The 119,533-nt window shown below is 54.5% G+C and overlaps 3 protein-coding genes across 5 annotated transcripts; 2 read left to right on the forward strand and 1 right to left on the reverse strand.

The window, feature by feature from the left end:
* Positions 1 to 25,049: 25,049 nt before the first annotated feature.
* CYTH4 (cytohesin 4) lies at positions 25,050 to 55,864 on the reverse strand. 2 transcript variants are annotated; one of them, XM_079937058.1, is made up of 13 exons: positions 55,685 to 55,864; positions 46,940 to 47,022; positions 44,941 to 45,005; positions 43,680 to 43,746; positions 42,050 to 42,168; positions 40,293 to 40,373; positions 38,382 to 38,494; positions 36,291 to 36,439; positions 30,418 to 30,529; positions 28,912 to 28,988; positions 28,464 to 28,535; positions 27,819 to 27,973; positions 25,050 to 27,021 (listed from the first exon to the last, which is right to left on the reverse strand). In XM_079937058.1, the coding sequence occupies exons 1-13, from the start codon at positions 55,779 to 55,781 to the stop codon at positions 26,949 to 26,951; spliced, it is 1,263 nt and encodes a 420-aa protein (XP_079793184.1). In that variant the 5' UTR covers positions 55,782 to 55,864; the 3' UTR covers positions 25,050 to 26,948. The 2 variants fall into 2 exon arrangements, with proteins under 2 accessions (XP_079793184.1, XP_079793185.1); XM_079937059.1 differs by having other exon boundaries at positions 40,293 to 40,418.
* A 27,594-nt stretch (positions 55,865 to 83,458) lies between these two features.
* RAC2 (Rac family small GTPase 2) lies at positions 83,459 to 100,351 on the forward strand. Of its 2 annotated transcripts, none has more exons than XM_079937024.1 (7): positions 83,459 to 83,837; positions 86,067 to 86,138; positions 92,915 to 93,032; positions 93,744 to 93,806; positions 94,142 to 94,301; positions 97,527 to 97,659; positions 98,277 to 100,351. In XM_079937024.1, the coding sequence occupies exons 1-6, from the start codon at positions 83,803 to 83,805 to the stop codon at positions 97,655 to 97,657; spliced, it is 579 nt and encodes a 192-aa protein (XP_079793150.1). In that variant the 5' UTR covers positions 83,459 to 83,802; the 3' UTR covers positions 97,658 to 97,659; positions 98,277 to 100,351. The 2 variants fall into 2 exon arrangements, with proteins under 2 accessions (XP_079793150.1, XP_079793151.1); XM_079937025.1 differs by having other exon boundaries at positions 83,749 to 83,816.
* A 15,749-nt stretch (positions 100,352 to 116,100) lies between these two features.
* Positions 116,101 to 117,378, forward strand: SSTR3 (somatostatin receptor 3; the record flags this gene model as incomplete). The annotated part of the gene is made up of 1 exon (XM_079937092.1): positions 116,101 to 117,378. The coding sequence occupies one exon, from the start codon at positions 116,101 to 116,103 to the stop codon at positions 117,376 to 117,378; it is 1,278 nt and encodes a 425-aa protein (XP_079793218.1).
* Between the last annotated feature and the right edge of the window lie 2,155 nt (positions 117,379 to 119,533).

Raw genomic sequence — 119,533 nt, forward strand, 5'->3', positions numbered from 1 at the left:
GTGTGAGTTTGAGGTGTCTGTGGGGTAGTGTGTGTGTGTGTGTGTGTGTGTGTGCGCGTGTGCGCGTGCGCCTGTGTGGACAGGGCTGCATGTGTGTGTCTGTGGACTTTTGTGCCTGTGTGCCTGTGTGTGTGTGTGAATGTGTGTGTGTGCTGCTGGTAGGTGTGGACGCGCGACACAACCAGCCCAGGGGGGGAGGGTATCTGTCACGCAGAGTCTGCAGAGGGTGCTGAGCCCTGGGCGCCAGGCGGTGGGCTGGCTGGCTCTCCGAGCTGCTGGTGCCCTTGGTCTGGTAGACAGGTGGGCAGGTGGGTGAGCAGTGCTCAATTCTTCCACCCTTTCTCCCCCCTCCCCACTTCTCTGCCACGCCCCTCTATTTGGGGGAGCCCAAGGGATCCAGAGGCCTGAGGCAGGGGGGCTAGAGGAGACTGGGAATGGCCAGGGGGCAAGAGGGTTGGGGACATCAGGAGGGGTCTGGACAGGGCTGAGGGGCTGGAAGGGTCTGGGGATGGGGGACTAGAAAGGGTGGGGGGCTGGAGAGCCTGGAGGGGGCGCTGGGGGTTTGGAAGGGGGCTAGGGGCTGGAGGAGACTGGAGACTGGACGGAGTTGGGGGCCTGCAGGGATCTGGGGGCTTGGAAGGGGGCTGGTGGGGGGCGGAAGGGGGTGGGGCGCTGGAGGTGGAGGTGGGAGTCTGAGTAGGTGGGGAGCACAGAGATTTCTGAGCCACAGTGAAAAGTGCCAGTGAGGCTGCTCCCTGCCGCGCTCCCTCCCTCCCTCCCGGGCTGGCAGCTGGGGTTTTGATCATCTTCACAGCGCTGAGCACCGAGGGAGCACTGAGAGGGGGCAAGGCGGGTTCGCAGCAGGAGGGAAGCCCGCCAAGGTGGAGGTGGAGAAGGCAGGAAACACACACAGCGGAGCCATGGGGGCTGACGGAGAGACAGACAGAAACTCAGACTGGAGGCGGCTGGTGGGGGGGGCGGGGAGGCGGGCACCTCTGTGCCAGGTCCTCACCCACAGGCCAAGAATTCGGCTGGGGTGGTGCCCAGTTTCCCTGGGGAAACCGAGGCTCAGGGAAGGCGGCTAGTCCGGCAACTCTCCAGTCAGAGCTGGGATCCCAGGGCCCACAGGGCTCCTTCCTCATGGGAGGAGGGAGAGTGAAGGGAGAGGATGGGGCTGTGTGTGGTCTAGACCTTTGGGCTGGAGACGCCAGGGCCTCCCCACCGGGGCTTCCTGGATGGAGGAAGGAGGCTGGCCTGAGGGCAGGAGCCCTTAGTTCTGCTCTCCGCCCTGCCGGGGCCTCACTGTGTGTCCTTGGCAGGTCCCTGGCCCTCAGTGGAGCTCCGTTTCCCTGTCTGTGAAATGGAGGAGGTTTTGGACCAGACGGCCTGCCATATTTCTTTCAGTTTTTGTGACTTGAACCCCACGAGACTCACCTTGCCAGCATTAATGGGGTGCTGAGTGGGCCCAGCTAAGCTCCTTAGTCAGGACTGTCCTTTAGCTGCTGTGGGACCTTGGGCAACTCTCTCAAGCTTTCTGTGCCTCAGTTTCCCCTTGCTTCAATGGGGGGCTTGAAAGGGATCTGTCTGTCCGGCTAGGCACAGAGTAATGGGATGACTGCGGCTCCCTTCGCCTCCTCTTCCCGCTCCTCCCCTCCCCATCTCCTAAAGCCTCTGCAGGGGCTGGTTCCGATGAAAGGTTCATTTTCCTTTCATTGAGCAGGTGACGAATTCTGCCGCCAATAATCACTTGTGAAAAATCAACAGTGAAGCTCAGCGGCTCCCAGGCCCCTGGAGAAATATGAATGGATTTCCAGAGGAACAGGGTGGAAAAAACCCAGGGGTGGCGCTGCGATTTGGGAGTAGGGGGGCCGGGGAGGGGCAGCCACACTCAACAGTGTGCCCAGGTCCCCCCTCCCACACCCCAACCCTTCTTATCACCACCGGGAGCCTTTGCACAGGCTGGTCCCTTCCATGGGGAATGGCCCGAATAAACCAGGGTGGTACGGTGGGCGCGCTCCGAGGATGGGGGTAGGCAGGCCTGGCCGGAGGGGAGGTTAGAGCCAGGGGAGTGATGGTGGCAGAGAAAGACAGAAGGGAGGTGGCGTCCTGTTCTGAAGGCCCTGAAAATCCACAGAAGACGGGCTCCTTTGGTGGGCAATGGGGAGTCACAGAAAGCTGTGGAGCAGGAGAGAAACAGGTGTGTAAAGGAAATCTCTGTTTCGCCTGTCTCCTCTGCACCCTTTCAGGAGGGGCCCTTCCCGGGAAGACTCGGCCTCCAAGGACCTAAGCCCGCATCCTGGGGAGGGGGCTGGGAGTGCGTGGAGCAATGGGGCAGGGGCAGGGAGGCTGGGGGCAGGCACCCGCCTAACACGGAGGGGACCGGGTTATCTCAGGGATCCCCACAGGGTGACGCAAGTGCTAAGTGGCTGAGTCTGACTTTGAGCCGAAGTCTATCTGAAAATAGGGCCCCAGCAGGAAGAGGATCCCGGTAGTGCTCTGTCTTGTGGGGAGATTCCCCTGAATGGTCTCGTTTATGTCTCTTCCTCGTTCTGAGGGTGAGGCTCTGCCCTCACTGGCCTATTTTGCAGATGAGGAAACCAGGGTTCAGAATTGTTAAGTGTTATAGAGGTCACCAAAGAAACCAGTATTTCAGTATTTCCAGTCTTTCTGGACCAGTGCTTGGCACACAGTAGGTGCTTAATGAAAGGACAAGAGTCAGGATCTGAGCCCCGTCTCTGCACTCCAGAATCACTGCTCTCCTGATAGCACCAAAGAGCTTTCCCTGAGCTGGCGCTGTGGTCAGCACGAAAGCCCCACAAATAGAACCATCTGAGAAATGTTCAACCATCTTGGAAACGTGGCCCAGAGAGGGAGAGTGACGGCCCGAAGGTGTACAGTAGCAGAGCAGGGACCAAGATCCAGGTCTTCAGACTTTCCCCCCGACTCTGGGCCCAGGTGGTGAGCACCCTGGACTCAGCCCTGAGCTGGGCAGGAAAGGCTGCCAGGCTGTGATGACTGCTCCCTGGCTCTGAAGCTGGGCAGGAGGGCCCTGGATGGGCAGGGAGGAAGGGCAGGTGCCATGGCAACGAGCCACAGTGATGGGCAGCAGGTTACAAACTGGACAGCAGCGTGGGAGGAGGCGCTGAGCCCCGTTCAGCTCCTGGGACCCCCAAGCCAGAGCCCTGGGAGGCAGGCCTGGCCAACTCAAGTCTTCCACCTCCACTGGGCACCTAATTTCCATTTATATGGCCGCCCCCATGGCTGTCAGTGAGGACAGTGGATTTTTCTCCTCAGCTTGGTGCTTTGTGACCGCCTGGAGGGGTGGGATAGGGAGGGTGGGAGGGAGGGAGACGCAAGAGGGAAGAGATATGGGGACATAGGTATATGTATAGCTGATTCACTTTGTTATAAAGCAGAAACTAACCATTGTAAGGCAATTATACCCCAATAAAGATGTTAAAAAAAAAAAAAGCTCCTTCTTGCTTGATCTTTCTGTCTCTCCATTTCTCTCTATCTCTCCCATCCTCCCTCCCTCTCTCCATTTCTCTTCATCTCTCTCCCTCTCCCCGTCTCTCCCTCTCCCCGTCTCTCCCTCTCCCTCTCCATCTGCTCTTGTCTCTCAGACTTCAGCTTCAGACAGATGTGGATTCCATGTCCCAGCCCGAGCATTTTTCAGCTGTGTGACCTTCGTGGAGCCATGCCCATCTGTCCACTGCCTTGCCCGGGCCTCACTTTTCTCATCTGTACAATGGGGTTAATACCCAGAGTGCCAACCTCTCCAGGCTCCTCATGTCTACAGAGGCCCCTGAGCATTCAGCAGGTGCTCACTCCATGGTAGCCGCCAGACGGTGATGGGGATTTGTGATAAAATTCACTGGACTCCGAGCGCCTCACCGCCTACCCACCACCTGACACCCGCCTTCCACCTCTCCACCACAGCGGGGGAGGGTGGGCAAGCTCCCCACTCCTGCTATTTCTCCTCTGGAGCCTCCCAGGAGGTTAAAAGCAGCTTCTCACTGGGATGTTTGGCTTTTTTTCGGAGTCTCCTCTGCCTCTTTGCTGTGAAGATATTCCCAGGGTGGCTGCAGTGGAAGGGAAGGAGGGGAGACTCGAGGCATTTACCAACTAAGAGGGGCACTTAGGGATGGGAGGGGGTCTGGCCTGGGCAGGACGTGGACCAGGCAGTGCCTGTTTCCAGAATAGCTCCCAGATGCTGGGCTGGGTTTAAATGTAGCAGAAGAGGCTCTGGAGTTGGGTCGAAGGTTCCATTGACCCTAGCCCAGGTTGTTGGACTGTGGAGGGGTTTCTGAGTCTGTTGGGACCTCAGTCTCCTCTCCTGGAAAATGGGCCTGATGACCCATGCCCTGCCCCCAGGGAAAGGACAGAGTTTTGTGAGCTGCAGATAGAGGTGCTGACGACGTGCTGCGGTGACAGGGTTGGCTGGCAGAGCACCGAGGGTCTCCCTGGCTTACCCCTGGGCCCTTGGGCTCCTGTTCTCCACTCGCCCTGAGCTCAGGGCCGGCCCCAGGCCCGAGAGGAAGGCAGAACTCTGGGCAGCCCTTCTGCTGCCCCCGGCTCAACACAGCCCCTCAGAGCTCGTGTTTTCACACCCTTCCCTGGCGGGGGCCCAGCCAGCCCTGTGTGGTAAGGGCTGACCACTTTCTTTGTTTTGCATTTTTTAAAAAATGTCATAAAATATGTGTAACAAAAAACTTACCATCTCAACCATGTTAAAGTGTACAGTTCTGTGGCCAGTTCTGTGGTGCTAAGCACATTCACGATACTGCACAGCAGTCACCGTCATCCACCCCCAGAACTTCTTCACTTTCCAAACAGAAACTCTACCCATTAGACCATACCTCCCCGTTGTCCCTCCCTCCCCCAGCCCGCAGTAACCACCCTCTCCTTTCTGTCTGTATGAATTCACCTATCTGAGGCACCTCGCATAACTAGAATTACACAATATTTATCCTTTGGGGTCTGGCTTATTTCACTTAGCAAAATCGGATGGTCTCTTTTTTTTTTTTTTTTTTTTGCAGTACGTGGGCCTCTCACTGCTGTGGTCTCTCCCGTTGCGGAGCACAGGCTCCGGACGCGCAGGCTCAGCGGCCATGGCTCACGGGCCCAGCCGCTCCGCGGCATGTGGGATCTTCCCGGACCGGGGCACGAACCCGTGTCCCTGCATCGGCAGGCGGACTCTCAACCACTGCGACACCAGGGAAGCCCTCGGATGGTCTCTTTTAACGGATGAGTAAACTGAGGCACAGGGAGACCATGGGGCTTCCCGAGCTGTGCCCTATCCCATATCTTTTCCGCCGTTTCTTTTCTGTCCTCCCATAGTCCTGTCACTGTCCCACTTCGCCTGGCATGCCCCCATTTCACAGAGAAAGAGAAACCATGAGCTCCAAGGCCCCAAGGGGCTAAGAACTCCTGGGTTCCAAGCACAGTGCTCAGACAGTCAGGGGAGCCACCGGCTCTGCCCAGGAGGGGCCAGGGGCTGGTTCAGTCCCAGTGTTTTTTTTTGTTTTTTTATAATTTTATTTTATTTATTTATTTTTCACTGTGCTGGTTCTTCGTTGATGCGCTCAGGCTTTCTCTAGTTGCGGTGAACGAGGGCTACTCTTTGTTGCGGTGCGCGGGTTTCTCATTGCGGTGGCTTCTCTTGTTGTGGAGCACAGGCTCTAGGCTCGCGGGCTTCAGTAGTTGTGGCTCACGAGCTCAGCAGTTGTGGCTCGCGGGCTCTAGAGCCCAGGCTCAGTACTTGCGACTCACAGGCTTAGTTGCTCCGCAGCATGTGGAATCTTCCCGGACCAGGAATTGAACCTGTGTCCCCTGCATTAGCAGGTGGATTCATAACCACTGCGCCACCAGGGAAGTCCAGTCCCAGTGTTTGAAGGGGAACATGCCAGGGACTGCCATGTCTCTTTGCAGGTCCCACGGTCTTTTCTCCCGAGATTGACCCCGTAACCAGACCCTGCGGGGTGCCTTGGGCTGTGCCGACATCACCCCTCCCTGGGGCTCTCAGGGTAAGGGAGGGGACAGGCTAGCAGAGCAACATGGCCTGAGGGGCCGCCCTAGGCAGAGAAGAGCCTGATCGGGGCTTTGGCCTCCCGGCGACCCACACTGCCTGACACAGTTCCCTGTGCCTCCTTCTCCAGCCGCCCGCGCTCAGTGCGTGCGCGCTTGCAAAGGGCCGCGGTGGCTGGGAAGCTTTTAAGAATTGGGAAACACATTTGCTGTGCTGTCAGTGTGAGCTTGGGGACATAAGCAAGTCAGGCATCTGATGAGGAAAGAGAAGATGGAAAGACGTTCCCCGTGTCCCACTCACCTTCTTAGTCTAACACTTAAGGCCTTTTGTGATCTGGCCCAGCCCATGTGTCCATCTGCAAATCCTGCTATGCACTGACCCTTTCATAGATTCATTCATTCATTCATTCAGCAAGTATTGACTGAGGATGGCTATGTCCAGGTGTGGTATCAGACACTGGGGCCACGGCCACAGCTGTGCAGAAGACAAACATGCCCTGCTCGCCTGGAGTTCCCGAGCACGTGGTCCAGTGGCAAAACCCGACATTTAGCAAACAATCAGATGATGCGTAACCACAGGCAGCGTGCAGGGCTTTGAGGCAGAAGGCAGGGCCTCGTGAGGGATTAAGAAGCAAGCTGGATTAAGATTGGGAGATGGAGGGGGCCTTCTTTAAGCTGCTGAGCAGAGGGATGGACACACCAGCCAGGCAAAGAGCTTCAGGAAGAGTGTCCTAGGCAGAGGGAACAGCATATGGAAGGGCCCAGAGGCACCTGGTGAGAGATTGGAGAACCTACACGAGGTGAGGGAGAAGCAGCCATAGAGAGTGAGAGTGGGGGGCAACGGGGCTGAGGTCTGGACACACGTGACTCACCATAGGGGGCTGCTTACACAGGGTGACTAGAAGAGTTAGAAGGGGACAAGGAGAAGAGATTCCCCTAGGCTAGGGGGACAAAGGAGGGGTAGAATTACTGGAGTTTAAGGGCCTTGGAACCAGGCTGAGCGTTTCCAGCAGGAGCTGGAGACTTGGAGGAGACACAGTCATGCCCAAGGCAGACAGAGAGGGAGAAACACCCAGACTTCTCCCTTCTTCCCATCCTCCAGGCTCCCAGCCATTGACCAAATGTAACTGGAAGCCAACTGATATGGGAGCCCAGGAAACACGGCCTGTGTCGCCTTGAACGAGTCATTTAATCTCTTTTTTGGCCTTGCCGCATGGCTTGTGGGGTCTCAGTTCCCCAACCAGGGATTGAACCCTGGCCACGGCAGTGAAAACCCGGAATCCTAACCAGCCTAACTCCCTCTCTTAATCTGTCGAGCCTTAGTTTCTTCATCTGTGAAAGGGGCCCCTTAACACCTGCATTCTGGGTGTCGGCTGGAGGGAGTGAGGCTGGAGACAGAGAGACTAGTGAGGGGGTTCTTTCTAGGGGGTCCCCAGCCCTGCCTTCCTGGGGCTGCTAGGTGACCCCTTTGGAGCCCTGACAGATGCTGCTGCCTGGATTCTGGAAAAGTTCCCAGTTCCTGGACCAGCCCCACCCTGCTGTGGGTTGAGGCCACACTGCCACACCTCAGACTGGGCCCAGGTACTGATTACTAGGTGCCATTTCTGGGTACAATCTCGCCCATATGGGAAGAGGAGAGGTGGAGGAGGCCAGGGAGGGCAGGGGAGGGGAGGGGCCTGTCCATGAGAAGAGGGACAGTGAGTGGGCCAGGGTCTCTGCAGTGTGCAGCATGGTGTGGTCCCCATGATGCCGTGAGAGGCTGGTGGGAGGCGCATCTGTTCCCATCCCTTCCCCCCGGCTCCACTGTCACACATCCCTGCTGCCCTCCACCCATAGGCTACAGCAAGAGTGGGTGGGGTGGGCGACAAGGTGCTTCTTCGGGGAGGAGAAGAGGAGGAGGGGAGGGAGACGAGGAGAGGCAGGGAGGAGGTGGGGGAGGAAAGGAAAACAGAAATTGAGAGCAGGCAAGAGCTCTAGCGAGCCAGCAGTGACAATCAAAACAGGGACGGTTCACTGAAACTTCCCGGTGTCTGTCTGCTTCACACACACACATCTCACAACACATCCAGGTACCAGTATTATTTCTAAAGTTCAATTTTGTAAATGTTTGCGTTTTATTTAATCTATTCATTGGAATTGCTAATGCATTTATATCTCAGTAGTTAAAAGGTAAGTGTGTGTTACACCGGGTCTCTGTCTTCCCGTCCCTTCCCTCGGAGGACCAGGCTTTTCTTCCTGGAAGCAGCCGGCTATGCCTGCAACTTTGCTTCCCTTCCAGGGTGCCTGCGCCGAGACAAGCAAACACGCAGAGGAAAGCAAATATATACACATACATTTCCCCTTTTCTTAACCCATTAAATGGTGGCATTCCATCACCGGGGTCTTCTAATTTTTTTTCCACTTAAATCTATACCGGAGGCCACTACTAAAGCTCAGAGAGGTTAAGTCACTCATCTAAGGTCACACAGCAGGGACACAGAAGTGGGCGGAGACTGCGATAAACCAGCCGAGTGGGGTTGGGGGCGGGGGAGAGGACCAGTTTCCGGAAAGAGGCTGGGGAGGAGGAGGGGAGCCCTCCGGGAGCCGGGAGGCTGGCGGAGGCGACCGAAGGGGGAGGGTGGACCGCCGAGCGCGGAGGCGCTAGCTGGGGAGGGAGCGGCGGCGCTGGGGCAGGCGAGGCTCAGTCTCCCGCCGCCTCCGCTCTGGTGGGTGCGGGGGGGCGCCTTCCTGGGTGTCCTCCTACACCCGCTTCCAAACCCTCTTCTAAGTGCCGGTCGGGTCCTTGCTTCCTCCCCTCATCCCTAGTCTCTCGCTGAGGTCTGGCAACCGAGTGGAGAGCAACTTGGTTCTAGTCTTGCTCCCGACCTAGGACGAACCACCTGTAAAATGGGTGTGTGGCGGGAGTGGGGGGACGCAGGAATGGGATGACGGAAATTGGACTTTCTGGGGCTAGTCTCTGTGTTGGCACCTCACCCCAATTTGGTGTCCCCCCCATCCTCCTCCCCCAGTGCACTCGCGCCCTTCCCCCCGCCACCGCCGCCTGGCTTGGAGGAGGGGCGGTCACCGAGTGGAGGGGACTCTGCCGCCCCGCCTCCCAGCCCGCGCCCCCTTCCCAGCTGTTCTCCCGCCGACGCTGCGGGTCCGTGCCGGCAGCGCCTGGGCGGGGCCGCCGTCGGCAGCTTCCGCTTCGCTGAGCTTTAATGAAGGCCCCCGGGGCGCGGCCCGGGGTACGCCCCGCCCCGCCCCGTCTCCCGTGCACCGCCGGGTCCTAGAACGCTGCCGTCACTGACTGACACTGAGTTCGAATTCGACCAGAGCCGATTCTCCGTGCTTGATCTGCTGTGAAAGCTCCCTCCCTGAGCCTCACTTTGCTGCTCTCTAAGGGTTGGCGGGGGCAGGGAGAGGGTGGAGAAAAAGGGAACACCTCTTAGATGGTTGAAAGGATCGACAAATCCATGCCGGTCCCTCAGTTCAGTGCTTGGACTTAGTAAATGCTCAATAAATGTCTGCCGGGGTGGGGGGGGTGGAGGAGGAGGAGGAGGAGGAGGATGAGTCCAGCTGGCCTGACTGCAGGACTCTGGAGCCAGAATGGACTTTAGAGAGACATCATGCGAATCCCCAGCCCCCTCTACATTCAGCGACGGAGGAGTGACTTGCTCAAGATCACAACCAACACTGGGGAAGGAAAGTGGTTCAGAGTGGAAATCTGAGTGTTCTCAGCTCTGGATCCCTTGGCAACACTTCCTCTGCCTGGTAGTGGGTGCCACACCTGAGCCCCCTTCACTCTGTCTTTGCCACCTTCTTTGAAGTATTTAAACTGGAAGGGCTGTTAGGTCATCTGGCCTAACCCTCTGGTTTGCTGTGTGACCCTGAACTAGACACTCACCCTCTCTGGGCCCACATTCACACCTGTCAACTGAGGGGGCTGGACTAGCCTGGCAGTTTCCAAATGCCCCAGCAGCATATTAGAGTCTTTTGGAGAACTTAAAAAAAAAAAAAAGTCAGCTCCTGGACCCCTTTTAAGACCTGGTGAGCCAGCACCTCCAGGATTTGAGCTAGCTGAGTCCTGGTCCCCGATCTGTTCCTGGGAGGCACAGACTGAAGAGCCTTCTAGCTTTTGACTCTGCCGCTCCCCAGTCTCTTCTTGGGACAGATGAGGACCCTGAGACCCAGAGGGGGGAGGTTGGCTGCCCTCCTCCCAGTCTCTTCTCTCACTGGGCCCCCTGTCCAACCTTCTGCCCATTCTCTTGGGCTGAGCTGAAGCATCTAAGGACCAGACTGACCTGGTGGGAGTGGAGGGAGCATCTGTGGCCCTGCCTGCAGCTGACCCTCCTTGTGGCCCTGTCATCTGGTTATTTCCTCAGCGCTGGGAGCCCTGCCTCACTTTTCTGAACCCCCAATTGTAGGAATCTCTTGGGTGGTGCCTGGAAAGGACAGACGTGGTGCTGGCGGGGGAGGGGAAGACAGGCATGTAGGAAGTAGGTTCATCTGTCTGTGGCCTTGAGGCGCTTGTGTTCTGGTCCTGGCTCCTGTTAGGAGGGATGGTTTGGGAGAGGAACTGATTGAAATGTACTTTTCGTTTCGGGAAATTAAAGTCCTCAATTTGAGAGCATGGTGGCAATTAGCGTTTAATCACGGGACGGTAGAGCGTAGGGGAACGTTCCCAGCGCACGGTTGGGTGGGCTGATTATTAGGCATGCTTCCTCCTGGGGGGACTGAGGCTCATCCCTCCCCTTCCCCAGGACAGATTAAAGGTGGAATTTGATGAATCAATTTGTTTTCTGGAGGAGGGAAGAGGGAAGCAGAAATATGATAATAACTCGAATCAAGTTGCTCCACCCTGTCCTACAGGAGCCATTAGGAAGGGGGGCAGGGAAAAGAGGCTGACCCAAAAGTCGGGGCCCTGGGGTCTTCCTAGGTATTTGCACTGATGTGTCGGCCTTTGAAGTCTCACAGACCTGATTTCGAATCTTGGCCTATATCAGCTGTGTGACCTTGAGAAATCCACTTCCCCTCTGTGTGCCTCCACTTCCTCAGCTCCAAGAGAGGGACAGCTCAGCAGGGTGGCTGGGCTAACATTTGTAAATGTGCCTCCTCGTGCAGTCTCTGGAACATAGTAGGTGCTCAGGAAAGGTGACAAGAGGGAGATCACGGGGTCTGGAGTCCAGCTGGCAGGAAGGAGAAGGAAGCTAGAATCAGGTTGGGTGGGGCTGAGATAACTGGCGCCTACGGCTGGGCCTGCAGTGCTGGGCCAGATGGCTCTCTCTGCGGCACATTCTGGGTCCCAGCAGACAGAGCACAGTAATGGGGGCCTTCTAGGCAGACGGCAAAAACTCCAAACAGTGGGTAGCAGGAGCAGCTTGTGTGATGCTACTCCCAGCCTGAGGAGTGAAAATAACCTCTTCCTTCCTCCCGGAAGTCTCCCCATCACCCTAAACCAGGTTTGGTCCCCCAGCGCATCTCAGCGTCCCCTTGACTTCTCTTCTGTAGCCCTGTGAGTTGTGGTGGGCGCCTAGTGAGCCAGGCACACAACAGGTCCTCAATCAGTGTTGAACACTGGGGAGAGCTGGGCAGCAGTGGCACAGGGTGATGGGCTGTGGCTGCAGCTGGACTGGCCAGGAGAGGCTGGGCTGCAGCAGAGAGGGCTCAGGTCTCAGTCGGACCGACCTGGGTTCGAACCTTGCCTCTTCCTCGTTGCGTTGGGTGTGGGGCAAGTTGCTTCCCTTTTCTAAATCTCATCTGTAACTTACATTTTTCTGGGCTGGTTATTAATAACGGTAGCATTTGCCCCCTATCTCCTCCTAGAGAAGGTACCCTAGAGGTGCCTTAGCGCAGCTCCAAGGGGCCCTCTCTCCACTTCCTGAGTACAAGCCACATTCCAGGCTCTCTCCTAAGGTCTATACACCCTTTGTTTGACTTCACCACTCCCCTGTAAGACAGGGATAATTATTCCCACTTTCCCGACAGAGAAACTGAGGCTCAGAGAGGTCACCTGGCTTGCTCAGGCTCACCAGCAAGGAGCCAGTTGTCAAACGTGGGGCTCACTCTGACTCAGAGTCTGGGCTCTGTCCCACCTGGCTGGCACTGTGTGGAAGATGGGAGATCGGGGCTGGAGGCTGTAGCCGGCTGTGGGTGGGCAGCTCGTAGATCTCGGCTAATGGTCCCTGATGGGCCTGGTGCTAATGGGCACCGGAAGTGTCGCACATAGATTTAGTGGGAAGGTAGGTGCTGGCTGTAGTGGGGTCAAGATTTTCTCTGCTCCCCCCTTTTCCTGCTCCCACTCTTCTGGCCAGGAGGGAGAGGGCTGAAGGTAGGGTCTCAGGGAGGGAATGTATGCCCAGTTCGGCCACCGACTCTCCAGCTGGGCCTCAGCTTCCCCTTCTGCCCAGGGGGTAATGATCCCCACCCCTCAGTCCTGTTCTGAACACTGAGGGCAGTAACATATGGGAATGAAGCTTGTGGAAATCAGGTCAGACGGAGTGGTCGCTCTGTCCCCCCACGTTCCCCCCCCCCCCAAGAAAATGCTCTCTCTTTGGGGATCCCTGGGTCTTGAGGATGCAGGCAGGTGCCCACAGATTATACCAGGGCCCCCTTGTCTCCCCCAGAGTAGTCCTAGGTGAGGGACCTGCACAGCCTGGCCTGAGTGGGTGGGTGGGTGGCTCTGGCTCAGCCGTGAAGTGCCTGCTTCTGATTGGAGGGCTGGTTGCTATGGTGACCGATTGATTGCCTGAGCTGCAGAGACTCAAGGGGAATGAGCAATGGGCCTTTCTCCCAAGCTGGATAGCTCAGGCTTGGGTGGAGAGGCCAAGGCAGGGGAGACACCCACGACTCCTCTCAGGACTGAGGGATCCACTGGGAACAGAAGGGCGCCTCAGCTCAGCCCAGGAGCCACTATTGGGCACATACTCTGTGTGTGTGTGTGTGTGTGTGTGTGTGTGTGTGTGTGTGTGTGTGTGTGTGCACGTGTGTCCCGAGCTACCAATGTGATGGAAGGAGGGGGAGGGACAGCGTTTATGAAACACCTACTATGTAAAAATGAAGTTGCTGGACAAATATCATATGATATCCCTTATATGTGGAATCTAAAAAAAATGATACAAATGAACTTATTTACAAAATAGAAACAGACTTCGAAAACAAACTTATGGGTACCAAAGGGGAAACGTGGTGGGGGAGGGATAAGTCAGGAGTTTGGAGTTAACATATACACACTACTGTATATAAAATAGATAACCAACAAGGACCTACTATATAGCACAGGGAACTCTACTCAATATTCTGTAATAACCTATATGGGAAAAGAATCTGAAAAAGAATGGATATATGTATATGCATAACTGAATCACTTTGCTGTACACCTGAAACTAACACAACATTGTAAATCAACTACGCTCCAATATAAAATAAAAAATTCAAATTAAAAAATGAAGTTGCTGGGACTTGAACCTGGCCCAGCAGACTCTCAAGCTGTTTGTGAGGACTAAACACATTTATGGGGGCCCAGCGCGCACCTTTGGTCCATCAGAATGTAATCCCAGTAGCATCAAGGGTGAGGGAGAGACAGTCATTGCTGAGGGAGGTCGGGGCTGGAATGCCTGAGGGCCGGAAGAGTCAGGGCACACGGACTGGGGATGAGTTGAAGTGTTTGGAGTGGGGGAAATAAAGGCGTCCCTTACGGGGGGTGGGGGCACTGACTTAAGCAAAGGCAGGGAGGTGGGATGAGCAGGGCATGTGGCAGGAATCGGTCCCGCCATCTGTGATGCTGACTTGGATACGCTGAGAGGGATGGCAGTGGTCTCTCTGGTTTGTTAGCCCCAGAAGTCTGTGCTGGTCCCACCCTGCCCCCTATCTTAGCCCCTCCCACTCCCCTCCTTCCAGCCTCCTCTCTGGGTCTGGAGATAAGCTGGTCTCCACTGTGCTTCCCCTTTGCCAGGGCCCCGGTGAGTCCTTGCCCTCTCTGGCTACACTGGCCCCACCTGCCAAGGGAGGAGATTGGCACAGGTGGGACTGTCCCCAGGACTCAAGTGTCAGTGGCTTCCTCCTCTCGTCTCCCTGCTCTCACTCCCCTCTTAGATTCCTTTCCTCTCCACCTCTTTCTCAAACTGTTTCTTTCTCTCCCCTGACCTGGGAGGACCCCTAGCTCTCTCACAGTCTCTGTTTCTGACCTCCCGGGGGTGGCATGATTTTGTCCTGATCCCTGTACCAGCCCCATCTCCCCAGTGAACCCAAACCCTGCTCCAGCCCTTATGGTTCCTGCCCCAGCTCTGCCTCATCCCAGCCCCATCCTGTGCTGCCAGTCCCTGGCCTGCCCTGCTCTGCCCTCTCCTATGCAGCCTCTGCCCCATCTTCATCCAGAACTCCTACCGCCCCCCCCGCCCCCCCCCCCCCCGCTGCCCCTCTCCTACCCCTGCCTCGGTCCTGTCTCTCTCTGCCTCGTCTTCATTCTGAGCCCCTTTTCCAGCCTTGGGTTCCCAGATAGGTTTGCTTAGGTCTTGGCCTCATTGTCATTCTGTCCACGGCAGTATAAGTTGCTGGCTGCGGGCGCTGTCGGGGGTGAGGGAGAGAGGGGAAGAGAGAGGTCGGGGCTGCAGGCTGCGGGGAGCTCTAGGTCTGCTCCCTGAGCCCTTTCTCTGGGCAAAAAGGCTCTGACCAGGACTGGAAGAGCTGCTGTTTATTGAACACCTACTGTGTGCCAGAATCTTTAGACCACAGCATCTCTAACCTCCCAGCAGCCCTATGAGGCAAGTGTTATTCTCCATTTTACTCCAAGAGGTGAAGTGATGTCCCCATAGTAGATGGCAGGGTTCACCCTGGACCCAGGTCCTCGTGGTCAGAGCCCCTGCTCACTGTCTTTTGCTGTGGGATCTGGGGAATGTGACAGTAGTTGGCTTCCCTACATCAGGTGCCCCTGGATCCCTAAAGCCCTGTGAGGTCTCCAAGGTTGGCCTGGGCTCCCATAGGCACAAATGGGGGTGAGTGAAGAAGATGTACAGGGAGGGGGAAATGCATGGGCAAATGCTTGGAGGTTAGGGCTGTTTAGGGGAGACAGGCCTGGAGGACCCAGTTCTGTTTCTGCCCACCCCCCACCAGGTGTGTATGTGATCAGAGCCACTTCATATAGGGCTTGAAGACCAGGCTGGGTGCCTGGCCTTTATACGGGAGAACTGGGGAGCCACTGAAAGTTGTTGAGCAAGGGAGGGACGAGATTCCATATGTGTTAATCCCTTCCTTCCTTCATTGATGCATTTATTAAAAATTTTACTAAGAGTCTTCTCTGGGCCATGCCTTTGCTGGGATTGATGATACAGAAATACCAGTCACAATCTTGGTCCTCAAGGGGCTCACGGGCTCACGAGGGGCTGCATATTCATGCAATCATGCATATTCATAATGGCACTGAAATCCCACTGGTGCCAGGATAGTTTTGTATACTGGGGGCAGCGGAGGTGGGTGAGAGATCTGGAAGGTTTTCAGGAGGAGTTGGGGCCTGAACTGAGTCTTGGGGAGGGGTCGAGTAGAAGATGCCGGGCACATTGGATTGGAGGTAAGGAGGACGATTCCAGGCCAGAGGGAAGAACAGGGGAAACCGCCTGGAGGCTGGCTCCAACCTTCTGTGTTCTAGGATGTGCTAGCGGTTTGGATATTTGGTAGGACTGAATAAGGGCGGTAGGTGAGCTCTTTGTGTGCTGCACTGGGGAGCATGGCCTGAACAGAGACAGCAGTGAGGAGCCGGGGGGAGGTGTGACACAGGCCGGTCACCCTGTCTGCAGGGTCAGAGATGGAATGGAGAGAGCTCGACGGGGTCAGGGAGACTTTGCAGGAAATGGCGGAAGTCAGAGCAGAGAGAATGGAGAAAAGAGAAAGACTGCCAAGTATCCCCTCATCCATTCATCTAGACCGTGTTTGCTGAGCACCTACTGTGTGCCAGGGACTGGCTGGGCGCTGATGGGGAGCCAGCCAGCCTTGGTCGCTGATGGGTAGGGGGCTGGGGGCTCAGTTGATAAGGATGGAATGAGGACAAGCAGGATTAGGCAGTGGGCGGTGGACACTTTGAGTTCAAGGTGCATTCATCCCGGTGGCTGTGTTTCCGGGATGGGAGAGGGAGCAAGTGGCCGGGGCTAGGAGAAAACGACAAGTATTTCCAAGGGGGGCGGGGAGAATGGAGCTAACTTCCTGGTGCTTTGCTGCTCTTTTCATTTAATCCTCATTTAATGTTAGTCCCGTTTGTTCAGATGAGGAAACAGGCTCAGAGACTGCATCACTTGTCCCCTTAGTGCAAGGGTGGGCGAACTTTTTCTGGAAAGGATTTAGGTTGTAAATGTCTTTGGCTTTGAGGGCCAAGTCTCTCCGTCAAGATGTTTCAACTGGGCCGTTGTAGTGGAAAGCAGCGATTTCAGTAACCAATATTAAAAGGGTATAGCTGGGTTCTAATAAAACTATACGTATGAACATTGAAATTTGGATTTTGTATAATTTTCACATGTCAGGAAATCTTATTCTTCTTTTGATTTTTTTTTAAATATTAAAAAATGTAAAAACCATGCTTAGTTTCTGGCAGCTTGGTGGACAGGATTTGGCCGGTGGGCTGCAGTTTGCTTACCCCTGCTTGGCAGGTGGTAGAGCAGGGGTTCGAACTCGGTTCTGCAAGCCCGGTGGACTTCCAGACCAGATCAGCTCCGGGTGTGTGCGAAGCCTCGGCGTCGTCCCTCCTGCGGGCTCTGCTCAGTCTGTCTCCAAGGTCAGTTCATCTTGGGATGCACATGCGCAGCCGTGCTCTTGGGAGGAGGCCGCGAGCTCTGGATCTGCCAGGAAGGGGGTCCCTGCTCAGCCCTCATCAGCTGGGAAGACCCGAAACCTCTCCGGGCCTCAGTTTCCCCCTCTGTTAAGTGGGGCTTAGCAGAGAACCCACTCTCAGGGGCGCTGTGAGAACCTGCCTGGAGACGTGCCTCTGCCCTTATCTGCCTCAGTTTCCCTCCCCTGCTACTGTCTCTGAGGCTGGTCTGTAATCGAGCCTCGGCCTCTCCTGGCCTCCCCGCCCCCCCCCCCCCCCCCCCCCCCGCCAACCCCCTTAATGGTGAGAGCGACGTCCCGGGTGTCTCGCAGTTGCCTCCCGAGCCCATGGTATCTCGAAAGCTTTTAAGAATGAGGCTCCCTCCGGGGTGGCGGGGTTGGTCGGGAGAGGGGCGCCCGCCAGCCGGAGCATCCTTGGCGGGCGGCGGCGGCCGCTCACGGTCTTTTCGGAAGATCTGCGGCTGATTATTATGGAAATCAGGCCCCAGCGGCGCGCCTGGTGGCGGTGACGCGGGAGCGGGGAGGCGCGCGTGGCTCGTCTGCAGGCCGCTGGGCGCGGACTCAGCTACCCGGGGGAGGTGGGGAGGGGCGCAGCCCCCTCCGCCCTCCCCGCACTACTCTGGCCTCTCTGAGCCCCGGCGCCTGGGCGATGCAGTTCCCGGGCAGGGCTGATAGGTTGAGCTGTCCCTGGAGTGTCTGGGGTCGCGCTTCGAAGCCTGAACGCGCAAGGGCTCTTTGAGGCGTCGAGATTCATTTCTGCGGAGACCTGGGGACTTGGGACCCGCGGTGCTGGGTATTTTCAGTCCAAACAGAGGAAAAGGCTGTGGGGCTCATGCCCCGCCCTGGGAACAGAATTGGGCATAACGACAAGACCCATTGATTGAGTGCTTACTTTGCACCCAGCAGTGTGCTAAGCGCGCTGTGGCTGGTGATCTATTTAAAATTTTCCATTCATGCGGGCATTATCACTCCCATTTTGTAGATGAGAAAATAGAGCCTCAGGCGAATTCATAGGGCAAACACTTGAGAGATCTGAAACCGAGGCTGTCTAAGGTCTATGGCCAGTTCTTACACCCTTGGTCATCCTGTCCCCTTGCATTTCCAGTGGTCCCTTCCAACCCTGAACTGCCCAGGGCCTCTCTGGAGGGGGTCTCTGCAGATGGGGAGACAGATAACATGGCTGTGTCTGGGGCAGAGCTGAGGATGCGGCGTGGTGGGCAGTGCAGAGAGGCCCTGGGTTTCTGCATGTACCCAATACTCTGAGAGAGGGTTTGAGGTGAGCCAGGAGGGCACCCTCTCCCCACTCCCCAACCCCACCCGCAACTGTCAGGGCACAACAAATCCCATCATTTGAAATCCAGTTCCTATATATATATATATTTATGCGGTACGCGGGCCTCTCACTGTTGTGGCCTCTCCCATTGCGGAGCACAGGCTCTGGATGCGCAGGCTCAGCGGCCATGGCTCACGGCCCAGCCACTCCGCGGCATGTGGGATCCTCCCGGACCGGGGCACGAACCTGTGTCCCCTGCATCGGCAGGCGGACTCTCAACCACTGCGCCACCAGGGAAGCCCTCCTTTATATATGTTTTCACATTCTGGGGAAGGGGGACAATCTCAGCTTAAAAGTGATAGAGGGAATAAAAATGGAAAAGTCAGATGGATTTGGCCACTGTGTAAAATGACCAGAAAAATGACCTCAGTAGAAAGGCAGGCAGCAACACTGGAAAATTTTTGTAGCAAACAAGACCAGCCATGGGGTCTGTCTGTTATCTTTACTCTCTAACGAGCTTGGGCAGAACATGAGGAAAGACAGGGAAACCTGTGGGCAAAGGACAGGAGCCGACGATTCATATTAAAAAGGAAATACAGGGGCTTCCCTGTATTTCCTGCGCATCCGGAGCCTGTGCTCCGCAACGGGAGAGGCCACAACAGTGAGAGGCCCGCGTACCGCAAAAAAAAAAAAAAAAAAAAAAGGAAATACAAATGCTTCATCACCGCATGGAAAAAAAAATCATTCCCACCCAGAGACATAAAAGGCACGAAAACTTTAATAAATGCAATTCTATTCAGATTAACAAATATTTTAAAACATGAAGACATGAAGTTATTTAATCTACCACTGAATAACTGTAGCTATCTTTTTTTTTTTTTTTTTTTTTTTGCGGTACGCGGGCCTCTCACTGTTGTGGCCTCTCCCGTTGCGGAGCAACAGGCTCCGGACGCGCAGGCTCAGCGGCCATGGCTCACGGGCGCAGCCGCTCCGCGGCATGTGGGATCTTCCTGGACCGGGGTACGAACCCGTGTTCCCTGCATCGGCAGGTGGACTCTCAACCACTGCACCACCAGGGAAGCCCTGTAGCTATCTTTAACTGAGCTCTTGTGACATGCTTTTAAGAGCTCTCCAAATGTTTGCTGCGCTCATCCTCACAATGGCTCCAATTCACAGATGAGGCAACTGAGGCTGAGAGAGATCAGTTACACAGTTTGCCCAAGGTTACACAGCTGGTGAGTAGTTGAGCAGAATCACCTGTCAAATTACAAAGCAGGGACGTTAAACCACTAGGCCAGTGGTTCTCAAAGTGTGGTCCGAGAGCAGCATCATCCGTCACCTGGGAACTTGCTAGAAACACAAATTCTTGGGCCCACCTCAGGACTACCGAATCAGAAACTCTGGGGGTGGGGCCCAGCAGTCCGTTTCAACAAGCCCTCCAGGGGATTCTGCTGCTAAGGTTGGAGAATGATTGCTCAGGGCTCCGGGTGAGTGTTCAGGAGTGGACCTTGCTTCTGCTGTAGAAGGCAGGTTGTGTTGTTCCAAACTCTTGAAATATGAAGGGACGGCGGGTATTCTGAGACTGAAAAATGGCCAGTAATTGCACTTCTGAGAAGCTATATGGACAAGGTTTTATTCATGAAGCTATTAAGACAGTGGATTTATAAACGTGTAAAACTGGAAACAATCTAAGTCTCCAACAATAGGGGATTAGGGAGGAAAACCATGACTCATCTGCTAGATGGACTGCTGGGCAGTCATTGAGAAATGAGTTTGTGAAGAATATATAACATGGTACAGGGAGGGTGAACAACTCATCCTGGTTTGCCCTGGACTTTCTCAGTTATGGCTCTGAGAGTGCATTCCAGGAAAGCCCTTTGTCCTGACAAGTGAGGACAATTGGTCATCCTAATTACAATGGGCATGAGTGCTGCAGTCCAAGTATTTCTATTCTCCCTTCTTGATAAGCAGGTGGTAGAAGGGTAACTCTCTGGCTCCTTGAAGTTAGGTGGCCATGTGTCTTGCTTTGGCCAATGAAAAGTGAGCAGAAGTGATAACATGTCCAAGACAGTACTCCCAGTGGCCTGTGTCAGGATGGTACCTCCGCAGCCTGGGTCCCTGAGTGACTGTGATAAACAGAGGCCCCTGTCCGACACCCCACTGAACATACAGTGTGAGCAAGGCGTAAACTCTTATGTGTGAAGCTGCTGAGATCTGGGGGTTATTTGTTACCACAGCATAAACTAGCCTGTGCAGACTGGTACACATGGGGAAATATCGATTCCATGGTGTTAAGGACACGTTACAAACTTGTCTGTGCCGTAGAAGCGTTGCAGAGATGTAACATATACAGTGTATAGGTGTGCTGGTAATAATCTGAAATGTTTATGATATCAGGTAGAAGAACTCTTGATCTAAGTTTTTTTTTTTTCTTCTTGATCATTGCATTTTCCAATTTTCTCCAATGAACATGTTTTATTCTTTCTTTCTTTTTTTTTTTTTTTTTTGTGGTACACGGGCCTCTCACTGTTGTGGTCTTTCCCGTTGTGGAGCACAGGCTCCGGACGCGCAGGCTCAGCGGCCATGGCTCACGGGCCCAGCCGCTCCGCGGCATGTGGGATCTTCCCGTACCGGGGCATGAACCCATGTCCCCTGCATCGGCAGGCGGACTCTCAACCACTGCGCCACCAGGGAAGCCCTGTTTTATTCTTTTTTAATAGAGGATATTTTATTCAAAAAATAATTTCTTTGGGTCAAAGCTGGGTCCTTTCTGGGCGCTTTCATTTTATTAAATGAAAATCTTTTGGAGGAAACAGGAAGAGAAGAGAGTTAAGCTTTAGTTTCAAGAGATCAAGGAGATTGTAAAGGTCATGGATTAATCCTCCACTTCTGCTGGAAACTCCCTGCAGGTTGCTGGCTCCTCCTGGCCTCAACAGCTCAACAAAAACAAGTTGATCAGATGCTGCTTCCTGGCCATGTAACTCTGGGCAAGTCACAAACTCACTGAGCCTCCACATCCTCATCTGTTAAATGGGAATAATCCTGTCTCCCTCGTGGGCTACTGGGAGGATAGATGAGATGAAGGATGCTCAATAAATGTTGGTACCTTCTGCCTCTGTCTTCCTCGCAGAGCCTCCGTGGTGGGTGACCCCTTAGCACATGTCCTTTGACCTCTGTGAGGCTCAGTTTCTGCATGAAGAAGGGGAAGGATGATTTTATAGGGCAAGGAATTCCTGGATGGAGCTGGAGGTCTCTTTGTGGAAGCAGAGAGATGGGCCTTGGAGTCCAGCAGCAGAATCAAATCGCACACCCTCCCTTGAGCCTGGCAGCCCCAGGCTACGAAGCCAGAAGGACTACCTGCAAACAGCCTCCAGCCCCACCTGTCTCCTGCTGTGACCTCTTCCCCTTCCCCATCCAGACAGAGTCTAACTGCTCGCTGGCCAGCCTGGTCCCAGCTTCCATTCAACTCCAACTGCTGCTGTTCTAGGCACAGGCCCCCTCTGTGCCCAGTGAACAGTTCACCGCTCCCCAGCCGTGCCACGCTGCTGCACAGTCCTTGCCATGTCCCCCCAGCTGCCTGACAGATGTCCCTCCTCATCCCCGACAGCCCCTCTTCCACTGGTCCTCCCAGGTGCCGCAGGACCCTTCCCACACCCCTACTGCAACCCCCAGCCCTTTGCCCCACAAGGAGATCATTCCTCCCTCCTCTGTCTGTCCTGCCTCCGGCCTCTGACTCTGATTCATTCTTGTTTCTCCTGGAGCCCAGTACCAGCCTGGAAGCTGGTACCGGAAGAGCATGTTCTCCGGAAATGAGGCCCTGTGGAATCTGGCTTGTCTCCTGGAGGGAAGTTGGTAGATTTCAGGCAGAGGAGGCTGTGCTCACAGCTGTCTGGAAGAAGCCAAATTAGGTAGGAATGACACTGCCAGACAGGGAGAGGGAGGAAGGGCCCTGGCTTGGTGGGCATCTGTCCTCCCTGGTGAATGTGGGACCAGAGAGGGTCAGCCACTTGTCTAAGGTCACGCAGCCATTTGGGGCCAGGCCACGACTTCGACCCAGATCTGCCTCACTCTGAAGCTTCGCTCTTCAGCCATTCTGGGGGGGGTTGGTGGGGTGGGGGGTGGGCAGGGGATGCTGGCTGGAGTGGCTAGGTCTCTGCTGCCCCTTGAGGACCAGGCTCTCAGGACAGTTGGAGTGGTCCTTCCATTGCCGAAGGATGGCTCCAGGCTGGCAGAGCCCGGGTGGGAGGAGGCCTGTCTTTGATTCTTTGATGCTCACAATTTGTGGACCCCTGGGGAGCGCCTGAGTCATCACTGAGCTGGCAAACATATTTAGCTCCTTTCATCGTCTCTAATAAATCAATTTCTCCAGGTCTCTCATACCTGCTGCTCGACTCCTGGCTGCCTGCCCCCCATTTCCTGGCCCTGGGCATCCGGGCGCAGGGTCCCAGGGCCAACTCTGCGCTTCCAGGCCAGAAGTGCTCCGACTTCCCAGGCACTGGCAGGGGTCCCCCTTGCCCCCTCCTGCTCCACCCCAGGCCATCCGGTGCCAAGCTTATTCTCCCTCGTTCTGTGATGGCCTAGTTCAGCAGCCATGTTACTGGATCCCCAGCCAGAGCTTCATGACAAGGGGCTCGGTGGCCTTGGAGATGCAAGGGACTCCAGCATCGTGCACGCAGCTCAGCCCCTGGCAGGGCCCAGCTCCCCTCAACCTTTCTTCCTCTTGCTTTGGGGGCTTTTGGGGAGCTCAAGGGAGTTCCAGAAATACATTGCCTTATCAAGCATCCTTGTTTTGGCTCCTCCTGGCTGGAAGAGCCAGGCCTCCATTTATCTTACCTTTCATGGGCACCTCTGCCAAGAAGCCCACCCAGATCTACGACCCCCCAACCCCCCCCTGCATCTTTCCTCCTCCAGTGGTCCAGCCTGTTTTGTATCTCCATAAAAGCACGTACCTAGTTTGCCTTGTGATGGATAATAATAGCAGCATGTAACCCTGAGCAGGTACTCAACACTGTTCTAAATATTTTGCATATGTTCTATCATTACCATTTTATAGATGGGAAATCCGACGCTCAGAATGCTTGGGAAACTTGCTTAAGACACAGAGTCGAGTCGGGCCTGAACCCAGGGCCTCCGGATGGCCTCACTACTGCCCCCTGTGGCCTATTACAGTACGTGGCTTTCGTGGCACCTTCTCACTTGCCACCCACCCCGCCACACACAACAGTCTCAATTCACCCCAGGGCAGGGGCTGCCTGGTACCCATGTCTGAGACTCCCTTGCACAGGGAGGTCCCCGCTAAAGGTTTGTGTCCTAGAACTCACCTGTCAGAACCCTTCAAGGAGGAAGATCACATCTAGAGAGGGTAAGCTACTAGTTCAGGGTCCCGCAGCCAGAAAGCCAGAGCCCAGGGTATCCCGACTCCTAGGCTGAGCAGGGCTGACTCTGCCTGGCATGAGGGGAGAGGGGAGGCCCATGCTTATCTGTGCCCATGGGTGTCTGGGCCTGCTCAAGCCCGCAGGTCCTAGTCGACCAGGTGCATCCGTCTCCAGGAGGTCCAGGTCCAGGCTCTACTCTGGGCTGAGGCCTCATCCCTGAAAGGGGCAGCCGATCCCATCTCCGGTCTGGCTGTGTCGTGGAACCTCTCATCCACGGGTGGTGGGAGCCCCCTGCTGCCCAGAGTGAAGAGTGGCAGAAGGGTGGGAAGGTGGGCAGAGGCCACGGGAGCAGGGGAGTTCCTGGGCCAGCAAGTCAGAGCTGGATCAGACTGTGGCCCTGCCTGCCTCTCTAGCCACGCCCCCTCCCCAGCCCGCCCGCCCCGGCCCGGCACCACCGTTCCCACAGTTCCCTGCGCCTCCAGATATTTGCATCTCCTGATGTGGAGCCCCTGAGGGCCTTTTCAGTTGACTTCGGTCTAACCAAGAATTATTGTGCAACTTCCTCTGTGCCAGGCACCGAGCGGTGACAGTCTGGCGTGTGAGGAATTTGCAGTCAGTGTGTGTGTGGTGGGAAGAAGCAGACGTGAGTGAGCTCTCTCCCACCTGATTGCCAACACTCAAGCACAGCTCCTTTGTGAAGCCCCTTAGATTGCCTCTCCGGCCAGCTCAGCCCAGCCCTCCACCAGCCCCTGTGCTCCACTCTACATAACCGGCAAGTGTTGGCCTGGGCTGTCAGGCCTCCTTTGCACCTGTCTTCCCCGGCTGACTGAGCTCCCTTTGAGGGCAAGGGATTTGCCTTGATCATCTTTGGACCTCTGGTTCTGTGTGTGGAACCCGGTACAGAGTAGGTTCTCCATAAGCCTGGGCCAAATGAAAGCATGTTGATCAGTCCAACACCTTAAGGTCTTCAAGGAGGGACTCAACGGTGGCATTTCAGGCAGGGGGCTGGGTTAAGGTGTAGGGGCCACCTCAGTGCCTTACACATCCGAGAGTGCTGTCTAGAGTCCTAGAATTCAAGACCACCAAAATGTAAGCTCCATGTGGACAGGGATTCTGTCTTGTCCACGTAATGAACATTGTGGAAAGTACAAATAAATGAAAATGACCAAATTCAAGTCCCCCCGTAACACCCCAAGTGATCATTGGAGCCAATCTGTACTTGCATCCTTCTGCAGACAGGGAGCTTATTACCTATCTCCTGAGCAGCATTCTTTCTCTCTTTAGACAGCACAGCCTATTGGAAAGTTCTTTTGCTTTCCCCCGGCCTTGGCAGAACCAGTGCACTCCTGCCCATGCTCTGAGGGACCCCTGACACAAATCCAGCCCCTGGAGATCTGCCCAGTGTGGCAGCCCCAGTGCCCAGAGGATGAGGGTCCAGGGTCCTTGGAGTGTCTACTCTTCCCTGTCTGGCCCTCCTGCACTCTGGCTGGGAAAGGGATGGTGAAGGGGCAGGGTGGGCTCAAGGATGGGAGATGTAGTCACAGACAGGACAGAGCCCCTCACGAGTTGAATCATGACCTTTATTCTCTATTCTGAGTGATTCCCAGAACAGTCACTCATGCCCAGAAAATCCCCCATTCCACCCTCTCAATGATGCGGGGGTGGGGGGAAGCTGAGGACCAGAGAGGGGAAGGAAGTGGACTAAGGTCACGTAGCCAGTGTATAACCAGTGGCAGGAGAGAACCTCAGAGCCCATGACGCCTGGCTGCCCCTTCAGGGGCCAAATGAGGCAGCAGAGGTGGCGCTCAGCTCCCAGGCTGACATGGAGTCTGTGGAAGACCTCAAACGTCCTAAAGCTTCTTCTTGCAGATGCCCAACCAGATCCTCGTCAGTGCAATATCATTACCAGGTTCTTGCACACCTCCAGAGATAGGGGTCTCACCACTGCAAGGCAGCTACTCTATCCTGACACCCTGGAGAGTGTGCATGTGTGTGGGAGGTGGAGGGGAGGAGAGGTTGCCTCCCTTCCCCGGGGGGAATCCATCTTGCTCCGGCTTGCCCACGCAGGCTGGGAGCGGGGCAGAGGTAACCCCATATCCTGCTTTCCTGCCAGGCAACTTCCCTCCAGGGACACCCCCAGGGCCTGTGCGATGGGGTGAGAAGTGCTACTGAGAAGAAACCTGTTCGTGGAATCCTCCTCCAGGCTGGAATCTCCCTGGAGAGCTGCCTGCCTGTGGGCTGGGAAGTCAGTTCCACTCTTGATGCTGCTACCCTAGAGGACCTCAGGATGCTGGGACCCTGCTCACCACCACGGGAGCCCTGGGCAGTGGTCCAGCAGGGAAGCTGTAGCTGAGACTCTGCTACAAGCTTCTGTGTCACTCACTGGCATGGCCGCTGCCTCCAGGTAACCACAGGTAACCCTCTCGGTAACCACAGCTCACAAAGCTCTCTACTTGGCTTCTTGATTGTACCGCCAGTTCCGCCTGAGTACATCTGTCTGGGATGCTGTCTGCCATTTTCTTGAGGAGTCCCACCCGCCCCTTCTCTAAGATGGACATCCTTGGGGATGGAGCCCACTCTGCTCTCTGCCTCCCAGCAGCCTTCAGTCCAGAGCCCCCTCCAGCTCTGGTGCAGACATGTCCAGCCAGAAGCTCCTTGGGAGACCCAGTCCAATCCTGTCCTTCTACCGAGAGGAAGCAGTCTCAGAGGAGGGAGGTGGCCAGCTCACGCCCTGCTGGGACCTACCTAGGGCCATTGCTGGCAGGTTGGAGGTTGCAGTGGGGGCGGTGCACAGAGCCAGAAGGGCCAAGACATTTCTCTCCAAACACCGTACTTTTCCAGGAACCAGAGAAGGAGGGTGACTTGGACGAGGGCACACAGCAAGTTGGAGACAGAGCTGGGACTGAGACCGTGGCATCAGGGCTTCTAGTCCAGTGCTCTCGGGTCTCCCAGAGGTCTTGTCGGTGGGTCTGAGATGTGTACGTGTGTCCCTTGGGCAGGGAAGGCCAAGCCCCAGATGAGGATGGGGGAGGGGCTGGCCGAGAAACCCCCTGAGCAGAAGGAGGGGGCATCACCATGGCGGAGGGTAGGAAGCATGCAGGTCCCTCCTGCTCCGAGGGCTGACAGCATTTCAGAGGGCACGGAGACGTCTGACAGGAGAGGAAACTGAGCCCCAGAGAGAGGGGGGGGTGCCGGGTTCTGGGCTGCTTTCCTCACCCCTTACTGCGGTGGACTTGGGGCTGGGGCAGGGCCTTTCCTGGGTGTCCAGGGCCAGCGGCCTCATGGTCGGGCTTTGAGCCCTCGGTGGTTCCCACCCACCCTCTTTCTTGAGCCCTTCCTCCCCTCTGCTGTCAGCTTGAAATGAACGGGGTTGAGGGAGGATGTCTGCGGGCCAGGAAAGGGTACCCTGGGGTGGGAGGTAGGTCTCCAGGTACCACAGGTCACGGGGTTCCCAGGAAGCTGGGCACCACCTCCCAGGAAGCTCACTGCTTGTTGGCAATCTTCTTCTTCCGAGCAGAGACCAGGTCATAGAAGGGGACACGGGTGATGCTGGCTCTGGAGTGAGAGTAGGTGAAAAGATTTCAGGGCTGGGCAGGCTGACTTAAAGAGTCTCATATCCCAGGGAGGGGTCGGCCTGCCCTGCCTCAGGGGAAAAGCCAGATGACCCCAGCAAGGACCAAGCCAGGGTGTGTCCAGCTTCGCTGGCCTAACCCAGAGTCCCACGGGCGGGACCAGAGTGGGTGAGGCTGAGGCCTGAGAGCCTTGGGAATTCTGCCCCCAAATGTCTTTGGACCCCTCCCCAGGCTCCCAACAGACTCTCAGAAGGAGGTGACAAGAACCCAGGTGGAACCAGCAGAACTGCTTGCCGGTCACGGCTCTGCCCCTCACTGGCTGTGTGGCCCTGGGCGAGTCCCTCCCCTCTCTGGGCCTCAGTCCTCATGTGTAAAATGGAGGTGAGCGTGGCTTTGGCCTGACGTGCCCCCTTGTTTTTGCCTGCATTGCTTGTTCCACCTAGAAAGGCCTCCTCTCCCCCTCCATCAGGTCTTTCCAGGGCCACTATGGGTCCTGATGCCAACAGGCGCTGGGCAAAGAGCTTTACATGTAACATCTCCCGTGATCCTCCACCATCCCTACGAAGGCGGTGCCTCTCTCCCCTGTGTCCTGGACCTGGCACTGTGCCGGCCCAGAGGGGCTGCTCACAGAATATGTGTGGAAGGGATTTGCATGCCAGAAACAGGAGGGAGATTCTAGAGTTTGCCCTCTTTACAGACAAGGAAACAGGGCTCCAAGAGAAGTAGGCGCTTCTGGAAGGTGACAGGAGACACCTCCCCACCAGTCCACCCACCCATTACCGAATGGCCTTGATCCACTGGTCCCGCTCCTCGGCGCTGGAGGCTGAGATGCGGTAGGACTCGTGCTTGCCCTCTACCACCTTGCCGTCGCCGTCCGTCTTGCAGGCCTTTATCTTCTGGCCTCGGCAGCTGGGGTTGTAGAGCTCCAGGCAGAACTGCGGGGAAGTGGCCAGGTGAAGGCAGGGCAGGGGTGGGAGGAAAGGGCTGCTACACTGGGCTCTCCGGGAGGCTCAGAGAGGCCTAGACGCTTGGGCAAGACCAGCGCTTGGATAAGCGGCAGGACAGACCCGACCCCTGGGCCTTCCTGTGAGAGGCAAAGGGGCAGAAGCTGCAGCTCCTCACGCTGAGAACTTATTACGTGCCTGGCTCGGCCTAAATCCATGATTCTTCTTCAAATCCCCATTTGACAGATGGGGAAACTGAGGCTCAGAAATGAGTGGAGACTTACTAAACATCCCCGAGCCAGTGTCAGGCTCTGAGAGTCAGCGAGGCCGGGCCCTCTTGATGCCATTGACCTGCCCCCAGGAGGGAGACTGAGGCAACCCTGAGCCACCCGGAAGGTGTGATGGGCACCCCCTCTCCTCCCACCCTGTTCTGGAAATTCCCGCAGCCGCTCTGGCCTCGGGCCTCCATACCGATACCTACTGGCTTCTTGGGGTCATCCACCTTCTGCACTGAGAGGTTCTCAAGGGGTATGATTCCCCGGGGCTCCTTGTCCTGCAGGGGAACAGGAGACAAGGTCAGGATCTGCAAATGGAGCTTCAAAGCCAAGGGCAGGGAGTGACCTTGGGGGCTCCCTAGACCCGGAGAGGAGTGTGCCCATCTCCCCCGACTCTGTGCAGCCCTGGAGAGGGCAGGGGAGCAGCACAGAAAGAACCCTGGCTGGGAGTCAGGAGGCCTGACTTTAAGCCCCGGCTCTGCCTTGCACCTTGGCCCAGCCCCTTCCCTTCTTTGTAGCTCAGTTTTCCCCATCTGTAAAATGGGTATGGAGGAGGTCCGAAAGATCTCAAGGGGCCCCAAGCTCTGTCAATGGACCACTTAGTGGGAGTCTGGAAAGGGTTTGGGGGGAGGGGCAGGGCAGGGTGAGGCTCACAGTGGTGAACTCAAAGTAGTAGAGGCAGCTGTCCGTCAGGATGAACCAGCGTCGTTTCCACGTCTTCACGCGGCCGCCTGCGAAAGCCAGTGGTGGAGTCGGTCAGCCCTCCTCTGCCCTGGGCCACCAGCCCTTCCCTCCACGGAACAGCAGGGCCTCAGACGCTCTCCTCTGGGCCCCGACCTGAGCAGCAAGCCCCCAGTCCCTTGCCTGCCACACCTTCCCCCTTATCTATCCCTTCCTGACTCAAAACCTGAGTGGCTCTATCACCCCCGCACGGCCCCTGAGTTGCCTGACCCAGGCTCCTCCATGATCAGGCCCTGGGGCAGGCTGGTCATTTCCTGCACTTTCCTGCTGCCCTCACCCCTCCGTTCATGCCTTGGCCCACTCCCTGCTTGGCACTATGCTAAGCCTTTCATCTTTCATTTGCCAGGCAATGTTCTAGAGATTTCAAAAAACTTTCACTTACTAATCCGCATAACCACCTATGAGGAGAGGACCATTATTAACCCCATTTTACAGATGAGGAGACCGAGGTGCAGAGAGGCTGAGTCATCTGCTCGAGGTCTGGCTGCAGAGCTGGGATTCGAACCCCAGTGTCCCAGCCCCAGAGCCCAGGTGCTTGGCTTCCCACACATTTAACTGTCCCAGGGATGGGACATTTTGCAGCTGTGGAAACTCAGGCTGAGGATGGGTGGAGGAGCTGGGATCTGTGACTTAGAGCTTCCCTGGGACTGAGGACAGTCAGCTGGGCAAGGAAGGAGGCTGCAGTCTGCAGGGGGGTAAACTGGGAGGTGGGTCTGGAGAGATGGAGGGCTTGGATGGGCACCCCAGGCCAGGACCCCTGCTCCAACACGAGGTGTCTATCCTCCCTTGCCCTGGAGGACCACTGTGCCTGGCTGGGCTGCCCCTGCTGGGGCGGCGCCCAGGAGTGTTTGGGGGTGGCAGGAGCATACGGAGCCGCTGCAGCTGTGGCACCCGCCACAGCTCCCCTCTGCAGGCCCGAGGCCCTCCATGTCCCCTAGTCCCATTGAGGGGAGGCTCCCTGAGCCACATCCTGTCACACCCCCTCCCTCTGTCTTTCAAGGACACCCAACCCTCTGCCCACCAAAAGCCGCCACTGGCTGGCTGTGTGGCCCCGGGCAGATGCCCTAACCTCACTGGGTCTGGGCTAACTCAGAATCGCTTCAGGAAGGACCTGCGGTTGAACCGTTTATCTATGAACCAGTCAGCTTCTCGTCCCCACTTCCTGCTTATCGTTCCCCTCCTGCACTGTCCCCTTATCCCCAGGACAGACAGATGGACGGATGGCACGGGCAGACTGCTGCTCCAGGGTCAGGAGACCTGGGGCTGACCTGACTGCACCCCCGAGGCTGCATGTCAGGTGCATGTGTGTGGCAGCCGCGTGGCGTGAGAGTGCAGGCACGTCGGTGCACGTCCCCCGCGTGCACGAGCACGTTCTCGCCCGTGGCGTGAGTGTGCAGGCACGTCGGTGCACGTTCTCACCTAGCTTGAGCAGCCAGCCCTCGCGGTCGGGGTTGAAGAAGGTGTGAGTGAGGTCGTTGCCATCGTCCTCGGGGATGGAGAAGGGCTCACTCTTGATGCTGTCGAAGAGGTTCTGCCCCAAGAGAAGGGAGGGAAAGACCCGCTGTGACGTTCATCCCAGTCCAGGGCCTGGGTTCCGCCTGTGTGACCTCGGGCAGGTCACTGGCCCTCTGGGCAAACTCTTTCCCCTCCTGTTAGCTCCTCCTTGGCCCCTGGCTTTCTTGGGGAAACCCTCCCCGGTCCCCCCAGGCCCAGTGGTGCTCCCCTGTCCCCAACGCCATGTCATGCCTCCCCCTGTGCTATTGTAGAATGGAGCGGGTGGGGCGAGCCCCGCAGAGAGACCGTGCTGGCTGCCTCACCCACGGTCCCCGCAGCGGCCAGTTGTTTTGCTGTCAGTTTGCTTGCTGAGGTTGACTTCCCCAGGTAGATGGGGAGCTCCTCCAGGAAAGGCCTGGGTGTCATAACCCCAGAGCCTCCCCCAGGGCCTGGCCTAAAGCAGGGTAGCGACTGTTTGTTGACCTAGCAGCTGATGGTTCCCATCTCCCACCTTCCCGCTGGAATCCCAGCCAGTGGCAGGAGAATGCGCGTGGAAGAGCACCTGCTCAGTGTCAGGCCACCTGGGCTGAAATCGCAGCTCGGTCCCTTGATGACTGTGTGACCCCGGGCACACCCCTCAACCTCTCTGAGCTGCTCTGTCTACATCTGAAAAATGGACAATGCTGACCCCCAGTGTTCTAGGGAGAGTAAATGGACTACACTGGGGTCAGAGCCCCTCCCTGCCCCCAAGTCGAGGGGAAGACGATGATGAGGAGAAGCCCCCACCTGCACCCTGACCACCCAGCACCGCTCTCAAGGGTCAGATGAGTGAGTCAGGGTCCATCACCCCCATGTCTGAGAGTGCTGGAGACAGGATGCTTGGCTGGGATGTGTACACGCACACACATGTTCACCAGTGTGCGTGCGTGCACGTGCACACACACACGCACACACACACACACACACACACACACACACACACATATTCTCTGGGGCACAGCAGCCGGATTCAGTGCCTCTTTGGACAACATCTAAGGGGGAAGGGGTCTCCTCTTCTTTAAGGTGCAGTCGCTAGACTTCCAGGTGTATCGTGGGTTGGGGGACACAGAGGACCTGCTAGGGAGTTGGAGATTGGCTGCCCATGTTGTGACTCAAGGTGGGATGCTGACCTAGGCTCTTAAAGCCCCCTCTCCTAGGCAGAGGCCAGAGACCTGTTCTGGGGGGTAGGAATTTCTCAGAAAGCAGATTTTAGTTCTCTGTGGAGGACTTTCTAGAAGTTGGAGCTGCTGAAATATGGAAGGAGCAACCTTGTAGGGTAATGAGTTCCTTGTCACTGGAAGTATGCAAGCCAGGGCTAAGACCTCCCTGTGGGAGAGATATGGATGTTGGCAACAGATCACCCCTGTGTGTTTTGAACCCCCTGCCGTGGGGCACTGCGTTCCATAGACAACCTGCCCAGATTTCCCGAGCGTTTGGAAAACACATTCTAAATTGTCTAATTCTGCTGACTAAAACCAGACACAATGCTGGGTCTCTGTCCTTGAGATAATGACATCATTTCCTTCTGTTGCAGTTGTCTGTGCTGCTGTTCAGATGGTTTCCTCGAAATTTTAAATGAAAAATTTCCCAAGTACTGTTCGATTCCCCAAAGTTTTAGAAATGGTGTTTTCTGGTTTTTAAAGGGCTTTTCTGATCCAGGAGCTTAGGGGTGGCGGAGGGGTAAGAGATGGGGGGAGGAGAGTGCCGGCTGGAAGCAGGTCTTCCTGGGTTTGATGGAGTGGGCTCTGCTGGCTGTGGTGGGGTGAGTGGGGAAGAGCAGGGACCACTTTCTCTGTGTGGAACCCCTGCATCCCTAAAGCAGCCGGGAAGCCCCGCTTTACCCATCCTGCCCTGGCCCAGCCTGGCCCTGGGATTCCGCAAGTGGCGGTGGCCGGTTGAACAAGGTCTGTGGCAGCAAGGCCTTGTGAGCACAAATATTCTGAAGGCCCAAGGAGGTGAGCAGGGGGACAGGGAGGACCTCATCCTTCATGACACCCACAGGAAGCCCCATGGCAGCTCTGGCTGGCACCCTACAGCCTACACATTCTGCCCCCACAAGGGAAACAGCTCAGTTCACCCACATTTCCTGTACCTTGTAAACCCCAGGCTCCCCCCGCCCCCACCCCCGGTAATGAAACATCCTTGCACCTGGACTTTCTGTCCAGGTTGCTGGGTGGGTGGGGGGGTTGACACTCACTGCCCACCTGCCACGCCCCCAGGCTCCAGGAGACTGTGAATGAATCCCATCTGGCTAATGAGAGCATTTCATCCTACTGGTCACAGCCACGGGTTCAGAGAGGGACCTGTGACCCACGCCAGTCAACAAGCCTTAATTCACTAAGCCTTAATTCTGGGACTCTAGTATAAAGCAAGATGGAAGCCTGGAGCTGCCCAGGCCATCTTTGCTGCAACTTGGGGAAAGCCTGTTTAAGAGGGAAGCCAACTTGGAAGAGGAGGTTGCTCAGAGGTGGAGAGACCAGACTGCGCTCTTCTGACCTCACTGAGCAGCTGGATCTAGCCGAGCCTGAAGCCAACCATCAATCCCCCATCTTTTCCATGATATGAGCTGAGATTCCTCCAGCCAGGAAGACACTGGAAGCTGGGAAACATGGCCAAGGTCTCCATCCCCTAATCTTGCTTTCTGGTCTCTGCAGAGGGAAGGGCTTTGGAGTCAGACAGACGTGGGTTTGAATCTGGACTCCTCACAGACTGAGACCCTTGGCCAGCTACCTCTGTTGGAGCTCAGTTTCCTTCGCTGTAAACTGGGGATGGTACCTGCTGCCTAAGGTTGTCGAGATGGCTTAATGGGTCCAGTATATGGTCAGTTCTGATGGAGACGCTTGGACAGGAACCCAGGAGGTCCGGCCTTGCCTGCAGCAGAAGATGCCCTGAACTGGGAGACTGTTCCCTTGCCCGGACCTCGGTTTCTCCACCTGTGGCACTGGAGAGTGGACAAGCCCTCCTTCTATCCTCTCTGCTTCTTCCCCATCTCCACCCTGGCTCCCTCTCTGGGCAACCCTGTCAAGGTGAGTGGTGCCAGGTGCTTGAAGTGCTTTGTCTGCTTCTCAGGAGAACAATGTGAGGTCAGTGTCATCAGCCCACTTTGCAGATGGAGAAACTGAGGCTCACACGCAAGGGCACACAACCATAAGGGCAGAGCTGGGATTTGATCTCCCATCTTCTGAGTCTACACCCTGTACCTTTGGGCTGAGTTTCTTAGGCACTCGCCCCGTCCCCATCAGGGTGGCCAGGGCAAGACCCGCTCAACATGCCTGAGCCCCAGCTCCCATCATGCACCTCTTTGAAGCCTTTCCCAGCTGCTCACCCTCGTGGTCATGGGGTGACCTCTCTTTAGGTGATGTATCTGTGTCAATTTAATTTCATAAATCAGGTCACTTAAAAATGTTATGTGTCCTGGAGAATCCTTTTGCAAAGCTGCAAACTCAATACCTGAAGGTGCTTAGAGCCGAGTCCTTGCTTTACACATGGGGAAGATGAGACCCCAAGAGAAAGCAAGAGGACCCCCGGTCCTGAGCAGCTTCCTGTGAAAGCCTTGAAGAGCAAGGCTTTGAAGAGCAAGGACCAGGCCAGTGTGGTTCACTTTGTGTCCTGGGAAGCTTCTGGATTAACTAGCCAGTCCAACGACATAGGTGCTGTGCTAAGTACCTTACTAATCCTATAAGCTTACCTACACTAATCCTATAAACCGGGAGCTCAGAGAGGTCAAGCCACTTACCTAAAGTCACACAACTTGAAAATGGGGGAGCCAGGACTTGGATGTGGCTGTGACTCCAACGCTCTGTTCTTTTCCCTGCTCAGTGCCTGCCCCTCTCGGCTGCTAAGGAGGATAATAAACCCTTCCCAGACCTCCCAGGAAGAGCTTGAAGCTAAATTGAGATAATAGACCGGAAAGCCCTATGAGAAGAAAGTTACAAGCTCTATACAAATGCAGTGCATTGTTACTAACAAAAGGCTTGAATTGGGAAAAATACCTCTGGAGGGAAGGAGGCTCTTTGGGGGCTGAAGCAATAAAGTGGCACCTGGGAGATCCCACAGGACTGGTGCTGGCGTGTCCTTAACTCATTACCTGCTGGACAAGGTACGCCCAGCTTCCGGCCCCAAGTACCGCGATGAGATGCGTTCCCAGTTTTCAAATGCTTTTCACGTTTTAGGCATTTTACTAAGGGCTGGGGGTTTTAAATGATTATTAATCACTCTTAATGGCGACCTAAGCTACACTTCAGAGCTTGTGCTATGTACCTGGCATGGGCTATGCCCTTTACAGTCTTAAAAATTACTACTCACAGCAGCTGTGACGCAGGCATCGTTATCCCTGTGCTCCTGGTTGAGGAAATGGTGGCTCCAAGAGGGTGAGTCATTATTTAAGGTCACCCAGCGGGCAAACGGGGAGATGGTACTTGACCTGAGCTCTAACCTACTTTCAAGCCCTCATTTTACGTCGTGCCCCCTGCCCACCAGGATAAACTGTCTGGGGATCAAGGAGGAGGGTGGGCTAAGGGCGAGGCTGTTCTCAAACACCGAGGGGCACCAGAATCGCTCCAGACTCAGGCTCTCCCCTCACCGACCAGACTTCTGCTGTCGGAGGTACACAGGGTGCTAAGCTGCCGGGGTGGGGTTCACACCGTCTCCTCCCCTCCTGCCGTGCTCTGACCTGGAGGGAACTGAAGCTCTATTGAGCTCTGGGGCGTCTCTGGTCCTAGAAATGAATCGTCAATTCATTTTTGCAGAGCCAGGCTTTGAATCTCACTCCTGTGTTTCTAAAACAGCTCCTGGCTCCGCTTTGCCCATAGGAAGCAGGCAAACTCCTGAGGCTGTCGTTCGAAGCTATGGTCTCTCTGGCCCAACCTCGGTGCCCATCACGGTCTGTATGTACCCAGCTGGCCACTCTGGATGCCCCTCCCTTTCCCAACCAGGTCAGATGCTGGCCAGTTCCTCTTTCTGGAATGTCCTTTCCCTGCTTCTCCTCTGGGCAAACTCGCACTCAACGTTCGAGGCCCAGTTCAAAAGTCACCTCCTCTGTGGAGTCCTCCAGGATGGCACCCTTCCCCTGCTCCCAGGAGAGTGATAATAGTGTCCTCTGTGTCTCCATAGCTCTGTATCCTACGGTCAGTGCAGCATGAATCACGCAGGGTTATAATTCGCATGTGTATCATCCTCCCACCAGACCCTGAATGTGGGTTTACTCATCCCTGGGTGCCCCGTGCCAGGCACAGGGCTCGGTGCAGTGTAGCAGGGGTGGGACTGTTTGAGGAGGGGATGGGAGGCCTGGGTTCTGCTCGACTCCCGAGCTGATGTGTAGCCTGTGGAAGACCTGTTCCTTCCTCTCTGAAAGAGGGAGGGGTTTGAGCAGAGTCTGGGGATTTTCAGCCCTGACCCACTGAGAGTCTAAGAATCTGGGATTCCAAAAAATAGGTGTAGGCTGCGTGAGGCACCCTTTCTGGAAGGTGTGAATGACGGGTGCCCAGAGTTCCCCGAAGGCTGAGGTCTGGGAGGACCTCCTGGGTGTTTAGTCTTGGACCTCCTTCTTAAGATGGGCCCACGTGGGAAAGCCCTTCTCGGGATCAACCTCTTTTGTGATGGTCCCTCTCAAGACAGTGACCAACCTGGGAGGGCCACCTCAGCAGCGCCCTCTCCTGGAGCGGCCTGTCTTAGAGGAGCCCCTCTTGGGCCATGGACCTAAGGACAGGCTCCTCCTGGATGCCTGGGGACGGGGCTAGGTGGGGCCACACCCCTCTTACCCGCAGCTGCTCCTCAGGCAGGTCACTGCCATCATTGATGCCACGGTTCATGGACACAAAGCGCTCGAAGGGTGGTCTGTCCCGGACGTTGGGGTTGTGGAGACTGGTGTTGAGCATGATGATGGAGAAGGACAGGACGTAGCAGGTGTCTGTGGGGACGGGACAGCGGGCACAGTCTTGGCTCTGGCCACTCCCCCCTCCCCTGCCCCAATCCCTTCTAGGGGCCAAGAATGGGCCGTTTCAATGTCCTGAAGGTCCACTCTGTCCTCCCGGCTTGGCATTTGAGGCCTGGCCACGCCTCCCACTCTTATGGGACTCCCTGCTCCAAACAAGCTTCAGGAGCCCCTGTGTGCCTTCCTACCCTGGTACTTCTGCTCCTGCTGGGGCCCCTGCCAGGCACTCCCTCCTCTTCCCTTTCTACCCACTTAAACCCTCCCGCTCTTTCGCCCCAGTTCCAGCCCTCCCCCCCACCCCAGCCCTCCTCCCCCCGAGCCCTCCCCCACCAGCTCCAGCCCTCCTCCCCCCGAGCCCTCCCCCCCAGCTCCAGCCCTCCTCCCCCCCAGCCCCCCCCTCCAGCTCCCCCCACCCCCCGAGCCCTCCCAGCTCTCCCGCCCACTCTGTTCTCTGCCTTCTTGGAACTCAGAGGATGCTTATTGTTGGCAACACGGTTCAGGGCTTCGTCACGTGCCACTTGGTAATCTTATTAGCACTGTGGGGCTCCCGGAGCCGCGTTCCTTTTCCATTATTCAGACTTTCACGTGCTCGGGAGCGAGGCTGGGCTGAGCGTTTGGGAAGGAGGTGATCGCTACTCTATGATGTTTTAAAGCCCTGGGTCCAGAGCCAGGGAAGTCCAGCTGTGTCCCCAACTCTCCGGTTGACCTTGGAAAGTACCTGAGTTCCCAGAGCCTCAGCTTCCCCATCTGCAATATTAGGAGGTTTAACTTTGAAGTAGCTTCATGTTCTAAAACATCGATGATTCTCCCTCTGGTGGCAGTGGCACTAATGTTGGTGCTTGCCCTGTGCGAAGCTCTTTACAGCCCTTGACAACACTATGAGGTAGGCACTGTTACCACCATCATTTTACAGATTAGGAAACGGAGACACAGGGAGAGTGAGTTTACATGTCCAAGGTCACAAACTTAAGTAGTGAGACTGTGATTCAAATCTGGTGCTTTAAAATTCCTTCCTTCCTACAAATATCTATTGTGTACCTCCTAAGTGCTACAGAATGGGGATTCACTGGTGAAAAAATCTGTATGGTCCCCATCCTTGTGAGATATTTAGACTTGTGGGGCCGACAGGTAACAAACAAGCAAATCCCTAATTTATATATAACTACAAGGTAGGCAAATGCTCTGTAGGACTTGCCCATGGATATACTGCTGAAAAGCTCCCTTCGCTTCTCGGAGTCTGTGTTCTGCAGGGATGAGAACACTGATGACCTTGTAGAGTGGATGTAAGGATTACATGACTTTGCATGGGTAAAGCACTTAGCACATGGGGAGTGCTCAATATGTGGACTTGGTTATTGCTATGGTATCTTCAGACCCAGAGAAGAGGCCAGGACAAGCCTGCCATGATGACTTTTCGCCCACCATGTTGGGGGATGTGGGGGACTGAGCTTTGCTGATATCTTTCTATACCCCTTTGCGCCCTGCATCCTGCTCAGGCTGTTTCATGCTTCTGTGCCTTTGCTCAAACTAGAACTCCTGTCCAAAAGGCCATTTCTCCCCTTGAACTCCTGGAGAACTCCTATTCATCCTTCAAAACCCCATTCAGACCTCAGGACCTCTGGGAAGCCAGCCTGGACATGCTGAGTTCCCCCATCCCTGCCCTCAGATGAGGCACTGATGCCTTAGCACCCTGTGCCATTATTTCCTGCCTTCTCTCCCAAGGATCATGCCCTGAGGCAGCTCTGCCTGACAAGCACCCAGCAGAGGGCCTGGCACAGAGCTGGAACTCAGTGAGGGTTCATGAGGGGATCTGGGCTCCCAGGGTCTGGGTGCTTGGGAGAGACCTGAGGGGGTAGAGAGGCCGAGGTGCCTCAGAAGGCAGATTTGTGTCTGGCAGGGTCCCCTCCCACACTGGCACCTGTGGATTGGAAGACACCTGGGTTGCAGAGGCAGTAACGGGTGGCAAAGGTCTCCATCATGCGGTCGATCTTCTGGGCCTCGCCTGGCAGTCGAAAGCTCCACAGGAATTGTCTGGGGGAAGAACAGAAACATGGGCAGTGGAGGTGGGGGAGGCTCTAAGAGGGGGCTTAGGGGGTACCCCATCCCCCCACCCCATAAGCTGCTCTGTGTTTCCCAGGCGTAGTCTCTTTATCCTGTAAATGAGAGACTCTGCACCTGTCATCTAGGTTCATGGGGGGTGGGGGGGTGTCAGTGGAATTTGTTATTCTGAGCACCAAGACTGCAGGAGGGATCCAAGAAATGCTTTTTCTTCTAGAATACAGGAGCTGAGCGGGCACACCCCCCTGCCCATCTGAGACCCAGCACCATTTGCGGCCCAGTCCACCTTAGCCCTGTGGATTCCCGGGTCTGAGGCCCCTCCCCGCCTGGCCACTGGGCCCTGGGATTTGACTGTGGGACCCTGGGGGAGTGTCTTCCCTTGGCTGGGAAGTAAATGATTTCCACAGCTTCCAACTAAGTTCCCCAAGGGCAAGGGCAGTGCCTGCTCCTCTCACATCTCCTAGTGAGCTGGGGCAGCCAGTAACTGCTCAGTAAAGGCTAGCTGAATGAGTGAAAGCATGAGCAGGTGAATAAATGAACAAATGAATGTTGGAGACTCCCAACCTACCCCTCTCCTTTAAAAAGCGTGGGGGTTAGAGGGAAGGCCACATTGCTTAGACGGTGGTGCTTCTTCCTTCTCTGCCTAGCAAACTCCTAATCATCCATCAAAGCCCAGAACAAATGCCCCCACTCAGGAGCTGATTTTCCAGGCATCATCTGCAGCAGCAAGACTTACTAAGCACTGACGGTGGACCAATTCTAAGCATTTTCTCATTTAGTCCTCACCACCCTATGAGGTTGGTACTGTTAGTATCCACATTTTACAGATGAAGAAACTGAGGCACGGAGAGGTTTTTTTTTTTTTTTTTTTTTTTTTTCTTTGCGGTACGCGTGCCTCTCACTCTTGTGGCCTCTCCCATTGCGGAGCACAGGCTCCGGTCACGCAGGCTCAGCGGCCATGGCTCACGGGCCCAACCGCTCCGCGGCATGTGGGATCTTCCCGGACCGGGGCACGAACCTGTGTCCCCTGCATCGGCAGGCGGACTCTCAACCACTGCGCCACCAGGGAAGCCCCGAGAGGTTTTTTTTTCTTTGTGTGTGTGTGTGTGTGTGTGTGTGTGTGTGTGTGTGTGTGTGTGACTTTCCCAAGGGGTGAGTAGCAGAGATAGGATATGAACTGAGCAGTCTGGCTCCAGAGCTTGTGCTCCTAACGCGTATACTGTAATGCCTCCCATTGTTGTAAAAATGAGTAGCAACAATAATATCCTAATTAGAAAATAATAAGTAATAATAAATGCAGTACACACTAAGCTGCATTAATAAAATAAGTAAAACAAGCACTAATCCAAAGAGCAGTGGGATGGGAATGGCATCATAATAGTAATAATGATTATGATTTAATATTATTATAATAATGATGTAATATAATAATAGTAGTAGTAGTAACGAGCCAGGTACTGATCCAGGCAGTCCACACCTATTATCTCATCTAACTTCAGCTCTATGGGGGGGATAATGTCATTAATTAAGTTTATTTATTTATTAAAAAATTTTTTGGGGCTGCACCACGCAGCTTGTAGGATTTTAGTTCCCGGGCCCTCAGCAATGAAAGCGCTGAGTCCTAACCACTGGACCGCCAGGGAGTTCCCTCATTTATTCATTCTTTCTCCTGATGCTTTGTTTGTGCTGTTAGCCATGTGGGTGGTGATGCCCCAACCCTTCCTGCCGTGCCACCCTCGGGGGTCAGGCCCCTGCCCCCTGCACCACTCACCTGAGGGCCTGGACGAGGTTGAGGTTGGCGAACTCGTGGCAATCTACGAAGGCCTGGAGGACCTGCAGGTTGATGGGGTCCCTGGCGAGGAGGCAGAAGGGAGGGCGGGACACACTCAGGCATTTGCTGACACCCACCTCCGGGGGGGCGGTTGAGGTGGGGGAGGCCAAGGAGGGGAGAGATGTCCTCCTTCTGAATCCAGCCACCATCTGGTCTGTTCCCATCTGTCTGAGCCCACATCACAGTCCCCCCCGCCCCCGTGTGCACGTCCATGTCCTCCCACACACAGCAGACGCCCCACCCCGCGACAGCTCACCAACACTGTCCTCACCCAGGAGGGGAGCTCTGGTTTCAGAGCGGCCTGCCCTGAGTCAAATCCTTCCTCTGTCACTTCCTTCATGGGTGACCCCACACAAGCCACTTGACCTCCCCAAGCCCCAGTGTCCACATCTGTAAAATCAAGAGAAAATGCCCACCCCCTTTTCCTCCCCCTTCCCAGATCTGAAATCAGAAAGCGTTGCCCTTCTTGCCACCTGGGTTCCCTGCTTGCTTAGAAGGAGAGTGTCCTCTGGGGAGCCTGGGGGAAGGGTCCCTGGCTTGTTGGCCCAGCTCCACGCCTGTCCCCTATAGTCTATCTGTCACCCAGCAGCCAGAAGGGTCCCCTCAGACCACTCCTCTGCCCAGAACCCTCTCAGGGATCCCCACCTTGTCACCTACTACTTTCTCCCTTCCTCTCTCTCTTCCAGTCTCACTAGCCTGCTGTTCTTTAAGCAGCTTCTGCCCCAGGGCCTTTGCACACACTGTTCCCTCTGCCTGAAATGCTCTTTCCCCAGAGCTGCACTGCTCACCTCCTTTAAATTTCAGTCAAAGTTCACCTTCTCTGTGAGACCCTTTGTGTCCACAACTATTTAAAGTCCACAGCCTTCGAAGCATGGTTCCCAGAACTTTCTCATCTCCCTTCCCTGCTTTATTTGTATTCCAAAGAACTTATAATTTTCTAACTTATTGTACATATTTTGGGATCTGCCTTCCCCATTAGAATGTACCTCCTTGAGGGTAGGAGCTTTGTGATTTTGTGTTGTCTTTGTTTTTGACCGTGCCGCGTGACTTGTGGGCTCTTAGTTCCCTGACCAGGGTTGAACCCAGGCCCATGGAAGTGAAAGTGCCGAGTCCTAACCACTGGACATCCAGTGGTTTGTTTCTTTTTAACTGAAGTATAGTTGATTTACAACTGTGTTATTTTCAGGTGCACAGCAAAGTGATTTGGTTATACATATGTATGTATATATCTGTATTCTTTTTTTCAATTCTTTTCCATTATAGTTTATTACGGATATTCAATATAGTTCCCTGTACTGCACAGTAAATGCTCGTTGTTTATCTATTATATATGGTAGTATGCATCTGTTAATCCCATACTCCCAATTTAATCCCCCTGCCCGCCCCCCCGACCAGGAGTTTTGTCTATCTTGTTCACTGGTGTACATCCAGGGCTTGGAACACTGTCTGGTACACGGTAGATACTAAAAATATCTACTTGTTTTCTAAATGAGTGAAGGAAGGAATGAAGGCCGGCAGGCAGCCCTTGGTTCAGGGTCGGGAGGGACGTGATCAGTTAGGCCGCTGAACCCCAGGAGTTATGACTTTCCTAACATGACTCATTCCCTTACTTACCTGCACACACAATCCCTTCACCCACACCTGTGCACACCAGCACACCCTCATTCTCTACCTCCCTAAGGCCCCGCCCTCCTTACCTTTCCCCCAGGTAGGTGCCGATGGCCGTCTTGTTGAGGCCCTCGCCCTTGTACAAGAACTGGGCGATATCCTGGACATCCGGGGTCAGCAGCTTGTGCTCAGTGAGATACTGGATACCCTGGAGGTGGTACACAGAGCCCGTGAGTAGCCCCGCCCAGCAGCTGGCCTGGGAGGAGGGCGGGAGAGAGCCTCTGTGGCCAGAGCCCTGGGCCTGGCATGCTAGCATTGGCACAGCTTGTTCTGGGAAGTTATGTTCCCTCCTTAATAGAAGTTGCCTTTGTAAGGTGGTGAGTTCCCCATCAGCAGAGACGTGCAAAGAGAGATGGGGTTCCTGCCGTGAACCAGGTTCATGCCAGGTGCTCCCCAGGATGCCCTTCAGTCTGACGCTCTTTGAGGATATGCTTCGATGATTCTATGAATTTATAATTTTAAGATTGAATGATTCAGCCCTTCCTTTTGTCCCCCTTAAAATTCATATTATTTAAACATAGTGTTTCATTTTTTCTTACAAGTAATCTATGTCCATTGTATAAAAATTAGGAAAAAACTGCTCAGTCAAAAGCAGAGGAAATTGCTCAGTCCTACCACTCGGAGGCAGACAGTTTCCCTGGTGGTCCTTTCCTCCCTTTTCTGTGTGAAAATGGGAGTGTGCCTCCCCCGATTTTCTGATTTGACAATATCTCAGACATCTCTCCCCACGACCCAGGCAATGGAAGTCTGTCATCTAATTTTAGGAGTTTGAGGGGTTGCTGTCTGGTTTTCCGTGATGATGCCTTCGAGTCCCTATTCCTTTTGGAGAAGAGGCTGCTGGGAGAGGGGGGACAGGTTGTGGAGGGCTCTGAGTGACGGGCAGATGGCCCAGGGGATCCCTCAGGGGCCCCTCCCTGAGGGGCGCTCAGGCAGGATCAGGTAGGAAGTGAGTTAGCGCGCGCTCGCGCGCGTGCGTGCGTGCGTGCGTGTGTGTGTTTGTGTGTGTGTGTGTGGTCTGTGTGGATGGGGGCAGGGGTTGATTGCTGTGCCACTGGGACACGGGAGGCCTGTGATGGGGAAGAGGCAACCTTCTAAGCGAGAGCAGTAAATTTCCAGGGACCCCGTGTCTTCCCTGACCCCACCTCCGTGTGTCAACTTGTGGCTTCCTCCTGTCCCGGCTCCTACAGGAAAGGAGCCCAGGGCCACCTGGCTGGGCGAGGGGTGGGGACTGGGGGTGCTCTGAGACCAGTGGGGGTGGGGTTAGAGCGTAGCTGAGCCCTGAGCACTCAGGGCTCCACGCCAGCATCTCAGGACTGGCTCCCCAGCCGAGGGGCTGGAAGACACTTCTGGAGACTGAGTCCCAGAGTTTAAGGGCCCCACTGCCCAAAGTCCAACTCACAGAGCGGGGGACAGACATCACAGACCCCATCGCATCCTCCTGGCTCCCACCTCATGCCCCGGAGCTACTATGCTGTGGGGTGGCGGAGCCCCCAGCCATAACAGGCGTGGGGCAGGATAAGATGCTGAGCCCGGCGGGGCTTCAGTTTCCTCATCTGTAAAGTGGGTAATTGTGTCAGTTGAGGGGGAACAAGAGGACATCGTGGAGGGCCCCAGCATGCAGCTCTCCCGGCCCCCTGACTCGGCCCCCGCACTGCCTACCTTCACGGGATCCATGTTGAATTTCTTGCGCCCGATGCCCAGCTCCTTCTCTTTCTGGGCCATGCGGCTGTAGACAGGAAGACATCAGCCTGGACGCTCCCGGACCCCAGGACACCCCTCCAATCCCCGAGGACGCTTCCCTCAGCTAGAGCCAGTATTCCCTAAGGGCCTCCAAGTGGGGCTGGAATCACCGGGGAGAACGTGAGAAATGCAGGGTTTGGGCCCCTTCCTGAGCTACAAGACCATATTTCCAATGGGCCCAGCTCTGGAGCTGTGGCCTCAGGAGCCAGAGATGCTCCTGGGGGGGATGTAGAGGGGCCCCGTGCTTAGAGGGGGAGCAAGATAACAGGGAGGTTGTGGGTAACAGCACAGGCTTTGGAGCCAGGCTTCTGGTGCAGATCCCACTCATCTCTCGGTTTCCTCATCTGTAGCATGCGGTGACTATCACCTGCCCCCCAAGCATTGTCGAAAGGTTAAAGCATTGAAAATAGCTAGCGTTAGGTGCCGTGTAAACGTTATGTTGTTGTCACTTTTGGGGCTGGAGACACGGGGGCAGTGCACGTGTGTATGTGGGCGTGAGTGCGTGCACGTGTCCGGGCTAGGAAGGTGGAGATCAGAGGCATCAGGGAACTGAAGGCTGGCAGGGGCAGGGTGGGGATCTCCTGGGACACCGTATGGAGGAGTCAGTGCCCTGGGGCCCTAGGGGATTATGTAGGGACCAACCTTCTCATTGTACAAGTGGGGAAACTGAGGCTCAGTTAGCGGAGGACCGACCGCAGGTCACAGAGCCAGGGGCAGTCTTCCTATAGAAGGGGTGGGGTGATGACACCTTATGGGTGGAGTGAGGTGGACCAGCCTCGGCCTTGCCACAGGCCAGGCTCCTGTCCCTGTAAGGCCCCTGGCTTCCTTATCCTCATACTTGGGGCTGAAATTCCCCTCTCCCTGGCCCAACCCAGGATGCTCCTGGCCAGCGATTGGTCAGGGGCTGGGTCAGGGTGGGTTGGGAGAGACTTTGGGTGGAGGAGGTGGGAGAACGGGGCTGCTGCTGAGGAGAGGGGTTGCTGGAAGCAAGGACCAGACCAGACCACGGGATGGAGTGTCAGGGCCGCCCTGTTCCTATTTCACCCCCCTACGCCTCCCCTCTGGGGGTCCGACCCCTGATTTCACCAGGGCCCGGGCTCATTCACTCTCACTCATGGCATGTGACGTCCTCAGGAAGCCACTGTGGCAGCTTCCCAGGGTCCCCTGCCGGGCCCCTCACCTCTCCTCTGCTGTCTCGAAGCAGTCGATTTGAGCAAACACATCTTCGATCTCGTCCTTCAGCTTCTGTGGGGTGGCGGGTGGGGGGAGGGTGGGGAGGTAGAGTCAGGGGGCGGAGCCTGGGACAGAAAGGGCTTCACGACCCCCCCTCCCCCCAAACACAGCCATTCCCACTTCCAGGCGTGATTCCCAAACCTCTGTCCTGAGCTGCCACTAAGGGACCCTCCCCCTGGTGGATCCCTTTCCCGAATATCTCACATCCTCAAAATCCCAAGTCAAACTTCTTGCCTCTGTTTATCCCTAGTTCTCCCGGGGCTCCTCTCGTGGCGTGAAGGAGTCCCCAGTCCCTAGCCTTTCCCCCACTCTATTTCTGGTCTTCCCATCTCTCATCTGCAGCTGAAAAGTGTCCTACCCTTGAGCCAAAGCTTCCCGGCAAGCCCTCCTCCGCCCAGCTGCCATCTTTCCGAAGCACAGCTTGGTGCCGGCCCTTTTCCCACTCAAACTCCATCCATGGCTCCTTACTGCCTGGCCAGGCAGGAGGTACCCACTCTCACCCAGTGATCAGGCCCCAGCTCCTCTCTGGTTTCCCTCCCTCCATCCGTTTACCCTGTCCCGCTCCCTAGGCTCTGTGGCTACTACGAGCCAGGAGCTATGGGTCAACAGGGTACAAGACGGCACAGGACCTCTTCTGAGGGACTTTGCAATTCCAGTGAAATTTACAGAAGAGGACACGGAGGCCCAGAGAGGCGAAGGCACATGTCCAGCATCTGACTCCAAGCCTCTGCTTTCCCTGACACCCCCAAGCTTCTTCCATCCTGACCTGGCAGGAGGTGCCCAGTGGCAGAGGAGACTCCCTAACTCAGTGGCAGCAGCAAGAGCCCCCAAAGGCACCCCTGCCTTCCCTCCCTGAAGATCTCTGGGATGGGGGTGGTCCTAACAGGGCTTTGTCCTGAGGCCCAGGAGCAGCATGGGGCCTGGAGCCTCTTTCTGAGCCCAGTCAGCTCCTGTCCATGTGAACTTGGCCAAGTCACTGAGTGGCTTCCCCACAAATAAAATGAAGGTTCACTCGTAAGTATTAACTGAGTACCTACTATGCTCTGACTATTGGACTCGGGATATAGTGGTGGGAAACAGACCCAGGCTCTCCTTACATGGAGCTCACCCCACTGGACTTTGGATCGTGGGGCAAATGAAAGGACCATGCAGAAGATGATCAGAGTAATGGTCTAGAAAGAGCCTGGCACATGGTAAGTACTTGCTGAGGGAGTTATCTTGTGCCTTCGTCTTTCTCTGGAATCTTAGGTGTACATGCGTTGGGATGGGAAGTGGGGTCCAACCAACTACAGCCAGAGTGGACAGGGCGACCCCTAGGAGGCGAGGCATTTGGGCTGAGAATGAACCAGGAGAAGAAGGAGCCATGAGGAGGGATTAGGAGAGTGTCAGGCAGAGGGGACTGTGAGTGCAAAGGCCCGGGGGCAGGACCGAGCATGGTGGCACATTCCAGGAGCAGAAGCAGGGCCTGTTTCAGAAGGTTGCTGAGAATCAGATGAGCTAATGTCTGAGAAACTGGTGAACTGACAAGTGCTGGGCAGATAATGGTGTTATCTTGACCAAATGGTCTACATTTTCGGGGGGATGAATCTGAGGTCCGGGTTGGAGATGAGGCCAGACTGAGGCCATACAGGTGGGGCTCTGCATATAGTAGGTGCTGAACTGATGGTTCCCTTTCTCTCCCCTGCTCTCCTGGCTCTCTCTGAGCCCAGCAGCTGAACCCAGGAGTGGGGACTCCCCTGGGAATTCTGTTCTCCCCACTCCTGGGGGCTGGGGCTGAGGCTACCTGTGGGCTGGAATCTGGCCCCACTCTTGGCCCAGGCTGGGTCAGGAGGTGTGCGAACATGTATGACTGCTTGCTTGTGGGTGTGTGTGGTTTGAGGGTGTGTCAGCACGAACATGTGTGTGGACAAGAGCATGTGTATTTGTGAGCGTGAGTGTGAGCACACCTGGATGTCCTCCAGAAGCTGCTTCCGATGCCATTTGATCCGCTGCAGTTCCTCGGCCTCCCCGCTGCTCAGCTCCCCTGGGTCTGGAGAGAGAAGAACTGGTGGTCCCTGGCTCATTCCCCGCCCTCCCCTCCGTCACTCGGCTCCAGCCACCCCAGCTAGCTCTCACTTCCCCAGGGCCCTCTTCCTTCTAGAAACCCATGACTTGCTTGCCCTCTTCATCCAGGCCTTGGCTCAGATGTCACCTCCTCCAAGAAGCCTTCCCTGACTGCCCTGTCTAAAGCAGTCCCTCCCCACACTCCCCTCCTACCAGCTTTATGTTTCTTCTGCCCCTCTGGGTACAGACCCCCTAAGCCATCTTGTTTACTTGCATCTTTTGTGTTCTACTCATTCCACTCAGCCCCATGAGAATAGGCACTTCAACAATTTTGCTCACTGCTGTATCCTCAGCCCCTAGAAAGAGCCTGACACAGAGCAGGAGCTCAGTGCAATACTTGCTGAAGACATTCATCCTTTGCTGCAACTCTACTTCTTCACTGGATCACGCACCTGTCATTTATTCATTTGTTTGTATGACCAGGAAGTGGTGATCATTTTGCCTCACATCCCATTGGCCAGATGTAGCCACACGGTTACAGCTACCTTCAAGGGAGGCTGGGTAATGAGCCTTTAATAGGGTGGTCCTGATATCCTTACTATGTAAGATGGGGAAACTGAATTTGGGGGGACATTTCACAGTGCCTGCCCCAGACACTCAGGCTCAGAGAAGTGAGGTGACCTGGCCAGGGTCCCAAAGGCACAAGTTGTTGAGCCAGGGTGGGACTTGGGTTGGGATGACGACAAAGTCTGAGTTCTTTCCTCGTCACCTGGAAATGAATTAAAGGAGACACAGGTGTGCCAATGTTCTGGCAGTGTGCTATGACCATTCCCCCACCTGGGTCAGCTGACCTACCTCTACCCCCACCCCTCTTCCTGTCCCATCCATAACACTCTCCTGGTCAAAATCTCCAAGGAATCCTTATTCCATAGGGGGAAAGTCCTCATCCAGCCAGGCTTATTCCCCACCATTCTCAACAAGAGCCTGCCAGTCCAGCCTGCCTGCTCCTCGCTGCCCCCAAAATGGTCTAACTCTCAGTCTTACTTCTCCACCTTTGCCTCTACAGCTCCTCCACCCTGTGATGCCTTTTCCTGTCTGCCCATCCACATCCTCTTGACTCCAGTCCTAGCTTTGGGAAGCGCCTGGCCACATTTCTTAAAGGTTTTGCAAGGACAGATATGATCTCTTCCAAATAAAAGCAGAGAATATCAAGAGGTCCCCTTCCCTACTTCCCCTCCTGTTGACTGAGCAGTCATCTTGGACTTTGAGATGTTAGCTGGGCATTGAGGTGGCAGAGCACCAAGCTAGAAGGAGGCTGGGCCCTGGGCAGCCATGTGGAGAAGGGTCATCACGTTCACCTCCACCAGCTACCCACTTGGACTTTTCAATGAGAGAGAAATAAGTTTTGAGAATGTCTCAGTCACTGCTATTCTGAGTCTTTTTGTTACATCCGCCACACCTGAAACTCAACTTATCCAGTGTCCTTGTCTCTGAAGCATGAACCATAACCTAGACGGTGGTGGTCAGGATTAAAAAAATCTGAATTTTGTCAAACACTCAGTGAGGATCTGACATACGGGAAGGGTACAACACACGTATAATGGGAGCCATGTTGTGTCACCCAGCTCTCCCCCTCAGGACCAAGGCACCCATTCCCTCAGCTGCTGTGCGTGTGTGTGTGTGTGTGTGTGTGTGTGTGTGTAGCCTCCTGATGACTCACAGCTGAGTCCCTCCTCAGGAACTTACCTCAGCCCAAATGGAGCTGTCTCACCCAAGGATACGCCCCTCCCAAAGGGCAGTCACTACATGAAAAGCCAAGGGCCCTTGCCTGGTTTGTGGACCTGAGCAGGTTTTAGATTCCAGGCCCTACTGACTGAAGTAGAGACCAGGCCCCCAGAAGGAAGGCTCCTGCAACACTGTGGCAAGTGTAAATGGTAGTGATTCCCCTGTCAAGCAGCCAAGATGGGTCTGACCCACCAAGTCATAAAGTCAAGTGAGCCCAACAGCAACCCTTTGTAAGTGGTTCACCCAGGAACAGGTGTGAGCAGAGACAGAAGGCTCCAGGAAGCCCCAGGGACAGGTGACCCAGACCCTCATGTCATCCACTTGTTGTCATTCTGTGGTACCAGGTCCCTCAGCTCATACTATGTCTTTATGGATGGGTCCCTTGTGACGTCATGACAAAGGAGAAAATGCCTGAACTCGGTTCCAAGATGGGTGGCTCAGTGTTTGTGTACAAGTAAAACTGGACAGCTATTGAACTACAGACCTGCTCAAGGTGTTCAAGAGAGAGTGGTGAGAAGTCCTCCCAGTGAGCAGAGCTTTGGGTAGGGCACCTGGTCTATTTCATGTGGAAAGAGAAGTGGCATGAAGTAAGAATATACATGCATTCATGGGCAGTAGAAGATACCTTGACTTCTCGGTCAGAAGGAAGGAAAGAAGGAAGTTTGGGAACAGAGAGGTTCCGGGGAAGAGTCAAGTGGGTGGCCCTGTGGGAGTGGGCACAGGGTATGAAGATTTTTGTAGAACACCCTAATGTTCCCCAGGAAGCAGCCACCACAGGAGAGGCACTAAATCACCAGGCGGATAGAATGACTCAGCCAGTTGACATCAGCGAGTCTCTGACTGGCTAGCCCAGTGCTGGTACAACGGTACACGAATGAATGTGGCCTCTGTGGAGGCTCTGCGTGGACCCACTCACCCAGGCTCTCCAAGCTACCACCACTGCTGAATATCAGACCTGCCAGCAACAGAGACCCATTGTTTCTTGAGAAGACGAAACAGCAACTTGGTGGCAAACCGATTACATTGGATCCCTTGGTCTGGATATGGTGGCCTTTCCTGCCCACAGAGTCTTGGCCAGCACCACTGTCCAGGGGCTTGATCTGCTGACCCAGAACACTGCAACACATCAGACTAAAGGACGACCCTCTTTACAGTAAAGGAGGTGTGGGAGGAGCATGTGGCCATGGGATGCAATGGTCCTCTTACACATTTCACCACCAGAGGACGCTGGCCTGATGGAACGATGGAGCCGTTATGGAGGTGCTGTTGAGGTGTCAGCTTGCAGATGATGTCCTGCTTGGGTGCGTCCTCCTCCTCCAAGATGAACTCTACACCCTAAATCAACGACCATTAGATGGTGCTCTTTCCCCAAGAGGTAATCTCCTGGGATTCAGGAACAAGGAAGGAGCAGGAGCGCTACCATCCTTCTAGTGACCCACTTGGGAGTTTTCCTTTCTGTCCCTGTAACTATGAGGTCTAGAGATCCTGGTTTCCTGGGGGGTGAGGGGAGGTGGCACTCACACCAGGGGACAAAGCAAGAGTCTCATCAACCTCTAAATTCAAACACACCTATGCCAGCAGCTCCATGTAAATCATGTCATTTAATCTTCACAACTCTTTGAAGTGGATCTTTCTCAGTTTAAGACACTGAGGTCAGAGAGGTGAAGTGACTTGCCCTGGGTCACATAGCCAAGAAGTGGCAGTGCTGGGATCAAAACATTAGTTTGCCAACACCTAAGCCTCCATCCCAGGAGAGGTGGGTTCTGCATGCCTTTGGGGACATGCAGGGACAGAAGGAGTGAGGGGCCACCCTCAGGGAGACAGGAGCAGGGCCAGAGCAAGGGAGGCAGCGTTAGAGGCTGGGGCCCAGAACTCCTCTGTCAGGAGTGAAGGGAGGCTGAGTTCCATGGTGGAAGAACCCAATCACCTCTAGTTGACTTTGGGGTGAAAGATCAGACTTTTGTGTTTTGTTTGCTTTTCGTTGTTTTCCTGTTGGCTGGGGCTTGTGTCCTGAAGGCCTGTTTCTGGCCCAGGGCACACCTGCTGCTGGAGGCCACATGGATTCCAGACAGGGTGCTTGTTGGAGAGAAGCTGGGTGGGAATTCCGTGTTTCTATTGATAATCCCCAATGTGGATCCCATGGCTGGGTCCCAGGCCGACTTCTCCCCTCTCCCCGTGGGGTCTCATGAATCCCCCTCTCCCCTCCTGGGCCAAGGAATCACACACATACCCTCAGCTCCAACCCCTTCCCCGAGCTTCAGACCCCTCCATCCCCCTGTGTCCTGACCAACGCTCATTTGTCACTGTGACTGAAACGGAACTCCTAGAATTTCCCATCAACCTGGCCTTCTTCCTGAGTTCTCAAGCTCTGGGAATGGCCCCCCAGATACCCCAGCCAGAACCCCAGGAGGCACCTTGACACGCACCCCCTCTCTCATCCTCGTGTCCATCACCAAGCCCTGTCCACCTTCTTTCTGTTTCCATGGCCTCCACCCTCCCCACAACCCTGGACTCCGCTGTCTGGATGACTGAGGGCCTCCCGAAGTCTCCCTGCCTCCACTCTGCCCCTCCCATGGCCTCCCATTGTCCTGGGGATAAAACCCCCAAATCTTACTGGGTCCATCAGACCTGCTGGTGCCCCACCCTCATCTCACATTGGGCCCGCCCCTGCCCCAGGCTTGAGGCCTCCTGGCTGCCCTTCACGTGTTCCAGTGCGCCCTCTCCCTCCACGGGCCTTTGCACATGCTGTTCCCCCTTGTCTGGAATGCCCTTCCTTCTCCTCTCTGCCTAGCGGCCCCTACTCATTGTCTCCGTCTCCTCTCAGGGGCCCTCCTGTGCTCCGTCTGGGCACCCCCCCTCCGTCACCTCTTTCCCATCCCCGCAGCAGTTCTGGGATCTTGCTTCCTAAACAAGCCAAGCTGTTGGCTAAGGAAAGGCATGCTGGGTGAGCACCTTCTGTGCTTCAGGCCCTGGGGGCTCCAGGCTCTTGCCATCCACTATCTGGTTTGATCCTGACCACAGCTCTGGAGGAAGGTATTTCTAAATTTCATTCTATAGATGAGGCACCCAAAGCTCAGAGAGGTTAAGTGACCTGCCCGAGGGGACACAGCTGGAAGGTGACAGAGCTGTGATTTACACTCATCTGGGCCTCCAAGGCCACAACCCTCACATCGATCTTCAGAAGCCAGGTATCTCTGCGCAAATCATCAAAACCCCATCAAGACGCTAAGCTTGGATATTCTGACACAGAAATGTTGACCGTGGCTGAGCACCAAGGAGAATGAAGACAAGATGCTGGGTGATGCCTACAGTCTGAGCCCCTTTCTCTTTTTGGGTAAGAAATAAAACAAGGCCAAGGGCTTCCCTGGTGGCGCAGTGGGTGGGAATCTGCCTGCCGATGCAAGGGACACGGGATCGAGCCCCGGTCTGGGAAGATCCCACATGCCGTGGAGCAACTGGGCCCGTGAGCCAGTTACTGAGCCTGCGCATCTGGAGCCTGTGCTCTGCAATGAGAGGCTGTGATAGTGAGAGACCCGCGCACCGCGATGAAGAGTGGACCCTGCTTGCCGCAACTAGAGAAAGCCCTCGCACAGAAACGAAGACCCAACACAGTCAAACAACAACAACAAACAAACAAACAAAAAAAACAAGGCCAACATGGTAGAGCTGGGAAGGTGCTTTGTCCTGGGAGAGTGGGTTGGAGTGAGGGGTTATTTGTCTTTTTTTTCATGCAGCTCTTTGTGGTTTGACAGGAGCATTCCTGAACCCTCTCAGTCCACTGTCCCCTTCTGTCAGGTCCTGACCCCAACAGGTGGCAGCTGGCCGAGTACATCTGAACCCTGAAACAGGGCTGACAGCCCCGAGCCTGTGGCACTCATCCCGTGGTGCACGGGGCGGGGGGGGGGTGTCTTCCAACCCTTCGCCTATTTGTTTAAAAGTGGGGATTTCTCTCCATTTCAGAGCTGACGACACGGAGGTGCAGGGAGGGTGACAAGGACACAGCCTGAGGCGGGTCACGACTGACTCCAAGCCTAGTGATGATGGAGTTTCAGGCAGTGGTGCAGCTCATGGGAGATGGATTTTAATGATAATAATAGTGACACTAATGATAAAAAACACAAAGGTATTACAATGATGGTCACCACCGCCACCACCGTGAGCTCTGCTTACTCCTCACTGCGCTGTGCTTCCCACACCTCGTGAAGGCCGCCCTTGGACACCGACCCATACGCCCCGTGGCTGGGCTGCCCTCCGCACCCCGTGCCCAGGCTAGCTGAGTGTGCCCAGGTGCCGTCCCGGCCATCTCCCCGGCTCCTCTCTACTTCCCCTTTGTCCTTCCTCTTTCCCATCATATTTTTAGAAATCTGCTCGCAGCCTGGCTTCCAGGACAGCTGGCCCCGCTTCCCCTTTCCAGGGCAGGAGGAGGGTGCGATCCTGGGGCCCTAAAGGCGGAGGCTTCTCAGAGTCTGGGTGCGAGGGGGTCTGAGATGGGGGGCGGCTAGCAGAGCTGCACCCCGCCCCAGCCCCAGAGGGCCTGCAGGCGCATCAAATCGTGTGGCTTCCTCCCCCAACCCATCTGCCTCTATTTTTAATCTGCAGTCTTGCTGCACCAGCCCCGCGGCTGTCTTTGGTCACATTGGGGCTTTGTTGCCTGGACCTCTCAGCTTTTCAGCAGACCTAGGGGGAGGGGACCTGCTTCTGGGTGTCAGACACCCACAGCTGGAGGAGGGCAGGCAGCCCCTTTGCCACCATCCTGTCCATTGTATGAGCAGGGAAACTGAAACCCACAGAAGGAAGAGGCCCATCATGACCACTGGCAGGTTGGTGCACAGCTGAGATCTGAGCCAGGTCGGGCTGACTCCAAATCCTTGTTCTTTCCCCACTTCCCCGGGGTGAGGCCAGGATGATGGTGTCCACTTAGAGATGCCAAATCGGAGCTCAGAGAGGGCAAGTCACTGGGCCGTGAAGGAGCTCCGAGTAAGACCCAGTCTGGGTAGCAGAGAAATGGCCTTCCCTCCCTCCACTTCCTCCAGGAAGTCTTCCCAGATCTCCCTGGCCCCGGGTAGAGAGAGTCGCTCTATCCCAGGCTGCAGGTCTGTGCCCATTTGCACATCTGCCCTGGGTCACTGTCCTATAGGGTTTTCTCCCCCTCCCCCCATTCCCGAGCCAGTAGCTCCCTCAGGGCTGGGCTTGTGGCTGGGTCATTGCTGTCTCTAGCATTGCACAGCCCAGGACCTGCACACCAGAGGACTACTTATTGAATGAATGAATGAATGAATGAGTAGATGAACTGATCAGTGCAGTCCTCACATCTCCCAAGAGACTGCCTGCAGTGACTCCATTCAACCCCTGTCGTCCCAGGACCAGCCTGAAGCAAAGCAGTGACTCACCTCTTGGCCTCCCTGGGAGGCCTCGCCCCTCCCCTCCCTGACAGCCCAGACTCAACTGGGGCTCTCGCTCTTCTCAGATCTTGTCCTTATTCTGCCACTTATTGGCCGCCCGACTTTGGGCAATTCCGTCCTCTCCTCCAGTTCACCTCTGTGAGCCTCAGTTTCCTCTCTGCATTATGGGCGCAACCGCCCTAAGGACTTCTGTACACGAAGACCCCAAGAATAACGGTGGAAAGACAGGCAGTGTCGGGGGGATTACTTCACTGTTTCTTGTCACCCTCGTATCTGCTGAGTGACCTTGAGCCAGGCACTGTTCCTCCTGGGTCTCCGCTTGCGTCCCTACTTGCCCCTAAGATGTGTTCACCGAGCCGTACAGTCCGCGAGCCACCTGCCCCCAAAAGCCCCCAGGAGAAGCTTGGGGTTCGGGGAGAGAGCACTGGACAGGGAGCTTGGAGGTGGGGAGTCATCCTGCCTTAGCAAGACTGTCCCTCTCCTGGCCTCCTTTGTTCCAGCTGAAAATGGGGGCTGTTGAAATGGATCAGTGGTTCTCTGTGTTCCCCAGAACACTTGGGGCGAGGGGAGGCCCAGTGAGTGGGCTCAGACTGCTTTGTTTTAGGTTTTGTTTGAAGAAAGGGGTCTGTGGCTAACAGGGTTCACGTCATCTGGACCTGGGGAACTGGACAGCTCCTGGCAACCCTTGTCTTCTGGAGTTCCAGGCCATGCTGGAACATTCTGAGATGCAGGGCGCAGAGACTTGGCCGCTCTCCTCTCGGCCTCACAGAAACACAGCACAACACAGTCCTGTCCTCTTCCTGTACCAACTGACAGCCTCCTCTCCTGCTTACCAGGTAGGGTCTCAGTCATGGTCCCCTGCTGGCCGCTCCACTGGCAAAAGTGGTGCCCTTAGCCTCCCCAAAGGCCACTGTCACCCACCAGAGGCCAAAAGGGCTGCAGGGCCCTTGTGCCACCCAGACAGTTATCATTCTCACAGACATCATCATCTTCAACGCAAACAACCTTTCTCAGTCCCACCTCAGGGCCTTTGCACTGGCTGTTCCTTTGCCCGGAATATTCTTTCCCCAGAAACCCACACGGATCACTCCCTTCCCTCCTACAAGTCTCTGCTCAAACGGTGTCTCTTCTTGAGGACTTCCAGCCACCCATCTTCCTTATCTCACTTTACTGGTCTTCATTCTGCTCGTCACCACCTGACATAGTACATTCATATATGTACTGTCTGTCTCCCCGTCTAGAGCGTAAGCTCATGAGGGCAGCGGCCATGCCTGCTTTGTTCGCGGGACTCCCAGCATATGCTACACAGCTTGGCACCTAGCCTGAGCTCATAAATATCTGTTGCCTGCTTCTGCAAGTCCCGCCTGTGTTGTATCTATTTACACACCGATTCCTGCGAGGCGGGCACCGTTATCCCCATTCTACAGAACAGGAAACTGACAGGTCGGCCCAGGTGCTTACCTGGGTGGCACAAGTCCATTCTGAAGCCCCCGGGGAAAGGTGGCCTGTGCTCCTGTGGCCCACTGACCCAGCTGCTGCTCAGGCAGGGATGCGTCATCTCAGCTACAACAGGCCCCTTCCCGTTTGCCCCGCCCAGCACAGTGTGGGGAGGAAGTCCTGTCCTGCTGGGGTCTGGTGCGTAGTCTCTTGATGTCACAGCACTTCCTAAAAACCAGCAGAGTTTTGGGTAGCGGGGACTCTGCATTTTGGGTGTGGGCAAGGGAGGGACAGAGGCAAAAGAGACAGAGAGGGATAAAAAGAGAAAGATGGTGACACAGAGGAAAAAACACAAACACACAGATACACACACACACACACACACACACACCCCAGAGGAAGATGATTACTAGAGGACAGAACCTCCCTGCATATAAGCTGAAGGATCATTCAACTTGGACTGTCCAAGCTGAGCCCAATCAATTCCACCCCACAAGCTCTCTTTCATCAACTCTCCCTTGAGCAAAGAAAAATTAATTGAGTGCTAGGAAGGGCTTTGCTTCCCCTCAATGAAATGCCTGGCTTTTTCCTGCCTAGTGGTCAGTCGGGCATTATGTTCAGTTTCCCTTTTCCCCCAGGCTGCTAGGAAGCTCAGTCAAATCTGAAGCTCTTTTACAGCTGTTCTGTTGTGGCATACAGACTTTAAGGCCAGACTCAGCAGTGTGATTCAGCTCTGCCACTCAGGACCTGTGTGAACTTGGGTGAGTCACTTATCTGCCATGAGCCTCAGTTTGCTTAACTACGAAAGGGGAATAATAATCCTCACCTCAGGGTTATGGAAAAGATGGAGGGAGATAATGTGTGTAAGATGCTTGGCTATTCAATAAACACGATCTTCTTTACCCTTTCGGTTTAAATTCTCTTTGGGGGTTAAAATTCATAATTTTATTGCTTGTGCCTCTTTTTGGCAGGTTGATTCCATTCTTTATGGAAAAAGGTGTGGTGTAAAGAAAGATCTATAAAGTAAATGCTCATTCCTTGTAACTTTGTGGCACATATCGGTTTATTCGTCTGTTTCCCCACCAGTCTCGAGGCCCCATGAGGACAAGGTCACCTCTGTGTCCCATGTCTGGTGAATGCTGGGAACCTAGGGGGTGTTCAAGCGTGCAATGAATGAATGGATGAATGAATGAATGAATGAATGAAGGGCACACAGGGGAGATGGTGTGGTTGATGCAAAAGTTGGCTACAATTTCCACCACTTCCTGTCTCCACACCCCTTTGCACTGTGACGCTGCCACTCTTCCTATCAAGAGGTGGTGTCTATTTCTCTTCCCCTTGAATCTGGACTGGGCTGTTGTCTTTCTTTGACCACTAGAATGTGACAGAAGTAAATGTTACCTGACTTTCCAGGCGAGGCCTTAAGAAAACTTGTGGCCCAGCTGCCCCGGGTGGCCTGCTGAGGATGGAGACACATGGAGAAGAGAAAACTGAGGCTCCTTTCGGGGACACGCTTGACCAAGTTGGAACTTGAGTGAGGAGCCGGCTGAGGGCCAGCAGCTGGGCCTACTCACTGCTGGTCTAGAGCTCTCCGGCTCTTCAAACCTGCCCCCACGCCAGCACCCACTGTCTGCCAGTTCTTGCCTAGCTCAAGGTTATTTCCTAGGAAACTTGCTGACATTATCTTCATGGTAAACTAGAATTTTCTCAACACATCAGGATCTCAGGCACAAAAAAACCATTTCCTGGGTCACTTCAAAAAGAGAAATGGAGAGAAAGGTGTCATTCCCTGTGCAGAAAAGTGTTAACAGTGGGTCTGAGACCATTAGTCTTTAAAAGGACTGCTTGCACTATTTACAATAGTCAAGACAGGGAAGCAACCTAAGTGTCCATCGACAGATGAATGGATAAAGAAGATGTGATACACACACACACACACACACACACACATGCACACACAACAGAATAGTACTCAGCCATCAAAAAAGAAATGAAATAACACGGATGGATCTAGAGATTATCATACTAAGTGGAGTCAGACAAAGAAAGTATCATATGATATCACTTATAGGTGGAACCAAAAAAAAAATGATGCAAATGAACTCATATACAAAACAGAAGCAGACTCACCAACATAGAAAACAAACACAGGCTACCAAAGGGGAAAGTGTGGAGGGGGAGGGATAAATTAGGAGTTTGGGATTAGCAGATACATACTACTGTATGTAAAAGAGATAAACAACAAGGTCCAGCACAGGAACTATGTTCAATATCTTGTAATAACCTATAATGGAAAAGAATCTGAAATCTGAAAAAGTATATAGCTATATCTATATCTGAATCACTTTGCTGTACACCAGAAGGTAACACACACTGTGAAACAATAATATGTCAATTAAAAAAAACCCCATATACACATATATATAAAAGGCCAACTTGCATTTTGGTCCCCGGCTGGCATCTGGGAACTTGGATTTCAGGAGGGTTCCTGCTGTTCCCTGGTAAGAGTGACCCAAACTGTTTGTGCAAACAGTGTGGTTTGTACTGAACACCCGTTTCCTCCCGGGACTCCGGGATTTGGGTATGTGCTAGGCAGAGGGTGCCTACGCGAGCAGCTCCCAGTGAAAACCCGGGGAGCGGAATCTCTGCTGAGCTTCCCTGGTTGACGACACCTCTCGTGTGTTTTCACAAGTGTTTGCTGGAGGACTGAAGCGTCTCCTTTGTGACTCCACCGGGAGAGGATGCTTGAAAGCTCATGCCTGGTTGCCTCTGGACGTCACTCCATGTGCTTTCACTGAGTTTGCTTTGTATCCTTTTGCTGCAATAGAGCACAGCTGCAGGTAAGACTCTATGCCGAGTTCTCTGAATCTTCCTGGTGAATCACTGAAACTGGGGATGGCTTTGGGGACCACTGACCCATGTTCTAATGCTACAGCCAGGCCCAGTAGGTGTCCCTTGCCCAGGGCCACAGTTTGGCATCTGGGACTTCCCTTTTTGTCTGAAGGACTGGTTGAATGGTTCAGTATTATTACTATCTCTTTCTCTAAGACTCAACTCAAATACCACCTCCTCTGTGAAGCCTTCGGTGATTACACCTTCCTTCGCTCTTCCCTTGCAGCCCCGATCATGTCTAACAGCTTGCATGCCGGTAGCCTGGGAGGGAGGGTACTCTCACTGTGGGTGGCAAAGGGTTTGGTAGAGTCAGCAGTAGGGGAGCCATGGAGACCTGGATGCAAATGCTGACTCAGCATCTGCCAGTTTTGTGGCCTTCTAACCGCTGAGCCTTGTTTTTTGTCATCTGCAAAATGGGGACAGATAAGATTAAGTTTGCTTGGGCTTCCTTGGTGGCGCAGTGGTTAAGAATCCACCTGCCAATGCAGGAGACACAGGGTTGAGTCCTGGTCCAGGAAGATCCCACATGCCGCGGAGCAACTAAGCCCGTGTGCCACAACTACTGAGCCTGTGCTCTAGAGCCCGCGAGCCACAACTACTGAGCCCACGGAAACAGAGCAGCTGGTATTTGCAGCATCTAGGTGGGTGGTGGACGGCCCCGGCCAGGGAGGTGGCTGCTGGTGGGAACCAAGGCGTTAACCCGTGGGGCCCTGGAGAGAGATGCCACCACAGGGAAGGAAGGGGAGGAGTCAGAGAGACAGGAGGAAACCCAGGAGTGGTCAGAGACCCCAAGATGAGGGCTTTAAAAAAAAAAATTATTTATTTTTATTTATTTTATTTTTGGCTGTGCTGGGTCTTCATTGCTGCGCGGGCTTTTCTCTGGTTGCAGCGAGTGGGGGCTACTCTTCGTTGCGGTGCGCAGTCTTCTCATCGTGGTGGCTTCTCTTGTTGCGGAGCACGGGCTCTTGGCGCGCGGGCTCAGCAGTTGTGGCGCTCGGGCTTAGTTGTTCCGCGGCACGTGGGATCTTCCCGGATCAGGGCACGAACCCGTGTCCCCTGCATTGGCAGGCAGATTCTTAACCACTGCGCCACCAGGGAAGCCCAAGAGATGATGGCCTTTTAAGAGTTGGTCGTCAGTGTCCCCGGCAGGGTCAGGGGGTGGGGGGAGGTTCACTGCGTTATAGCCGAGTGACTGGGGTGGGAGGTGGCCAGGCAGGGGCCACACGCCGGGGAGCTGAGGGAGGGGAGGCAGTGAACGGGGGTGTCGAGAAGGGAGTGAGAGGTGGGGGTTCGCTGATGGGCAGAGGAGGGCGTTTTTAAGAAGGGAGTGGCTTCACTTGAGCCAAGCCACCAGAGACCCAGGGCGTTTGTGACTGGAGAGGGTCCTGGGCAGGAGGAGAGGATGGCCCAGAGTGGAGGGGCAGCCTGAGGGGGGAGGGCCAGAGGAGTCCCCCCGCCCGAGGGCGCCTCGGCTTCCCACTCTACAGACCAGGAAATGGGCTCAGAGGACGCTGCTGCCCGTGACCCTGTCGCCACCAGCAGGCTGGGATTTGGCCTGGAGTTTGGTTCTGACTTTTGGGTTATTGTGTGACATCGAGTCATCTTCCTGGGACATCAGTTCTACTTATTTTGGAGCCGTTCCTCTATAGTTTTTGTCAACCCTTCAAAAGATGGAAATCTGATACTTCGTATGTAAACTTGGGACAGGTTCCGTCTATCGTGGAGTCTCATTTTTTTGCTCAAAAGTATAACTACAGAGCTTTAACAAAGCGTTCTGTTTACACATGTCCTCGTGGGTCCCCCCAGTCCCCTTTTCTGCCATTTTGGTCTCGTCTCTTTGGCTGTCGTGTCCACGATCGTGGGCCCCGTGACATGGGGGGAGGCCAGGGCTACCCAGCTGCACGTTCTGGGTTTGAGTCCTGGCCTGCGGGGTTGCCACACCATCTAGAATCACCCCCACCCCCGGGGTAGAGCTGGGGCTCCCCGGGACCTCCTGCTTTGAAAACCACCTGGTCAGAACCGTTTCTGTGAGCTCAGAGGGCAGGGCTGGGTGTTTTTTGTTTGTTTGTTTTATTTTCTTTTATTGGCCACACCATGCAGTATGCAGGATCTTAGTTTCCTGACCAGGAATCGAACCTGCACCCCCTGCAGTGGAAGCGCAGATTCTTTTTTTTTTTTAAAACATCTTGGAGTATAATTGCTTTACAGTGGTGTGTTAGTTTCTGCTTTATAACAAAGTGAATCAGCTATACATATACATATATCCCCATATCTCCTCCCTCTTGCGTCTCCCTCCCACCCTCCCTATCCCATCCCTCTAGGTGGTCACAAATCACCTAGCTGATCTCCCTGTGCTATGCGGCTGCTTCCCACTAGCTATCTATTTTACACTTGGTAGTGTATACATGTCAACGCCACTCTCTCACTTCGTCCCAGCTTCCCCTTCCCCTTCCCTGTGTCCTCAAGCCCATTCTCTACGTCTAGGTCTTTATTCCTGCCCTGCCCCTAGGTTCTTAAGAACCTTTTTTTTTTTAGATTCCATATATATGTGTTCGCGTATGGTATTTGTTTTTCTCTTTCTGACTTACTTCACTCTGTATGACAGACTCTAGGTCCATCCACCTCACTACAAATAACTCAATTTCGTTCCTTTTTATGGCTGAGTAATATTCCATTGTATATATGGGCCACACCTTCTTTATCCATTCATCTGTCGATGGACACTTAGGTTGGGAAGTGCAGATTCTTAACCACTGGACCGCCAGGGAAGTCCTTGGCTAGGTGTTTTAAAATGTTACCTGGGATTTGGTCTTATTCAGGGACGGTGAGGCCAACACAACAGGAGATGCCTGTCTGAAAAGACTGTTTGTTATGCGCACAGGTTCCCAAGAGGAGGGGGCATGGCAGGCCACGCAGGGCCACACAGAGAAGTAACAGGGCCAGTCAAGGGGGCGGAAGAGTGAGAGGAAAGCATGGACAAAAGCCTTTATTGTGGTTTTCCAGGGAAGAAATGGGTGAGGCAAGGTAAACATGGAGCAGGGTTAGGATTGGCTAGTTGGAATAATTTTGGCAGGCTCTGGGCAATCAGGGTGGTTCCTAGTTGTCTAGGAAAGACTATTACGTCCTGGAATGTAAAGCCAGACAGAGGAAGCAGATGGGGATACGGACCCAGGATTGGTTGGTTTGCATCTGAAATTCATGCTGGCAGCTCCCTTCATTTACTAGCTCTAGAAATTAGCTAACCCTGGTGCAGTGGAAGTCGCTTCCCAGCAGCGAGGCCCCAGATGCCAGAGCGTCGAGAATGCAGGAAATAAGGAAATATGGTTAGTAGATAAGTTAATACACGGGGTCGGTTTGGTTCCCTGCTGCTTCCGAGGGACTTAGACTGGGCACACAGTAGGTGCGCAGTGCACGCTTCTTGAAGGAATGAACGGGACACTGTCACTGGTGGGGCTCAGGCTGTTCAGGAAGGGTTGATGTGTGTTTCAGCTGGAAACTGGCCTCTTCCTGGCGTCAGCCTGTAGCTCAGCGGGTCCTGGCTTTGAACCTCAGTGCCTCCCCCTGTGAGCTGTGGCAGTATCCTCTGGGACTCAGCGTTCTCATCTGTAAAATGGGGATACTGCGGAGGGTCGCACTGGCTTGTGAAGGTTGGAGGGCGTGGCTGTACAGTGGAACGGGCCTCAGTGGACGCAGCCACTGGCCCTTGTCCGTCTCCCCATGGCTCGTCTAATTTCCAGGGTGCTCCGGGGCCCCAGTGGACAGTAGGCCCTGTTTTCCTGAGATTTAGGAAAGATTGTCTTTGGCAGGGGACCCCTGGATAGGTCCCCCTGGGAGCCTATTAACGTACAAACTGTCAGGCCACTGACTCCTGGGTCCATCCTCTGACGGAGGGGCCTGAAATCATTATTTTAAATATATGCTTGCAACCCCGGCCAGGGAGACGCTGTCCTTCTCTCTGTAATGATGTCAGGATACACTCTGGGCTTCAGAGCTCTGGGGTCAGCCTCTAGCAAAGAAGTTATTACAGGAAATAAGGAGACCACTTCCGCATTTGCTGTTGAAGGCATGACGTCACTCAGCGCTCCTCACATCAAGAGCACACAGAGCTTTCTTCTAGCAGGGTGTTAGGAAAATGCAACTCACCAGAGCACTGGCCTGTTTCCCCTTTTCCAGTAAGGAGAACTGAGTAACTTGCCCTGTTCTCTTTTCACTCCAGCTGCCCAGAAACTCGAGCACATCTGCAGCTCAGCGGCAGCATCATGTGGCCCGTTGGCCTTCTTTTCTCCTGGACCTTATTGTATGCTTTCATATGCCTAGTTTTTTGTATATAGGGGTGATAGTCTGGGAGCTACAAATTCTCCTCATAAAAGAAAGGAAAGAAGGAAGGAAGATAGCATAAAAGTCTCGGGCAAAACCCAAGTATAGTGGTCAGAGGAGACCAGACTGAAAGTTTTGGCCACCGGTCTGCTGTGTGCCCTTGGGCCACTCACTCACTCGCTGATTCCTTCTCACCCCCTAACCACTTCCCAGACTCCTCCGCAGGCTCCCCTTTCTCTACGTGTCCTGAAATGTCTGTTCAACACATTTACGAAGTGGCGATTGTTCTGCGACGTAACAAGCCGCTCCCGAACTTCCTGGTGGATCTAAATGACACGTATTCCGCGCATGAATCTGCAGTGTAGGCAGGGCTCAGTGGGGACAGCTGGTCTCGGCTCTACTTCGTGTCAACTGGGGCAGCCCAAGAATGGGCCTGGGGTACCTGAAGGCTCACTGTCTTGCGTGGTTGGCGGTGGGTCTGTGGGCTTGAACATCTAGAACTGCTTGGCATCTCTCTCTTGCTCTCTGTGGGCTCTCCACGTGGCCCCTCCAGCATGGCAGTTCCAGGTAGCCAGTAACCTTGGGAGCCATGAGAGCGCCAGGTGGAAACAGTCGCCTTTTATGACCCGGCCTTGGAAGTCTCTCAGTGTCACTTCCACCGTAGTCACGGGGTCACATTATAAGATGATGCGGATGGGAGATGTTGGTGCCGCCATCTTTGGAAAGTACCACTCGCCACTCTTCCTCACGCCAAGCAATGCGCCGGTCCCTGGGGACACGGACACAGTGGTGTGTGGGATGCTGGGCTTCCTTCGGGGCCTCTCCCAGCACCTCTTTCTTTATCATTCAAGGTCCGAGAGTGCGCACCGACACTCCTGCCCCGTGCTCTGTTCTCACTCGTCCCCTACATTTCCAGTTTCCCACCTGACAACTCCATTTGGGTGTTTCCTCCGCTCAGTGGGTCCCAAACTGGCCCCTTGTATGTTTTCCAGCTCAGCAAACGGCAGCACTGCTCCCCCGCCCTGCCCCCAGTCACCCAGGTGGGACCATAGGAATCGATTTAGACCCCTGTCTTCCCTCCTCCCTGCCTGCATAATCAATGTGCCCTAGAGTCTGGTGTCCTAAATGACTCTCGGAGCAGTGGACTCCTCAGGCAGCCTCACTGCCACCTCCCTATTCAGGCCACCATCACATCATCTTTCCTCTTGTGACAGCTTGAGTAGGTCTTTTGGCCTCAAGCCTTGCCCCACCCCCACCCCGACTCTTTGCCCTCATAGTACCCAGACTGATTTTTCTAAGACACGTCTGGTCACGTCACTCTTCTGCCTAAAAACCTTCAGTGGCTCCCTATTGCCTCCAGGATGGCATTGGGACTCCATAGCATGACCCACAAGACCCTCTGGAGTCTGGCTGCTGCCTGCTGCTCTGCCCTCTTCTCCCATTCACTCTATGCTACAGCTCTGTAGGCCATCTTTCTTTACCTTGATCAGACCGTGTACTCTCATGCCCCAGGGCCTTTGCACATGCCACTCCTGCCACCAGATGTGCTCTTTCTCCTTGCCTTCTCTGGCCAATTCCTACTCAAGCTTCAGGTTTTGGCTTAATCTGTTTTCTCTGGGCAGTTTTCCCTGACCCACATGCTCACGGCTCTCAGCACACCCTACCAGAATCCTAGGACCCATCACTATAATTACTTGCTCGATATTTGTTTTCATCGCTGGATTATAAACTCTAGGAGGGATGGGGCTGGTTCTATCTGGTTAGCCTGTGGCACATGGTGATGCTAAGTAAGTATTTGTTGTATGAATAAATGGCTGGGGTGAGTGTCAGGGTTTGACCAAATCAGCTCTAAGGGCCTTTTGATCCCTGACCTTCCACACCCTACAACTGTAAAGTTCCATCTAACCAGAAGGCAGGTGGCCAGCCGGCACCTCTTCTCCACCTGCAGACCACGGTTTTGGAGGTGGTAACACTCCCAACAGGGCCCTGGGATGAAATGAGAGCCACTTCTAGTGTCACTCTGAGGTTGGTCATCGCCAGAAGAGCATGGCAACTCTGTTAACCAGAACCTTCAGTTATCAGGAAGCCAGGTCCCTGGGCCAGGCTGGGCTGTGCGAGTCATGTCCAGGAATGGTGACATAGACCAGCTTGTGATGGCAATGAGCTTGCAGTCCTGGAATTCCAGAATGTTCTGCTGGAAGGCCCCTTAGTGTGTCTGAGATCTCTCTCCTTGTGGTTATGGAAGAGAGAACCATGGAGGTAGGGAGTTGCTTCCAAGCGCCCTAAGTCCTGGTTTTTATTCTTTTCCTCCTATCCCCTTGGCTGCCCTTCATCCTCTGCCCTTCTGCCCACACCAGGCTATTGATGTGCTGGGAGGAGGCCCCATCTGGTTTCTGTGACCCCAGGCCCACAGGGTCCTGAGATGACCCTGGGACCGATGGAGCACATGACCTGGCCAAAGTCAGCACGGAGCGGGGAGGGACAAAGGCTCCTGACTCCCACCTGCTAGAACTTTCTCTCTGGGCCTGGCTGAGTCTGCAGACCAGGACACAGGGCCTCACAAGTGGGGATCATGCTGGTGGGGTCAGGGCATGGGATGGTGCTGGGCAGTCCCAGGCTTCCCCTGCTTCCTCCGTCTCTTCCGGCTGTGTGACGGGAGCTAAGGGACTCAGCCACGTGAGCCTCGTCTCCAACTCTGCCAAATGGGCCTGTTTGCCCATTTATTCCCAAGACCGCCCTGAGTGCCCTCTGTGAGGCGTGGGGCCTCTGGGCTCCCGGTGAGTGGCTGGCGCAGGTCGAGGAGCCCTGCAGACATGGCCAGGTCTCCACCAGGTGCCGCCCACTTTCCCTTTCTGGGCCTCTTTTTCCTTCTCTGTAAAAACGGGGATAATGACAGCACCTCCCACGAGGGAAGGTGTGAGGGATTTCATGAAAGAATCCACTTCAAGCAGCCAGCACCCAGCGCGGCCTTGGGAGATCCAGGAGGCTCTGACCCCCTTCCCTTGTCCCCTTCCGCTGGTTCCTCGGAGACCAAAATCAGCCCACGGGCGCCACCCTGTGGTGGAAGGGGGAACGCCACTCAGAGGAGCCGTCAAGGCCTGTGTTTGGGTCTATGGGCGGTGACTGTAGTGGGGGGCGGGCAGGGCTGGGCGCTGGGAAGAGCGTGGCAGCCCCATCTCTCTGCCTTCTCTTTCATTCTCCATCACTTCCTTCCCCGACTCTCCAGTGCCGGCCTCAGGGTGGCGATGGGGGTGGTGGTGAAGTGATGGGCTGGGGGTGATGGGTCGGGGGTGGGAGGGGAGGTGCTGGGGTGGTAGGTAAGGCCTGGATCAGGGGGAGGTCGTATAAACGCTGGGGCAGATTTGATCTTTATTTAAATTTAAAAATACTAACATTATTTTTGATATTTTGTTCATTATGGTTTTTTTTGCATTGATTTTGATTTCTGAAGATATCATCTAAAAGATTATTTATCTTGATTAGTGACTTTAGTTTCCCTTTAGATTCTGCACCTGAAGTGAGTGCCTCACGTGCCTCACCCTATCCCAGCTCTCTTTGAGGGCTAGGTGGGAAGTGGCTGGGCTTCAGCTGGGAAAACCTCACGTGGAAGCCTCCTGATTCTATCCAGTGACTGGTCCACCCCGCCCCCCGCAGCCTCCTTCCATCATCCACTATCTGTTCTTCCCTCCATCCTGCTACCATCTGTCCATCTATCCATCTTCCATAGTGGTTAAGAACTTGCATTCTGCATTTAGATGACCTGAGTTTGCATCCTGGCTGCCCATCCTGGGTGAGCTATAATGTCCATTCAACACCCACACTTCCCATTTGATACAGTTTTACATTTAAAATTATTCATATAATACTTGAATACATTGTTAAAAAATCCATCGGCCTCTGATCTTCACAAACATTCAGTGAAATAGATATGATTATCCCCATTTTACAGATGAAAAACTGAGGCCCAGAGGGTGAACTGTCTCGTCCAGGGTCCCAGGGTCTGTGAATGGTAGGGATGTGAGATCCCACGAGTCTGAGTCACAAGGCCACGTTCATCTTTTCACATCACTGCCTCTCCTCAGGACAAAGTGAGATCCAACCAAGCCCTGGGGAGCCAGTCCAGGGGGGCAGATCATCCTCTGATCATTCTACAGGCACGTGATGAGTTCTCAGAACAGGTATGTAGGTAATGATGGATTCCTGGTGGGGACCACAGAGGAGGAGGTTATGTGAACTGGCTTGGAGGAGAGAAGGCAGAAGAAGGAAGGGCATCAAGTGGTGGGAACAGCATGTGCGGACTGAGGATGTGAGGCTGAGCAGGTGACCTCTAGGTGCGTCCATGGGCCAGAGCTCATGCTGTTAAGCGAGTGAATCTGTGCATGTGGCTTTAGTGGGGAGCGGGGAGATGAGCCTCAAAAGAAAAAGGGGGGCCAGGCTCTGAGAGGCTTTGCATGCCAGAACACGGTGTACATTTCTTATCTTACCTGACTGGTAATAAGGAAGTTAAGAAAGGAGCCACCCTTGGTAGGAAATCTCTCTTGTGTCAGACACCGCAGAGGGTGTTCAAGTCTTTTGTCTCGAGCGCTCCTCACCACATCCCTTTGAGATGGCCATTGTGATCCTGTTTTGTAGATGAGTGAGGCTGAGCCTAAGAGAGTTTCTGTAACCCCACCCCCCGGGTCACACAGCCAGATGTGGGGCGCTGGGAGCCAATCCTACTACTGATTTGCAGTTTGGAAAGGTTGCTCTGATGATTACGTGAAAAAAGGACTCGCTAAGACAGATTAAAAGCAGACAAAGGGGCTAAGACCATTCAGTGGGGAAAAGAATATTTTCAACAAAAGGGGCTGGGAAAACTGTAGAGCCACATGCAAAAGAATGAAGTTGGGGGCTTCCCCGGTGGCGCAGTGGTTGCGAATCTGCCTGCCAATGGAGGGGACACGGGTTCGAGCCCTGGTCTGGGAGGATCCCACATGCCGCGGAGCAACTGGGCCCGTGAGCCACAATTACTGAGCCTGCGCGTCTGGAGCCTGTGCTCCGCAACAAGAGAGGCCGCGATAGTGAGAGGCCCGCGCACCGCGATGAAGAGTGGCCCCCGCTTGCCACAACTAGAGAAAGCCCTCGCACAGAAACGAAGACCCAACACAGCCATAAATAAATAAATAAATAGAGCAAACTGTCAACAAGTAAAAATAAACAAAAATTAAAAAAAAGAAGAATGAAGTTGGTCCCTTACTTAACACCACATACAAAAATTAACTCAGAATGGATCAAGGACCTAAATGTAAGGCCTAAAACAAGAAAATTCTTTGAAGAAAACATAGGACAAAATCTTCATGGCACTGGATTTAACAATGATTTCTTGGATAAGCCACCAAAGGCACAGGTAACAAAAGAAAAAAATACACAAATTGGAGTTCAGGAAAATTAGCAAGTTTTGGGCATTAAAGAAAAAACACTATCAACGGAGTAAAAAGGCAACCCACAGAATGGGAGAAAATATTTGCAAATCGTATATCTGATAAGGGATTAATATCCGGAATATACAGATAACTCCTAAAACTTGACAACAGAAAAACATACAACCCGACTCAAAAATGGGCAAATGACTTGAATAAACATTTTTGCAAAGAAGATAAACAAATGGCCAATAAGCACATAAAAAGATGCTCAACACCACTGATCATTAGAGAAATGCAAAACTACAATGAGATACCATTTCACATCCATTAGGATGACTATTATTTTAAAAAGCATACAAACAGAAAATTACAAGTGTTGGCAAGGATGTGAAGAAATTGGAACCCTTGTGTGCCGTTGGTGGGAAAGTAAAATGGTACAACTGCTGTGGAAAACCATATGGCGGTTCCTCAAAAAATTAAAAGCAGAATTACTGTATGACACAGAGATTCCACTTCTGGGTATAGACCCCAAAGAATTGAAAATAGAGTCTCAAAGAGACATTTGTATACCCACGTTACAGCAACATTATTCACAATAGCTCAAATATGGAAGCAACCCAAGTACCCATTAATGGCTGAATGGATAAACAAAATGTGGTCTATGTGGAATGTGCAGTGGAATATGATTCAGCCTTAAAAAAAAGAAGGAAATTCTGCAATATGCTACAACATGGATGAATCTTGAGGACGTGATGCTAAGTGAAAAAAGTCCCCCCCGCCAAAATACTATATGATTCCACTTCTATGAGGTACTTCGAGTAGTCAAAATCAGAGACAAAAAGTAGAACTGTGGCTGCTAGGGGTTGGGGAGAGGGGGATGGGGAGTCATTGTTTAATGGGGACAGAGTTTCAGTTTTACAAGATGAAAAGAGCTATGAGTGGTGGCGCTGGCTGCACGTCATGAATGTATTTAATACCACGGAACTGTACGCTTCAGAATGGCCAAGAGTGAATTTTATGTTATGTGTATTTGTGGTATGTACTTACATATTACAAATGTATGTGTATGTTATATGTGTTTATACGTGACATAGTGTGGTCGATTGATACATTTGGAGCTCCATAGCAAGATCTGCTTTGGAGACACGCATCTGGGTGTCATCACCATGTAGATGTCCACAAGGTTACGGGACTGCGTGAGCTCATGGTGGCTTTGGACTGAGAAAAGGATTGAGCTCAGACCCCTGTGGAGCACAGTGTTACGAGGTCCAAGCTGGAAGAAGGGCCCAGAGATGAGGATGAGGTTAGACAGGTAGAAGAATTGGAGGAGGGAGGTGAGGGAAGGTGAGGTCAGGATCTAGAGACCTTATCCAGGGAGGGTCTTTGCTTTCTTTGGGGACTAGCACGCCTCCACTTTCAGTCCAGGGGATTTATAAGGCTGACCTCATCCCTAGCTCTAGGAAGGGGGTGGAGACGGCATGACCTAGGTCCAGCTAATAATATTCCATCCCCTGACTGTGGTGATTGGTTCAACAGTGGTCCCGTGACCAAAGCAGGGCCAATGAGATTCAATCCTGGGAATTTTGCTGGAACAATGAGGAGAACAAAACTTTCAGGTGTGATTTCTAGCTGTGAAGATGATGCAAATCTGGAGCTGCCTGTGCCACCAGAAGGAGCCTGAGAATTAAGCCAAAGCAGAAGACAGTGAGTGGAGAGATGGAGAGCAAGAGAGAGTGAGGCTGGATGACATCATATGAGCTTCTGGATGCGTCAAAGCTTGAAACCCGGACAACTAATTCCCTTTATGGTTATGGCAAACATTAAAAATTGACAACCATTAAAAATTCATTAAAATCATTAAAAATTCCCAATCCATCTCCTCTTTTCCTTCCTCTACTACAAAGTCTGAAAAGCTAAATCATTATTTTCCAGCTTCCCTTACTGCCAAGGGTGGCCATGTGACCCTTTCTGACCAATGAGGAAGTCCCTGGGGAGGGTGCCCCTTCCTTAATAAGAGGAAATTCTCATTAGGAGAATGAGTTTGGGCCCCCTCACCCTTTCCTTGCCACTCGGAATATGAGTGTGAGGCTGGGAGGTGCGGCCACCCTCTTGCAGCTACACAGCAACAAGCACAAGGTGTAGGACAAGTGCTAAGGATGATGGGACCAAAACACAGGATGAGCCCAGGCTCCTGACGGCATCGCGGGGCTGCTGCTCCAGGCCTGGGCTGCCTCCTCCTGACATTTTGCTGAATGACGCAATAAGGCCCTGCCTGTTCTAACCCCTGCTGCGGGGTTTCTGTTACCTGTGCTGGAGTGGAGTCTGTTGACACACGGAGCCAGGGGCAAAGGAGGGCGAGCCAATGCAAGGCAAGTGTTTAAAAAGTACTTAAGGGAATTCCCTGGCGGTCCATTGGTTAGGACTCTGTGCTTTCACTGCCCAGGGCCCGGGTTTGATCCCTGGTCGGGGAACTAAGATCCCACAAGCTGCGCCGAGTGGCCAAAAAAAAAAAAAAAAGTACTTAAAAGGGGAGGGAGTGGGCCACAGCCCCATGATGCAGAGAGGCTGGGAGAATGGGCCTCTGATGGAGCCACTGGAGGGCTGGCCTGCATTCTGTTTCACCCTCCCTCCACCGTGCTTCCCTGTGACACGCAGCCTGGAAAGTTTCCTGCTCGTGGCCTTGGAGCAGTTCCCCTTGGTCAGTTCTGCAGTGTTCTGGGAGTCGTTCCTGGAGACCCACCCACGCAGAGAGTACCGCCTGTGATTTTTAAGCACCCAATTCCCCACCTTAAATCCCTTTCTGCTGAAGATACCTAGAGTGTTTTTTAGTTCCTGCACCAAAACATGACTGATCCAGGATCCAGAAGTGGCCTTTGGGTTTAGGAACCTGGAAGGTCCAGGTGACCTTTGAGAGCGTGGTTTCAGTGGAGGGGTGGCGAGGGGCGATCAGTATTGGAGCCCTGTGGGTGCCTTTGGAGAGCATGGCCTAATCCATAGAAGTGGGCCGGTCTCCAGAAGGACAGTACTGTGGAAGAACCCGAGTATGTCGATTCAGCTCCCAAATGTGGCCTTGGCTCACTGGGGTCTCTGGTCCCGCAGCCCTTCTTGGCCCAGTCCCTGGACCCCTCATCATTGTGTATTAACGTCTGGGTCTGGTCTCACTCCAGCTGTGCCACAGAGGAAACCAGATTGCAGTGGGTGAGGGGTTTCCTAAGAGGTAAGGCGAGGAGATGGCTTGGATGGGTGGGTGGCAGTTGGGGGGGACATGGAAACAAAGCCTCAGGACTATTTCCTTGTAAGATGTAGGATGTGGGAATGAGTGAATGTGGGAAAGCAGTTGGAGAAGCTGGAGAAAGAGCAGAGCAGCGTCCTAGAGGAGACGAGAGGGATAGACTATGAAAAGGGGAAGTGGGCCCCGTGGCCACAGCCTCCCCGATACTGACGACTGTTTGTGGCTTGCACGGCACTGGCCTCGTGCTCACGGCTCTCCAGCAAGTGGAGGAGGTGGGTGTGATCACACAGCTGGTTCCAGGCCCGTGAGAGGGTGAGGGGGGAAGATGGAGGAGGACTCATCTCTGGCCGGCTTTGAGTGGGATGGAAGCTGAGGTCACCTCCTGAAGGAGAGGGTTTGTGGTTCCTGAATAAGTGGTGGTCAGAGGGCCAGGGGCGTGTGTGAAAGAGCGCCTCCTAGGGCTCGGCAAGGGGATGGCTGAGAGCTCAGGGCCTTGCTGAGGCTGAAGGTGGAGTCTGCCCCGAGGGACTGTCTCCATCCACTGGGTGCAGCCCGTGGGGGGGCTGGGTGGGTCTGGAGGTCTAGGTCCCTGGATGGGGCCCAGCCAGTGTGTGGTTGGAAGGACAAAGAAGGAAGAAATTAAGGGTGCTTTGGGTAACTTGGGCAGGAAGAGTGATCTGAGAATGGGCTGGTGTCTGGGATGCGGAGGGAGGGAGGGGAAGGCGGGCCTGGGCAGGAGCTAAAGTGAGTGCCCCGAAGCTGGGTGAGGGCAGGGCCGGGAAAGCCCAGAAGGGGGACAGATATGCCCCCTAGATATTTCATACTCAGTGACAGGTGGGTGGTAGGAAAGAGTTTCCTTGCCTCCTGCCCCCCTCCCAGTTCCTCGGGTCCTGCAGCTCAAGGCAGAGAAGGAGGCAGCCCGTGGAGGCTGCAGGGCTCCGGCTCGGTCCTGCCTGTTGGAGCAGTGCCCCTTCCCTGGAGGACCGCCTGCTTTTAAATACCATCTGCATCTGGACAACTCCACGCTTATGTCTCTAGTCTGGATTCTTTCCTTGCTGCAGACACATCAACCAGCCCCACACATGACATCCCAATGTCCAACAAGCTTCTCAACCAAAATTTGCAGAATGGAAGCCTCAATTCCTGATCGTGCAAACCCCCTCCTCCCACAGTCACCCCCTCTTGGTTAAATGGTACTTCCACCTGCCGAGTGGCTAAGAATGAAACTGGCGCCCTCCTTGACTCCATCAGCAAATCCTGTAGACTCCACAGAGTATATCCTGGGTCCAGCCAGTTTGCACATTCTCCACCACCACCTCGGTGGTCCAAGCCTCCATCCCCTCTTGCTTGGACACCTCAGTGACGACAGGCTCTCCAACTTCTGCCCTTGTCCCACTACGGTCTATTCCTCACATGGCCACCAGAGGGCGCCATCTAGATGCGGATCCCGCGGTGTCTCTGCTCACAGATTGAATGCACCGCAGTTCCTGGCGCCTCCAGGCCTGTGGGCCACTCTGCCTGGTGCGCTTCACTCAAGCCCCATAGGCCTTCTTGCTGCCCCTGAGGACACTCCGAGCTCCTCCTCCCCTTTGCCCTTGGCAGCTCCCTCCTGCAGTACTCTTCCCCGATCTCTGAGAGCTCAGCCAGGTTTCTAATCAAGTCTGCCTCTTCCCTTCTGTGTCATTCTCTTCTCCCCGGCCCCTTTTATTATTTTTTCACAGCACTTTCATCACTGGTATTATCTTTATATTTATTATCTTGTTTACAGTCTGTGTCCCTGCCGCCTGTGAGCTCTCCCGGGCAGGGACTTGTTTTGTCCACTGCATGTCCCAGGGCCCAGCACCCAGGATGGGTTATTAAATATGTGTTGAGGAGCGCATGTCAGCCTGGTGGCACTGGAGACCTGTGGGCAGGGAGCATCCTCCCCACCCCCAGGCCAGGCCCTGTTGAAGGTGTCTTCCCCTCCCCTTTCCTGTTTAGTGTCAGAGCCTCTGGCCCACCCAGGACACCCATGGGAACGGGCAGAGCTGGAGGACAGGAGATAGGCAAGAGCAAAGGGCTTAAATGGCCTGGGGGTCCATGTGGGAGGGAAGGGATTTTGCGAGTCAAAAGGAGACGGGAGCACGCATTGGATGGAGTGGAGAGGCTGCCGGGAGCACGCATTGGATGGAGTGGAGAGGCTGCCGCGAGACTCCTGGCCTCTGTCCTCTGGAGCAAAGGCCTGTCTGTGCTTTAGCTTGTGCTGTGCAGCTCGTGTGGGTGCCTGAAGGCCGACAGGCAGGCTGGCTGGGTGTCTCTGCTCCTATCTGTCCATGGTAAGTGTAGGGGGCTGTGCTGACGGGGGGGAGGTGAGTGGTGGGAGCTTGGGGTCCAGGGGGGACACTCACTGTGGAGTCTTGGGGAGAAACAGGATCTGGCCAGGCAGGAAGAGGAGCACAGGTTTTGGGCAGAAAGAATGGCGGGTGAAAGACCACACTGAATGGGTAGTGGAAGACCTCAGTGGATCTGGCCTGGCAGTGATAGAGGAGGGAGGTGCGTGGGGACCGGCATGGAGGCTCTCCTGCCCTAAACAGATGGGAGTGGGCCTTTGCCGGGGAAAACAGGGTCCCATCGAGATGTTGGAAGACTCCCCCCAGCACTGACACTGACATATCTGAACACTCCTGGGGAGAAATGCTGAGTTCTGAGCCAAGCTGTGAGGTGGACGGTGAGAGAGGGAGGTGGATTCAGGAACTGTTCAGGAGGGAGGACCCCAGGCCCTGGATGCTGGGGCTGAGAGGAGGGAAAGCCCAGGGCTGCTGTCCGGTCCAAGGCTAACTAAACACACGGGCGAACATAGCACAAGATGAAGGCCGCTTTCAGTCAGTGGGGAGAAAATACACTCTTGGGGTAGATGACGTTGGTCAAGGGGTAGCCATCTGGAAAAACGTAAGGTAGGATCCGTACCTCACATGGTGCAGCAGGATAATCAAGCTTAAAAACCTAGATAAGGGCTTCCCTGGTGGCACAGTGGTTAAGAATCTGCCTGCCAGTGCAGGGGACGCGGGTTCAAGTCCTGGTCCGGGAAGATCCCACATGCCGCAGAGCAACTAAGCCCGTGTGCCACAACTACTGAGCCTGCGTGCCACAACTACTGAAGCCTGCACGCCTAGAGCCTGTGCTCCGCAACAAGAGAAGCCACTGCAATGAGAAGCCTGTGCACCGCAATGAAGAGTAACCCCTGCTCACCACAACTACAGAAAACCTACATACAGCAACGAGGACCCAATGCAGCCAAAAAAAAAAAAAAAGCTAGACAAAGGCAGCAAGAAGAAATCATAGAAGAAGGTTCTAGGAATGCAATTTTAGGGTAGCAAACGCCTTTCTAAGAATTACAAAGAACCTAGAAGCCAGACAAGAAAAGACTGGATGGACTGAATGACAAGAATATGAAGAAGTCTGCGTGGCTCAGGCCACTATTAGTAACATAGTGACAATCTGGGGAAACATGGTTGTAACTCATGTGACAAAGAGCTAATTTCCCTAAAATGGAAATCAATGAAAAAGACCAACCCGGAATAAGAAAATGGGCAAAGGGTATGAAAACACAGTTCACAGAAAAGGGAAATGCAAATGGTTTTCAATGCTCTGAAAAAATGCTCACTCGGATTAAAAGAAATGCAAATTAAGATGCCATTGCTATATCCTTTTTGGCTCCTTGGAATATCAAACATAAGAAAGTCACCTAAAAGACTGTTGATGAGAACGTGGGGAAACAAGCTTTCATTCGTTGCTGGTGGGAGGATGGATGGGCACAGCCCCCCGAGGAGGGGATTTGACACCAATGACACACTCTATCACCCAGCAGCCTCCAGACACTCGCACCTGGCAAAACGGTGTGCGCACATTGTCATACGCGGCAGCACAGTCCGAGGAGGAGCAGGTTGGGGGGAACCCCAGCCATCCTTCAGTAGGAACCAATCAGATCACTTCCAGCATACCGAAACAATGGAATCCTGTTCAGCTGCAAACATGAATGAGGAAGCCCTTTATAAGCAAACACGGCACAAACTTGAAGGTAAATAGCAAATGGAAACCAGCAATGTACGGGAAACCAGGCATCGTGTGCTTCCTTCTGGGGTGAGATAAAGGAAATAAAGAACACTTTTTTGGGCTTCCCTGGTGGCGCAGTGGGTGAGCATCTGCCTACTAATGCAGGGGACATGGGTTCGAGACCTGGTCTGGGAAGATCCCACATGCCGCGGAGCGACTAGGCCCGTGAGCCACAGCTACTGAGCCTGCGCGTCTGGAGCCTGTGCTCCGCAACCAGAGAGGCCGCGATAGTGAGAGGCCCGTGCACCGCGATGAAGAGTGGTCCCCGCTTGCCACAACTAGAGAAAGCCCTCGCACGGAAACGAAGACCCAACACAGCCAAAAATAAATAAATAAATTAATAAATTTAATTAATTTAAAATTAATTTAATTTAAATTTAAATTAATTTAATTTAAAATAAATTAATTTAATTTAAAATTAAATTAATTTAATTTTAAATTAAATTAATTTAATTTTAAATTAAATTAATTTAATTTTAAATTAAATTAATTTAATTTTAAATTAAATTAATTTAATTAATTTTAAACCCTTAATTTAAAAAAAAGAAAAAAATGTATTTCACACCAAGGTCAAATTTAAAAAAAAAAAAATGCTTTTTTTCTGCTGGGATGTCTCTGGAAGGACACATAAGAAAATGGCAACAGAGGTGGCCTCCTGGGAGGGGACTGGGTGGCTGGGCTGGAAGATAGGCTTACTCATGATTTGTCATGGTCGGTTCTTCTGTGCCTTTTGGAACATGTGACTGTATTACTCATTCAAAGGTAATATGAAAATAATGAAAACCTTTAAAAACTTAAAAACAATGCTGTCTAGGCCCCCGTTTAGGGGACTGGGATGGTTGTGTTGCACTGGGATGGGAGATGGGGAAGATCGTTGAGTTGGAGGGACCAGTGGGGCATCTGGGGTGGGGGTGGGGTACTTCCGGCAGGCAGTGGAGCGAGACCCAGGAGCCATACTTTGCGGACGGCGATGGAACCCATGGCGTGGGGCCCCAGGGGTGTAAGCGAAAGGCCAAGACAGTGTCCTGATGAGCAGGGGTGTGAGGAAGAGGAGGGTGCACTAGCATGGGCACCAGGAGAAGCGGCTCTCCCTAATCCATCAGTCGGAGGGTGGCCTGGGGGGAATGCAGGGAGGGCTCCCGGGCTCTGAGGGCTGGGAAGCAATAGCAGCCCGGCTGTGCTTGGTCTCTGGGTGTGTCTGGGACACAGAACCTGATCCAGGGGCAGAAGGAGAGCCCCTGATGAAGAAAGGGGTCCGCACTCCTGATCTAGGGCTTCATGGAGAATCTCCTGGGAGAAAATCCCCTCCCTGTGCCCTGGACTTGCCCTCATGGAGCCATCTGGGCCTGAACTTGACTCCTCCAGCAGGAAGGAGGGAGGTGACTAAACTGAAGAGTAGCGTGAGGCGGTTGGCAGAGGGAGCTGCTTTGGGGCCCAGGGGTGGGGAAAGCATCTGTTTGAACCAGCCCCTGAGGAATTTGACCCCTGAAATTCTGGGAGGACCGTGCCCGGCTGGGGACCAGACTCCAGTCACTGGGGACTGTCCGGAGCCGGCCACTCCTCTTCTTCTTTTTATTTTTTAAATTTAGCTTTTGGCCACGCCCCGCGACATGCGGGATCTTAGTTCCCCAACCAGTGATTGAACTTGTGCCCCCTGCGGTGGAAGCGCAGAGTCCTAGCCACTGGACCGCCAGGGAAGTCCCCGGCCACCCCTCTTCTGACACCTCCCTGTTGCGATGCTGAGCCTGGGGCTGACCAAGGCTGAGTGAGCCTCCACCCAGACCAGTTCCCAGTGCTGCCTCCAGGGGGCCTGCCAGAGACACCCAGGCCACCCAGGCCAGAAATAAAAAATTCTTATTTCTATAACAATTTACTGAGCGCCAGATCTGCGCCAGAATACAGTAAAGACTTAGAAAATGTTGGCTGCTATTTTAATAAAAGGTTAACATTTTTATGAAGGTTTAATAATTTTAAAGTTGTAAGCATTTGATGATATAGCCTAAAGATTTATAAAGCAAAAAAACAAATATATATATATATATATATATATTTTGCGGTACGCGGGCCTCTCACTGTTGTGGCCTCGCCCGTTGCGGAGCCTGTGCTCCGCTCCGGGCGCACAGGCTCAGCGGCCATGGCTCACGGGCGCAGCCGCTCCGCGGCATGTGGGATCTTCCCGGACCGGGGCACGAACCCGTGTCCCCTGCATCGGCAGGCGGACTCTCAACCACTGCACCACCAGGGAAACCCGAAGCGTTCTTTCAAAAATCAGAAATAAGCAAAGACGCCTGCCATCAATGATTCTATTCAACCTAAGGAATTATGTTACAAAAATTGGGAAGGAAGAAATAAAACCGTCATTTTCCACAGATAAGACTGTCTACAAAGACGGTCTTAGACTTGTTAGTAGCTCTCTATTAGGTAAACTCTAGATAAATTCTAAGAATTTCCATCCAAGTTGCCGTATACATAAATTCAATCTGAAACGTTTGACATTCTCCTAGATATAAGCAACAAACAGAAAATGCAATTTTAATAAGTTTTAGTTACAATGACACTGAAAGTACTAAGGTATCAATGAATAAATCTAATGAAAAAAGTGCATGACCTTTCTGGGGGAAATTATAAAACTTTATTGAAAGCTGTAAAGAAGAAATATGACATGTTAATGGGTAGGAAGATTGAATGTTACAAAGATGTCAATTCTCCCCCAAATTCCTCTATAAATTGAATAAAATTCTAATCAAAATCCTGACATAGTTTATCTTGGAACTTGACAAGCTGATTCTAAAATTTCTATGAAAGAGCAAATGGTCAGTGACAATTATAGCAATCTTGAAAAAGTTCAAGAGACGAGAATTTGCCCTGCTGGATGTAAAGACCTGACATAGAATTTCCGTAATTAAAGCAGTGTGATGCTGACTCCCGGGTGGACAAATAGACCAAAAACAGACTCACACACATACAGACATACTTGCCATGAGACAGCTTCGCTGCAGCTCACTGGGGACAAGGCAGGCAGCTCTCCTCAATAAATGGTGCTGGAACTGGTCATGGAGATGACGAAATTAAATCCTTAATCTCACGAAAATTGAAGAAATCCTATCTTACCACACACTAAAATCCATCCCAAGTGTGTAAGGACCTGAACATGGGAAACAAAAGTTTAGAAGTTTTAGAAGAAAATGTGGTAGAACGTCTTTATGAAATTGGGAGTAGGGAAGGACTTTGTAAGCGAGACTCACTCCGCAAGCACAAGTGTCTAGGGAAGAAATTTCAATTAGACCACATCCAAGTGAAAATTTGTGCATTAAAAGTCACAGTTGATTAAAAGACATCCCAAAGACTGGAAAAAAAAAAGATTTGTAATGCATATAGCAAATTTAGGTTTGAAAATCAGAATATACAGGGACTTCCCTGGTGGCACAGTGGTTAAGAATCTGCCTGCCAATGCAGGGGACATGGGTTTGATCCCTGGTCCGGGAAGATCCCACAGGCTGCAGAACTACAAAGCCCGGGCACCACAACTACTGAGCCTGCACTCTAGAGCCTGCGAGCCACAATTACTGAGCCCGCATGCCACAACTACTGGAGCCCGCGTGCCTAGAGCCCGTGCTCTGCAACAAGAGAAGCCACTGCAATGAGAAGCCCGCGCACCGCAACAAAGAATAGCCCCTGCTCGCTGCAACTAGAGAAAGCCTGCGTGCAGCAGCGAAGACCCAATGCAGCCAAAAATAAATAAAGAGAAGCAATGGGATAATACATTAAAGAAAAAAAAAGAAAATCAGAATATACAAAGAACTTCTCCAAATAAGTATCAGAAAGTAGAGAAACGGACAAGAGATACGAAAAGATAATTTATGGAACAGGAAACACCAGCGTCCAATAAACACATGCAAAGATGCACAACATCACCAGAAACAATTTAAATTAAAACTGCAGTGAGAGGCCAATTCACACCCATAGGTTGGCAAAAAGTATAAAGTCTTACAAGGCCAAATGTGGCCGAAGGTGTGTACCATGAGCACCCCTGAAAAATGTCTTCTCACTGTGTATTAGGGTGAAAGATGTAGGTGCCCTACAGCTCTGCTGTCCCACTTCTGGAGAAACCTTACCCACCAGCTCCAGGAGTCCACAAATACCCACAGCAGGACTGGTTGTAAAGCAAACATTGCAAGCCTCATGCATATGCATTAACAGGAGATCGGATAAGTGCATTTTGATATAATCATATCAGGTAGTGTTACACACAAGCAGAGATAACTGAACTGGGGTTATAGGTTAAACATTTACCAGCACACCGCTGGGTGGAGGTTGTACTTCGGGAACCCTAAGGCCTGTGGTGGGGAGGTGACTGATCTGAGCAGCCCCTGGGTAAGTCCTAGGACCTCTGTGGGCACAATCGAGGGGGTGGATTGGGCTGAAAATGAGGAAGGGTTTTCTAACAGGCCCGGCTGCCCAAGGGTGAAAAAGACTCTCTCCTAAGGGAATGACTTCCCCATCACTGGAGGTATGTGAACAGGGCTGCTTAGTGGGCAGTGAACCAAGCAATGGATACCAGAAGTGCAGAGGCGGGGTTGGATGAAGATGGTCTTTATGACCCCTCTACGCACGCCCAGGGGCCCCGTGCTTCTGTGATTCAGTGACTTTGCAAAGTGTGGTTAAAAGAGGACTGACTGAATGAATAACCAAAGTGTGACACATCCCTGGATGGAACGCTGCTCACTAAGGAGAGGGGATGGACCACGGCTCATGCAACGGCACGCGGATGGATCTCAGAAACATACGGTGTGAAAGAAACCTTGTGCAAGAGGCCGAATACCGTGCTTCCATTTATGTGAAATGCTAGAAAATGCAAAGGAATCTGTAATGACAGAAAGCAGCTCAGAGCTTCCATGTGAGGGTGCAGGGGGTGGGGAGATGGACCGCGCAGGGGTGCGAGGAAACCTTCCACGGAAATGAGAATGTTCTCTGATGTTTGGCATGTTGACTGTGGTAGAGATTTCATGGGTGTATGTATCTCTGAAAATGAATGGAATTGTACACTTTAAATGGATTCATTTATTATACGCAAACTATGTCTCAATATAGATACTTAAAAACAAAGAAGAAAAAGAAAAAGAAAAAGTGAAGAGGCCTGGACAGGAGGCTGGGGCTGCTGCATCTTGGCCTTGGTCTCACGCACAAGAGCCTCAGTTTCCCCATCTGTAAAATGAGAGTATTGGACAAGGAGACCTACGTTCACTTCCAGTGTAGCGGTTACAAGTGTGCCGCGTCATCTGGGGCAGATTCATGAACTTCTCTGGGCCTCGGTTTTCTCATCTGTAAAGTGGGGGAACAATAGAGCCACCACCAGCCTGGGCTTAGAGCAGTGGTCGCTGCGCTGGAAGCACGCAGAGACTGCCACTGCCCTTCTAGCCTCGCAGACACCTGGTGGGTGTGGTCCAGGCTGCCTCACTCCCTATCTTGTTCCCCTGCCAACCCTGGCCTATCCTCACAGCCCCAGAGCCACCGGCAGATCGGGGCCATCTCAAGGTCCCTGAGTCACTCTCATTACAGGTCACAAGTTCTTCAGGGGCAACTTCTTGTCTTCCTTGTTTTGTATCCACAGCAGTACCAAGCCCGGAGCCAGGTATTCAAGTGGTGTATAATGGGTGCACGTGGAATGAAGGAGGGAGTTGAGTGGACCTAATTTCGGAAGAATTTTGCTTGGATTGTCCTGGAGAAGCGGCTTTCTCAGGATGGAGGGCAGGTGCAATTGTAGTGCTGTCATGGCCATGTATGGTTGAGTAGGTTGTTTACTGCACAAGGAAGCTCCACCCCAGGGGACAAATGGGGGATAAAACCCAGTACATATAGCTCTTTCCGAGTCACGTGACCATACTCGTTGGCTGTGTTTTCCCAAAGAGGTGCATTATTCATTTTTCTTTTCTTTTCTTCTTCTTTTTTTTTTTTTTTTTTTTTTTTGCGGTATGCGGGCCCCTCACTGTTGTGGCCTCTCCCGTTGCGGAGCACAGGCTCCGGATGCACAGGCTCAGCGGCCATGGCTCACGGGCCCAGCCGCTCCGCGGCACGTGGGATCTTCCCGGACCGGGGCACGAACCTGCGTCCCCTGCATCGGCAGGCGGACTCTCAACCACTGCGCCACCAGGGAAGCCCTCTTTTCTTCTTTTTTAAATAAACATTTTATTTTGGAATAATTTTAGACGTACAGAAAAATTGCAAGGACAGTAAGAGAATTCACCATATCCTTCACCCAGTTTCCCCTTACGTTCACAGCATTTACATAACCACAGTGCATTTGTCCAAACTAAGAAATTAACCTTGGTACAATAGTATTATCTAATTTCAGATTTGTCTTGTATTTTACTACTTTTTCCATTAATTTTTTTTTTTCTTGTTCCAGGATCCAATCCAGGATCCCACATTGCACTTAGTACGTTGTTTTTGTTAGATTAACACAGAGGTTTTCCTACTTTTTCCATTAATTTTTTTTTTCTTGTTCCAGGATCCAATCCAGGATCCCACATTGCACTTAGTACGTTGTTTTTGTTACATTAACACAGAGGTTTTCCTATGGGATCGGGATTGCAGCGGTTGGGAAAAGAATGTGGATTTGGGGGAGTAGTCAGGACAAAGTCCTTAGGTGGCCTGTGAGGTGCCCAGGCTGGGTCATGGGGGGACGCTTGGCCTTCCTGACCCCGGCTGGGCGCCGTGAAGTGCTTTCCACTGTCTTGGCTCAGCCCATGCAAAGCACAGAGCGAAGACGTCGAAGTCGGTTGACAGGTTTTACTCATTGGCTGGCCAAGTTTTTGGAGCCGGTTCTGGGGAGGTAGCATTTCCCTTTCGGCAGAAGCTGTCTTTGGGAACCCTGTAACTTGTGTGGAAGGTCTGGGAAGGTTCAGATCCAGGTGCTGGAGTGACGGGGGTGGGGTGGGGGGGAGGTGGGGGGGATAGAGTGGCGCTGGCTGCCCAGCACCGGGCGCTCCAAATTCTCTGGCTGGTTTCCTGGTTTGACCTGAGTGACCCACCCGGGGTGGGTGACGAGTGGCTTTGCCCATCCCCTCCTGCCCCTTGTCCCTGCAGCTGGAGGGGTGCTGGGCATGGCGAGCGGTGGCAGAGAAGAGTGGACGTGAAGCCCGCTGCGGAGATCCACTGCTGCTCCGATCCCGAGGCCCCTCGAGGCTGAGGGGGCGCACTCGCCCTCCCCACCCACGGCAGAACTCAGGCTTTGTCCCCCAGACAGCAGCCGGGGTGACAGAAGAGTTTGGAGTCACCTGGCCCTGGGTTTGAGTTCAGGCTGGGCGATCCTAGTGAACCAACTGGCTTCTAAGACCTTCTGTCTCAGCATCATTCAAACGGGCCGCGGCTCCTGAGCCAGCGCGCCCGGTCCCCCAGGGCTGCCTCCAGCACCGGGCCTGGCTGGCGTGGGGCACTGCCCATCACTTCCCTTGACGTTTCCCCTTCTCTGTCAGCTGATCCCCACCTCCCTTCCTGCCCCATCATATCCCCCCCCATATCTCTCCCATCGTTTCGCACTCAGGGGGTCCCACAATGGCCCTCGCTTGGGGAGCACCCATGTCTTCCCCTCTGGAGAGCCCTGTCTCTGACACTAGCTTTCAAGTGCCACCTCGAAGGCCCTGGCTCGCCCTCTGTGTAACTCTGAGGTCCCCTCCCTGTCAATCCTCCGTGGCCCCATCACTTCCTGCCTTGTTTTATGGACACCTGTGATGAAGCCGTATCTTCCCGCTCACATCCTAGACTCACCAGTACCCGATCCTGTGCCTGGCACACAGTAGGTGCTCATTAAATGCTTATTGACCAGAACCGAGGTGAACTACATTCTTAGGAGCCTCAGGTTCTTGGAGAACAGCTCTGGCCCTGCCCGTGGAAGTGAGTCTCCAGCCCAGAGGGTCCCCAGGTCTCCTGCTGGTGTCCCGGAGCAGGGATGCCCGACAGGGGCCCAGCCCAGCCCCTGAGGGCCACCCCACCCTTGAGCCATTCGGCCAGACCGCAGGCTCCGCCTCCTGCAAACGGCCGTGGGGGCAGCAGCTTGGGTAAGTTCCCCTTCCGCTTCCTCCTGCCTCCTGTCCCGCCGCTGCTGCTCCTTGCTCAGGGCACCTCTCCAGCTCTCCATACCCCTGTGTCTGCAGAAGCGCTCCGGGCCCTGAGCTGTCCGCACCACTGCCCTCCAGGCCTCGGACACGATGCAGGCCATAAAGTGTGTGGTGGTGGGAGATGGGTAGGTACCCGGCTGGACTTGCTGACAGCTCCGTCCCGGGGTAGCCCTGGCCCCCCCCCACCCTGGCGCCCCTGGGGAAGCCCCCTGCCCTGCAGATGGAGGGGTCCCTGGGAGGCCGCCGGAGGAACGGCTCCCTTCTTCTCCCAGGGCCCAGAGGGAACCCCAGGGGTGGGCTGAGGACAGCTCCACTCTGTCTGCCCACCTCACCCCGGAAGCTGCCTTGGTGGAGAGTACAGGACGAGGGTTGGGGGTTCCTGGGGCCTCTCGCCTGCACCCTGAGAGCTGAGGCTGGTCTCCCATGGGCCCTCAGGCTTCGATTCTGTGGATGCCGGCTTGGGGTGGGGGGAGGTGGGTCCCCAGGCTGACCTGGGCTCTAGTCACTGGCTTGCGCTGCTGTGTGGCCTTGGGCAAGTCACAGCACCTCTCAGAACCTCAGCTTGGCCATCTGGAAAGAGGCCCATGCCCGCAGGGTTGATGTGGGGCCCCTTGCGATATTTTGACTGGTTGTCCTGCGCGTAAGTGTGTTTGCTGAAGCCGGCCTCCTGAGCCTCAGCTTTCGAGGCTGGGGAACTTGGGAGCTTGCGCGGGGGCTGCGGGTGAGGAGCAGAGGGGGGAGGGGCGTGAGAGACAGAGCTGCGGGAGGCGGAGGAAGGGGAGGGGCGTGAGAGACAGAGCTGCGGGAGGAGGAGGGAGGGGGAGGGGCGTGAGAGACAGCTGCGGGAGGAGGAGGGAGGGGGAGGGGCGTGAGAGACAGAGCTGCGGGGGGAGGAGGAAGGGGGAGGGGCGTGACTGGGGGCCAGGGTGGGCCAGGCTGAGCCGAGGCGACTTCTCAGCTGTTACATCTCAGCGACCTCAGGTTGTCATGTCCCGCTATGGGCCTCAGTTTCCTCATCTGTAAAATGACAGCTTTGATGTGCCGGTCTCTCGTGCCTGCCAGCAGCACTGTCTTAGGGTCCAGCCTGCAGGTACCGCCTGGGGTTTTCTGTAGGTCCAACCCCGACACGTTCCCGCTGGTCTGGCTGGGCAGGCCTCTTATCCAACCCTCCCATCCTACTGAGGGGCAGCCTGAGGCCTTAAGAGACTCGATTTTCCCGGCCTGGGGTGGGCTGGTTTATCAGGCAGCCCTCTGCTGATTCTGATGCACGTTATCTGCCCGCCTGTCCTGCCCTGTTCACTTCTGCTTTATATCTGATCTGAGGAGGGGAGGGCGGAAGCCAAGGGCAATGTTCCAGTCACCTTGTTGGCAGGCCCGGGGCAGGGGGTGGGGAGAAGAGGGCAGCCGCTCTCCTCCGAGCAGGAAGTGACGAAACCAAGTGGGGCAGGGGAAGGCCCAGGGCTATCTGTGCCCCCTGCCCCCTCCCAGCCCAGCAGACTGAGGGCGAAGACTGCACGAGTAATGGCGATCACTACTAACTTAGTACTTACTCTGTGCAGGCCCTGGGCTAGTCACACTCCTCTGTTTTATCCTCCCACCAACCCTAATATTAGGCCCATTTTACAGTTGGGAAAACTGAAGCTCAAAGAAGTTGTCATTTGCCCAAGACCTCATGTGATTTGAATCCTGGTCTCTCTGATTCCTAAACTCCATGCTCTTAACAGCCATGGTGAGGTGGGAGGGAAAGAGGAGGGTCAGGCTTTCCCCAGTATTTGCTGCTGCTACGCTGTGCCAGGACTGTGCTCAGTTCTTTTGCCGGCTTCGTCTAATTTACCTCTCGGTCCATCCTATGAGATGAACTCATCTTATCCCTATTCTTATCCCTATTTTCTGGATGGGGAAACTGAGGCATAGGGAGGTTAAGTGACTTGCCTAAGATCATGCTGCCACTAGGCAGGTGATGAAGCTGGGATCTGGATCCCAGGGGAGTGATGGCAGAGCTCTGGGCAGGTACCAGGGGCCTCCTGGGGACCCCCTGCTCTTAACCCTCTGTCTCACATCCTTGTCACCTGGGGAAGCCTGTTACAATACAAATTCCCAGATCCAGCCCACACCCCTGATTCAGAATCTCTAGGGTAGGAACTTGAAGTCTGTCCTTTAACAAACACCCCAGATGACTCTTAGGTGTGAGAACGCTGATACAGGGATTCTCAGACGGGGACACTGATGCCCAGAGGGGTGGGCCTGGGTCTTCTCTGAGGGCTGGGCTAGGGGACTGGGCAGGTGCTGAGAAACCTCCCTGAGTCTCGGGCAGGGCCCATGACCACTGTCCCCTTGAACTTCCTGTCTTGCAGAGCCGTGGGCAAGACATGCCTGCTTATCAGCTACACCACCAACGCCTTCCCGGGAGAGTACATCCCCACCGTGTGAGTTCTGTGCGTGGGCGGGGCGCTCGGAGGCTGGGGAGACACGCATCACCAAGCCCACCTCCTTTTCAGGCACATGCTGTGAGCCTGAAAGTCAGCCTCCAGCCAGTCTCTGCCTGCCAGAGCTGCCCACTGGTTCAGCCGGGGAGGCAGTAACCAGCGCCGGGATGAGTGCCGAGGGCTCCCAGAGGGGAGAGAGGCTGCCGCGGGGTGGCCAGGGAGCAGGTGGCCTTCCAGCGGGGAGATGCGGAGGGCTGGCGTGAGCAAAAGCAGGGTAGAAGAGGGGCTGGGGCGAGTCGTGGAGGGCCTCGACACCGGGAGATCAGAGACATCAGGGCCCAGTGTGTGCCAGGGGAGAGGGCAGTGCCACCTGGAGGCCTGCCCTCGTGTTGGATGTGGTGGCAGGGCTGTCACCTGATGCACAGGTATGTAGAAGTATGTGGGGTGAATGGGAAGCATTGGCCCCCTCTCACCGATGCTCGGTGGCCCCATCCCTCTCAGGACAGCCCCCCAACTCCATAGCACACATCCAAGGCTCTGTGTGGCCTTCTCCCACCTTCCTTTCTGGCTTCATAGCCCAGTACTTTGCTTCTTGTCCCATCTGCTTCCCGCCCCTGGTCACCAAGCACTCCCTGGGCGTTTCCACCTCAGGGCCTTTGCTCCAGCTGCTCCCTCTTCCTGGACTGCTTTTCCTTCCCACGTCCACATGTCTAAGACCTCCAGGCCAGCTCCAGTGTCTGCTCCCCCAGGAAGCCTTTCTGATCTAGCCTGAAAGTGTCTCTCACTCCCCAGAGAGATTTTTGTCTGATCTTTCCCGTGATCACGAGCCTACGGAGGGCAGGGGGCCACGTCCAGTCCTTTCTGGGTCTCCCCGTTGTCTTAGGAGAGTGTCTTACGCACAGTGCAGTCTGCACATTGCCTTAGACACGATATATCTGTTTTGAGTCGACCTGAATTGAACTTCATGGAGAGGCCCTAGGAGGATGGATCACTGCTACCATCTATCAAGGGCCCACTGTGTCCTGGTCCCCGGACGAAACGTCACACGTGTGATCTCATTCGATGCTCGTGGGAGGAGGTGGCTATTATTCTAGCCCCAGGGTGCCTGCGGGGGAAACTGAGGCTCACAGCAGCTAAGGGGCCTGTCCCCCAGGGTCACCAGGTGGGCTGGGCTCCCTCTACTGATATGTCTCCCTGGGACACTGGCCCTGGCTCCAGTTGCCTCAGGGACCCCAGCCCGGGCAGGAGAACGGCAGCGAGGAGAGGGCAGAGAAACCTGGGTAGGAAGCCTGGAAAACTGATTTCTGCCCCGGTTCATTTCGCAACTCCCGCTATGGCGCCAGTGCCCCTCTCCTCGTCGGCCCTCACCTGCTCGCTCACCACCAATCACCCAATGCCTTCTGGCGCTGAGGGAGGGCTGGCTCTAGCCCTGAGCGGGAAGGCAGGTGCAGAATCGGGGAGGGCAGTCTCCCCAGGACGGTGCTGGCGCTACCTGTGTCCTGTCTGCCTGTTGCAGCTGGGCTGGAGGGCCCACCTGCTCGAAGATCTTAGACCAATCGCTTCCCCTCGGTGAGCCTCAGTTTTCCCTTTCTTTAAGAGGAGGGGCAGGGCTGGGACATGCCAAGCTCATTGCCCCGGGGGCCTTCCCCGTGCAGGGAGGTGGGAGGCGAGTTCTCTGGTGCAAGATGGTGGGACCAGCAGAGACCAAGGTAGGGCCAATTGCGCTCAGCAGCCCGGAGAGACTGGCCCCTGGTGGCCCCGAGTGGATTCGGTGGTCCTGGACAACCTTGTGGAAGGACAGACAGAATGGACCAGACAAGGTTTACCTTCCCAGGACTCAGGGCTTGGGTCAGAGAGCAGGGCCGGCTCCTGGGTGAGCCGCCTAGGCAGACACACACTCGGGTGGGCCCTGCACTCGGTTTAATGCTCAGATGCCCCATCCTGAAATTCTTAATGTTTGAACAAGGGTCCCTGCATTTTCATTTTGTGCTGGACCTGCCAGGTGTGTAGCCAGGCCTGCATCCCACCATCTTTGTCTTCCATATGGAGTTACTCGGCTCTGGACAAGCCCCCAGAGGGGCTCCTGCTACAGTGCTCGCACCCCTGTGACAGGGAGGGGAAAATAAGCCACCCTGAGCCCTTGACAGTGGAGGGTGGGGACAGCCGGGGAGAGCAGAGTTGGGCAAAACGGGTAGCCTGAGATCTCTGGCACAGAGACAGAGGTCAAGAGAGCTCTGGGGCTGGGGGTGGTAGGGTTTGCTGGGGCCGGAGGCAGGTGCCAGTGGACCGGATCAGATAAGCGAGAGAGCTGAGCTGAACTTGCTGCCTGCGGGTTGGGGGATAAGAGCTCAGGGTCAAAGCCCTGTCTCACAGATGGGGAGACCGAAGCCTGCTCTGTGGATGGCCCTGTGCTGGGGGTTGGGGATACAAAGACAAGGCAGGAAGACCCTGCTCTCAGGTACCTGTGACCTAGGGGTTCTCCCCTTTCCCCTCTGCTTTTGATCATTCTCAAACGGAAGCCCAGGTGAGCTTTCAAAAGCGAAAATTAGATGGAGCCTAAATTCCTCCCTTAAAACCCACCTCTTACTCCATTCTGGTGCTCGGAGACCAGACACGCCAGCCTCCCCCAGGCTTCTGCACTCACCACTTCCATCACTCAGTTCCCGGCCGAGGTATCCCCTCCCTGACACACTGTCTAAAGCAGCCCCTCCCTCCGCCCAGGCCCCCTCCATCTCTCCACCCTGCTTGACATTCTTCGCAGCCCTTCCCCATCTGACTTCTCCTGCTGGGACGGAAGCTCCATTAGGACAGGGCCCTGGTCTGTCTAGTTCACTAGACCAGGGGTCCCCAACCTCTGGGCCACGGCCTGTTGGGAACCCGGCAGCACAGTAGCAGGTGAGCGAGCGAAGCTTCATCTGCGGCTCCCATCGCTCGTATTACCGCCTGGACCAGCACCCCCCTCCCCTCTTCCCCCCCCCGCCCCCACCTCGCACATTCCGTGGAAAAATTGTCTTCCATGAAAGAAGACGTGGTGCCAAAAAGGTTGGGGACCGCGGCACTAGAGCAGCTTCTAGAAGAGAGATGAGCACGTGGCTGGTGCTCCGTAGTGACAGGGCCAGCCTGGCAGGCAGGGAGGGCATGTTCCAGCCTGTCCTGAGGAGGTGCTGGAACTCAAACCAGCAGGGGGCTCAGCTCTGTGGGGGCTTGTCTCTGGGAAGGAAGAACACAGGTGGTTAATTTAGGTCGGAGGGGCCAGTACTTGGTCTTCACCTTCCTTTGTAAACTGGCAAATCCAGCCCAGATTCCCAAGGACAGGATGACGTGCGGCCTCCCTAGTGGACGTACCAAGCTTTCCGGCCTGGCCTCGCACCTCCCCCTCGCCCCATGCTCTTGCCACCGAGCGAGTTATTCCCTCACTGTGTCCTGCTGCCTCAAGCCTCCCCACTGCTCGTACACGCCCTCTGTCCCCTTGCATCCCACCTGGGACACCTCTCCGCTCCCCCATCTCCTCCAACCGCCCACCTCTCTCACCGGTGGCTCCGTCTCCCAGCTTCCCCTCTGACCCTTCTCCAAGACTTTTCCACCCAGTGGCCAAGAGGGCCTTTTCCAAATGCAAAGCTGATCATGTAAGCCCTGCCTGGTGAAGCCCCTCGCTGGCTCCCCGTTGCCTGGAGGACCACGCCCCGAATCCAGCAGTGGTCCATGCCCCACCTGACCTATCAATCCTCCCTGGTCCCCAGGTCACAGCCATGCATGCCCTGTGGTCTCTGTGTTCTGTGAGTCCACCTTCTTTCCCCTGGAAGCTTGGGTGGTGGTCAGGTGATGCCCGGCGCTGAGCCCCCTTTCACCTGCCCCCCATACCCCTCCTCCACTCCATGCTGGGGTCAGGGCCGGGCCTGCAGCCCTGGGGGTGCAGAAAGAAGCCACACAGACTCTGGGTGAAAGCACTCCAGCCGTGTGACCATGGGCAGGTCACTCTCGGGCTTTGACTCAGTTTCCTGCTGTGTTAAAGGGGCACCACGGTAGAATCCACTTCCTGGGCTCACTGAAACGATCTAAGTATGAAGGGCCTGGAACAGCACGTGGCACCCCTAGGTGCCCAGCCAGCGTGAGCTCCCTGCCCTCTCCACGGCTCCCAGTCAGCCCCCAGACCCCAGCTCAGACTCCGCTGAGTCTCCAGCCATGAAGTCGCAGTGACTCTTACGCCATGAGCTTTTCTGAATTGGGTAACAGGATCTAGTTCTGGCTCTGCCCCCAACTGACTGCGAGCTCTTGGGCAAGTCCCTTCCTGTCTGTGAGCCTCGGTTTCCTCATCTGGTAAATGGGAGTGAGGGTTGGCCGCAGTGGTGGTCTAAGGCTCCTCTGGTCCTGGCTCCCTGCGGGTCTCTGAAGTAGGGGACCCCGGGGGCTGTGGATCATTTTGTCCCTGCAGTGATCCCTCAGGGTCTGGCAGCTGGTCCTCTGTGGGGGGCCGGTGACGTTGAAGGGTGAGACTGTTCAGCTCCTCGGCATCTTCCCGTGAGGTGGCTTGAATATCCTCTGTCCCTGGATCTTCCTAATGGCCCCACGAGATAGGGCTTTTTTCACAAGGAAGAAAGTGAGGCTCGGAGAAGCTGGGTTACTCACCCAGGGTCACACAACCAGGACAAGGCTTCACAAGGAACTTACTGTTCCCTCCCACCTCTGGGTGGCCATCCCGGGGCGAATCAACCCTCCTGCAGTGCATCTGTCCACTCTCTCGCTCACAAATAGTGTACAGAGGGAGCCAGGTTCAAATCCCAGCTCCTACGCTTCTGAGCTGGTTGGCCTTGGAAGAGTTATTTGACCTCTTGGTTTCCTCAACTGTCTAATGGCAAGAACTTGAGGTTCTTTTATCTTGGGTCACTTGGGACTTCAAGACCTAATGTATGAAGGTCTCTAACCCTCTGACCAGCCCCGGAGCAGGTGTTTGGTGCTGCTACAAGTCCCAGGAACCAGCTCTTTCCCCGTTGCCACGGCCCCAGAGACCCTGGAGTTGGCTCAGAGAAGACAGATGCCTTTGGCTCAAGGAATCTTGGGGGTTTTTTGGTGTCAGAATTTCAGACTGGACAGTAAAGGAAAGAGTGTCCCTGCATCCTAAGCTCATCCCAAAGGAGTGTTTCTGGCAGAAGCCGAAGAAAGCATGGGCACTTCTTTCCCCATCATGCCCAGCGATGTCTCCCTGAACAGTGCCTTCCGCCTGAAATCCCACTATGGTATGGGTGGTACCAAGAGTAGGTCCACAGGGCACCTACTATGTGCCAAGTGCGATGCTGGCCTTGGTGCAGTGAGGAACAAGCCAGGCTTGATGTCTGCTGTTTGGGTGCTAAGTTCACCACAGATTACTGAGTTGGGACGGGGTGGGGGCCCCGACCTGGCTGGGGCTCGCGAAAGGCTTCCTGGAGGTGACCTTGAAATGGGACTGGAGGGAGGATGAGTAAGAGTCAGCCCAGCACCAGGAAAGAAGAAGAGTGGGGAGCCAGGGGAGGGACGTTTGCAGGAACTTTCCAGGCAGGAGGGAGCAGGGCCATCTGCGGAACTTAAGGCTGGACAAGCATGGGGTGTTAAACATGTCAGGTTACCCACTTTTTTGGGGGGGGTGTTGCCTGTCACAGGACAGCTGTCTTTGGAGTTGCTCTGAAGCATTACGGCTTCTACAGCCTGTCACTGAGCAGTGCTCTGGGAGGGCTTCGTGGAGGGGGTGGCATCCCAAGGGCTTCAGTTCAGTTTGGTTTAACTCTGTTCCACCTACACTCACAAGGTGCCAGTCCTGAGTCTTCAGAGATGAAATTGACATGGGCCCCGCCCTCACGGAGCCCACAGCCCATGGCGGGACAGAGACACACTAAAACCAGTTCATAGTCAAGGCAAAGCAGTTGCCTGAGAGAGGGGACGACAAGCTCTTTCCAGGTCGGGGACAGGGAGGGAGGTGTCTGGGACGTTTCCCCACAGTGCGAGCTTGTGCGATTGCCCTGGAGGCCTCTCTGGTGTTGGCAGGGAGATTTTAGCCTCTGCCCCACCCTATTCCTTCAACATGTGCCTTTCCAGTGTGTGCCAGTGGCATTTCCTGAAATCTCCAGTAGCTGTTTTTGGTGTGCACTAGGGATGGGCTGGAATTAACACCCAAGGACTTAACACCCAAGGACTTCCCTCTGCCAATGAGAGATGGAGAAGGTGGTTAAATACCCCAGCTCCCTGCCTCCTCTGGGGGATGCCCTGAGCTCAGTGGCCCCAGCCAGACGGAGCCCCAGTTCCCGCGCAGTAACAGCTCAACAGCTGCTGTCCCTTCCCCTCGGCTGCCTGGAGTCACTTCCCAAATAAACCACTGGTGCCACTCCCTCATCTCGGGGTTTGCTTCTGGGGGGACCCAACCTAAGATGGGAATGAACACTCATTCAGCAAATATTGGGTGACCAGCCGCAGCGTCCAGCCTAGGAGGTGGGTAACGTTTATTCTGATCATGCCTTGGAGAGAATGTTATGCAGCCTTGAAAAATTGTCTCTCCAAAGGGTAGGTAAGGGCAGAAAAACAGTAGAGACAATGTTTTCCTCTTTATGCTTACCTGCGTTTAAAATTTCTTATGTAATAGATCAGTATTTAAGAAAAATAAAAAATAAAACCCAACTGCATAGAGCTTTGTGACTTTGGTCCTGTTGTAGCCCCTCTCTGGGTCTTGGCCTCTGCCATGGAACCATGGACTGCAAGTCCCTAGACTCTGGGGCTGGAGACTGGCCCTTCTATCTTACCTGTTCCCACAGGTTCGACAACTATTCAGCCAACGTGATGGTGGACAGCAAGCCCGTGAACCTGGGGCTGTGGGACACGGCAGGGCAGGAGGACTACGACCGCCTCCGGCCGCTCTCCTACCCGCAGACGGTATGCTGCCCAGCCCTCCTCGTGGTCCTGGGCTTTGCATCCCGGTTGCCTCTGCCTGCTGAACCCTGACCCTCCCCTTAAGGCCCAGCTCGAGGAGTCCCCGCCCTCCATCAGGCCCCTGTCATTACCGTGCCCTCTGTCTTCCCAGCCCCTCTGCCTCTTGGGCTGCTGCACCACCTGGTTCTCAGTGGGTGGGGCAGGCAGACTCTGGACCAATGGGAGCTCAGGATGGCCGGCTCTGGGGGTGCTAGGGGAGGGGAGGAGTGATGGGGGCACATCTGCAGGTGGCTGTGTGGCTGCTGGGCTCTGTCTCCAGGGTGGCAAGGAAAGCGCTGGGGCTGGTGACCAGACGGCAGGTGGGGGGTAGGTAGTGAGTGCCTGGTGAGGAGCATGGATTCTGGAGTTCCAGATGGCAAATGCTTTAATCCTTGTAAACCTCACTTTCCCCATCTGTGGAATGGGGTAGCAGCAGCACCGCTACAGTGTTGTGTGAAGATTAGCCACTTAGAACAGGCTCGGGCCGTTAGGAAGTGTTGGATAAACAAGCAGCAGCCTGGTGTAGAGGTGGGAAGGGAATCCCTGCTCTGCCGAGTCCTAAGCGCCCAGCATCCCCTGGGCGCTCCAGCCCTCAGTGGCTGCCCAGGTGTGGGAGAGCCCAGGTGGGATGCCTCCAGGCCTCCCCTCACGAGTAACCCTTGTCTGACCTCCCAGGACGTCTTCCTCATCTGCTTCTCCCTTGTCAGCCCAGCCTCCTATGAGAATGTCCGGGCCAAGGTGAGCGGGATGGAGCGGGGGTCTTGGGGGGATGGGGCAGGTGACCCTGAGGGAGGGGAGCACGGGAGGGAGGGACCGCTGACTTTGGCCTGCCTCTGGGGCAGCAGAGGATGTGGGCAGAGAGGGTCCCTAGTGCCACCCAGGGCTGGCGGGGGGGACTGGGGGTGAGACTCAGACGGGGTCTCAGAGCGGGCTGTGATAGTTAGCTTTACTCTCTAACCTGTCCTCTCTCCTCCCCACACACCCTCATGACTCCCTATTATCTCCTCCCGGCTTGGTGCCCCTCTTCTCCGCCTACCCCCTGCACAACCTCCTGCCCCCACCCACCGGCCCAGTGGTTCCCGGAGGTGCGGCATCACTGCCCCAGCACGCCCATCATCCTGGTGGGCACCAAGCTGGACTTGCGGGACGACAAGGACACCATCGAGAAGCTGAAGGAGAAGAAGCTGGCGCCCATTACTTACCCGCAGGGCCTGGCGCTGGCCAAGGAGATCGGTACAGGGCTCGGGCTCAGACAGGGGAGCTGGGTGCAGGGGGATTGGAAACATAGCTTCCAGGGCCAGGCTGTGCGATTCCACCCTGGGTGTGCCGTGTACTAGCTGTGTGACCCTGGACGAGTCACTTAGCCTCTCTGGGCCTGTGTTTCCTCCTCCGTGAACCATGGCAACAGTCGTAGTGCTGGGTGGTTGGGAGGATTAAATGAATTCACGCCCGTGAGCTCCTAGAGCAGCACTGCACGTGGGAAGCACTTTGTGTTAATTGTTATTATAATATTAGTATAATCCATAAACAGACATCGAAATAAGTGCATTTGGACAGACAGAAGCAGGGATGGAGGGGGGTGTGCCGTGGTTTCTCAGAGGACGAGCAGCCAAGTCAAGCTTGGGTTTTCCGGGAAGGCTTCCTGGAGGTGGTGCTTCTGCTTGAGTTTGAAGGGTGACGTCTTTCCCTCTGCATCCTTCTCACCCCCCATTCCTCACCCTCCTGGCTTCTCAGCCCAACTCCTCTTTGCCTCCCGGCCACTGGGCCAGAGAAGTGACTTCTCAGGGTCACGCAGCTGGTAGGTGGCAGAACCAGGATTTGAACACAGGACCACAAACCGATGGCTTGGGGGCCTCCTCGTGGTGGCTCAGGGCTGCCTGCACTAGGGAGGTGATGACCGATGGGTCTGGCCTCTTCCGTGGCGTCCAGGTCTGCTGTCCTTTGCCTGGGGACAGGGTACTTGCCCAAGAGCCTGGGACCACCAGTGGGGTTTGGCCACTATGAGAAGTGGCCCAGCTGCCCAGGGTGCTCTGCTCACCACAGGGTCCGGCAGACCCAGGGTTTGGCCCCTGAACTGGTGGGGCCTGCTGCAACCCATCCCTCCCTCAGCCCTACCACTCTTCCTTCCGCCGGAACTGGGAGGGCCCTGGGGACTCACATCTCTTCACAGGAAGAGAAACCACAGCCGTCACCCCCTCCTTCATGTGACTAGCCCAGTGACATGGCCGTCTTTCCCAGGGGCCTCCGCTGCCACTTAAACCCTGGGTCCTTTGTCCCATCCTAGGGGCTCTGGCTCTCAGGCCCTCTGGTCTTTCCTCACGAATATTGGGGATTGCACCCCTGCCTTCTCTTCTTTCTGAACAGCCTGTCCCCCCGGACTCCTTCCACCCAAGACAGTGACTCTCCAGCCTGTGTCCGACCCCGTCCTTCTTAAAGCACAAGCTTTCGGATGAGATGGGGCCTGGAAGCCTGGATTCTGGTCCTGGCAATGACTGTCTGTGTGACTTTGGGCCAGTGGCTCCCCCTCTCTGGACCTCAGTTTCCCCATCCGTACTAGCCAGCCTATACACTCCCTAAAGTTCCTTTCTCCTTCATGAGGAGATGAGTTGGGGTTCCTGCCTTGGCCTCTAGCCAATCCTCTTGGAGCCAATACCAGCTGGGGGTGGCCAGGGGCAGTGACTAATGACTCTGAACTTGCCTCGGACAAGCCCAGGCCAAGGGGGAGACCTGGGGGGCCTGCAGGCTAATGAGGACAGCAACTGCCTCTGCCCACCAGTCCCGGGTGACGCGTTGTGGGGCAGCTCTGATCCCAGCTGCTAATCACAGGATTGGGCGCTTCCTGGGTGCTGGGCCGGTGCATTCTCCTGCTTCATCGTCATAGCAACTATGAAGGAGGGACTGTCATCGTCCCACTTTACAGAGGAGGAAAACTGAGGCTCAGGGAGAAGTCACTAGCTCGAGGCCACCCAGCCGGGATGTGCCACGGCCGAGACTCGAATCCGGGCTGCGTGGCTCCCGCAGTCATGATCAGGGTGGTCTGCTGCCCCCACAGGTGGGCGACTGGGGAGCAGAGAGGGGGGACAGGCTGAGGTCCTGGAGTGGCCAGGCCTCTCCTCAGGACCCTTTCTCTAGACACCACTGATCCAGGAAGCAGGAGGGTGGCAGGTGCCAGGGAGGATGCAGCTGGAAGGTGTGGAAGAAAGAAGTGGACACTGGCTACGGTCCCTTGCAGGGAGACAGTGGCCAAATGCCCAGTGACACCCTTCTGGGCACAGAGGGTTATGGTGACGAGACTCCCAGACCCAACTCGGGGTGCTCCGTACCTGCCAGCCGAGCCCTGGGACCACTGCCTGTGCTCCCTGGTGGGACAATGCTCCCACGTGCAAGGGAGACATCCAGCATGTGACTCAGGACAAGTGACATCCTCTCTGAGCCTTGGTGTCCTTGTCCTTGCCCCACACTTTCTTTCCCTCGTCCCTGGGCTGCCCCTCCTGAGATCTTGGCTCCCCTCTGGCAGCTGTGTGTCTCTGGCCCCGGGGCATCCCCTCTCTGGGCCTGATTCCTCACCTGGGAAGCGGGGACTCACAGAATTTCTTCGCAGGGTTGTCGGAAGCGCCCAGCTCAGTGCCTGGCAGGGAGCAGGTGCTGGTCAGCGTTGGTCTGCTTCTTCCCCCCACGGAAGAGCAAAGTTCCCCCTTCCTGCCCCTCTCCTTCTCTGTTTTCAGTTGCTCACTTCAGGGAGACTGCTTGGGTTGTAATGGACACAGGAGCTCTCACAGGTTCCTTCCAGAACGTCACAGAACACTGCCCCTGGGAGTGGGGCTCAGCCTACCTTCCTCACTGTCTGTGCTCCGTGCTCCAGCCCTGAGTGGTCACGTGGGAGAAGGCTGGTCCCCTCATGGGGGAATGGGTGCTCCCCAGTTCCCATTCCTCTTGCTGAGGGCCCCCAGCTGCCCCTGGCAGAGGGGAAATGTCTAGTGTGTGACTTTGGATAAGTGACTTTTCTGAGCCTCAGTTTTCTCAACTGTAAAGTGGGGAGATGCGAAGGACTGGTTAGATGACATTTGGAATGTCCTAGTGAGCGGGCCACGGGTTCCTCAGGCCTCCCGGGGGAAGACGGAGGCAGGCATTGGGAATTTTCTAGAAGAAAGTGAGGCGCCGAGAAATTTGGTCACCGTAGCTTGAGCCCCTTTCTTGCCAGGAAGGTATCCTTCCTTAAATTAAGGGCTCTTGTGTTCAAGAAAGACACAGACCTGCTCTCGTGGGGGGGTCTTAACCTCTCCCTCTGAGTAAAACTCCCCCTTTCCGACATGAGGAGACTGAGGCACAGAGGGGTAAATGCCCTGCTCTGAGTGACACAGCCCAGGTGGCCGCCACAGCCAGTGCAGTTGCATGGCTTGGGACGGGGTTTTGCCCAGCCCTGACCTAGGCCTCTACCCTCTTGCTGCCCTAACCTAGACTCAGTGAAATACCTGGAGTGCTCAGCCCTCACCCAGAGAGGCCTGAAAACCGTCTTTGATGAGGCGATCCGGGCCGTCCTGTGCCCCCAGCCCACGCGGCCACAGAAGCGGCCCTGCAGCATCCTCTAGGGGTAAGAGCCCCTCCCTCCCCTCCCCACGCCCCCCGCCGCCACACACACAGCAGGCTCTGGCTGGGAGGGAGGCGTCCAGCCACTGTTCGGTGGCCCTAGGTTTCATCGGGAGTGGCATTTAGGCTGGGACAGAAGAGGGACCATCAAAGGGGCTTCAGGTTGCCCATTTGCCTGAGCCGGTCCTGCTCTGTGAGCCCAATTCCCAGAAGGAAGGTTCAAAGTGTCAGAAAATGCCAGGTAACCTGAGGCAAGGCGTGGTGTCACTGAGCTGCCCCTCTGCCGTCCCTGCAGCAGGGTGGGGAGGATCACGGCAGAAAGATACCTCAGCCCCTACCCCTTGGAAGAGGCCGCTTGAGCCGGGGAGACCTGACACCCACATATAGGGGTGGAGGTAGGACAGACTGAGTTATGAGGCTACTGGGGCAGAAGAGGGAGGGGTAGGGGTTGGAGGCACCCACAAGGCTTCCAGGATGGGTGGGACAAGAAGGACGGAGAGGACTTGGCCAACCTTGAGCAAAAGCTGGGAGCTGGAATGAGCCGTGAGCCAGGAGAGCCGGGAGTGGGCTGTGGATTCTGTTTGGCCCCCAATTCTCACCCACTGCCTGTCTCCTTTCCAGGACACACCCAGCCCTCCCAGCCAGATGGTTCTGACCCTCCGGGGCCCCCACCCAAAGCCCCAGGACATCCCCGCTGGCCATGCTGTCCCCTTCCTGTGGCGTTTCTTAGCAAGACGGCTGCAGAGCTTGGCTCATCATCTTCTCTGTGCTGGAGTCCCCCCCGGGGAAGAGTGTGCACTTGTAGGTGCTGCGTCCCCATCCCCTCATGCTCCTGCCTTCCCAGGGGCCAGAGGGGAGCCCCAGGACCGATAAGCCACCCCTGTGTTGCTGTGGTCAGATGCCCCACGTGGCATCATCTACCTGTTCACTCCTCCCTCCCAAAGCCTGAATCCCCTCTGGAAACTTCGGGCCAGATGGTTGCCGGCCACCACTTATATACCTTCAGGGACGGGTCTCTTGCTCTCCCGTGAGGCAGTCTACTCCAATATTGATGGTCTTGCTTGTCTGAGGTTCTCCTACTGAAGCTAAATTAAGTGTCTGAGAAGTTTGCTCTTCTGGTCTTAGTGCTCCTTTTGGGGACAACACAAAACATTCAGATTTTCTAAATCTCTGTGGGCACCTGCCCAGCCAATCAAAAGGCTGGGTCCTGCTGACTCCTGCCACCTCTCAAGTCTTTCTGCTCCACTCACAGGATCCTGAGCTGCATTTACCTGTGACAGTCTTAAAACTTGCAGACCCTGCCAGTCGGGATTTCTGTCATTGCAACTAGGAACCCAATTCAACCTGCTTAAGCAGAAAATAAATTTACTGATTCAAGTTTGGAAATATCATGACTTCAGGTGCAACTTGATCAAGGGGACTCAAATGATGTCATCAGAGCTCACTTTCCTGTACCTTCTGATGTCTGATTCATTCTTAGGCAGGTGACTCTCAAGGGCTTCATCCTTCCCGTTTCCAGTTCAGCAAAAAAGAGCAAGTGTCTGCCCCCGGCAAAGTTCTAATTAAGGTTTACTCTGATTGGACCAGCTCAGGTCTTTTCAACCAATCACATTTGTCAGGAGAATGCTGTGTTCTGATTGGTCAAGCCTGGACTACATGCCACACGAGAGCATGGAGCGGAGGCAGCCCTTTCAAAACCATACCCACTAGAGTGGAGGGAGGGGTTGGTTCTCAAAGGGAGACTGAGAGTTTTGCCAGAATTGGGGAATATGGGTGTCGAGCAGCCAGAAACCCCTAGTCTCCACTATTGGAGGTCCCAGGAAAGTGTCCCAACAGTGTAAGGAAGCAATGCCGGACCCAGCAGGCACAAAACACAGGCAAGTTTCTTTAAAAGAGAGATGGGGCTGCTGTAAGGATTTACGAAGCTCATCCCTAACGCGCCAAGGTACAGGATGGAGCCAGTCCCACCTCAGTGTTTGCTAATTCACAAATGCCAGACTTTCCAATCCTGCGGACGACTGTGCTTCTCTATCTAAATGTCATCCATCCATTCAACACGAATTCACTGAACACCTACTCTGTGCCAGGCATTGTTCTGTGGTCCAGCGGTACACCCAAGTTCTTGCCCTCAGGGGCTGACACTCTAAAATAAAGGTTTAAAAAAAAGAGATATAAGACCCCGTCCCTGACGACACAGAAGTTCCCCCAATTCCCAGCCAGTGAAATGATCTGGGTTTCATTTTCTGCTCTTCCAGGCTCCCGGCCACTTCCACTGCCCCTCGTAAGTCCTGAAGTTCTGATGCAAGATCTCAGCTCACTGGCCTCCTGAGAGCCCAACCCTCTTGAAAGGGATGGGGTGCAGGGGGGAAATCCCGTGGCCTTTTTTAGTTTCAGCTCAGACAAGGTCGTTATGCTTTTCAAGTGACTTCTCTGAAACAAACCAAAAAACCACTAACACCCCTGCCCCACCCCCCAACACACGACACAGATACAGACATGTACGTGTCAGAACTCACACCCTAAAACATCCAACGTTTAAAAGCCCTGAGAAGCGCCTTCCGGTGGGCCGGAGTCGAGGAGAGCCTCTTTCTGTTTCCTGCTCTTCCAGGGCCTCGAGAAATTCAGGACCATCCTGGTGGCCCCAAGGCCTGGCTGCACCCCACCTCCGTCGCTCGTCCTGCGCTTACACCTCCTCTGCCACGTGCCTCTTCCCCTGAGCCTACCCCAGTGGATGCAGTCCTTGTTTTATACCAATAATAAAGTCAGGAAATAAATCCTCTCACCATTGTGTGGTTTCACCCGGCACATATGAGCTCATTTAATTCTCCTAGCAGCCTTCCAATGTAGTACTAACATCTCTGTTTTGCAAAGAAGGAAATAGACGCACAGGAGTTAGAGCTCAGTTCACTAAGGCAGACACTGTACTTTCCCACCTGATACCACTACTTCCACCCTCTTTGCTAACGGGATTCTAGTTTTGTGCAAAGCAGCAGTGTATTTAGCCCCAGACAAAAATACTTGTTCCCAGCCTGCTTTGCAACTGGAGTTCCAAGTTCGCACAGTTCTGGCTAACAAGACATAAGTGAAAGTCAGCTGGAAAGGTAGCTTCTGTGAAAGTTTTTGTTGTCTTCCATAAAAGAATAAGGGACCCAGCCAACACTGACCATTGCCCTGGCCCCTTCCCTGATGAATACTGATGAGAAGTCTGGAGCTGCAGCAGCCATCTTATGAACCTGAAGCCACAAACATGAAAATACAACCTAACGTGCTAAGAATGGAGTAGCAGAAAGATGAAAAGAGCCTGGATTCTTCACAACTTTGGTCAGCACCTGAACAAATGCCAGTGGCTGCCTTGTTAAGGGAACAGAGCAAAAATGAAACCACTTATTTGTTTATGTCACTGTTAGGCCTTCTGTTACTGTTAGTTGACAGCATTTGTAACTGAGGTCTTAGGACTCCCAGCTCTGTGTTCCTTCTGCTGTATCATTGTGTCCAGAACTCACTGAGCATGGGGTGAGTCACTCGTTTCTGCTTTGCAAATTGGCTGAGGACCAGAACCCCTTCAGATAGGAAAGAGAAACCTCGAGGGAAGTCGGTGAGGAGTTTTGAAACAGGAAGAACTGTTAGTTGTGGGCAGGAGCTGACAACATGGCGATGCTCACTCATTTGACAGCAGCCACTCCCATGGACCCTCCTGGTGCCAGGCCCAGGCTGGGTATCAGGGCTTGGGTGCGTTATATTTGGCCTCTTGCAATAAAATCATCATCTGGTGGCAAAGGAAAGCACCTGCCAGATAATTCTGCTTCATTTGGGGCTCTCTGTCTTGGAGCCTGGCTTCTCCTTGTGTCTTCTTCCAAAGCAGAGGCCTGGGGGTCACTCTGACTTCTCCCATTCTGTCCCCCCAGCATTCACTGGTCACCAAGCCTGGAAAATTCAGTTTCCCAATATCTGTTAAACCTACCCCTCATCTGGCCCACTGCCACTCCCTACTGTAGGTCTTGCAACCATCCCCTGGACAGTAGCTACGGCCTCCTCACTGGCCTCCCTGCCTCCACTCTCCCTGCCTTCTCCAACCTTCATCGGGAAGGCTGGCGGAATCTTCCTCATTTACAAACGTAATTACGCCACTCAGATGCCTCGGTGTAGCGTTACCATGATCCTAGCAAGTACCTGGCACCTAGTGGATGCTGATAAATGTCTGTTGTTTATATAAATGAATAAGCAGGTGAAAGAATGGACTTTAAAGGAGAGAGAGAGAGACCCAGCCCTTCTAGTGACCCAGCTGGGCCCAGCCTTCCAGCATCCTCACCATACATGAGCCATCTTGGACGTGCCAGCCCAGTCGAGTCCCCAGAGGACGGCAGCCCCAGCCAGCACCGTGTGGAGCAGAACAGCTGCTCCACTGAGCCCAACCAACTCACGCAATCATGAGAGATGACACCATGGTATACTGAAACAACGCCTCTTCTGGGGCCAAAGTCCTTGCTGTCTCTTCCTTTGATCTCTTACTTCTCCCTGCTACCCTCTTAACTCCTCCACTGCCCAAGAAGTATTCACCTCTGGGGACATCTGATTCCACCTAGGCCTCATGGGATGTGCGAGGCCGGGCAGAGTAAGCTCTGGGGAGTGAGAGAGATCTAGGATAGTTCTAGAAGACTTCTGAAGGCTTTGAGAAAGTGAGATGATGAGCAGTCATCCATGTAATCTGAGGTCCAGATCAATTCAGTTCCCATGTGCTAAGACTATGCTCTGTGCCAAGTGGCACTGGGAGCTGGAGGTGCAGAGAGGGGTGAGACCCAGCCGTCTGCTCCCCAGGGGCCCAGAAGCCAGTGGGAGAGACAGACGTGTAAATCAACACCTGCCACGGGGTTTGATCAACATACCACAAAAATGTACTCAACAGCAAACGGAAGAGACCCTGGTTTCAAGGTGCCAGGTAGAGATGTTTCCGCCCCCTCACCCTGGCTGAAAAGCAGCACGAAACAGAAACACAAACTCTCTTCTTCAAAGAAACCAGGAGACACCTGTGACCCCAAACCGCAGCACGCAAGCACAAAGAGCAGATGGAGGGGTGGTAAATGATTTAACAGGGCCCAGGAAAGACAAACCTAAGTGCCTGCTGTTCCATGGCAGGGTGGGGTGGGAGGCTTGGAGATGGGGAAGATGCAACGAACTGGCCTTACAGAACCACAAGGGGGCTCCAAATTAGGGGACCCAGATACCATAGATGGCGAGGCAGGAGCGTGAAAACAGGTGGGTTGTTTGGAAGTCTGTATAAGGAGCAGTTAGACCCCCTGGTCCTCTCCCCTGCGCTATGCAGCCTGGCAACAACCCTTCCCTAACACGGGCAGGGAAACCCAACTGGAGAGCTCTGGACCCAAGGACACCAGCCGCAGAGCAGGTGCGGGTGAGGCTCCAGACTGATTATTGGCAATGTGGCAGATTTGACTGCACTTAGCAGATAATCACTCCCTCCATCCTCTACCTCTGGAGGAGGAGCGTACTTCCCCGCTCCACTGATGCTGCCTCGGCCATGTGACTTGCTTTTGGCCAGTGGGATATTAGCATATGCCTCACAAGGAGAGATTTGATGTGCTTGCCCCATGTTCTCTTGTGCTGACAAAAGAACAGGCCCTGGCAAGCCTGCTGGTTCTAAGAGTATAAAAGAAATAGGGAGCAGGGGTGTCCAGATGACCTGCAGACCTGCAGCTCAAAGCGGATCAGCCTGGCTGAGCCCAGCCTACATCAGCCAATCGCCGCTGACCTGAAGGTGTGTAGTGAAATAAATGCTTATTGTTGTGTACCACAGAGGTTTTTGCAGTTATTTGTTACACAGTAGTAGCTGACTGATATGGGAGCATTCAGTGAAAGTCTGAAGGCTTAACAGGGTGATCCCAGCTCCCTTCCCTCACCCAATTTAGGAATGCAAGCACCCAGGCATACATTCATCCCAGACAGGAAGCTGTGGATGGGATCTGACCACCCCAGTGAAAAGTCTTACAGATGCTGACAGCTGGTGGCATCTGGATGTTCTTGACAAAACGTTCAGCTGTTCCTACAGAGGTGTTCACTATTTTGCAAGCCCTGTTCACTATTTTACATAGAGCTTCCAGTCCAATTTTTAATGCTTTATTCTGCAAGGTGAATGGATAACCAAAGATGACTGTTTAATTGAGGAAAGTTCTAACATGAAAGAGATCCAATGAAACAAATAGAAAAAAAGGATCTAGCAAGAAATAGAGACAATGCAGTGATCAGAAGAAAACTTTAAAGAAACCATCACTGCTATCCTTAGAGAGAAAAGGAAACATATTATATCCACAAATAAATACAGAATGCCATAACACATGAATAATCAGGAAACAGAGAAGAGCTCTTAGAAATTAAAAATACATTGATTAAATTTTTTTAAAAATAGAGACGCTGGAAAATAAAATAGAGTAAAAAAAAAAAACAAACCACCTCTCAGAAGATAGAATAAGATGGTAAAAGTAAACAATAAGAAAATTAGGGCTTCCCTGGTGGTGCAGTGGTTGAGAGTCTGCCTGCCGATGCAGGGGACATGGGTTCGTGCCCCGGTCCGGGAAGATCCCACATGCCTCGGAGCGGCTGGGCCCGTGAGCCATGGCCGCTGAGCCTGCGCGTCCGGGAGAGGCCACAACAGTGAGAGGTCCGCATAATGCAAAAAAAAAAAAAAAAACAAAAGAAAATTAAAGGATTACAAAAATGGGCAGAAGACCTAAATAGACCTTTCTCCAAAGAAGATATACAGATTGCCAACAAACACATGGAAGGATGCTCAACATCAACATCACTAATCATTAGAGAAACGCAAATCAAAACCACAATGAGTTATCACCTCACACCGGTCAGAATGGCCATCATCAAAAAAATCTACAAACAATAAATGCTGGAGAAGGTGTGGAGAAAAGGGAACCCTCTTGCACTGTTGGTGGGAATGTAAATTGATACAGCCACTATGGAGAACAGTATGGAGGTTCCTTAAAAAACTAAAAATAGAACTACCATATGACCCAGCAATTCCACTACTGGGCACATACCCTGAGAAAACCATAATTCAAAAAGAGTCATGTACCACAATGGAACATGGAAGCAACCTAAGTGTCCATCGACAGATGAATGGATAGAGAAGATGTGGCACATATACACAATGGAATATTACTCAGCCATAAAAAGAAATGAAATTGAGTTATTTGTAGTGAGGTGGATGGACCTAGAGTCTGTCATACAGAGTGAAGTAAGTCAGGAAGAGAAAAACAAATACCGTATGCTAACATGTATATATGGAATCTAAAAAAAAAAAAAAAGGTTCTGATGAACCTAGGGGCAGGACAGGAATAAAGACGCAGCCGTAGAGAATGGACTTGAGGACACGGTGTGGGGGAAGGGTAAGCTGGGATGAAGTGAGAGAGTAGCGTTGTCATATATACACTACCAAATGTAAAACAGATAGCTAGTGGGAAGCAGCCGCACAGCACAGGGAGATCGGCTCGGTGCTTTGTGACCACCTAGAAGGGTGGGATAGGGAGGGTGGGAAGGAGATGCAAGAGGGAAGGGATTTGGGGATATATGTATACATATAGCTGATTCACTTTGTTATACAGCAGAAATTAACACAACATAGTAAAGCAATTATACTCCAATAAAGATGTTAAAAAAATAAAATTATACAAAAAAAACCAACAACCCAGATAACCAACAAGGACCTACTGTATAGCACAGGGAACTATATATATATATAAAACTGAATCACTTTGCTGTACACCTGAAACTAATACAACATTGTAAATTAATTGTATTTAATAAAAATTAAAAAATAATCAAAGGATTAATCTAGGAGGCCAGTAGTAAAATAACAAAAGTTCCAGAAGGAAATAATAAAAAATCTTCCCTAGAACTGAAGAACACAATTCTTCAGATTAAAGTAGTTTGCTGCGTGTCCCAAACACTTGCTGTTGGGGGGGACATGACCCAAGCGTTACAAAATTTCAGAAATTTAGGGATAAAACAAAGACCCTAGAGGCTTCCAGAATAATGAAAAAAGCTACCTAAAGTTACACAGAAAATATTGAAAATAAGAATAGGGCTGGAAGCTAGAGACATGAACAGATGCCTTCTACCATCTGAGTCAAAGTCTAGATCCTCAACCTAGAATTCTAAACCCAGACGGGCTATCAACAAGTGTGAGAGGAGAATTAACAATTTTCAAACCTGCATCCTTTCTCAGGAAGTTACTGGAGGGTGTAGGCCAACCAAATAAGGGCGTAAACCATTGAAGAGGAAAGTGTGGGATTCCAGAAACAGGACGGAACATAGGAAGAAGATGAAGGGAATCGCTGATCTGATGGTGGAGAAAGAATCCCAGGGTGCCAGCTGTGCACAGGCCTGGGGGACAGCTGGGGCAGAGAGGAGGAGTTTAGGAGTCTCCAAGAAAAAATTATCCCTGAGATTAGACCCTGGAAATTCCACTGTGCGGTTTTTATGAAGCTACAGGAGTGTATGGAAATACTTAGTCCAAGAAAACTAAAATTTTTTTTAAAAAAAACCTTGAGCAAATGAAAAAATGAGACAATTATTAACTCCTGGTTGAATAGGAAATAATATGTACATTGCATTAATAATGGAAACACTGAATATGCATTTAACGGAAAATACATTATGTTGAGAGGAGAGGGAAAAGGGACCAGAGTGTGCAAGAAATCTAAAAGCTTCATTTTCCTTAATATGAAGTCAGTAGATAATAGGTAAAGTTGGGGATTCAAGTGGTAGAAAAATAAACTGGCTATTTAACAAGATGGAGATAAATACAAGGAGAAATAGCTGAGAGGGTGGAACTGCCTCTGGGATAGAGGATGGGTCAGGGCCACGGGAGAACTCCTATTTTTTGCTGTTATAAGTCGTTTTTAGCACTATTGGTTTTTAAAATTTACTTGCAAACAGTACTTTGATAAAAACATATTAAAAATAATTGCGTTACAGATGAAAAGGAAGCCCAGAGGAGGGAGCGTCAGAGAATGAAAAGGCTTCAGAGAGGGCTCCCCTGAGCAGCTGTTGCCCTAAACCTGTTGAAGGATGAAGAGAGGGCCAGGGAACAGCCTGTGCAAAGGGCCTGGGGCATGTGTGTTCAGCCCGAAGGCCATGGCTCTTAGAAAGAGAGGAAGGGTGAGTGGGAAGAGAAGCAGGCAGAGGCAGCTTACATGGGCACCCAGCCAGAGCAGGCACTGCAGATTTCGTTCTACAGCAACAGGTGGCCCTAGGATGGTCTCGAGGAGGAAACAACTGGCGTGATTTGTTTTTAACAGGTTCTTTCTCCTTGCTGAGGAGGGGGTGAGGGCAGAAGCAGGGGGACCAACAAGAGGTGATGGTGGTTTGGCCCAGAAGGGAGGCTCCGGGGATGGAGAGCAGTGGACAGGTTAGAAAGATGAGAGTTCGAAGTAAAAGCAATAAGGCTTGGTGCGGGGAGTGGTGGGGACAAGCTGACAGGCATTTCCTTCATTTGACCTTCACGTGAAATTTTGGGGCTGGGTGGGAAAGGGAGCACATTATACTGAAGAAGGTGTGCAGAGGAGTTTTTCAAAGTTATGCTGCTTGACTGAAGCAGATCTGGGGCTCAAACTCACCTGCCCAGTCTACTAGCCCATCTCTCCCGACTGCAGGAGGTGTCCCTGGGAAGGGCTGCTGGGTAAAGAGGTTAACTGATTCTAATTCCCAGCAATCCTATGCAGTAGGTCTTGAAGAAGAGGAACTGAGGCTCAGAGAGGTTAAGTCACATATCCAAGGTAACACAGCCAGTAAGTGGCAAAGCTGAGATTCAACCCCAACAGGAGACAGCCGGGGCTGATGAACCAGAGGACGCCCTTAATATGGACTTCTGTGACGAAGCCGCAGGGGCTGGGCTGGGAAGGCGTTTTGGCTCATCTTAGTTGAGAGGACAGACCTCAGCATCGGTAGCTGATCCCCCAACCCTGCCCTGTGGCCGGCTCTGGCCTGGGCATTGTGGAGGAGAAGGAGGCGGAAGAGGCTTTGTCCTGGCTCTCAGGGAGGGAGAAGCCTGGGCCCCAGCTCCTGGAAAACCTCCTGTCCGACGGCAGAGGCACAGTCATTGGTCTTGGGGAGCCTTCCAGTCTGGGGGTGGAGACATGGCCCTAGTTTTAAGGAGCCCAGGGTCTGATGGGGGAGACATAACATTATTCTGTCTTGGGGAGGCAGGCCCGGCAGCCCCTCCAGGACACCAGGGACAGACTGAGGTGCCAGGTCCAGGCCTGCAGTTAGAGGCGCTTGGGCTCCAGGACCTCAATGCCAGGCAGGGCAGGGCCACCTCACAGCTCCCAGACACCCCCAGAGCTCACAGCTGTGGAGTTGCACTTTCTCTTTCTGTCCCGCCATCCCCAGGAGGAGGGGCTGATCAGGGGCGCCAGAGTGACTTTTGCTTGGGGAAGGCGCCTGGGTGGGGGTCAGGATCTAACTCAGATCACAGCTCCCCTAGCCTGGTGCCCAGGAACCCCCGCCACTTCTCCAGCCTCCAGCCGACATTCAGCAGATCAGTCTCCCCTCCTCCCCTACCCTGAAGCTACCCATGCATTCATGCAACCATCCATCCATCCATCCGTATCCATCCATCCATCCACCCATCCTGTTCTCCTCATTGAACGTGCAGAGCCAGGCTGGTGCCAGGCCTGGGGACATGGTGGGGACGCACACAGAGTCCGCCTTTCTGGAGCTCACAGCTGAGCACAGAAGACACGGTCCCCTGAGCTGAATCTTGATGAACTTGGATTAGAGGCCATGTGAGGCCAGGGTCGGGGTTGGGGGCTCTGGGACGTCCAGGGGAGGGGCCTGGCTGGTCCAGGGCAAGGGAGCATCCAGGAAGAGGCCCCCTGAAGGAGGACTTCCTCTCACACGTGGGGGTGGGGAAGGGTGAGGAGAGTGGCCGGGCGGAGGGTACCGCCTGTGCAAAGGCCCTGAGGAGGACCAACACTTTCTCACCGGTTCCTGACTGGTGAGCCTTTGAAAAACATAAACCGGGTCACAAAACTCCTCTGCTCACGCCCCACAAGGCTCCCAACACACAGCCTGAGAGGACCAGGCCCTATGTGGTCTGGCCTCGGCGGCCTCCCCGCCTCCCTCCTCTCCAGTCACACTGGTCTCCTTCCCGTCCCTCAAACACACACGCTTGTCCTCACCTCAGAGCTGAGCGCCGCCGTCCCACCCCATCTCTCTCACTCCTCAGAGAGGCCTTCTGAGCTCACCCGTCTAATGAACGAAGGAAAGACCAAACAAACGAATGAACTAGTGAGGCCGGGTGTGTCTGGAGCATAGGTAGGTGAAGGAAATCAGCAGAGGAGACCTGGGCAGGCGGCAAGGCAGGGAGGGCGCAAAGCCTGCTGGGCTGCAAGGGGTGGGCTTTATTCTGAGCTGCTGAGAAGCCAGAGGAGGGCCTTGGGCGGGGGAGGGACAGAGCCGTGGACACTGCCCCCCTCACTCCCAGGAGCTGCCTCAGAGCCCACCCACTCCTCAGGAACTCGAACAGACAGATCACTGGCGCCTGGAGGGAGGGCCTTGCTGCGGGGTGGGGGGGCTCCGGGCGGAAGCGGTGTCCCCCCTCCCCCGCCTGTGTCCTACTGTGTGCTGCAGCAGTCAGAGCGCCACCTCTGCAAGAGCAAGGCTCTCTGAGGGCCTATAACACACCAGCCCTGGGGACCTAGGGGCAGTCAGTCCAGCCCTGGTCCTGAGGAATGGCCCAGTGTGGAAAGGGGCCTGGCACATAGTAGGTGCTCAATAAACACTCCTTTCCTTCTTCTCTCCCTTCCTGGCTGTTATCCTCCATTGCCTTCTCAAAACGGGTCAGGCCGCTCAGGTGGGCAAGGTGCTTAAGGGCACGCCTTTGGCGTGAAGCCGTCCAGCCTCTCCACTCACTAGTTGTATGATCTGAGTAAACTGCTTGCCCTCTCTGAGCCCCGGCTTCCTCACCTGGAAACGCTAACACTGCTCACCATAGGCGGTGTGGTGGCCATGAAGCTCGGTGATATGTGTGAAGCAGCCCGCTTCGGAGGAGGGCTTCATAAAACCGTGGTCATTACTCACTGATCCTTATGCGCTTACGATGCTCTTATCCAAAGAGGAACTTAGGAGTGATCTAGTCCCATCTCCCCATGATCCAGATGGGAAAACTGAGGCCCAGAGAGGGGACAACTTACCCATGGTCACATGGCTGGTTGGCACAAGCTGGGGTACGGCGTCCAGGGGCAGCCAGGCCTGTGCTCAGGCTCCAGACAGAGATCTTAGGGGTCTCTGTCCAGGGGAATCCAGGGGCCAAGTCTGGCTTACCGCCTGTTTCTGTATAGCCTGCCGGCTAGGGCTGTTTTCTACAAACCAGAACTCCGATGAAGCAAAATGTTACCCCTCCAAAAAAAAAAAAAAAAAAAGAATTCCACCCTCGTCAGTAGTAGATCTGTATTAACAACAACAGCAAAAAAAGTCCTCAATTATTTATCATTTGAAATTTTGTCAATGTACAAAGAGTGGAAATTTGTGTTCTCCTGTATACTGGCTTTGATGTTGCCTCTTGGCCCCCAAAGCCTGAAATAGTTCTTCTTTACCCTGTCCTTCTATCCCTCACCCTGCCCGGGGCTCTCCAGACTCAACCAGTCTCAGGGCTGATAACCCCCATCCGGCCTTCCTCTGCGGCTGGGGAACCCGGACCGTAGGACTGTGTACTCCCCACCCAGTGCTCGCCCCGTGCTCCCAGCCCTCCTTGCGGCACTGGCCTTGGAACCCAGCTGTCACCCTGGGGGACGTGTGCATGGTGGCCTGGGCGGCGTCCCACCACTGGCTCTCGGACCCCAGCTGCCCTGAGTACCACGCTCTCCTTTCCAACCCCTTTCTGGGGGAGGCAAGGCCAGCGTGGGTGGCTGAAATCTCCCCGGTAACAGGATCTGCGACCCCTTCCAGCCTCCTCCCCTAACCTGCTGCCCCTCCTCCCTCACCCGCACCTGCGCTCCAGCCCCTCCTCCCGGCCCCTCCTCCGGGCTCCTCCCGCACCCCACTCCTGCTCCCTCCTTCCCTGGCTCTCCATGTCACCATCTGTGGCACAATCCTTCTCTGTCACTCTCCCTGCCACCCCCTCCTTCTCCTCCCTCCTTCCCCGCTTTCTCTCCCTGCATCTCTTTCTGCATCCCTCCCTCTCGCCCCTTCTCTCGCTCTTTCCTCCTCTTTCTCTTCTCCTGTCACGCATTTCTCATCACTCCCCCTCATTCTGGCTTTCCACCCACTGCCGTCTTCTCTGTCTCTCCCTCTCTCTCTACCTCCGAGCGACCCCCCTTTCCCCTCTCTTTCTATTGGCTTTTTATGGTCCCCTGTTCCCCATTTCTCTTCTTTTTCTTGGGAGGCTTCTCCCTCCTCCCCCACCCCAGGCTCCTGCTTGCAGACCCCCCATCTGTGCCCCTACCCCCCCCCCACCACCCAAGACGTGTCCTGGAGATGGGGGGTGACGCACCAGGCGCTGGTGGGAAGTCAGGGCCGGAGACCAGATGGGAGCGGCTCTGTGGGCAGACGTGGCCGCTGCAGGCCTAGGAGGGGGCTCCGTTCGCGAGCCATCTAAGAGTGGGCACAGTGTGGGGAGCCCGGCTAAGGGGTGCTCGGGGGCACTGGGGACTGGGCAGGGAGAGGGGGCAGCAGAATGATAACCGGCTTGGCAGCAAGGAGGGGAGCCCTCACCCCATGGGCAGGTAAGGAGGCTGGGGCCTGAATGGGGTCCCAGAGGGTGGGGTGCTGGAGCTCACCCTCTGCGCAGGATGAACTTGGGAGGCTGGGGATGGGGACTGGGAGAGGGTGGAAGGTCCAGGGAGGAAGGAGGACAACCTGCGACCTCTTCGTGGACAGCGGGGGGCTGGAGGGTGCGCATTAATCTCGGAATCTCATACCATGATTCCAGAATCGTGGAGTCACGGATCAGCAGAGTGTCGGAGCTGGACAAAACCAGATGCATCACGGCATTTAGCCCCCTTGGCTCAAATGCCAGCTCTCCTGAGCTCCCCCTCTGGGCTGGGCACCGTGCTCAGCACACTCCCATTTAATCTTTACAACAACCCTGGGAAGTGGGTAGGCTTGTCTTCATTTTTATAGGAAAAACTGAGGTCCAGAGATGGGAAGTGAGTTGCCCAAGGTCACACAGCAATTTGGCATCCTCCCTCTGTGGCACAGCCCAAGCCCCCAACCTAGGGCTTGTGGGCTTGTGGGGTGTGTTCCTGTGTGTCAGACCCGAGGTCTGAGGTGGGGGGCACTGAAGATCTGGGCCTCTTCCCTGGGGGCAGGTCCAGGGGAGCAGAGAGAAAGAAGGACGTAGAGTCAGCCAGGGACTACCAGCCTGCGTTGTCCAGGGCTGTCTCAGTCCTTGATGCCTCTCAGCCCGAGGTCTTCAGGGAAGCGCACAGGGCTGGCAGGTAGGGATGGTTTAGGAACAAACAGAACTGGGCTCACCTTCTGGCCTCGCACTCAGCAGCTGAGTGACCTTGCACAGTTTACTGAACCTCTCTGAACCTCACGTTCCTCCTCTCTAACCACCCCCGCCCTTGGGCTTGGTGAGGCTCTCATGATGTGAGCTCGAGGCCTCTGCCCAGGGGCGCCCTCCTACTTCACTCCTAGTTCTACTCGCTGAACTGCTTGGTCTGTTCACGTTTGCAGATGTCCTGCGTGCCGTGCTGGGTGCTAGGGTCACAGCTATAAATAACTCAGGGTCCTGCGCCCAAGAGCCGGCAGTCTAGAGGGGGAGGGGGTGGGAGACAGACAAATGGAGGACGACTGGGGTGTCTGGCATCTCTGAGGGGCTATTCTGAATTGCTGTGGGGCTCAGGGCAACCACTCACCCTCTCTGGACCTCTGTTCCGTCTGGAATGGTCCTCTGAGGAGTCCGCCCCCGGCTTTCAGGCAAGCTTGCGCCAAAGATAAACCAGACAAGGAGAAAAAGGCCCTCCTCTCCAAAGGACGAACTAGCTCAGCACAGCACCCTAGCTGCTTAAAGAAAAGGCGGCATCTAAATTGCAGGTCTGACTTACCCCAATGGAAAGCTATAATTTCCTTGCTTCTGGTACTCTGGCCCGTTAAACTTTGACAGGGAAGATGGGCCCAGATAAGGGTGGAGGCAGGGAGTCTTCTGGGGGGACCAAGGGCTTGGGGAGGGGCTATTTCATCCTCCTGTACAAAGGCAGGGCCTGGCTGGTACATTGTGTTCTCGCCAGGGCCATGTGTGTTAGCACGTGTGCCTGTGGGTACACATGTGTGTGTCTGGGCAGGAGGGGCCGTCCTCAGAAGTCACCCTCCGGCTTCCCCGGGGGCAGCTGTCCCTGCAGCCCGGAAATTAGCTTTTCCTGGCTCACTGCTCCTCTCCTGGGAGTCTGCTGCTCCCCGCCCCCCTCCAGCCCTGGGTTGTGATTTGTCACCTGGCGGGGATGCTATAAAGAGGACGTGCACGCAAGGAGGCGAGGTGGATGGACGGGTGACGTAGGACTCCCCAGCCAGGTCCAGGAAGTCCGGACTCTAAGGTCCCAGATTCACAATTCCAGGTCTAAGAAGGGCTGATTCCAGCGTTCTGGAATTCTGACCTTCTCCGATTCAAAGATACGGAATCTGAAAGTCTATGACTCTACAACTCAGTTCTAAGACTCTAAAATTCTATTTTTAGGTCTCTAAGGGTTTAGGGATGTGGGCCTTCAGAGGGGAAAGGGGGGTCGGTCGGAGGTAGACAGAGAGGGAGAGACGGCAGTGATCTTAATAGTTCCAGAGCCTGAGGAGCAGTGAGGAGAGCTCTGAATAGGTTGGCGGGAGAGCTGGATGCCAGCTAGTTGGCCGGACCAGCTATGACCCTTAGACAAGTGCCTTCTCCAGGCCTGGCCTCAGTCTGCCGGCCTGTGAAATGGAGTGGGCGGGAGATGGTCTTACGAATCCTCCCAGCTTTGTCCCTTCCTAGCTGTGTGACCAGAGTGCATGGCCTCAATTTTGTTCCTGTCTGTACTGTGGGGACAACCCTACAGCCTCCCTCATAGGACCCTATAGGATGCTGCATGTCACTGCTTAGCCTGGAACCGTAGCTCCGTGACGAAGGGCTGGCAGCACTGTTAGGACCCTATGTGCCCACTGTCCATACTGCCCCTTGCTTAGTGCCTGGGGTGAGGGCAGGTTGAGGGCTCTCACCAGGCTTGGAGGAGCAGGGAGAGGGTGCTCTGAGCCCAGCCAGCCTGGGGAAGCATCAGGAAGAGCCAGGGCCAAGGGGTTCTTTGGCATAACCCCGCCTGGTGCTCAGAGCCCTTGGAAGTCCCAGGTATTGGGCAGGGGCACCGGGCACGCTCACCCACCCAGAGGCGCCTCCCCTTTCCAGGAGCTTCACATGTGAAAAGTGGTGTCCGGACAGGGCAGTGGGGACCATAGGTCTCACTGGAGGCATTTCAGGTCCAGTGTTCGGCGGGCAGGAGAACACTGGAGGAAGGCTCCTCTGAGAGGTTTCCTTCTCCCTTGGGGTTTCTGTAGGGAGAGTCAGGGCAGCCAGCAGCCAAGGGACTGGGGAAGGGGGTGGTCATTTGGAAGGAGGGGAGGAGGTCCCGTCGCAGAGAGACTCCAGCTTTCAGCCCTGGCCTCTAACTGGGTCTCCGGAGAGCCAGAAAGTCCTGCTGAGGGAGGTTAGCCAATCCTGGGGCAGGAGGTCTCTCCCAGCAGGGCCTGAATTCCCACTGTCAGCAATTCATCCTCCCTTTGCGTTAAGATTTGTCCACCGGGGTTCCTCTGATTCATTCGATGCCTCAAACGCTGATGCAGAACTTGCGCTTCTATGAAAGGGACGAGGGAAAGGACCAGAGCCGAGTCCTAGCATCTCCACGCTTGAGAGTCAGGTCTAGCAGGGTAGCCAGGAGGCGTCTCAGCTCCTTATAACACACGAGAAGTGTAGTAAGAAGGTGCTCTCAGAGGGAACGGGGACGCTTGTTCCCACTGTGCCGCTGGGCAAGCTCTTACTCACGTTTCAAGACCCACTTGAAGTGTCCTCTTCTCGGGGGAGCCTCCCCCACCAGCGCAGGGGGGAGCTGGCTGTTCTTGTCCTTACCCCCAGCGTGTTGTGAATTTCTCCACCATCGGTCAGCCTCTGGGGCAGAAGGGGCCCCAGCCGCCCACCCCCCCAGGTTCACAGCCAATCATCCTTCACAGCCCTGTTCACAGCGGGGCTTTTGTCGCAGTGCAGTGGGATGAGCAGGGCTGAGAGAGTCCTCAAGGGCTTTGATTTCCAGGGGAAGGGACACCTCTGAGCCTGTGGTTCTTAACTCCAATCAGAATCTGAGGAATCTGATGAAAGCGCTGGGCTCTGCCCAGAAAAAATAAGGATGTGTTAACTTTCACCAGAGTTTGGGGGGTTTATGGATCGTCTGAAGTTCATCAAGAGACTTGGGTTCGAGGTTAAGGACCTGTGATATGCAGCAGTGTTTTTCTAGCATGAGAGCTGAGACCTGTTTGGGGGGTGTCTTAGTCTGTCCAGATTGTTGTAACGGAATACCATAGGCTGGGTAGCTTATAAACAACAGAAGTTCATTCCTCACCGTTCTGGAGGCTGGGAAGTCCGAGATCAGTGTGCCGGCAGATTCGGTGTCTGGTGAGGACCTGCTTCCCGGTTCATAGTGGCCGTTTTCTTGCTGTTTCCTTGCATGGCAGAAGGGACATGGGAGCTCTCTGGGGTTAGAAGGGCACTAATCCCATTCATGAGGGCTCTACCCTCACGACCAAATCACCGCCCCCCAAAGGCCCTCCCATCTAATACCATCACACTGGGGGTTAGGATTTTAACATATCAGTTTGGTGTGGGGGAGGACACATTCAGTCTATCACAGCGGGAGATCCACTTGGGGCTCTGCCAGCAGGCTAATCATATGTAGAAAGGGCAGATTTTGTTTTATGGAACAATATGACGTCGGGTTGCAATGTAAAACGCACTGGTGTCAAAAACGTTTGGAAAATGCTGGTATGAGGAAAGGGCTTACGTTGTCATCAGCTTATCGAATGAGCCCCTTGCTGAACATTTGCGGAGCACTTGCCCTGTGCGCAAGTGAAGGGTCACTGGTGTCCAGGTCAGTGCTGGTCCTGCTTTTTGGGGCCAGGCGAGCCGGAGTCCCATGCCACACCCCCGCTATGTGGTACAGCGTGGTCACTTCACCTCTTTGAGACTCAGTTTCCTCATGTGAGAAGTGGGGATACCTTGCCCGCCTCCCTTGCTGGCCTGTGCAGAGTGAATGAGCCGTGACACGTCAAACTCTGGCCAGGTGCCCAGGAAGTCTCCAAGTTCAGTGTGATGGGGGAGGGGCTGAAGAGACAAAGCCGTGCCCTGCCATGACCAAACTGTGTCCTCCCTCCTCCAGGCTAGTAGCTGACTGCTGACCATCCTCTCTTGGCCATGGACACCCCTGGCTATCCTTCACCGTTGCCCACGCCCTCGGAACCCTGGAACGCCTCTTCCGCTTGGCCCCTGGATGCCATCCTCGGAAACGCGTCCACAGCGCAGAGTGCAGTAGGGCTGGCTGTCAGTGGCATTCTGATTCCACTGGTCTACCTGGTGGTGTGCGTCGTGGGCCTGCTGGGCAACTCACTGGTCATCTACGTGGTCCTGCGACAGACGGCCAGCCCGTCGGTCACCAACATCTACATCCTCAACCTGGCGCTGGCTGATGAGCTTTTCATGCTGGGGCTGCCCTTCCTGGCCGCCCAGAACGCCCTGTCCTACTGGCCCTTCGGGGCCCTCATGTGCCGCCTGGTCATGGCCGTGGACGGCATCAACCAGTTCACCAGCATCTTCTGTCTCACCGTCATGAGCGTGGACCGCTACTTGGCGGTAGCGCATCCCACCCGCTCGGCCCGCTGGCGCACGGCGCCCGTGGCCCGCACAGTCAGTGCGGCCGTCTGGGTGGCCTCAGCCGTGGTAGTGCTGCCCGTGGTGGTGTTCTCGGGCGTGCCCCGTGGCATGAGCACCTGCCACATGCAGTGGCCCGAGCCGGCAGCGGCCTGGCGGGCCGGCTTCATCATCTACACGGCCGCACTGGGCTTCTTTGGGCCGCTGCTGGTCATTTGCCTCTGCTACCTGCTCATCGTGGTCAAGGTGCGCTCAGCTGGGCGGCGGGTGTGGGCACCCTCGTGCCAGCGGCGGCGGCATTCTGAGCGCAGGGTCACGCGCATGGTGGTGGCCGTGGTGGCACTCTTTGTCCTCTGCTGGATGCCCTTTTATGTGCTCAACATCATCAACGTGGTGTGCCCGCTGCCCGAGGAACCCGCCTTCTTCGGCCTCTACTTCCTGGTGGTGGCGCTGCCCTACGCCAACAGCTGTGCCAACCCCATCCTTTACGGCTTCCTCTCCTACCGCTTCAAGCAGGGCTTCCGCAGGGTCCTGCTGCGGCCCTCCCGCCGTGTGCGCAACCAGGAGCCTCCCCTGGGGCCTCCAGAGAAGACAGAGGAAGAAGAGGATGAAGGAGAGGATGGAGGTGGGGAGGCTGGGCAGGAGGGAGCAGGGGAGCATGAAGGGCCGAAGGAGATGAATGGTGGGGTCAACCGCATCACGCAGCCGGGTCCCAGCGGACAGGAGCAGCCTCCCAGCGGCCCCACCAGAAAGGAGCGTCAGTTCCTACCCCAAGAGCCCTCAGCTGCGGAGAAGTCAGGCACCCTGCACATCAGCTATCTGTAAGGGCCTGCGGAGGGCCAGGGTAGCCCAAGGACAGGGCAAAGACTGTGGGTACGCCTAGGGCATGCCACCTGAGGTGCCAGGGGTCCGTGATGGGAAATTCAGAAGCCTGGGCTCTGATGCCATTGCTGCCGAGACTTGCTGTGTGACCTCAGATAGGTCACTTCCCCTCTCTGGGCCTTGTGTTCTCCTCTGTGACTCAGGGATGGGAGATACGGCCTGGACGAGCTCTATCAGATAAGTCTGGAGGGGCATCTCTGCCGGGCTGGGTAGGGTCAGGTTAAGGGGATAGGTACCGACTGGCTTTCCCCTTCCGAAACAGAGCATCCTCAATCTTGGCCCTCAGAGGGATAAACCAAGGCCTGGATTTCCCGGGCTCAGAGTCAGGTTCACAAAAGAGGGAGTGGGGGCCCACATTCACAGGGAGTGGTACTGCACAGGGAGTGGTAGGGAGTAGGGGTGTGAGATTGCCCAGGCCCCCATCAGCTCTCCCCATCTTGCTGCAAGGCTGTGGGCCAGCTCTTCTCCTCTCTGGGCCTCAGGCCTCACCTGCTAAACAACCCAATAACCTCCAGGCCCCCTTGGCCCAGACAGTCAATGCCAGGACTCCTGTATTCCCAGACAAGAGGGGAAGACGTGATTTTCCAGGAAGCTAATTGAGTCGAGCTTCAGGGTCCCTGACTGCTCGGGCCCTTCTGAGGCCCTGAGTCTAATTTCATACTTGTAATTTTGTACCCCTTTTATTAAAGAGGGACCCCATATTGCATAAGCTTAGGCCACCCAAAGGCTAGCTCAGGCCCTGTTGGGGGCAGCTAATCAATCCTCAAAGCAGCTCACTTTGTGTCCTGTGGCTGGAGGGGGTCTCAGGGTCTTTGAGGGCTCAGGAACCTCCTCAGAGGAGAAATCCTCCCTGCTTCTCCCCACTCGGCGACTAAAGCAGGGACCTGGCCCAGGCAGACTGGAACAGAAAGGCGGAGTGTCTAAACAGAGCTGGGAGGAGAAGGAAGAAGAGGAGGAGGGAGAGGAAGGGGGAAGGGAAAGGCAAAGGAGGAGGAGGTGGAGGACAGATCTGCTCCATGATCTTGGGGCTGACCTTGGCCCCTCTGGGCTGAGCTCAGTTGCAGCATCAACGAAACATGGTTGCCAGTGCCTGGCCTGATGAAACTCAAGGAAAGGATGCCATCAGGGTGGAAAAGCAAATGCTCTGAAAGGTACAGGCTCAGCCCCCTTGAGGGCCTGCAGTGCTGGTAAGAAGGGTTAGGTCTTGGTGGAAGCCTGGGGGCAGAGCTGAGAAGCAAGGCCTGGCTCCCCGGAGAGGTTGGGAGGAGTGGGGCAGCGCTGCAGGCTGGGGAGCAGGCCACCGGGTCCTCTACATGCCCCGGGGCAGCACGTCGGAAAGGCCTAAGGAAGACAAGACTAGAGGAGGCTGGAGAGAGGCCACAGGGAGAGGCCACTGTCCAAGGCTGGGCCTGGGGCTGGCCTGGACGCCCTCCCAGAGACGACCCCTTAGAGCCACAGTGAGACTGGTCCCGGGGACGGTGGAACCTCCAGTTAAATCTCCCAACACTCCACTCCGCAGAGGGTAGGGGGTCCTCAGGGAAAGCATGGGAACCACAAGTTGGGAAGCCTAGATCTTCAACTCACCTTCAGATCCTGTGTAGCCTTGACCTCTCTGGGCCTCAGTTTCCCATCATAAAGTGGAAGTGCTTGTCCCAGCTTGCCTGCCTCCTGGGATTTGGGAAGAAAAGGAGTCGTTTGGGGTAAACTGCCGTGCACACTGCGATGGCTGGGGCTGGGACTTAACAGGTTACAGAGTGGAGGCAGCCCCCGCCAGGCGTGGCCTTCAACCCCTTCTCCTTCACCAAGTGGATTCTCTGTCTCCAGCCCTTGGGGCTGAGGGCGCTACAGGACATGAGGAAGGGAAGCTGGGGGTCAGAGACCAAGGATCAGGGAGGTAGGGCTTGGGGGAGAGTGAGGCCCCATCACGGGGAAAGAAGTTTACAAAACTAGAGCTTGTGTGGAGGTTGGAGGCCCAGTCCTCAGTCTGGTGTCCCCTGAGGCGGATCTGGGGGTCTGAGGAAAGAGGGCCCCTGGCATTCCAGCATTTCCTGTTTTCCTGGCCAACCCTACTTTCCTGATTCCTGGGACAAGTGAGCCT

Source organism: Stenella coeruleoalba (assembly GCF_951394435.1).
Source record: "Stenella coeruleoalba genome assembly, chromosome: 11".
In the NCBI taxonomy this organism is placed as follows: Eukaryota; Metazoa; Chordata; class Mammalia; order Artiodactyla; family Delphinidae; genus Stenella; species Stenella coeruleoalba.

Bases quoted from the DNA above. Each gene is read 5' to 3' on its own strand.
- CYTH4 (XM_079937059.1), bottom strand. From the start codon at position 55,781: ATGACGCATCCCTGCCTGAGCAGCAGCTGGGTCAGTGGGCCACAGGAG. The intron at 47,023-55,684 runs GTAAGCACCTGG...TTCTCTCTCCAG, and splicing joins AATGGACTTGTGCCACCCAG to ACCCAGGGGAGCTGAGCAGC. The intron at 38,495-40,292 runs GTGAGTGGTGCA...TTCTTCCCCCAG, and splicing joins AACCTCGTCCAGGCCCTCAG to ACAATTCCTGTGGAGCTTTC.
- RAC2 (XM_079937024.1), top strand. From the start codon at position 83,803: ATGCAGGCCATAAAGTGTGTGGTGGTGGGAGATGG. The intron at 93,807-94,141 runs GTGAGCGGGATG...CCACCGGCCCAG, and splicing joins ATGAGAATGTCCGGGCCAAG to TGGTTCCCGGAGGTGCGGCA. The intron at 94,302-97,526 runs GTACAGGGCTCG...GCCCTAACCTAG, and splicing joins GGCGCTGGCCAAGGAGATCG to ACTCAGTGAAATACCTGGAG.